This window comes from Lissotriton helveticus, chromosome 3_1 (assembly GCF_964261635.1).
Source record: "Lissotriton helveticus chromosome 3_1, aLisHel1.1, whole genome shotgun sequence".
In the NCBI taxonomy this organism is placed as follows: domain Eukaryota; kingdom Metazoa; phylum Chordata; class Amphibia; order Caudata; family Salamandridae; genus Lissotriton; species Lissotriton helveticus.
The window spans coordinates 1,796,132,094-1,796,276,272 of NC_136061.1; the positions used below are offsets into that span (position 1 = coordinate 1,796,132,094).

General features: G+C 44.6%; 2 protein-coding genes across 2 annotated transcripts in view; both read left to right on the forward strand.

The window, feature by feature from the left end:
• Window positions 1-26,922: 26,922 nt before the first annotated feature.
• Window positions 26,923-71,726, forward strand: TRIM63 (tripartite motif containing 63). Its single transcript, XM_078682683.1, has 9 exons — window positions 26,923-27,364; window positions 37,009-37,175; window positions 45,136-45,304; window positions 48,735-48,830; window positions 52,730-52,963; window positions 54,448-54,470; window positions 62,963-63,087; window positions 68,793-68,885; window positions 71,215-71,726. The coding sequence occupies exons 1-9, from the start codon at window positions 27,206-27,208 to the stop codon at window positions 71,223-71,225; spliced, it is 1,077 nt and encodes a 358-aa protein (XP_078538809.1). The 5' UTR covers window positions 26,923-27,205; the 3' UTR covers window positions 71,226-71,726.
• A 27,186-nt stretch (window positions 71,727-98,912) lies between these two features.
• Window positions 98,913-144,179, forward strand: part of SLC30A2 (solute carrier family 30 member 2) — a 399,949-nt gene continuing 354,682 nt past the window's right edge. The window contains exons 1-2 of the mRNA XM_078682685.1: window positions 98,913-98,947; window positions 99,139-99,205. Coding sequence (XP_078538811.1) covers window positions 99,198-99,205 — 8 coding nt within the window. The 5' untranslated portion in view covers window positions 98,913-98,947; window positions 99,139-99,197. The remainder of the gene's footprint in view (window positions 98,948-99,138; window positions 99,206-144,179) is intronic.

Here is a 144,179-nt window from a genome sequence, read left to right on the forward strand (position 1 = left end):
AAGAGCGGATTACAAGCAAAAGATGTGGGATTGATGCGTACGATGCACCAGTTACATACGGAGGATGACAACCCCATAAACACACAGACTATTGCTGACACAGAAGGAAATGACCATGACCGTACATGTAATAGTCCTTTTAAATCTCCGTCTACATTTAATCCCAGTATGCCACGGGACGCCATAGATATTTATGCGGACAGGCTAACTGATGAACTGAAAAAACTCCAAATAAGAACTATGAAACAGCACAAACCACCCAACGCAAAAATGAGGCCATATAACAACCTAATGCGCAAAGTAAAGAATGACCACACTATTGTCATCAACCAATCTGATAAGGGTGGTAATATAGTGCTCTGGGGAAAAAATTATCACATCAAAGAGGCAAATCGCCATCTTAATGATGAACACTGTTATGCCAAAATTGACATGAAAACCGCTAAACAAATACAGCAGTCCTACCAAAAAGATCTCTATCAGTGGAAACGTGACGGATTGATTTCTAAAGATGAACTGACATTTCTGCACAAAGATCATCCAGTATTACCTAACATATATTTTATTCCGAAGGTGCATAAACAACAGACACCGGTGCCGGGCCGGCCCATAGTGTCGGCAATCAACAGCACTTTCGAAAATACATTGAAATATATTGACTTTTATCCGCAAGAATTCGTTGTCTCTCTACCAGCCTATATTAAGGATACAACTGAATTCCTATACCTGCCCAATGAATGCACCTGGTCAGATGACCTATTGCTTATGACAATGGACATAGCCACGCTGTATACCAGCATTTCCCATGTTGATGGCATTAGAGCAATTAAGCATTATTTGGGACAACGCCCCATTGAACTTTACCAACACAACAAAATGCTTGTTGCGATGATTGATAAATGTTTGAATAACAATGTTTTTTTATTCAATAACACTGTCTACAAACAATTATGGGGGGTTGCCATGGGGGCATGTTTTTCCCCCAGCTACGCGGGGCTCCACGTGGGCTGGTGGGAGGAACATGTCCTCAAGGTGCAACATGCAATCAGCTGGGATAGTAATATCATGAAGTATTGGCGATACATCAATAATGTTTTTATTATTTTGCGAGGCACTATGCAACAGGCAAACGATTTTGTCAATGACATCAATGACAATGAACTAAATTCAAAATTCACAGCCAGCAATAGTGCCCAGGAAGCAAGCTTTCTTGATGTGCAGATCAATATAATGGAGAATAGATTAACCACTAGCCTGTTTAGAAAGAACACCGCAGGCAACACTATTCTGCACGCTAAAAGCTTTCACCTGCGACACACAATTACTGCAATCCCCTATGGGGAGTTCCTAAGGATCCACAGGTCCTACAGTACCCCTGAGCTCAGAGATAAACACCAACAAGAATCCAAAATGAGACTTACTGCCAGGGGTTATAACTCTAACAAATTGGATGTGAGTATGGCAAAGGCCAATCGCTTAAATCGCCAAGACCTGTTAGATCCGAGCAGAACCAATACAGCAATCACTAGAGAACAACAAGGCAAAGATACTATACGCCTTATCACGGGTTATAGTCGCCAAGCTCGCCAATTTACCAAGTTGGTTAAACAGCAGTGGCCCATCATCCTTACTGACCATGCGTTGAAAGAGATAATGCCCAAAGCCCCCACCGTTACGTATAGACGCGCTTATGCAATGCGCAACGATCTGGTGTCCAGCAGCCCAGAAACACCCAAAGAGGACAACTGGCTGTCCCCCCGTAAGGTTTTTTTTCGCTGCAGCTCGTGCAGGGTGTGCAAGTTTGGGGAAAACACGACCACATATGTAACCCCCTTCGATGCCACGTCCATCACATTAAGAGCACATTATACGGGCCGCACTGAACTAGCGGTTTACGTATTGAAATGCAGCTGCGGGCTTATTTATGTGGGCAGCACTAAGTTACCAGTTCACCAGCGCATATTGCAGCACTTGAGGGCAATAGTGAATGCTGATCAAAGCTACCCAGTAGCGCGTCACTTCTAAAACAACCATGAGAAGAACTTAAATCACCTCAAGTACTTTGTGATCGATGCTGTCATGCCCAGCAAAAAAGGGGGAGATAATGAAAAACGGCTTAGACAGCTCGAATCCAAATATATAGTGCTTCTCAATAGCAAAACCCCGGGGGGTTGAATATGGGAGAGGACCTTCACAATTTTTTGTAATCTTAGGCAACTCTAAGCACATTAGTCATGGTTTTTATCCATGATGACAGAGGGTCTTTTTTTCCCATAATTAATGAGGCAGGCTGGGAATTCCGTATTCAAGAGTCAGCAGCTATACATCTATGCACCTGTGCTTCATTCTAGGCAGGTGATGATGAGAATCCTTTGAGAATTGATTTTAATTTCACTTTTTTACTTCGGTATAATCACACACACTCACACATTCTCAGCATCTACATAGACTTCTAGCTCATCCTGCCCACGCATTAGTCACTTTAGAGCACCACGTTAGGAGCACTGCAATACACACACTCTGCATTAGCCATAAAGCAAGGACGATCTGGGAACGAGCTTTTATTAATATATTTTTAATATATTTGTATATATTTTTGTGAGCATCTGGGCTTATGACTGCATTTCGTTTTGTCAGACAGTTGTCTGAGTGCAAATAGACTATTGTTGAATGAGTGTATTTATGAGGTTTGCACACATTTAAATGAACCTAAGAGGGACAAAATTTACCAAAAAACAACTATCGTTGCTGAAATAGACAACGTGGATGCTGACATCCAGGGGAAATAAATTTGGACTGGGGATTTGTATCAGACAATTTTAATGTCACTAGTTTAATAAGTAACACATGTATAAGTTTTGCACATGATGGTATTTGTAGATCTAATTGTTTATGCACTATGCACTTTAATTTTGCTCGAATCCAACTATCCTAGAGAAAACCCCTTCATTAAATACAATGTGGCCTCTTTGTCATACTAATGCAATGTAGAGAACAAACTCCGTAATATTATACTTGCACGCTAAGGTGAAGGCGATTATTGTATAATGAATCGTCTCTAAATATTTCTAAATGTATTTTGCATTTTATACAATATGTGAAATTTCTCGATTATTTAAAATTCATAGGATTGTGCGCTTGATATAATGAAATTTGTAAGTAATATTTGTTTATATACGATCATTGCATGTCTCAAAATGGCGCCCTTATTTGTATTCCCGTCAGAATTGCCTGTTCAAGCACAGTCCTGTGTCGCTGTTTACCAATGACCAGGAATTGGCGTGCTTTTGTGTGTGGTTGCCCTATATCACAGTGGTAGCCCTTCCACTCTCCATCAGTGAGCAAGGACTTTACGTCCGAAACGCGTCTGAGGGCTTGCACCACGAATGAAATAAAGCATTTTTGAAATTTGAAATACTGACTCCGGCGATATTTTTGGAAGTTTGCGTACCTGTCGGTGCTGTCAGACATATTGAAGACAAGTTTGGATTCTTATATATATATATACATATATATATATATATATATATATATAGTCGCTCAATCCACCAGTTTTCGGTCGATTAACGGCAAGCACACGGATATCCGATTACAAAAGGGTTTATTTCCAAACCCCCTTCACCCTTGACAAAAAATATATATATATATATATATATATATATATATATATATATATCCTGAGTTTCTCACAAAGTGAAATTACTTGCGCTCTCAGACAAGAAGGCAAAGGGCTTTTTTTTTTTTTTTTTTTTTTTTCGGAGTAGTTAATGATGCAGTTTATTGCACAACGCGTTTCAGCAAAGAAAGCCTTGCTCACGTGCAACCTCACACAGGTGAACACCAAGTATAAATAAAGTTTTACTGTGCTGTAGACTCATAATCAACAAAAAGGTAGGACTGGCAAAGAAACACAACTTGTTATTTGGCAGACATGTTGGAATGGTCAAAAGAAACGTAAATAGTTCGGAGGTACCTGATTATTACTTGTTAATATAATACAAGGAAATCCTCAAATGTTCATGCAAAATGCAAATAGAAAATTCAAAAATTAATTTCAATTGTTCAAATTCTAAACAAAACATTGTTCCGGTAAAAAGCATGTGACATTGTCAGATACACACTCCTGTGATAACCAAGTGGCATAGCGAGGTAAAAGTAGTGAAGAAAAATATTGCTACATATTCCTCAATGTCAGCACGTGTCCCCCTTGTCATCGATATAGGTGTCACATCGGTACATGCAGACAGCCATCGGCTGCGTTAAAAAATATACTACGGAGAATCTGTAGCAATCTACACAAAGATAGTTGCAGCCTGAATACGCTGGAGAGAAGCGTCTAAATACAATGATAGCAGCGCCAGAAGCTGCATTAGGTATTAGGAAGAACATAGGTTAAGCATAAAAAGTAAAATACAATATCATGACATGGATCTCTTCCACAAGATGTTAAGTTCTGCAAGGTCCATCAGTGACACAAAATGTATCCTCTGAAGTAAATATGTCATGCCTAGTTGCAGGTGATGACTAAGGAGAGTACTGCTGAGTCAGTGCCACAGTCGTCCCAAACGTGAAAATCAATCAATACCAGGGTATCTTATCTGCCCAATAATGTGATGGTATAGGGTTTGCCAAAGTCTTTCATAAATGGAAAAGTCAAACCTTGAAGATATGGTGTCTCGAAGTGTGGTACAAACTCGAGCAGTGATTCCAGGAGTGCAAAGGTTGGGTGCGCCCGTGCAGGTGTGATCCAGTGGTGGGCCCCCTCCTTTCCTCCTAAGGAATAAAACAAAATAAAATGTGACTGGAAGTTAACATAAAAAAGACGACAAGTGAGAAATATATAACCAAATGAAGAACATCATAGTAAGATTGACAACATGTTAAAAAATGTCAGAAGACGATAAGAAGAGTCAGAGCTTAACAAATCAAATCAATAATCTGGATATTACTGGAGATTTGCGGGGTCATGCAATCGCTATTCTCTAAGGTGAATTGCCAATTCCTCATCCATATTGAGGCCTCCCGGGAATCTGGTTTGGAACTCAATTATGAGTTTGGATTCTCGTTGTCTCAGATTGAGTACCCTGTCACCCCCTCTCGGATGTCTGGGGACCTGTTCCAATATGAAGAATTTTAGATCAGCGGTATTGGAATAGTGTTTCTGTTCAAAATGGCGCGCCACAGGGTATTTAGGGTCCTTGTTGGTAATGGCCCTGAGATGCTCAAGGATTCTTTTCTTGGCAGCACAACTGGTACTGCCAATATACCACAGTTTGCAGGAGCATTCGATGACATATATCACAAATGTGGTGCTGCAGGTAAAGAAAGAGGTCAGGTTTTTGGTGATGTTATTATATTCTACAGATCCTCTGTATTTACTGTGCTTGCAAGCTTTGCAATGGCCACAGGGGTAAAAACCCACTAGACCATGTTCAGAGTTTGTTTTGGTGTATTGAGTGATGTCATTTCTGACCACCAAGTCACGCATATTCCTGCATCTTTTGTAGGTAATGGTTGGACGATCAGGAATGCTGTTTCCCAGAATAGAATCAGTTTTGAGAATATCCCAATTTTTGGTTAACAGTTTTCTGACTTGACTGACCTCTGAACTGTAAGTCAAGATGAGTCTGGTAGACTCATCTTGCTCCACAGTGTCTGTAGTATCTTTGTTAGTTAATGTTTCAGATCTCGTTATTTCATCTGCTCTCTTTTTAGCTTTTTTAAGGACCCAACTGGGATAACCTCTGCTTTTGAACCTGGTTACAATGGTTGCCTGCTCTTTGAGATAGGCATCATTGGTATTGCAGTTTCTTTTAGCCCTTAACAACTCCCCATAGGGGATGCTCCATTTCAGAGCCTCAGGGTGGCTACTTTGTGCGTGAAGCACACTATTCCCTGCCGTGGCCTTACGAAACAATGAGGTGCAGATTTTTTGGTCTCTAATCTCCAGTTTGACATCCAAGAATTCAGTTTGGCTGTCACTGATGTTGCCAGATAGAAAGATGTTATAGCTGTTACAGTTGAGTTTCATGATAAAATCTTCAGCCTCAGATTTGGTACCTCTCCAGATGATGAAAAGGTCGTCGATGTAACGGAGCCACACGACGACCTTCCCAAAATCCTCTGCCAGTGTGCTACTGCCATGGATTTCCTGCTCCCAGTATCCCATGAACAGATTAGCTAAACTTGGAGCGAAGCAAGAACCCATGGCAGTACCACTGACTTGCCTGTAGAGGGCGCCATCAAAGGAAAAAATGTTATTAGTCAAACAAAAATACATCATTTCCATTATCATTTTGGAATGTTCACGAAAACATAAGGGTCTGTGTTTCAAAAAATGTTCACATGCTTGAAGACCATGTTGATGATTGATTATCGTGTAAAGAGACTGAACATCCAAAACAACAAAACTGTATTCAGGTTCCCATGCAATTTCTTCAATATGACAAAGAAAATCTTTAGTGTCTTTGATATAGCTGGGTAGTGAGGTGACATAGTCCCGGAGAAAATGATCTACATACTTGGAAATGTTTTCGCTGATACTCCCGATGGAGGACACTATAGGGCGTCCTGGGGGATCAGTTGCATTTTTGTGAAGTTTGGGAAGTAGATATAGAATGGGAAGTCTAGGGAAGTCCTTCTTTAGGTAGCGAAATTCTTCCCATACAAGGAGCCCCCTGTCTTTCCATGTCTCTAATTTTTCCCAAATATCGGTGATGCTCGTATTATAGGCATCGATGTTGACAGAGATATAAAACTTGGTATCACTTAGTTGTCTGAGTGCCTCATTAACATTACTTTCACGGTCCATGATAACAATATTGCCACCCTTGTCGGCAGGACGTATCACTATATTGTTATCCTCATATAGAGCCTTGAGTGCCTTCCTTTGGGAAAAAGATAGATTATTGTTGAAACCTCTTTTTTTAAGTGTATTTTTCTTTTTCCTTAGGCCCACCAACCCCTTGATGACGCAGTCATGAAAAGTGTCTATGTTATCATGTGGAAGTGCGGGCATAAATGTAGATTTGGCTCTAAAGGTGGTTTTTGCATGTGCATCTTGTGTTAAGCTCATACCCCCTTTGCCTTCTTGTCTGAGAGCGCAAGTAATTTCACTTTGTGAGAAACTCAGGATATATTAATTTAACCGGACTGCTTCGCCGGCATTTGCGCCAACTTCCACGGGTTCCAGTGCTCCAGAAGAAGCTGTTTGTTTTTCTCATATATATATATATATATATACATATATATATATATATATATACATATATATATATGTACATATATTATCCACCAAAATTCCTTGAAGCAAGGAAATCACCGCACACCAAGAGAGTCGTTTGATTAGCGGCTTTTTATTTCAATCGTGCAATTTCTCCCCACTAGCCACCACCAACACGTTTCAACCAACACTAGGTCTTGCTCACTGTAATGTGAGTCTGTTTTTAGTGTCCATATTTATAGTTTCACCCAGTCTAGCCTATTATGAAGCATTCTGGGAGTTTGCGCGGCCCCCCTCCTCAGGCTGATATCGGCCCCGGGACACCATCCCCCGGGGCCCAGCAATTCCTTTTTTTTTTTTTAAAGTGAGGGGGACGAGACCCCTCACAGGCCATTTTCGGCGCCGGGGACCACATCCCCCAGGGCATGGCTAGATGGTCGAGGACCGGCTCCTGCGGGAGCCTACATTGCTTTTAACCTCCAGAAAGCTGCTGACATGCAGCTCCCTGGGGGTGAAAATCAAAGTGCTCCACTTTGAACAAGTGAGAGCATTATGCTCTCATTTGTTCACAGTACTTGTTTGCTATGGGATGGAGAGAATAGTGCTCCTGCCATCCCATAGCAAAAAGAAATGTCCCGGGAGCAGGCCCTGGGAGGAAGCAGTCCCTAGGGTCATTTACCGCTCTAGGAGAGGGGCCGTGCAGCCCCCCTCCACTTTGGAAGTAGCCCCGGGGAGGTCACAGTTCTGGAGGATGTGTGAGGGCCAGCCCCCAACACATTGTTTTGAAGTTGGCCCCAGGGAGGTGGCGGTCCCTGGAGATGCGCGTGTAATGATTTATAAATAGCCCTGGGGAGGTGGCAGTACCGGAGGCTGTGGGGGCCGTGTGGCTCACCGCATTTAACAATCATAGCCCTGGGGAGGTGGCGTTCCCCCGGCTGTGTGGGGGGAATCCCCTAGCATATTTTTAACAATATAGCACCAGGGGGTGGCAGTCCCCGGGGCTGCAGGGGCCCAGTGGGCCTCCCACATACCTATTTATAATTGCCCCCAGGACCTGGCCCACCCAGGGGCTTAAAGGAAACTAAGCAAGGGAGACTTTTTTCCGGCAGGATTTGTGTTCCCTAGGGAGTCAGGGTGTTTCTACCCTGCCCCTTTTTCTTAATTTTTTTATGTTTTAAAAAAAAATTCTTGTGACTCAGTTCAACCAAGTCAAAAGATCGCTGCCAAAACTTCCTGGTTGGAACTGTTGCCAGCCAATGAGATTGCAGGCTCGAGATTAGGAGGGTTCGCGGATCCTTCGTGTCGATATATAGATATCTGAGAAATGTTTCTCAGGAACTACTGAAGGGATTTACATCATTTAATAAAAAGAGTGCTTTCAGAATCAACAGCTACCTTTTTGCCAAATTTGGTGTAATTCTGTTCAGCAGTTCAGGCTGTAGCCATGTCTAAAGTTTCCTATGGAAATTAACATGGAGAAAATGCATTTTGGGACACCCTTTTTTCTTAGCCCCCGCTTGGCGAATCACGCCTAAATTTTTAACACAGCAGCTAAAGTGAGTGGGCCATGAGTTTTTGTCAAATTCGCAAAGATTCATCAAACAGCACCAAAGATCTTGGAAGAGGAAAAACGTTTTTTGAACAGAAAACAGAAACAAGGGCCTAACTATAACTATAAGTTCTTATTGGCGAATGCCAGTAGGTAATATATACCAAAGGTTACAGGTACATTATAGTTAAGCTCAGATTCTACTCATACAAATCCAATGAAATTCGGCAATTATAGTTACCTGAGCTAAGTATAACTTGTGTCCCCACAATGCACTGCTTATGACCTCATATATTACATCACTCATGACATGATCAGTGATATCACTGTTGACATTACTGATGACATTACTGATTAAATCATCCACAGACCCACTCACACCCCCATAATACCTCTTGTATGCCAACTCACACACCCACACAACTGCTCACATACCCATTCACAAACCCATACCAGTAATGACATATCCACTCACTCTTCCACAGAGACACTCAAGCACCCACTCACTCATTCATAATACAGCCACTCATACAACCATTCACTCACCCAAACAGCCACTCATACAACCAGTCACTCACCCATACATCCACTCACACACCCACTCACTCACCCAAACAGCTTCTCAACGCAGCCACTCATTCATACAAACACTCACTCACCTACACAACCACTTGCATACCCATTCAAACATCCATACAAACACTCACACATCTGCTCACTCACCAATACAGCCATTCACACAGACACTCACTCTCTAATACAGCCACCCACACACCAACTCACTTAACCAAACACCCACTCAAACAGCCACTAACTCACCCTTACAGCCATTTACAAACCCAGTCACTCATTCATACAGCCATTCAGACACCCACTCACTCACCCATACAGTTGCTACACACCCTCATACCCATCCATAGAGCCACTCACACTGTCACTCCCTCACCCATAGCAGCTACTCACACACCCACTTTTTTACACCCATACAGCTACTTACACACCCACACACACAAGGATACAGTCACACAGCAACTCTCATAATATATGTTAGTAGTAGTTTCACTACCTAGTGCAACTAGTTTACTAATTTAACTTTTGTAGTAGGCTAGAATATATGTTTAACACCCATAACCTCTTAAAGACATTTACATTCACTTGAAGATGTCACCAGGGCATGGGGGTTGCCAAACAGGTAACCCCGCATTTTTATTAATAATAAGCTCTGTGGAGGTGGTGGTCCTCAGTGCATAATAAGCCCCAGGAAGGGGGGAGCTAGTTCAACCCCCTACTTTACTTATACAATGCTCCGGCCCAATCATCCAATCAAATCACTTTGCCTCCCCCCCTTGTATGCAGGTTTTATAATAACTGTTATATCCTGTTTTAGCTCATTGAGGGCCACTTTCTCTGCCCTATTGATGTGATTATAGACCTTATGCCTGGCCTGTTGTAGGGAGTTTATTGACAGGTCCACTGACTGCTCGAAGGTTGCTACTTCTGGGGGTAGCTGTTGGATTGCCGGAGTGAAAGAAGACTTTTTGTGGATGCCTGTGTTCTCATCCCTCTCCCCATCACTGTTCTCTGTTTCTCGAGTTGAAAAGAAAACCTGTAATTTGATCTTGAGGAAGAATTCCGCCATTTCTATTTTCAATGTGAATAGGTCATCTCTCAGTGTGGGGATGAAACCCTGGCCTTTGTTAATGGCCTGTTTTTGAGTTTCTGACAGTACTATGGTGGTTCAGTTAATTATGTTGTCGGTTGTTAGTTGCTTGTTCCTGGTTGAGGTTCCCTGTTTGTCCTCTGGTATTGTTCCAAGTTTTTGCAAGATTCTCTGCGGTCCCTGTTTTTCCATCTTCCACTCCCTTGACCTCTTTCTATAAAAGACGAATGTGGTGTTGGTTGCCAAGGAGGGCCTGGTTGTGGCGGATATATTGTAGAAGATGCAGGCTCCTTGGTTATTTGGCTCCCTTGCTGACCAGGTCTGCCAATAATTCTTTCTTCCTCTGCCTCTTCTATAGCTGTTAACACATGTGTATAAATGTGTCTTGTTTTGATAAAAGACACTGGAACCAGACTTCCACACCATATGTAGAGTGTGTGGCATGGCAATTAGGATATTTACACTTGAAATATGCCTGACATTGTTGATGCTACTGCAATATCTTTCTCTTTTGTGTCCCTGATTAAAGGTATGAGTTACAGATGTTTACATTCAGAGAGGTACGGCCTCTCTGATTTTATTAACAAACCCCCTACCCTCACATGCTGTTCGGACTAGGGAGATAGTTAGTAACCCTGATGAATGACCAAGATCATAGTAGCCAGATCCATAACCCGAGATTACCAACAGTATCTTTTAATTATACCCAGGGTCCCACATAAATAAAAGGATACTTTTGTGGTATAAGCAAGGAATTTTTAGTTAGCAACTGGACCCGAGTTATCCAGAAAATATTCATAATATCTAAGAACTCCCTCGGGACAGCCCACCCCGAAGTTGAGTCTGCTCTGGTAGTATCACCTGACCAGGGTGGGATGAAGTGGCCTATGAGGAACCATGTCATATTACGTGAGTGAACTCACTTCATCAAATTCTTGGAATTGCCATCCTGGGTAAGAGACACAGACATACCTATCTTTAGAAAAATAACAATCAGAATATTCTGAATCACTTCTGGTATTTCCCCCAGATGCTCCAAACATAAGGACACTACGCCATGACTTGAGAGGCAGGCGTTGCCCTTTCTCTCTTGGTGTTCTATATGTATCTTTGATGATTTCATCAATGATCTCATTTGACAGCTCATGAATGATGTAATATATGAGGTCAAAAGCAGTGAAAGGCGTGGAGCAAGTTACAAATAGCTCAGTAAACTATAACTGGTGAATTGCAACACTTATTTTGTTTTAAAATAATAGCTTGATATTTTTACAAGGCCTAACTGCAACGTCACGTTAACCTTTGCTCTTTTCAGTGAATTCCTAGTTTTTTTGTAATGAAAGCTAAAATCTTAGTACCGTATCTAACTATAATGTAACTTTAATCTTTGTTTGTGTCAGTGAATATCAGTTTTTTTTATCATACTCATTCAACTCCCTCACCGAGCCCAGCTTTTGGTTTTTCCCCTCCAAACATTATTTCATAGGTGTTTATAAATTACACGCCTTTAATCTGCAGAAGCAGTTTAGGTATCCATTGTATCTCTGTATTCACAGGGTCGAATATACAGATACAAGTAGAGATATTATATAACTATGGCATTGATATTGTATAAATGGTTTCAGCTTTTTCTATGTTTTAGCTCAAAATGCAAGAGGCACTTTATACTCTATGAATGTATGTGCAGCATTATCTATGCACTGTGTGCTCGGCGCTTTTTATTTTGCACTTTATCTTGCATAAGCACTCTAATAAGGAGTAAAAATTATATCAAATCCGGGTTTAGTTGTATGTAAAAAATTGTATAAGTATGTATGTGCAATATTTCCTATGCAATCTGCACTTTGTGTTTTACACTATGCACTTTTGTTTGTATAGGTACTTTAATAAGGAGTTACAAAAAAAACTGTTAAAAAATGCCCTTTATATTACCCGGACTGTTACACTATTACATAATTATGATTGCTTATGATATAATTGCAGATACAGGATGTGTATCCCATAGCTCTGGGCTTTAAAAGGTTTGGGATGGGGTGATCTAAGGAATGGTTATTTATAATGATTGTATAGCGCACTTTAAAAGATGGATGGAGAGGTGGGATGATTAGCAGACATATTATTTTTTGTATAAAGACTCCATTTGCATTGTTTCCTTAAATACGAATGGCCTCAACAATAGGATTAAACCTCGGGCCATAGATGAATGGATACAAGGCCACATTCCCGACATCATGTTAATTCAAGAGATGCACTATACTGGAAAAACTGAGTCTTTGCAGAGAATGTTTAGGTATTGGGCTAGCGGCCAATAATTTTCATCAGCTAACGCTGCCCATAGAGGGGTTGCCATCTTTATTAATAAATCATTCCCTGAACAAATTACCTCATTTCAGACGGATAAAGAAGGGAGATGGGCTCTGATCAGAAGGTTAATTAATCTGTTTAGATTAACGATAGCAACAATATATGCACCCATATAAGATAATCCAACACCACTATTAGATCTTTGTGATGCACTTGTGCAGATCCCTGGGGCAATAAAAATAGGTGGCAATTTTAATTTTCTACAAAATCCTGCAAGGGATTCGTCCTCGGAGACCCGTAGGCAAAATAAGCCTCAAATAGCTAGGGCTCTGGTGGGATGAATGCAGACATTCAACCTAATTAACATCTGGCAAGCTAGCTACCCGGAAAAGAGAGAGTATTTATGTTGCTCCGCCAAATATAAAACCAAGGCTTGGCTGGAATGCTTTCTTACTTTCCGTAACTTAAGACTAAATAAGTACATGTCTATTCAGAATCGCTTTTCCGACCATGTCCTGATAAAAATGGAGATAGCAGGGTTTGATAAATGTAATAAATGTTTGAGATAGGTTTTTAATAAAATCCATCATGGGGATGAAGATTGGTCCTTCGAGTTCCATAGTGAGATCAAATGTTTTTTTCAACTGAATAGAGGGACAGCCAAAGTAGTAAATGTTTTGGAAGCCTCTAAGGCAACTATTTGCGGGTACATTGTTATGTTTCACATAGGTACCCCAATATAGGCTCAGGTGGTAACCAGACCTTTCACCTATATCTCCCCTGCCATTACACTGCATAATGGTTCTTGGGACTGACCTTTTACCTAGTTATGGTACTGCTTAGAAGTCGTGGGGTTTTCTCCGAAAACTAGCCTGATCTATTATGCATGAGGATTCTTGGAATCTCAGCAGGAGTACCATCTCTTGCATAATAATTATGTATAATGGTCATTCCTTCCGTCATCCTAAGTCCGACATGACACAGCAAGGTAGATCCCCTAAGAGTATCACTTTGGGTATATAAACACCATATTTTTTTTCCTCTTTTTATTATTAATAAAGAACAAACAGACAAGGCAATCATAAGCAGTACAATTGGATATGTGTTCAAGGAGGAAGGAAAGTGCATTACAGTATAATAAAAAAATCATTAGTGCAGGGGGGGGGCAGGGGAGAAACCAGAGTCAAAAAACATAGAGGCTAAACAACACTAGGAATGTCGGGTCAGGGGGAAAGAGGAACATCCGGAATATCTGCAAGGGGAGGTGTGCATATTTCTCCACGGTAGGAGTTCCATTGACCCCAGATTTTACCCCACTTCTTAGGTCTGCCCCGCGCCACATACACCGTCTTCTCTCTAAACATACACCAGTCCATGTTCTCCTTCCATGCCGAGACAGTGGGCGGTCTCTGGGAACCCCACAACTGCGCAATGTCTCTCTTGGCAACCATATTCCCAAGGGTCGCCCACTGCGTCTGCGCCACATCATAGTCATTCGGCTCCCATACATTCAACAGACAACACCTTGCTTCAGGCGACAGCGCGACACCCGTGACCTCCTCCATCACAGCATGCACTCGATTCCAAAACGCAACCACTTCCGGACACTCCCATATTATATGGAGGAAAGTACCAATTAAACCACAACCACGCTTACACAACCCATCCACAGAATAACCCATACGAATCAGGCGAAGTCCAGTCACATAAATCCGATGCAGGATCTTAAGCTGGACGAGTCGGAGATGGGCCGGAATTGCGCCCTCCTTAGGTGAGGATATCGCCGATTGCCAGTCCTCGTCATCCAACTCTAAACCGTCACTGGTCCAGGCCTCCCTGAGTTGCACCAACAGGTCCGCTCGATCGTTGATCAATTTCTTATATATCAAAGAAATATTGCTGTCGGGCACATAGCCATCCAGCACCCGATCTTCAAGTGGGGATGATGGCAATACCTTCAGGAAAAACCGAACTCAACGCGTGGTGAATCTGCGCATAACGGAAGAATTCCCTGTCACTCAGCTTATATTCTACCTTCAACGCCTCGAAAGTCTTAATCCTGCCCTTGACCCAGAGATCACTCACCCTACAAATACCAATCATATCCCACTTCTCAAATCCTTTCGTCTTCCACAGGCTACCCAATCTTTCAGACGCATAGAGCGGAGTCGCCCGGGTCAGTCGATCCCTCCATCCCATTGCCGCATTCGCACAGTGCCACACTCGTACCGCTATCTTAGTGGGTCCCGAAAGTTTCCCTCCAGCAGATTTGGAGTAAAGCGCCCTGTTATAACCCCCACTTATCCGTCTCGAACGCGGGATTTAACGCTGGACCATACATTCCATGATTGATCGCTCCCAGCTGAGAGGCCCAATAATATCGCCTGATATCCGGAAGTGCGATACCACAGTCATACCAGGGAAGCGATAGCTTAGCGAGGGAAATACGCGAACGCCCATCCCATATCAACCGCCTCTGCAAGCTCTCCACCTCCAGAAAATAGCTTGCCGGAATTACATCAAACGTGTTCTGGAGCGCGTATAAAAACCGCGACAAGGACATCATTTTGAAAAGAGCTGCACGCCCGAGGGGGGATAGCGGCAACCTGCGCCAGCCCACAACGTCAGATTTTAACCGTTGGAAGCAGATTATGATCATAGCGAACACCGGGGTCTAATGTTATAAAGACCCCCAGATACTTAAATCCCATCTGCGTCACCTGGATGGGACACCCGTGCGGTAACGGAGGGATGTCACCCGAGAGCACATACACGCAGGACTTGGTCCAATTAATCACCCAGCCAATGAAACCAGGGCCAAAACCAAACTTCGCAAGAGCAGCCCAAAGGTACGGCCATTCCACAGTATCAAAGGCCATCGTAGCGTCCAAGAAAGCCAAGATGGCCGGTTCACGCAGTGACGCCGCTCTCGCGAGAACGCCATGCAAGCGCCTCAAGTTCAGTGCTGTATTGCGATGTGGAATGAAACCGGATTGATCAGGATGAATCAAGTCACTAATTACCTTTATCAAGCGGTTTGCCAGCAACTTTGCGAGGATCTTAGGTTCCGCATTCAGAAGCGAAATGGGCCTATAGGACGCACAGCGATTCCGCGGCTTCCCTTCCTTATGAATCACCACAATGGTCGCAAGACGCTGATCACGAGGAAAGGAGCCAATGTCTCGCGATTCTAGGAACATATCACGTAGATACGGTGCCATTTTGTCAGGACGCAGCTTGTAAAGCTCGATGGGAAGACCATTAGGGCCCATAGCTTTTCCCGAACGGACAGAACGAATAGCGAGTGCCACCTCGTCAACTGAAAGTGCTGCGTCCATCAAGTCTCGATATAAATCTGAAAGACAAGGCAACGCAATGTCCCGCAACAGCAAATGGGAGTCTTCCTCAGGTCTATCGGAGACTGGGGAATACAGTACACATCCTGAAAATATTCAGCAAAACACTCGACAATCTCAACAGGGTCAGTCACTCGCACTCCATCAGTTCTCTCAATCACAGGAACCACACGATTCGCCCTCTCCTTTCTTTCTAACCACGCAATCAGTTTCCCAGCCTTGTCCCCCACATCATACAGCCGTCCCTGCTGCTCGCTACTCATAATTTTAGCGGCGTCTGTTACCAACGCCCTATAATCGAGTTGTTTGAGACTGAGGATATGAACCTTGTCACGAGTGATACCCAGCTCCAAATCCCCTTCCAGCTCAGCTATTTCGGTCTCGAGGCGGACTACCGCCTCATTTTTGCTTTTCTTGGCACCAGCAATTAACGATAGTGCCTGTCCACGGATAACCATCTTAAATGCCTCCCACAGTGATACAGAAGAGGACACCGACCCCTCATTCTCAGCAAAATACTGATCCAAGGACTTGACCAACTCAGCCCGGGTTTTGGGGTTACGGAGATACCAGGGATTAATCGGGCCACCCGTCCCTCAGCACCCATCCTCGCGTCCATCAGGAGCCACAGTGGGGAGTGATCTGAGATACCCTGACCCAGATGTCTAACTCCCCTAACTTACGAGGCCTGTGCTGCAGGCATCAAGACATAGTCTAGTCTGGAGTGACTACCGTGGGCACCCGAGTGGAAGGTGTATTGTGCCTGTCCCGGATGCATCAACCTCCAACAGTCTACCAGTCCCAGCGTCTCCAAAAAGCCACTCAGCCAAGACTGTGATCTCGTGAGGTCCCTGGGGGGATACCGATCTTCCCTACCGGAGACGACAGAATTGAAATCTCCACCCATCACCAGGATGCCATCCTGAAGCCCCAGAACTAGCCTCCCCAAATCAGTAAAAGTCGTGGTCTGCAGACCAGGTGGTACGTATACAGAAAGCAGTGAGACAGTCTTCCCCTCCCACCTACCAGTGAGAGCAGCATAGCGCCCCCTGTCATCAAGGATTATGTTGTCTACCTCCAGAGGGAGAGAGTTCTTAACTAGAATATCCACTCCCCTAGAACCAGTAGTGAACCCAGAATGTACAGCAAGACGATATCCTCGCCTATTCATAGCGAAACAAGTGTTTCCGATCAAGTGTGTCTCTTGCAATATCACTACATCAGGGGAGAGGCGTCTCAACAGTTGCAACACTACCCTACGTTTTATCCTATCCCCCAACCCGTTAACATTCCAACACAGTAGTTTCAATCCCCTACCCCATCCCAGAAGTGAGTGCAGAACCCACCCCACAGCGATAACAACACCCAGATCCAGAAGTAATACAATACGTTGCCTTGAGAAAAAATGAAACACACCCAAACCCCCACCACCCCCCAAAAGAAGCCTGATACAACCCCCCACCCTGCACCCCTGCGTTAGACTCAAAAGCCACCCCAACTTGCAGTGTGCCTGTCGCCCTAACATTAAACCAATCTACAAAGAGAAACTCGGAGGAGGAAGGAGTTCCACTCCCCTCGCCACCCCTGGGTGTTCCACCATAAGTCACGCAAATATAAAAGTCATCGAACCACAGCTGTATGTTATGCTCAATGTTCGGAAACCGGAAACCGCTTCTCATTCTTGCTCCAACAGGCCGCCTTCAGCTCCACCAGAATGTTCTGTGCGATCACGCCTCTTAGGCAATGTATCAAGCCAGTCACTCACTCTCTCAGGGCGGTCAAAGAAAAACGTCCGATCCTCATATTCAAAATGCAGCCGGGTTGGGAAAAGCATTGCGTATTTCAAATCCATGTCCCTCAGTCGTCGCTTCACTCCCTGGAACCCCATCCTTTGTTTCTGAACGAACTGGGTGAAGTCCGGGTAGAAGCTCACAGTAGTGTTCTCGAACTTCATGGGGTGGCCCACCCGCGAAGCCTGCAGGATAGCGTCTCTATCTCTGAAGTTGAAAATTCTGGCGATGATCGGCCGCGGAGGGGCACCCAGCTTCGGCTTCCCACCCGGCACTCTGTGCGCAGGTTCCACCGCAAAGAATTTACTCAGGCCTCTGAGGATGAGGTCCTCCACAAGGAGGTCTGCAGCGGGTTCATCTGATTTTTCCGGGACCCCAATAATACGTACATTATTGCGTCTGGCCTGACTTTCAAAATCCTCCAGCCTTCGAGCAAAGAGACCGTTGGAGGATCGTAAGTTGTGAACCTCCGTCTGTAGGTCGGACACATCAGTCATGAGGCTGGAGGTCTACAAATCTAAGGATTTGACCTTCTTGTTAGTCTTTGATAAGTCCACTCTAATCAAATTGACATTGATGGCCACAGTGTCGAGCTTAAGGGCCAGAGCCTCATATTGCTGGCCAATGGAAGTCTTCATACCAGCAATGGCGCCCATGACATCCTGTAGAGTTAAATCGGCCAATGCGGTAGGGCCTTCACCTGCCTCTTCCATAGTCCTACTCACGCCACCGGGGGACCCCTTGGGTTGGGTATAACGATCCATAACATTTGTTTGAATAGTACCCCCCCGGTGAGTGGTCTTGGTTTTCCGTTTCTCGCTATCGGGCCTGCCCGCCATATTGGGCAATGTGCCCCCGAGGGGCCTTTGAGACCGGGTAAAAATGTCTCCTCACGATTCACCCACCGGAATCTCCAAAAGCGAGTTTCAGCAATTATATCGCAGCAACCATAAACATGCAGCCGTTGGCACACGATGAATTCACGGGGTCCCGCTGCACCTCAGGCTACCAGATCAGTCTTGAGATAGGATGAGGCCAAAGACCCGAAAACGAAACCGATAGTCAACTCCAAGGCTGTGATCAGAGCCCCGCAGGCCGTTGTTGTTCAACTACTGCCTGGGCACTTTAACAACTCGAGCCCCGGGTACCTCCATGGGGCAGGCCACAAAAGTTCAAAGTGTCGTAGTTGCGGTTCCCGGAGTCCAAATTAATTTCTGAAAGCAGCTATTATATCAGCTGGGTTGCGTCTTCAATAACCCATCTTCGTAATCAGGATAGGATTCAGGATAGATGCGGGAGGTGGCGAGGGTCTCGGGAGCCCTGTGCTCACGCGGCCATCTCGGATGCACGCGAAGCTCCTCCCTCTAAACACCATATCTTTGCTGCGGAAGCGAGAGGAGAAAAAGGACTTCCACTCTGACACACTGACGCAAGACGCTGAGGTTCCTGCAAGCAGACACTCCAGCTCGCAGTGGTCTGACTTCCCACGCGGGGTGTCCATCTAGAAACCAATCCGGCGTCCCACAGTCTCTCACTTCAGGTAATGGGGTTGACTTTATCCTAGAGGGATTCTTGGCTCTACACCTCCATACATGCTAGGTACACTTAGGTACAACTGGTTAGGGTTCGGATCGTAGGAGTAGGCGTTATTACTGTCATGTATTTATATACCTGCCTGTATTCATTGTTTTAGCACTATGGTAGGAATCTACCATCCTTTTACTCTGTTGGTGCTTATAAACATTTATAACTATTTCTGTCTTATGGTTGTTTCAGCACACCTACTTTACACTAGAATGACGCTGGTTCAATAAATGCTTATTGAAAATGTCCCCACCGTTTATTCTGTGTATATCTCTGAGACAAAGTGAGCATGAGTGACTGAGCGAAATGTACTATACTGTTTCCAGGATCCCTGATGGTACCGAGTTGTCATGTTCGATAGTTGCCAAGAACTATTTTCTCGTTGATAAGAGGAGTTTACAGTGGCACTGTGAGATAGCTGGTATACAGGCGAACATACCCGGTGGGGTTGTCTAAAATCAGTCTGTACACCAACCCCACAGTCTATTTTGTCTAAACTCGCAGATCCTATATTGGTTTATAGGAACTACACAACACATAACCTCCAAAGAAATTGCAATAAAGAAATCAGAGAAGATAGAAAGGACTCAATTAGAGTTAGTAGTTTACAAAGCAAATGAACTATACATTTGAAATAAGAGTGCAAAAAATAAATTGGCTCTTGTACATGCGCGTAAAAAGATGCAAAAATACTAATATAATATAGGCTACTTGGCAAATTCCACATACCTTTAAAAATTGTATGAGGAAAGTGAATTTTCCTGGGAAATTTTTAGCCTGGCAAATAAGGGAGCGACAAGCATCCCATAGGATAACATCTTTGGTGGAAAAAAATACAAAAGCTCGTATGACAGAAGAAACATAAATTAATGAGCACTTTTTAAAATCATTATAAAGCTATCTACTCCGCGAGACAGGAGGTTAATATTTTAAAACTTAAGGAGTTCCCCGGTCTCAAAATACAGGTAAATCACATAAGGGATCTATTGGCAGATATCACACTCAAAGAAATAGAAGAAGTGGTGCAATCACTAGCAAACGGTAAAGCATGTGGAGAAGATGGACTTCCAGCTAAGCTACACAAAATGTTTTCTACAGTATTACATACTGTATTGCTACTATTAGCTAATCATATTCTGCGAGGGGGAGAAGTACCCCCCTCCTTTAAAACAGCGGTAATAGCTTGTTTTTTAAAGAAAAAAAGATAAGGAAGATGTGAATTCATACAACCAATAAGTCTTTTAAAAACAGACTATTAGATTATAGCTAAATTGCTAGCCAACAGAAGGAGTAATAGGCACATGCATCAAAGCTTTTTCCGATCGCAAACGGTGCAAATCGCAAAAATCGGCCGTTTGCGATCGCAAAATCAGCTTTTGGGATGCATCAAGGGTGAAGGCCCTCGCAATTTGAGAATTTGCAAATATTTGCGAGTTCTGAAATTGCGATTGCATTTAAGGAAGCGCATTTTGCGATTAGTTATTGGGTTTCACTCTTACGTAACTATGGGATAACTAAACTTTACAAGAAAGCACAAGCTAAATGGCTGGCTAAAGAAAATCTCCTGATATCAGCTTCAGTGTGGGATAAGATAAATGAGTTTAATTTTTCAATATTAAAGGGCGCGAATATATGCTGTATGCAATTTTACAATTTTACACTAAATGGTTGATATATAAAAGCCCCGCCTTCCACCACAAGATCAACCAAAATATTCCTGACAATTATTTCAGATGTGGGGTCGAGGAAGGGGGTAATTGGATGCATATGGTTTGGACTTGCCCAAAGTTGAGTAACTTGAGTACGTTTTGAGATGATGTTAGTTAGTTCTGTTTCCACATTTTGCAGTTGCAACAACCACTAGACACTCTGACAGCTGTTCTCGGATGTTCATCTGAATTAAAAGCAGATCTGGTATTCAAAAACAATTGTATATTATATCTTTAATAGCTAGGTCTTTGTATTCCTCCAAAACTGGTGTTCCAAGGAAATACCCACATTTCAACTTGTTTGATCCAAAATAAGTAGGGTTAAAGAGCTGGAAAAAAGTATGCAATAAGATCCGGGTCATACAGGAAATTTGTCAGGTTGTAGCAAAATCTCTGATTCAGGAGGGGTTTTATGGTATAGAGGTTGATAAACTTAAAGTAATTAGAAAATGTATGGGTAATTAAGTATGGATTGTCTGAAACGACTATATCCTGTCACGTTCTGTCAATATGTTTTAAAACGTTTTGAAATGTCAGAGATGCTATAAGTGGTGAAATTGTAGTAAAATAGGGTATTCATTTTATCAAATAAATGTTAATGAAATAGGTATTTTGGTAAACTCTCCTAATAAAAAAAAACTGGGAACAATGGGTTATGGGACCCCCTTTTTTGCCTCTGCCCCCACTTGATGGATCACCCCAAATCTTCCAAGGGAGGGGCTGAGGTATGAACTTTTTTCTGGAAAGTTTCTAGAAGATTTTTCAAATGGAATTAAAGTTATCAGAAAAACAAAAAATGCTCCTCCTATGGAAAAAGAGTGTATATGTTGGTTTAGACCACTAGGAAGACTTTACATTTAGGAAAAAAAAAATTGGGGAGATTTAACCCATTATAAGAATACAAGAATCATAAAGAGATTTAGTCAAGTAACTTGCCATAAAAAAATGACTGTGATAATAAAAAGCACAAAAAAAGGGAGTTGCAGGGGTAGACCAGTGGCAAAGATGTTCCTATGGCAAGGGGAAAGTAAAAAGGTTTATTAAACTTGAAGAAAAAAAAAATTAAAATCCTTTTGTGTTAAATATTAATATAATTTAGTTTTATATATTTATTTTAAATGTATATTACATTTTTTTAAATGCTACAGCACTATTACATTTATTTTAATTTAACATTTAATAGTTCTACTATATTAAATTCAAATTATTGTTTACATTTAAAAAAAAAGAAAATTCCTTCCTAAAGGAAAAATATATTTTTATTATATACTAAAAATTATGAAAGTGATATGATGTAAAGAATTAATTAAAAGTAAGTTACTTATATTGTCATAAAAGTGAATTCTCCATTAATTTGTAAATTCAAAATAAAGCTCAAATATTGTAAATAAATAAATGTTTTATTCTGGAATTTTTTTTCAAACATTAAATTACATTTATATATAGTTATTAGCTAGCTTAGATAATTTCATTTAATTGAACATTATTTCCTATGGGGTTCTAGTTGAAGTCCCTACCTCCTATTATTTTCTATGAGAAGTTTGCAGTACCAGAGGTTGACTATGTTGGGGGCTGTACTTACTCCAGCTCTGAGCTGGAGTACATTAACTACTGTTTTTGGTCTTTTTTGAGTGTAGTAACTTTAGAAGTACATTTTGTGAATAGCAATGGGTTTACTCTTCTTTGGGTGGGTGCATCTCCCTCCCTAAAATCCTACCTAAGCCTTGCATTACTCCTCCCTGTTCAGTAAATCAGGCACCCCCTTTCTAACCACTCTACCTAGTTCCTCCCACAATTAAAACTGAGGGCCTCATTTGAATGTCAGTCAGAACCTTTCCAAACAACACCCATGGTTTAAAGTCTGACCGCCTGATTACAATGTAGACGGTCTGAGTTTAAACCAGCCGATCGGACCAACTGGCTTCCGATGGGCTAAAGGAGCCCGTCGACCAGTCGGAGACTATACATAATCTCCTACGGATGGGATTTCCACCATTGAGATTAAGATGCCGTTTTCCAACAGGCTATTCATGTTGGGCTTTCCGACATGAAAAGCCTTTCGGAAAGCGACTTTGGGGGCCCATAGCAGGGCCCCACCCCTCAGCGGTCTCCCGTTGGTGGCCTCGGGGGCACCTATAGTGCCCCCTTGTAAATCCTTTCACCATGTGGCAGGCACCCTGAGATGCCTGTCACGCAGTGCAGGGATTTACAGAAACTTCTATTTATCTATGGGAGCTTATGCTGAGGACGGTTTCGCCTGTTCTGCTCCGCACATGCTCCCATAGGGATAAGGGAGTTTGCGACCACACCATGTGCGGTCACACTGTAATATAGTGTTCAGAACGGCAGTCGGTCGTTTCCCACACCGAGAAGGTGTCTGGCGGAGGCATCTCCGACCGACATCGTAATTAGGGCCTAAGTAGTCAACTTATTTCTGTGAGATTATCCCCATGAAAAAGATAGGAGGGAGTGGAGATTTATACTCGTATGTTTGTCAATTGCATATCATAGTAAATAAGTAGTAGTACTAATGTAGAACAACTTTACATACTACAAAACGCAGCTTGTGAATCAGGCCCTTAATTAGGAGGATTAATAAACAACCCAACTGGCTAGTCAGATATACAATGGAATAACGCACTGAGAATTAGGTGACACCTTGGTCCCTTTGTTATTACTCATGCCTGCCTCACCAGGCTACTACAATATCTGGCTCCTGGGACTTGCCGTGTTGGGACGCCTCCCCTGCCTAGTATAAATTAAAGGCATAATGGTGGCCGGGCGGACATCACAGACCGTGTAGGTCAGTATTTTAGTGTAACTTTCCTACATGCTATCTCAAGGGATTGGGGTGCAAAGACTCCTACATCAGATCCCATCTATGCCTTGTACTTGTTTGACCCCAAGGACTAGGGCCAGGCCCTTCCAGGAATTAGGTTGGTGATTGTCTAGTGCTTAGACTCACCTACAGAATTGATAGTCCTACGTGCTGACCCACCACATCTGCCCAAGCACTATTCTCCTGCTTTACAAGACCTTGACGGTGAGCAGGTCTGGGGCAGTTCCATCCCTCATGAACGGCTGGATTCTCAGAAGGACACCTCCAAGCGCCTCACGCTAGGTTTAGTGACCGCCTGTTCAACTATCAGACTATCACTGTGGACCACACATTGAATAGGAACTGACTTCATTTGCATCTTAATGTTAATTCTTGTTGATTTTTAGGTCTCGCGACCTATCGATGCGCGCATGCGCATCGAGCGGAGCGAGAATTCATGTCGGCAAAACCCTCTTCAAACTAAGGGCTTTCAGCCCGGCGTTTTCTTGCAGTTCACGTGAACATGCACGAGCATTCACGGCCAGGGCTTCTCCTCCCCTAGCAGCACTCCTCCCACACCAGCAACTCCCCCCTCCCACACCAGCACCTCCCCTCTCTCTCCCTGCAAACACAGCCTTGCCGTAGCAGCACTCCTCCCACACCAGCACCTCCCCCCTCCCACACCAGCACCTCCCCTCTCTCTCCCGCAAACACAGCCTTTCCTTTCATTTCTCCTCCCCCTCCCCAGCCCGTAGCAGTTGCCGTAGCAGCACTCCTCCCACACCACAAAGTGTATGTTGTTTCATCTGTGTGTTTGTTTCGCATAGAATTTTCTATTTTTCTTTCGATTTGGTACGGGAACTAATTGTTCATTGCCCGGGTAAAGCATATTGCTTCTGTTTTTAATCCAGCTCTCATCATAATTGGTTCTCCAGGGCTTGCAGAAGTTCGTGGGAGTGAACCGTGCCGTTTTGTGAGAGCTGTGTGCGGTATAACTCCCCACCGCAGACCCCATTATGGGGCACCCGGCCCTTTCCTTCCAGGCAACGTCAGGAGATGGCTGAAAAGGAAAGAAAATAGCAGAATGGAGAGGCGAGCCTCGAGTTTCTTGGCATGGTTTCATCTCTTCCCCGTGCTTTGGAACAGACGTTACTCACAAACTGCCCACATTTGTAAACCAGCATTGATCAACCTCAGCAAATTATGCAGTGTCCTTCACCCCTCCCTCGCTGCTCGCTCGTCTCGTATTGCACACGCGCCATGTTTGGTAACAGAGTCTCTGCCTCCCGCGCTCTTTACCGCTCCTCTCTCTATCCCTCTCTCTCTCCCACCCTGCCGCTCATTTTTTTTTCGCTCCCCTCCTCTCCTGTCGGACCATGCCTCCCTCCTCTCCTACCGCCCCCGCAGCCTCTCGTCCTTTTCTCCCCACTCCTCCACTCTGTTTTCCTAAACCCTCCCTGTTCAGCTTTCTTCTCTCTTTCTCCCCCGTCTCCGCTTCCCTCCTTCCTCCGCGCAGCTTCTCTTCGCACCCCCGTCTTTTTCACCCACTCTCTTTGACTTTCCTTCGACAATTCGCGCTCCCCGCCCGCCTTTCTGCTCTCGTTTTCCGCCCATAGCCTCCCCCCCCTATCTAGCTTCTGCCTCCTTATGTCTGGTACTTTCAAGTGCTCTCTTCTTTCCCCCTGTTTTTCAGATGTACTTAAAGGGAACAACACTGCGGTGTGAAGCGCTGGATGTAGAAACAAGCATTGGCATAGCCAATAGGTCTCGCTTGTGGGACCTTATAAGTATTTTGTTTTACAGCACAATATCCTTGGTTACTAAATACTTATAAGGTCCCACAAGCGAGACCTATTGGCTATGCCAATGCTTGTTTTGTATGGCTGTCACTCGTGGACATCACAGATGAAGGTTTTCTTTTAAACATCATTTTTCATATTATCACAGTAATGAAACGTGGCAACACATTATTTAAAATGTGTATTTTAATCTCATTTTATGACGTGTTTTACAGAGTTTGTGATGCACTTAAGAATGTATTTGTTTGTTCTGCAGTCCTGAAGGTGGAAACTCATGCTCCCCGGGGCACTTGTGTCGCCTGTTCCTATCACTGCTATTGCAACTTCTGAGGTGGCCAGGTAAGTAGTCCCCACCTCTGTGACCTCTAAATGAAATCAATGGCTTTGCACAGACACGAGGTGCTGAACAAGAGCTGGCATGCATTTCATTGCATAGATGTTTTGCATTTCATGCTAGCTGTTCAGTTTTTGTGGCACTTTCGACAAATCAAGGTGATTTAGGGGTGTTTTCTCCATGTATTTTATTGTTTGAAGTTTCGTGGTCCAAATGCGAACTTGTTACCTTTTGCCCGTTCAAGTGGTTTCACCGGCCTCTTTTTGGTGGGTGTGGGGTGTTGAAAAGCTCGAACGAGACCCGAAGGAATCACTCAGAGCGCCGTCATATTCATTTTTGTTAGGCACGGGGAGATTAAGTGATTGCCCGAAATCACAGAATGGTGAGCGTCCGTGCCGAGACTCGAACCCTCTGCCCTAGCCACACGGTCAACCGCCCCCGCCGTTAGGCCACATTCTCTACTTTATGTTAAGTCCCCGACCCGGTGGTTTAAGACTATAGCAGCCGGCTAGGAATGGCGTGCATCTCCAGTCCAGACAGTCACACGGCCGAATCCATAGAAAGCGTTATGTTTAGACCCCCGAATCCTTGGAAGAGGGTTGGAGGGGGTTGTTTTTCTCCCTCAAACCCGGATCCCGGGAAGGGGTGGGATTATTGTCCAGCTGTCCCGAACATCCTGTGCCCCCTTGTTTACAGGTGTCGGGCCTGGGATGACAGAAGATTGCTCACTGTTGCATGTGACGCCCCAGCTGTGTCTCTCGGGCCGCAGGAAACCCAATCCTTGCCCGCCCGGCAACATGGCCGGAGGAATCCGTGAGCAGTCCTGCAGACACGTGACCTTGGGACAAATCATATATATATATAGACCTGTAACAAGATCTGCAGATATAGTGTGACGCTAAACTGGGAACCTAACAGAACAGCAGTAGGAGCCAGGAGCAGGCGACAAGCAGAGAGCACCAGCAGGCATTCGGATAAGCAGAGGCAGCAGGTCCAGAGCGCACAGACAGTGAGCAGCGGCAGTCGCAGCGCTACACTTGCCTTCGAGAGAAACACTGCGTGCAGGACTTGAGCCACAGCATGGACTTCCAAGCGGACATCATACGGGACTCTAACCCCATGGACAACTTGGAGAAGCAGCTCATCTGCCCCATCTGCCTTGAAATGTTCAACAAGCCGGTGGTCATCCTGCCCTGCCAGCACAACCTGTGCAGGAAATGTGCCAACGACGTCTTCCAGGTCAGTGCCAGCGGGCAGGGGGAGGAGAAGTTAACATTCACTTTAGGGTAGTAGGGCAGTATGCCGCACTTTCCTGGCCGGGGCACTAACATAACGCAAACTGGCCACCCCTCACGCCCCCTTGCAAAATATGAAGAGGGGCGTCTACGTTTCTCATATCTCACAGATATCCATCTGCCTTGGGCTGAATACCCACCCCCAAAAGATTGAGGGACCATTGAAGGTTTGGGACTCCCCCTTGAGCTGCAGGGGCTACAGGGGCCGGTGTTACGCCCCTGGCCAGGGGCATCTTGAACTTCCCGTTCACTCTCTTGGCTGGTTTGAGCCTGACCTTTAATTGCACATCATTCTTTGGACGGGGTTTCTGCCTTTCCCTTGCACGGGAGGTGCTTCTCCAGCACTCCCCCGTGCAAGGCACAAACTACCCCTGAAACAGTGACACTCTCGGGATCAAAGTTAAGGCTGTCTTTTCACTTCCAATACCTCTCGTATGCAGCGGAAGCCGCGGCCCTTATCTGCACTGAATACCCCTCTTCTCGTCCCCATAACGCTGTCCCTGGACATCTCGACACTCTCATGTCCAGAGCACAAGCTGCCCCATAACTCCCAGCGCTCTCCTGATGTCAGTCCAGCATGTCCCTTCAATGACAGGCACTCCTACAACCAAAGCACAAACTATCTCTTCCCTGGGCAGCACTCTTTTGACGAGTATCAGCATGTCCCTTAACTAGCAGCATTCTCTTCACCATGGTTTAGTCTATCCTTCCCAGGCCTGCAGTTTAGTGACCAGGGCACACATACAATCCCTTTACTGCCGCCAACACTCTCCTAACCAGAGCAGCTCTACCCCTTCTCTACTATCACTCTTCTGCCAAAGCCTCACCCTGTCCCTTGACTGCTAGCACGCCCTGACCAAGGGTAAAGACCCTGCTGCTTAATTTGTGCCAGGGGTTGTGGCAGATGGGCAACGGCACTCAGTTATGGGGACTGCTGCCTATTTTTCAACTTCTGACTTTGACCCACAGCAAGAGAGAGAGGCATTAAAGGGAGGAAGAAGAAGCTAGGAAAAAAGGGACAAATTGAATGCATGGATGAAACAGAAGCTGTATGAGTGAGATAAACAGACACGAGGTGTATGGTGGTGGACGAAAGTGGCATGAGTTGGAATCATGAATAGACAGCATTGGTATTCTGCAAACCCAGCATTCAGCAGCACCAGCCATGGCCTTCTAAAAAAAACTCCACCCATGCACTTATTTTAAGCACTACCGAGCTCACTGCTCTACTGCACTCAGCCTCCTGTCCATGATTCTGACTACATTGGAGGTCAGGACCTCCTATAACCTGTGCCCCCTCCAAACATGTTGGTAGCACATTTCTGTCTCTGGGCCAGAGCCTGGATATTCTCCTCAGTCAGATGATGGCAGAGTATTCATTGTTCAGTGTTGTTATCACCATTCCCCTGACTGTGGTCTGCAAGGATGGCTGCCAAAGTCACTGCCTTTAGCCTGGGTTATTATGGCTTGGTGGTGCCCTCCCTACTCCCTGGGGATATTCAAAAGTGGAAGCCCATGTGAAGTGCATGCCAAAAGTGTGTGTTCTGTGGTTACCAAGGTCCGCAGACCTAAAATATGGGTGAGACTTTTCCAATGGGGAGTACGAGGAACTCAAGATCTGGAACCCTAAAGAATGGTTCAAAGATCTCTTCAGCTGGCATTACAAGAACTGCACCAAAGCCTGGCATACATGTCACACCTGGGGAGAAATCAGCCATTCCAGAACATGCTGTGGGAGGTAATCACATATATAAACACCTGGGGAGACATCGGCTATTGAGGAAGTTAAATATCTCAGCACCTGTGGAGACAAAACCATTTCAGAGAAAGGGATGGGAGGAATCACATATTTTAACACCTGGGAAGATATAAGCCATTGAAGGAATACAATATTGCCTCATCTTGGCAGATGACAACCATTCAAGAGAAAGGCAGGAGAGGAAAACAAAGATCTTAACATCTGGGAAGATATCAACCATTCAAGAGAAAGGCATGAGAGGAAAACAAATATCTCAACACCTGTGGAGACATCAGACATTAAGGAAAACAAATACCTCATAAAACATAGGGAGACATCAACCATTCCAGAGAAAGGCGTGTAGGAAAGCAAATATCTTAACATCTAGGGAGTCAGCAACCATTCCAGAGAAATGTATGGGAGGAAAACAAATATCTTAATAACTGGTGAGACATCAACCATTTCAGAGGAAGGCGTGGGAGGAAATCAAATATCTAAAAACCCGGGAAGACATCACCAATTCCATATAAAGTTGCAGGAGGAAAATAAGCATATCAATACCTGGGGACACATCAGTCATTGAGGAAAATAAATAGCCCAGTGCTTGTGGCGATATCAACCAGTCCAGAGAAAGGTGTCGGAGCAAAACCAATATCTTAATACCTGGAGAGACATCAATAATTCTAGAGAAATGGATGGGAAGGAAACATATATACCAATACCTGGGAAGATATCAACCATTGAGGAAATTAAGTATATGAACATCTGGGCAGATGACCACCATTCAAGACAAAATCATGGGAGGAAAAAAAAGATCTCAACACCTGTGGAGACATCAGCCTTTGAGGAAAACAAATACCTCAAAACCTGGGGAAGCATCAACCATCCCAGAGAAGATGTGGAAGGAAAGCGAGTGAATCAGTATCTGGGGAGGCATCAGCCATTGAGAAAAATGGTATCTCAACACCCGTGGAGACATCAATCATTCTAGAGAAAGGGGTGAAAGGATAACAAATATCTTAACACCGGGAGAGACATTAACCAATCCAGAGAAATGCATGGGAGGAAAACAAGTATCTCAACATGGGATTTATCAGCCATTGAGGAAAATAACTATCATAACACCTGTGGAGATATCAACCATTCCAGAGAAAGGTGTGGGAGGAGTTCAAATATGTCAACATCTGGGGAGAGATCAGCAATTAGTTAAACAATTATTTCAAAGCCTGGGGTGATATCAACCATTCCAGAGGAAGCTGCAGGGGGGGGGGCTGAAACTCTAAGCAATAGGCGGAATGGAGCTGCAGGGTCTCTTAGGAGGAGTGAAACAACAACAAAGCCTCATTAACAAGCAACAGGTCTCTAAAAGACCTGTGAAGTACTCGGGTGCGGCTGTGTGTGTGCCCGGGAAGCAGTCTCACCCTCGGCTGCCAAATAAGAGGGTGGTGGAAGCTGAAGCCCTTTGAGTCCAATGGGCTTTGCGCGCCAGCTCCCCTGTGAAGATGCTATATCAGAACGCATTAGAAAACCTGTAGACAGGAACTCACCTTATCCAAACCATGATGTGCTCTCTTGCTAAGAGGATTATTGAGTGCTGCGTAAAGAGTTTTTTATTCTGTGGCGTGCAGCACTGATCGCCTGCAAAAATAATTATCATTAAATTATTATATCTGCGACTTTGAATTGTTTAGGGGATGAATTTTCATTTGTTTGAAACATACTGATTTTGTATTACCCCGAAGGAGTACTGGTGGGCTCTAGTCAGGTTTCAATTGCATAAAGTCATACACGGAATATACTTCGGTTCATTCATATTTGTCCGTTCAACGCTGTACGAAAGTATGCAGGACAGTCCCAGAATGTTGATCTGTTTTTGTATGAGCCTAGGCTGTTAGGACTTTGAGAGGGGCTTAAGCATCATATGAAAGGTTATTGATTTTGGGTATTCGGTTGGTATTTGCTGATTGGTTGTATGTGATAATATTGTCAATAACGTAGACCTGCACCCATATATGCCCTCCACAATATCACAAATGTACACTTATATAGAGCAGTGCAGTTTTACTGTTATTAACTCCATGATGATATGCTGGTAGTGGATATTGTGGAGTCGATATAGGTGCAGGTCTTTATTAAAACTTTGACATTTATTATAATGCTATTTTTAAAAGAATAGGTGCCAGGTCCAAAGTCTTGTTCAGATGCCCGCAGCCAGCACTATCGAAGGTTGGCATACTGAATATCAAAGTTACCTCGCCTTGGCTCCATCTCACTCATGCCTCTTTACTCCACTACCACACACTCCCTGCCTCTTTATCCCACTCTCATATGTGGCTTTTTCATCCCTGCTTTCTCAATTTGTCACTGTTTTCCATCTTTCATTCCCCCCTTCTTTCACCTGCATGTGTTTTTCACTCCCTTGTTTTGGATCAAGGTCTGTTGAAAAATAAGTGGGAGTTCCAAAAAATAAGTGCCTCTGGAACCCATCTGCCAGCACTGGTTCAAATTAAGAACTCCTTTTTGATATACAGAGGTGAGGCTAGGCTGTTTTTCTGCATTTGACCTTCTTGCTCAGAATAGTCCTATATCAGATCTTCAATTTCCCCTATATCAACCTCGATTGAATATTTGAATGCAGCACAGACACCTCTATAACTGTTCATAACCAGAGAGGTGTGTGCACAGATTCAGGAGTAGATTTATGAGCCCCTTGCAACACTTTTGTGCTGCAGTTGCATTACTCTTCGTGATGCAGCGTTAACAATATGCCATGTTGCGCCATATTTACAAAGTGAAGCATCTAGGCAGATGCGTCACCTTGTAAACCCCTGCACCACATTATACCTGCGTCAGGTGTAATGTATGCAGGGTGGGTGTTCCCCTGCAAGAAAGCCTCGTAAAAGTGGCGTAGTGAAATTAACAGATTTCACTGCGCCACTTCTAGGACACTACTGCATCAAAACCTTACACCTGCCTCATAGCAGGCGTAAGGGTGAAGCAGTGCAATATGTATAGGCCTCCCCATGCATTGCTGGAGTTGCGCCTAGTTACGACACAACTCCAGCAATGCCTGAGTTTTGTGCCGACAGATACGTCAGGATTCCTGACACATCCGTCACTCTGCGACTCGAGCGCCGTACAGTAAATACGGTGTATCCATGGTGTCACAAGGAGGACGCAGTGAAAAGTGTTGCATTGTTGTTTTATCGCAATGACATAACACTTTTCATAAATGAGGCCTTCAGTTCTTTCCTAGGTACCACAGCGAGTGTCTAAACATGCTTCACCAACTGTGTCCTAGTGTGAGTGGCCTAACAGGATATGACATTAACATTAACAGAGCTTTGATTTGGGGAACGATAGGAAACTACACCCTTGTTCTGTTTTTGAGGTGGTGCCATATAATTTGTTTGCATTGCACTTGCCATCTGGACTATATTTGTTTTTTATGGTGTGCTGTTTTTTCATAGTTGATATCATGTATTGCTTCTGTAGGTGTTTATATTTTCCGATGCCTCTAGAGCAGGTGTCTCCAGCGAGTAGCTCATGAGCTACCAGTAGCTCTCCGGGAACTTGTTAGCAGCTCTCCTGTGTGCAGCCCAGACTTCGACTGTCAAAGCTTTTACGTGGTTGAATTATTATATGTGTACCAAAATTAACAAGCATTAGAAATGCAATCGGGCTCGGATTTATTTGAGTTTGAGCTAATGGCATTGTAAATGCCAATGTCTTTTTGCCATGTGTTATGGAGTGTGTGCATGTGGTGTGTAGTGGAAGTATGTTGGTTGAATTGTAATTTTACCAATGGTGGCATGCTGTGCTTTATATGAATATGTTTAAAAGTAAAGTGTACCATACTGCGATTGCTTGGTGGAAAAGTGCACTGCCGGCTGGAGGTGTGTGTGCCTGGTGGAAGGGTGCACTGACGGCTGGTGGGTGTGTGCTTGGTAAAAGCGTGCACAGATGGATGATGGTTGTTGGTGTTTGTGCATGGTGAAAGCATTCATTGACGGCTGGGGGTGTGTTGTTGTGTGTGTTGTTTTCTGTGTGCTGGTGAGTGTGTGCTGGTGAGTCTGTGGGGGTGAGCCTGGGGAGTGAGTGTGGTGGTGAGTGTGTTGTGTTGAGTGGTGACAAGTGTGTGGTGTTGAGAGACTGAGGTGTGTGGTTTGTGTGTGCGTTATGTGTGTGTGGTGTATGTGTGTGTGGTGTTTTCTGCACACTCACACACTGCCCCGTAACATTCACACACTGCTCACCTGCACACTCCCAATGTCACCCTGCATAGTCACACACTGTTTACCCTGCACACTCATTCTGCACACTCACACAATGTGCACCCTGACACACTGTCTCTGCAGTCACTCTGCACTCACTGTCACTCTGCACTCACTGTCACTCTGCACTCACTGTCACTCTGCACTCACTGTCACTCTACTGTCACTCTGCACTCACTGTCACTCTACTGTCACTCTGCACTCACTGTCACTCTGCACTCACTGTCACTCTGCATTCACTGTCACTCTGCACTCACTGTCACTCTGCACTCACTGTCACTCTGCACTCACTGTCTCTGCACTCACTGTCACTCTGCACTCACTGTCACTCTGCACTCACTGTCACTCTGCACTCACTGTCACTCTACTGTCACTCTGCACTCACTGTCACTCTACTGTCACTCTGCACTCACTGTCACTCTGCACTCACTGTCACTCTGCACTCACTGTCACTCTGCACTCACTGTCACTCTGCTGTCACTCTGCACTCACTGTCACTCTGCTGTCACTCTGCACTCACTGTCACTCTGCTGTCACTCTGCACTCACTGTCACTCTGCTGTCACTCTGCACTCACTGTCACTCTGCTGTCACTCTGCACTCACTGTCACTCACTGTCACTCTGCACTCACTGTCACTCTGCACTCACTGTCACTCTGCTGTCACTCTGCACTCACTGTCACTCTGCACTCACTGTCACTCTGCTGTCACTCTGCACTCACTGTCACTCTGCTGTCACTCTGCACTCACTGTCACTCTGCTGTCACTCTGCACTCACTGTCACTCTGCTGTCACTCTGCACTCTGCTGTCACTCTGCACTCACTGTCACTCTGCACTCACTGTCACTCTGCACTCACTGTCACTCTGCACTCACTCTGCACTCACTGTCACTCTGCACTCACTGTCACTCTGCACTCACTGTCACTCTGCACTCACTGTCACTCAGCACTCACTCTGCACTCACTGTCACTCTGCACTCACTGTCACTCTGCACCCCCACTCTGCACCCCCACTCTGCACACCCACTCTGCACCCCCACTCTGCACCCCCACTCTGCACCGCCACTCGCCACTCTGCACCGCCACTCTGCACCGCCACTCGTGAACAGCGTTCTGAATGAGCTCCGATCTCGCCCCAGAGAGGCCAAAGAGTGAATGTGTGGCTCCATTTGCTCCAGTTATCGAGCTCCCATTAAAATAAGTTGGGGGACGCCGTCCACCTGCGTGGTACCCCGACTAGAGCCCTGGGTCGGATGGAACTCTAGCCACCCACCCTCAGTGAGCGGGGCAGACCCAGATTGACCCTTCCTGAAATGGAATACCTTCCTCGCCTCCCTCGGTGGTAGTGAGAAAAGAGGGGGCGGAAAACAGACGCAAAATACCCAATTACAACCCCCTTTGTGGGCCCATCTGGCTTTTGATATATAACATGCATACAGCTACACAACAAAATAATACAATAAATGCACAGTTAATAGATCATAGACACACCTATAGAACGACGCCATTCTAACGTGCATCCTATACATAAGTGTGCAGTTGGGTCTTCAAATGTACAGTAGCCGTCTCACCACCGCATAATTAGAAACGCGACAGAAGTTGTTTGCCAGCTTCCTACGTTGCAGACAATGGAGGCATTCTTACTGCACACTGACAGTTTGACCTTGACTGTGCAGTGCTGGTCCGGAGCCTTTTCAGTCCGTCAGCACAGGGGACACATTTCAACCTTGACATAGAATACAATCACTACCATTGTTACACAACATTTTCTATCCAACTAACGTCACAGATGAGTTGCTGCCTTTGTATTCTTTCTGTGCAGCTCACCCTATCATGCCGTGCTCACAAGAGAACTCGAACAATCAGTATTTAGACATAAGTCGAGCCCTGGCTGCTGAGGTGCTTTTTCCGTTCATTTGCTGATATGTCCCTTGTTAGCACCCGTCCATCTGACGCCTCGCGCTTAGCCCCTTCTTCCTGTGCTCAAGATATTGTGTCCGCTCATGCAATAAATGGCCATTATGGACCCGGTGGCCAGTGTTCCACAGCAGGCAGCTGTGTGCGGTTGCTATGAGACCGAACACACAACACAGCTGTCACTGATACTGTACACATGTGGCCTCCCAGGGCATTAAGCATCTAAAGAGCCGAGCATCGAAATGTAAGAGGCGCTTCGATAAATCATCACGAGGGGGTCGTTGCCTCTAGTCTTGTTATACGCAGATGACATCACTCAGATTAAAATTAATGTTTACCCTCCATGCATGAAACTATTATGTTCGCCTGAAAATACCGCAGGAACGAATACAGAGAAAGAGCAATTCTTGGGCGTTATAAATATATAATATAGCCAATCAGCCGGAGAGCAGCGATGCGCCGCAGTTTTCTTTCCGCTTTCTTCTGGACATCAGCTGCAGCGTAATTCTGCACACAACCCGCGGCAAGTAAAAGACACACAAACGGAGGAAGCAGGGTTTAAACTTCGACAAAGATAGAGAGCTCTGAGAGCGGCAGAAGCTGCAACGGTGTGCACAAACCAGCAAATGACAAGTCCTGATGAAATGACGACTCTGCTTCGTACCCCGTATTTCCGGTGCCCAAATGTAAACAAGCCCCGGAGACCACCGCAATGATCGGCATGTCTGGACCTCAGTGACATACGAAAGAAATTAAAGCGGCGCCATTACCGTATCCCCATTTATTCATACAACGCAACGTAGTCATAACATGCAAGAACAAGGAAGCTGCGCGCTGAGCGCTGCTGAATGGTGAACGCGCCCGGCCATCTGGATTCACTTACGGAGGCACCCTGACAGCTCCTAATTATAATTAATGTACTTCTTTGCGCGAGCACGAACGAAAAATGCCCAAAATGGCGGAACAAAACTACATTTACCCTATCACTTCAAGCCTATTAAAACGACAACACAACGAAGACGAATCACTGGCCAGATGACAGAACACGCTAAGGAATGTGTGGAATTTGTCTCGCCAAAGCCCTAGGAGATACTTCTTTTTTCTCTTCTTTAACATTAGGATCTCGAAACTCCTCCCACTTTCAGTGGGGAGGAGTCCGAGCCCTAAAAAGCATGTTTTCAAGACGAAAATGTGTGTATTTTCACAACTCCTAAGCTGATGTCTGTAGAAAAATAGGTGGATTGTCAAAATGTGCTTAAAGCTGTTATTTGAGTTGGAGAAATGTATTACCCATATTTATATCTTGGTGCATAGGGGAATTGCAGCTATGGTTTGTATGTACTACCCATGTATTATTTCAGTTCAAATTGTCAAAGCCTTTTTTACATTACTGCTGGGAACCCTGCCAAATGCACTGATGTGATCACTGCTGACACTCTTGGATGGGGTGTTAACTTTTACATCACTAGTATTAGTAGCTGGGGTTGATTTTCATTGAACATAAGTAGCTCTTATTACAGAAAAGGTTGGATACCCCTGCTCTAGGGTTCCCTGGTTCCCGCTGAACAAAGGGACATGTTTTAATCAAAGTTGATAGGACATGTGATTGGATGTCTACTGAGGCCAGTTAATTCACACGGTGGTATGTGTTTTTATCTAGGCTGGGAACCCATACTGGTCGACGCGCACCAGCTCCGTGTCAGGGGGTCGTTTTCGGTGTCCGTCCTGTCGTCATGAAGTGATTCTTGACCGGCATGGGGTGTACGGACTGCAGAGGAACCTCCTGGTGGAGAACATCATCGACATCTACAAACAGGACTGCCATAGGTAGGAAAGAGTTTGGGCGCTGTACGCCTGGGTGCACTGTTAAACCTAAGGGCAGTGTGCACGTAGGCCCACTGTATGCTGAGGGGAGTTTACTGGGGTAATACAGATGAACACACTTCCTGCTGCAGCACAGTGCTGTCGGGTGGGCAGAAGGCGGACATTTTCTTGTGTGTTAGGTTAGGGTGCGTTGCATAGAGCTGACAAATGTGTAAGCGTGCACACGTCGGTTGTGGTATTCAGTGACAATGTGCTGTATAGAGAACCGAACATGCATAGGTTGATCTGCTTGCTGATCAACGCATCACAGTACTGTACACATACTTGTCTGATGCCCAGGAGAGGGCCAGACAGTGGTATACAGTGCAAGAACAATGTGCACAGAGAAAGATATGCGAGGGGGTGATCAGATTAATGTATGCAATGGCAGTTCTCTGAACACAGGGATCTATGCGATGACGAAAAATACAAAAAGATGCCTTCAATGAAAAAAAGTAATCCATAATGACAAAAAATATTTTCCACTGCTGTCATAACAACTTTTAGATTAAAAGAAGACATTCTAACAAATTCCAGAATGAAGAAAATAACTGACTACACAAACACTCACATAGCAACCTTAACGCTGTACCTTGCATTTTGTGTTTTGCTAATAACATTAGCTAATCCACCTTGGCACCTTCATGGAAAGTTTGACGCTGATACATCAAGTGGGAGTCAAGAAAAAAAGGAGGATGTCACAAAAACGACAATTTCCCGTGTTATTTCCCATCGGAAAATTTGCTCTCTACTACAGAAAGCAATAACTGTATTGAATTATAACATACTTGTCAAAAAGTTAGAACTTTACTCTGAAAGTGTGCTTTTTGTGATTTAGTGTAGGTGAGTGCAGCAGTTTTTGAGAAATTAGTGTTTAAAGAAGGGTATAGATTGGGCATAAAGGTGTTAAAAAGTTAGGAATATCTAGACCGTTTGTGTCAAGAAATGCTCTGATAGGCCAATTTAAAGGAGACTAGTCAATTGGTTGCCTGAAACATGAACAAAATGTTGTGGCAGCGATGACAGGACTTAGGGAAATGGGCCCAATGCTATGAAAAGAAGTTTGAAAAAAATGTAAAGTGAAAGGGTGAGCACTACCTGATACCAAGGGGCATGTTGAGGGATCTTAAGGGGACTCTCTCTTTTTGGCTGGCTATAACATGGACAACATGGATATTACACAACTCAGGGATCATGGTCCTCAGTGAAATGTTTTGTAGTGAAAGCCTGTTTTTGAGGGCCACAAAAAGGAACACATATGAAAGGTGATAACATATTTTAGCCACAATATAAATCATTTGTTGGTGTTGCAATGCTCATTTTCAGAATTCTGGTGGGTTCTCATGTGGTTTTGCCCTGTGAAAATCCTGGTCATCTTCTGGTATTAGATGAACTATGTTTGAGAGAAAACTATTTTCTCTCGTGATTTTCTCTTAGAGGTTATGGAAGGCGCTTTAGAAGCTAAAATGAGAGCATACTATCTATATGTATTTATATGCTATTTCTCTATCTGCCATGTGAGAAAAAAGTCTTATGTTTTGATGAAAACATGTCCTTCCAAAAGCAAGGGCTGGACTGTTCCCACGAGGCACAGGGTCAGACTGATTTGCATATAGCCATGTCTGAACTGGGGTGGTTGAGTGAACTAAAGAATGGTGATGGATTAAACCCAGATCAGTTGACTGGGGGTGAGTGTTTGATTTGTTCAAACGCTCCATCCATCATCCCCTTTTGTATCGCTTTGTTCGCCCTACGTGTGGCAGGGTATGCTCAGACGTGAGTCCCTTGTTCACTTGGACTCACGTCTGAGCGAAGTGTGGCTCAATGGTTAGAGCAGGCAGACCTCGATGCAAAGCTCTGGCCAGGGACCAGGGTTCAATTCCCGCCTCGGCGGGTCTCGTGCTCATTAATTCCCCTGACCGGATATTCTTGCCTCAGTGACTATTCTGATCATGGGTCCCACGCTGCAACTCTGGGCAATAGCTTGCTTAGTCTCCACAACGGCCCCCACAACGCGAGGGATGCCTGGTCTGCACCATGGGGGTGCCCAGGAGTGGACACTTCACAGGGAAAGCCAGGAAGGGTTCCCTTGCGGTATTCGTACAAGCGCCGGGAAACCCACTGCGGGTAGCTGTGCGCTATACAAGTACAAAAAACTTGGCCACTGGATTCAAGAGAGCCTGGCTGATGAGGATTATGAATCCGAAACCGGTCCCAGGATGCTTGTTTCCATCATCCCCTTTTGTATCGCTTCCAAAAGCAATAGCAGCATACAAGTTAATTATTGGTGTTCTACTTCAGCGTCCCACAGTGTTCTAATGAACAACTATGGTGTGAACACTGCGTTTTATTAAGTCTGGGAGGTGAACTCCGCTCCGCTCCAACAGTTTGCAAAGTTTGCCGCACTCCGCAATATGTGGAGCTCGCGGAGTTCCGAAAACCTCCATGTAATGTAGTTGAGCAGAGTTTTTTCCTCGCTCGGGCTCATCAACGGCAAGTTGGCGAGTGCGAGTGACGAAAATCCACCTCATTGTGAGATTTTTCCTCGTTTGCGATCGTCAATGTCAAGTTGGCGAGCGTGAACATGGAAAATCAACCTCCCGGTGAGATTTCTCAAAGCGCGTGGTCGGATTGCTCATTGCGAGTGGTCGCGTATGCTCACGACTGCTCGTGTTGAGAAACCGTCCGTTTGCTTTGAGAAAGCTGCTTCTCGGGTAAAAAATCTACACGAGCATCAGAAAGGAAGCAGCACCGGTTTGCGCTGTGCATGGTGCTGTTTGCGATGATTGCACAGTGCGAACAAACACCCGGCACTGACAATCACCACAAATTGCATTTATCTAAAACACTCCGTCGCTGGCATAGGCCCACCGAGCGCAGCGGAGTTTTTTTTGCACTTCGCAGAGTTCCATGCAGTGGAACTCCGCGAACTTCGCCCCGGCTTAGTTTTTAAGACAAAAGCAGTTTAAAAGCACTACAAAGTTCCTGGAATATTCAGCAGTTTTCGGGCAACACTAAAAGTTTACTCTGGTGATTAATGTACCAGCTGGAGAGAGATGGGAGTTTTGTCTAGTGGCAGTTTTGACTCATCCAAAGTAGCGCAGAGGGTTAATATGCCTGCTGAAAAGAATGTGTACCATGCATATCAAAGAACAACATTTTACGTGCATAGATCAGTGGTTTACTGCTTTTGTCAGAGAGATTATTTTGTTACTGTGCAGTTCATAAATTGCTATCATAATTTAGCACAGTTAGCTATGAACTGATATCAAAGAGCTGCATACAAGCTGCAAGGTACATGTTAGAAAGTTATGTTTTTTACCCATCTTTCATTATTCATATTTTGCTAAAAGAGGTTTGTTTGGGTGAAAATAAACTCTTATTATTTACGTCAACCTGAACCACTGTGATGTGGTCTGAATCCTGAGTTTGTGCTTCTTCAGACCAAGCACTTTTATAAAGGGCCTATCATTATGGATGGCATTGAATCCTACACATTGTAGTCCTCTTTGCCTTATGTATAATTTTCTATACACTGATTTACACATGTAAGATTCATTGTCTCTGTATGTGTGTGTGATATAAAGTGCTCCGACAACCTACACAGGTATGAGAGGTGCCATAAAGCAAATGAAATACATGTGAGAAAGGGGCTATGAAGAGTTGAAAGGCACTGTTGAAGGATGATTGTGAGGGAATCATTGAAGAGCCCTAACAAAGATTGTGGTATACTGGTGCACAGTAAGGTCATAATTTACTATGCTTTAAAAGCTAATACAACTGAATATAAAATGACAAATGTGTTGTATAATGCACTATTTTCCCCAAAATTTTCTTGGTTGTAGAACCCCCTCTATGTAGTTATCATGCTCATTCGCTGCACTTGCTATGCACAGTATGGGGGCTGGTCTGACAAAATTTACCAGGGCTGCATTGAGTTTACAGTCTGGCCCTGAACAGAGTTCTAATGAACAACTAAAGTGCTGACATATTGTATTTAAGACAAACATGAGGCACTCCGTAACTCTGTTTTGTTTGAACAGAAAATGGGGAATTTAAAGTCTTTCCCCAAGAGCATGGTGAAGTAAATGATCATTGAAATCTTAATGCAGGCATGAACCCAGGGGGTTAAATATGGGAAGGTAGCTATGGATCTTTAGTTATTTGAGGCATAATATATTTTAAAAGGGCCAAAAATAGTTGAACAGAGAGATATCTGCCTAAGTATAGCATCCACTTTCCACATCTGGCTACTCAGCACACACACCTTGGTTGAACTCTTGTAGTTTGTTTAGAAGATTTTGAAAGATGCAAAATAAGTCGAATATTTCAGAAGCAAAAATACTTATGAAGGATGACATTGTCATTTTAGTTGTATTCACCCTATAGATGGGTACAGTGGGGGTAGGTTACTTTCATAGATCTGTTAACATCATGAAACAACAGACTCTTGGTTAACCTTTGCTGTGAAGAGCTGAAGGCTGAGCAAATAAGGTGTTAGATGGTCATGGAAGGGTGGGTGCAGGACCTGGCAAGGCCATGAGACAAACCACTTACTGCACAAGGCCAAAGACCATGCACAGCTGGGGGGTGTCTACATGTGGAAGGCAGAGCACAGGTTTGGCCATAGTCAACAAATGAACATGGGGTGACCCAGTACTCCTTGGAACCTGGGTGATGAACAAATGTGCATATAACAAGGGCTTGCAGGGGTTTATAATATCTAGTCAAGTATAAACAGGATATAAGGTGGATTCAGGAACTAATCATAAATTACACCCTGAAAAAAAAAATAGCAATACCAGAATTCATCCTGGTTTTTTAAATTAGTGAACACAAGAAGTACATTTAGGTGCTCCATGTGACTGCACAGTTCTAGTTATTAGTGACATAAGTGTAAATGAGCACAGCTGAATGATGAAATGAAAAGCAAATACAATGTTGGCTGTTAATACATTTCAGTTCAGTACACCGACATCAGTGCTTGGTTCTGGTATACTGATTATACATTTCGGGCCTGGACATTTCGGGCCTATTTCACAAAGTTAACTTTGTTAAAGTTGCACTTTTGTGTACGTTTACTACTTTTGACTATTCACAAAATCAGAGTGTAAGTTAAAACTGAAAAAGAAAAAACAATACTAAGTCCAGCACCACACATTGCCAACCACAGGTACTGCAACACCATCCCATAGTAAATAATGAATATAGGGAGTTCATAATTATTAATACATAATCACATTTGATTCTAGGTGGGATTTTATCTTTAAATTAGCTTTCATATATTTCCATCAATTTAAGATTTATTTCGAAATTAAGTTAATAAGGGCCTGATTACAATGATGGTGGGATGTGTCCCACCATCGAGTTTTCCGCTGTCTGACCACCACCTCCTTGGCAGTCCAATCCTCCTATAATGATGTGTTATTTTAATTTAATATTATTTCCTCTGTGGATTCATTATATTTCCCCAGCTCCTTTATTTTCTATGAAAGAGTTTTGCAGTATCAATGGTTAGCTGACTTACTACTGTTTTTAAGTAGTAATTTACACTCAGATTTTGTGACTAGTCAAAGTAGTAAACTTGCTAAAAAAAAGTGTGAATTGGTCAAAACGTTTAAGTTAACTTTGTGAGTAAGGCCTTGAATGCTTAGCCAACAAATCAATCAGTAGGTCTATGTTTCGACCCTAATTGGTTATTTACAGCCTAGTCTTCTTCAGGACAAGATGATGATAGTATACTACAGTGAAATAGAACACTCAGTATATATTTAATATTTTGGTTAGGCAAAAAGTCTATGTAAACATATATGTAGATTGCAGTCTTACCTCAGAGTAGCTAATGATTGAGTCAGAACAATGATATAGCGTAAATCATTAAGCATCTATAATAAGGAAAAATGAGAACATAGCTTTCATGGGGATGACATTCGTCTCTCACACGCTATTCGATTAATACATTTCATGTCCATAAGCAATCGAAAGTGTCAATTTAAGAAAAAACTCCTACTCAATTAGTATTCACTGTTGCATATACTTTGGATTGGATTCTGGCAATGTGGGATTAAAGGTTCCATAGGAGGAAAAATCCTCCTGAGTGACAGCAAACTGCCCACTGCAGCAGGTGATACAATAGAGATCTGCTCTTGGTGTTGCAGTATTCAGAAACTGTTAGACACATCTACATCTAACAAACAACAGAACAGATTGTTCATTGCGGGAAAGACAACTTGTTGTGAGCAAGGACATGAGACGGGACTCAAGGGCCTAATTGTTTCAAGAGAAAAAATAAACTATTGGATGAAAACTGGCTGATATATATATATATATATTTTTTTATATATATCTACATGCATGTATGTATATATTTATATATATATATATATATATGGTTTCCTTGCTTTTCTGATAGACTGATAGAACTGCAGGCATTTTGTCAACCCACAAACAATTAGGTGTTACAACCAGATCGGAAATATATAAAGAACATCTGACTAGATGGGATCACGGAAAGATGAGAAAAAATAGAAATATGCAATAACATAGATAAAATGTAAAAAAATGAATGTATTTCTAACTGGTGAAGTGAATAGTCTCCAAACTGCCGTCAATATTGTTTTGTCAATCTCCAGATTAATAATGAGTTGAAACCCGTCACTAAGTGCCTTAGATTTGTGCAAAACCTGGTTCAGCAACATCTGTAGTAAGAGCCCTAGCACTGGAGACCCAAAATAAATGTCTTAGTGCCCTGTTTAAAGCTCAGTAGATAGGATTCTCCATTTCAAATATGACATATATCCCAGTCACCCTATTACTAGTTCCATAGGCTATATAATATACTTGTAATATGACGGACAGGGCATCCGCTATATTTGTGATAGAGTGTCCCATTCGACAAACTCAAATTAAGGCCCTTAGTCTGAACAAATTTACTATATACCTGCTTTGATAATTTTCATATTTTTGGCTACCACCTTAAGGTACTACAGCGTTGGGTCTTTATATACATGATGGCAGTTCTTCACGTTGATGTAAACAAAGGGACACGTGCAACTATGTCTTTGTGCTACAATGATCACAGGAAATTCCAAGATAGGTGGTCTGGTGCATTTGTCATCTTGGCTCCGAAGCTAGGGTCTCAGGCAGACCATGTTGAGTTGATCTGGTTTCTCAGGACTATCTCACCTAGTTTAATCATTGTCTATGGAGAATAATTTGACATGGTGGCCAGATGTAAACAAGTTCTGATGATCAGAAGCTCTCGGTGGACCCTGGGTCATGCTTCCAGTAGATGGATACATAGATATCTGGAAACTCCAGACAGGGGCAATGTTTTCGGCCAATGCCGATGAAAGTAACAGGCCTGTTTCACTTACCTTCTCTCCTTGACAATCCTTCAATATTGAGAAGACCTGTAAGTATATCAAACTGGAGTTGGAGATGTAAGAAAATCTGCAGGCAGTAGTATTGTGTCTTGCGATGTTTCACAGTAAAACATTTCTTAAATGCATTGCAAACAGGCAACCTTGTTCACATGCTTAATGCTGACACATGCCCACGTCAGGGTAACGTACTCACATTCATATCACTGATACACGTTAAGTGAACAGACTAGCCCCTCTCCAATAATACCAACACTGTTCACCTGCAATCACTACCTCTTGCCAAACCACCAACTTCTATGCCACTGTTCTGTGCCCTCTTCAGGCCAGTGTCGGGACTAGTTTATTTCATGTCCTTATGCGCTTGTCTCCTTGGATGAGCAAGTCAGGGGCATGTCTGCTGACGGAAGAGGTGCCCAAAGGCAGGTTCTCTGAATGGCTGCCAGGGCTGAAGCAGAGTCATTCTTCCACTTTGCTCACATGGCCTTCATGTGTACAATCTGAAGCTCTGTTAACCCTTTTCTATTGTCTTCTCTCCACAGCCGACCCCTAAAGAAAGGGAAGCACCCCATGTGCAAAGAGCACGAGGATGAGAAGATCAACATCTACTGCCTGACATGCGAGGTGCCCACGTGTTCCATGTGCAAGGTGTTCGGGGCGCACAAGGACTGTCAGGTGGCCCAGCTCCAGAACGTATACCAAGGGCAAAAGGTACACTTCGGGAACCCTATCTCAGTTAGTAGAAAGTAGAATATGGTCAACAACAAGAGCAGTGCAGAACACAGCCTGCAATAACAGCAGTGCAGAACAGGGTCTTAAGTAAGAGCAGTGCTGAACAGGGGCGCCAATAACAGTAGCACAGAACTTGTCTCCCAGTCATTATAGAACATGGAAGGCAACAAAAGGAGCACAGAATAAACTCCGGAATAAGAACAAAATATGCCCTTAAAATGGGCAATAGCCAGCAGTGGCCCGTGGGGCCGGGTAGGAGAGATATTGACAGACAACCACAAGGGAAAGCTAATTATTTATTTAATTTACCCTCGTGGTCATTTGTCGAATCCCCCTCCTCCCCAACCCGGCCCACCGCACTTACCTGCACAGGCCGCTACTTGCAATAAAGGACATGCCACCCCATGAGAGCAGGACTGGACATGGCCCCAATAAGAGGACAGAAAGGGCCCTCACTAAGAACATCATTGAACAGGGCCCAGAATAAAAACAGCTAGCTCAAAACAGAGCCCCAATAAAAATAACACCTTAAGAGGCTCCCAGTGAGGCCCTCACAGAACAGAGCCCGGGGTAACACCAAACATGCCCCAATAAGGACATCACAGAACATGGCCCTCAATACGAGCACGTCAGAACCAAATGCACCCATCAGATAAGACTAGCACCGAACAGGCGCTTCGAATCAGAGCAGTGATGAAATGAACCCTCCAATAAGAACAGAAAAGAGCATGACCCCTCCCCCTCTCCATCATCAGCATAACCGCCTAGAAACTCTTACGCCACTTTTAAGTTCTTCTCTAAGTTCTAAGCCTTATGCCTGGCTCTTTGGGGCTTCTGCAACCCTATCTGCTGCACTACTGACTTCCCTTCCAGCTCCTAGTGTCAAACCCTGGCTCCATAAGTGACACACAACCTCATCTTTAGGAACTATCAATTCATTGGCTCCCAGCCAGAACCTAGCGTACTGGTTGTCCAAGGACAGTCTCATCCCATCCACTGTGCATTTGACTCATAGGACCTGTCCAAGCATCTTGCGTTTTTTCAAGGTCCCTGTGATTACTTCTGTCTCATTAATAATACTACAGATAGGAGAGTTTTCGGTCCCCTTCTAACTAATGCTCAGTGGTGGCCGACGCAGATAAAGAGTGGTTGGGCAGGTGGAGGGGGCACAGGCGGGATGCGAGGGGACACAGGGGGAGTGCATGGGGCGGTTTAATAATTTAAAAAATAATAAAAGACTTACCTGGTGCTGCCCGCTGCCTCAGGCTCTCCTGCTTCCCGTTCCTGGCATCATGGACTCCCCATTCAATCCCCGCTCTGCTCGTATGCTTGCTCTCACGCATGACAGTAGCATGGGAATTGGCCTGAGTGGGATGAATTATCGCTTGTTCAGGCACAGGGAGTCTGTATTTGCTTCTCCAACCCAGCTGTGCAATACAGCTGGGTTGGAGAAACCTAAGCACACATGTCAGTTTGGCCTGCCTAAGATGGCTGGCCAAACTGACATGCACACTTAGAAGTGCACATACCACGCCTACTCCCCCCTCCCATGGCCTGGCCCCACCCATCCCTGCACACGCTTGCTTAGCCAGCAGCGGAAAAATAAAACCATAATAAAATATAATTTCATTTTTCAGCTGCTGGCTCTGAGCCAGTGGGGCAATGTTCCTCCGCCATTGCAGAGGAGCCGCCGCTGCACCTGCTATTACCCACCCGCTCCCACTGGCCCATCAAGTCACAGCCAATGACCTCACCATGAAAGGGCACTCAGGATGCTGCGGTGCTACCAGTGTCAGTGTGCTCAGGGGATCAGCAAGTGCATTCAGGGTGTTAGTGTGCTGGATGAGAAGGGCAAGTAGTGCGCTCATCCACGGTTTCGGTTCTTATGTGTTTATTAATAATTTGTGTCAACGAGAGCAGGAGGATGTTAAGTCACAGTATATATTTAGAGTTTTAGTAGGCGCAGTGCGCAGAGGGTGCCGGTCACCTCATATTTAAAAATCTGCTCTGTAGCTCTTGGAAGCTCCAGGAAAGATATCATTGTCATCATTGCCTGCTGTTTATAAAAAGCAGCACATGCCACCTCCATTTAAAGAAGCTCATGTTTAATTCTGCAACATATCTGATCCCCCAAAACTGGCTTTTTATTGCTATCCAAAAGTTAGACCAGTTCTCCTTTTCCTGGCCTCTATTTCTGTACAGGCCCTCCTTCCAGTCCCAGTATCAAGCCACATCTACAATAACTGCCTGTAATATCTTATAGGTCTTTATTCTTGTTCCATTATCTAGCCACCTCTTCACTTCCTGTTTGTGATATCTTTCCTGTTTTTGATTCCAGTCTCATTTTCTACCCACCTCCCTATTTCCAGATAGTCTGACCCTGGCCTCCATTTTCTGTGTCGAGCCAAGGCTTGATTTCAGAACCCGATGGCCCCATCAGTGAGGTGCAGCTTGAGTCCTGTGGCCCAGCGATATCAGGACGCATGTCAAAGCATAGCCCTCCCAGTTAGGGAGACTCACTTAAACACCACAACAAGTGATGGGGCAGAATCTATGAATGAATCTCAACATCTGGCAACTACTTAGGGCCACCACTTACTTCCCTTAGGACCTTCAATGTCCTATGGTGTATCCCTTGTTGACCGTATGAGTTCTTCATCATAAGGTGTCTTAGCTTCAAGATCCACCCTTGCATTTAGTTCCATCAGTGGAAATAAAAATCACCAGAAATGTAAATATGTTCAGAGTAAATGGGAATTAAAAGCCAAAGCTGTGCCTGATAACCCCAAGTTTCTTCCATAAACACTGATTTCCGTGCTTCTAACTCTAAACCGCCAATGGACTTTTCGTGTTTTAATATCGCCTGAGTCCTTCTCTGTATTGTTCAGTTTTCTGTGACTTTTGCTCAGCAACTCCCAATCTGTTGACCAATTACTTCATAATTTATTTATTTAGTTTAATGGCTTTAGTTATAAAGTGTGAATCTTGCCCCAACGGCCAGTGGTGTGCTGTACAGAGCAGCCAGTCTCAATAGGACCCTGTCCTGTGTCTGTTGGCAAACACACCGTGTGTCCTTAACAACTTTGTGTCACTTGATGCCCACATCAGTCTTGCTACTAGATGCTACGCACTAACACTCCTGGATCACTGATTCCTGTGCCTTTTTGTTAACATCTTCCTGTATTTTTGTCCTTTCCTTTTGTTTTTTTGCATAATCCTTTATGACAACCCCCTCGTGTCTGTTGGTGAACACCTGGCTGTCTTGTTGCCTCTTCTCTTTCCCTTCATGTCTCTTGCTGTAGCTCACACTCCCTGACTCGATGGTTTCTTTGTCGCCTGTCAGTGTCGTTGACCTCTCTGTGTCCCTTGCTGGTCTCCATGGTTAACTCTCTGTTTGGATCCCTCACAGACAGAGCTGAGTGGCTGCATTTCTGCACTGGTGGCCGGGAATGAGCGAGTGCAGGCTATTATTAGCCAGCTTGAAGAGTCCTGCCATTCTATTGAGGTGAGTAATGTCAGAAGGAGCCGGCCCTTCGAAATCCGAGTCACTTGCATGAAACCCAAAGCAGGAATCTGCTGTAGGATGGGAAATCCAGGTGTCCAAACAGAGCTTGGACTTGTGCCCGCTGTGGCAGGAACCAGTGTCCGTGGGTACTAGCTGGGAAAGACACAATCTGAGCGTGCACCAGTACGGGCAGTACTGCATCAGAGTATGGAAGGACAGGATTAAAGAGGTGCCAGTTTGGGCATAACAGGAGTGGCGGGCTGGGTACTATGGCTTGTCAGGACAGCTGTACCAGCTGAGACAGATCACTATGAGTTGGGGCAGAGCTGGGGGAGGACAGGATGGAGTATAACATCAGCTGGGGTCACCCAGGGATTAGTGGGTACCAGATACGGTGGGTCAGGGACGGATAGCTGCCAGCTGCCAGAAGTGCAATATGAAAATGAGTGTCTTCTGTGAAGGAGGTGGTCGGGCGAGTGCCCCCTGTGCATAGCTAAGATGAGCAGTCCTGGCACCTGAGGCAGGCGAGGATATCAGGTGGGAGGGGACATCCTGACTCTCAGGATTCACCAATCAGTTCTTGCGAATGAGGGAAATATCAGTTTTTGGTGGAGGCCTCTCAATCAATGTAAAACTACCTTCTAATTTCAATCTAAAACGTGTTACATTCACACATTTCCTGCCCATCTTTCTTTTAAATTTCCTGCCCCTTTGTTCAAATGTTGCTGCTTGTCCGCTTCGTATTTTTCTTGTTTAGTGTACAGCAGGAATGAATACGCATCCCTAAAAGGAACACAGCCATATTGCATCTCTTTGTTCTGGGGCTGCATTGGCAAAGGCTAGCTTTCATGGATGCTCCAGGGAGAAGCGAGATTGATGGAGAAATCCTGAAATCCCTGGATACATCAAAGTTGTGGGCAGGAGATCGGACATGTTTGCAGGACGAATTATATTCATTTAATCAAGCTCCCAGTGTTTTTAACCACATCTTCAATCACACGTGCATCTGCCAGTCAAGTATGCATCTCTTGCTTTACAATTCCTCAAGTCAAACATACAGCTCTTCCAGTCCAATTCCTCCGGTCACACATACATCTCTTCTTGTCCAATTCCTCAAGTCAGACATGCATCTCTTCCAGTCCAATTCCTCCGGTCACACAACATACATCTCTTCTACAATGTCACCAATCACACAGGCATCTCTTATCTTACAATTCCTCCAATCACACATGCATCTCCTACTCTCTCTTTAAACCGTTCCCACTAAAAGCATATAAAAGATTGACAAACACGATATCTGGTTAGATCTGTTGTGGATTGCCCGCCATATGTGAAGTTTGGGCTTAGCCTGGGAGCCATGTATGGTGGAGATGTCTTAATACAAGAATAAGGAGCAGCAACAGAAACTCATTTTATTGGTAATAGGCTTCGAATTTTAACAGCAGAAATGTATAAGTGTAGCAAATTTGAAGAGTGTGTTGCTTTTTGGTCCTTATAGTCAGTATCAACAGCATTTGAGGTGGTCAGAATTAGAAGTAGCTATTAATATTTCATGTTCAACAAGCTATAGACACCTAACCAAAGATTTGCTCAATGCTGTGCCAAATAAAAATATTATCTTCATTTAATAAAGAAAGTGGAAAAAAACAGGCTAAAAGCATTCAAATGTTAGACAGTTAAAAGTTATTTTCCAACTACCAACCAGTGAGCTCTATTCATCTTTTCTACACAGTCAGTCAGAATATCTTTATTCGACTTATTCCAAGTCATACAAAGAAACAAAACAATAAAACCCTGAGAAGGGATACATACATAAATGACCCTTCAATTACCTAAAAAACATCAATCTGAATACATATTATAAATACTATATACAAGATTAAAATAGAAAATACATTTTACAATTCATATCAAAAGAAAAACACAACACTTTAAAATATTATTTAAGGCGAAGTTTGGCCCCCCATTTTTGCCCTCGCAGCGGCCACTAAGAAGTTAGCAATACAAAAAGTTGTGCGGGGATTTGTCAGGAGTTGTAAATAAAGCAACGCCGGACGGACCTGAGTAAAACCCACTTCTTTCAGGATAGGGAGCAAATATTTTTTCCTCTGCTCATGGTACAGGCTACAAAACATGACAAAATGCATTGTGTCCTGCACTGAAAAATGGTCACAGCTGCAAGGGGGGGCTAAGTCTGGCTTCTGCCAAGACTTGAAGGAACCTAAATAAAAATGTAACAGGTTAAACCTGAATTTAGTTAGTAAAAACCTGTGATAAGGGAATGTGACAAAGGTGAGGTAAGGTGCACACTACTGATACATGCTGATTAGAAACAAGCAAAAAGCAAATGCTGTTCTAATGAGCTAAAATTTAGGGCATCATTAAGATGCCGGTCGGACGAGCGACCGACCGACATCGTGTCGGAAATGGGACCGCCCAACAAGGAGTCTGAGGTCCAGCTTCCTGGATAATGGTGCGACAGCATTGATGGCGTTCGGAAAGTGAATATTTACTATTGCGGTTTGTCCTGCGAGCTGCAGCACAAGCCGCAATGGGAAATATGCACTTTTTAAACATCCCTGCACCTGCACCTTGTAGCAGGTTCCATGCGGTGCCTGCAACACAATGCAGGGATGTTTGCAGGGCCCATAGCGGAGGCCCAGAGATGCACAGGGGCCCTGCTAAGGGTCCCCAGTGTCCCTTTCTGTCTGCTTTTCAACACCTGTCAGACCGCCATAGACAGGCAGACTGAAAGAGGTATTATTATCCCTATCGCAGTGCCTGAGCAGGCAATGCCCCTATTGTAGGGATTACTGCCCATGCGACGGGCTCCGTCAGCCCGTCGTAAAGTGCCAGACGGTCTCTCAGTCTGCTGCCTCCGACCGCATATATTGTAATGCAGCGGTCGGACCGCAGCAGCAGATGTGGGGTGGACCGCCACCGACAAGCTGATGGATGGTCTTCCGCCCGACATTAGAATAAGGGTCTAAGTGTAGTTAAATTTAAACAAATTAAAAAAGTAGGTTTAGGTTCAAGATGTAAATCTAAACTTCATTTATTTTTCTAAAATATTACCTGCCAGTACAGACTTCCTAGATTAATTGTATTTATGTATATTTGTCTTTGTGGCTGTGTAAATTGTCTAGGTTGATATTTATGGACAAACCATGGATGTTTGGACTGCCGTAAGAAATCCTGTTTGGTATAAAATGGGGATGTTACAATGTGTTGGTTTAGATTAATTGGTGTTTGATCAAAATATTGAAAATAAAATAGTTTGTGACAAAAATATTGTTGCACGAATATTGAGGACAAACCTATTGTGAAGGTAAAATATATGGGTAACCAATGTTTTACTGTACTTAACTCCACATATGTATCTTGGTACATTTAGAGTTAGGAATAGTAAATTTATACTAACCTATTAACACTTACCTTCTTGATATTTTGGTTCTCGATATTTTTGCAACAATATTTTTGTCCTTGATATTCTGTCTACAACCACTTATTGTTTGGTTTAAGTCCTATACACCGATGCCCTAGGTAGGTAAATATTCATAGTACATTTTGGTAGAATTGGCGACCATTTATTTGCTTGTTTTTCTGGGGTTAAAACAAGTGTGTAATTGTGAAAGAGATTCATGGCTACGTGTGGAGCTCTTGTGTTGATTAAAGGTTTCTAGGTTGGGTGAAGAGTAAGTTGTGAATAGCACTAAAGATGAAAATCAACTGCATACAATTCTTGGGCGAAAGCGAAATTCACAGATCGCCCAACAAATGGAATGATTTTTGTCCACAAAACGATTTTGTTTTTGCTGTTGGTCATCCTTCTTGTCTTCCTTATCCTGCCCTTCCTTCATTTCTGGTTTACATGAGCCAATATGCTTACTCTCACACAGGAGAACAGTCGACAGAAGAAAGACTCTCTGAACGAGATGTTGGATGTGCTCTACAGCATTCTGGAGGAGAAGAAAAACGAGCTGCTGCAGAGGATCACAAAGGAGCAGGAGGACAAGGTTGGCTTCGTTAGGACCCTGCTCGAGCGGTACCGGGAACAGCTGGAAACTTCGAGCAAGTTGGTGGAGTCTGCCATCCAGTCCATGGATGAGACAGGCACTGCTGCTTTTCTCCAGGTGGGTAGAATCAAATTTGGAGCTCAATGATCAAGACATGATTTAGAACAATCTACAGAAGTCAAAGAATTAATTAGTGAGGAATTAATTATTGTTAATTGATGAGTAGGGCGCCAGAGCGCAATGTAAGTGACCTCTGATTATTTAATCTAGAGAACTGACTTCAAATCATATTTTTTCAAAGTTTGGGGCTAGATTTGCAGTTTGACCTGACTGCACTGAGTTGCATAATGGGGAGTGCATCCAGCTACTTGCCTAAGGTGTTTGATGTTTGTTAGGTGACCTACGTTGAAATGACCTCCAACAAAGAGCATGAGCTTTGAAGCGCTGAAAAAAGGTTTCCTCTGGTGGGGAACCACCACTATGCATCTTCTGGTGAAGAACGGCCTCAACTGTGAAAGCTCTGGTGAAGATTGTTCTCAGTTGTGCGATTCCCCTGTCATAAGATATTTTGTCTATAAAAGATCTAGTCCGCCTCTCTGTATAGTTTGGTGTAATTTACTATAGAAGCTATGGAGAGGCTTGGACAACAAAAAATGAATTTTAAGAGGTTTGAATGTTCTTAGGGAAGTAGAAGTTGAAGGTATTTAGGGTAAATCGGGAAACCGAGTAGTGCCTTAACATACTACAACTGCAAGGAAGGGCTGCATGGTGAATGGGTCTAGAAATCTTTCTGCTTTCAAGTTGTATATTTGTGTTCACTGCACAACTGAATAGTGTAATCTTAGGACCTTGGAATTCGAGGCAAGGTGCATCAGTTTTTTTAATAAAGGCCTGGTGAAACAGTCAGTGTTTGTGTTTGAAGGACAGCAGAGGAGTCACCAGCCAAATGCTTCTACGCCAATAGTAGATGAGGTTCTTGCTGGCAGATGAGAGGTGGAGCTGCATAACTCTGATGGGGAACACACTGACTCTCTCTTATGGCCATTTTGGAAATAAGTTATGACCAGAATTGTGAAGTGAATTGTTTGGGCTGGTGGGAACTTGAGCCATTGCTGGGGAGCTGGTTCTCCTCCAGGCTTTCAACAGTCTTAATGAAACAGACTGAACCATTTTTTGTCAGAAATACCATTCAAGACAGCCCAAGTCTGGAAAGGGAAGGGGGCTCATCTTCGACTGCCCTTTATGGGTACTGTTCCACTTACAGAGGTGTTTTATGCACTGCGAAATATCGAGTGTATTTAAGGAGAGGTCTCTGAACACAGGCCATGTTCTGCTATAAAAATGTCTCTATGCATAGCATGATCTCCTGAAAAAGTAGCTAACTACCCCAGGCCATGGTCTTCGATTAGAAGTGCTGTAACCCTATATGTTCCTTTAAAAGATAAGTTGCCAGACCCCAGATCACGTGCCTCTCTAAAAAGGGATTCTTGCCCTAGGACATGCTCAGCTAACCTGCCCTCTTTCTTTCTCTCTCTCTCTCTCTTCATGTCTCTTTGTCTTGCTGTCTCTGGGTCTCCTTCTTGGGCTGTCTTCAATCACAGAACGCCAAACAGCTCATTAAAACGTAAGTGCCCGCAGATGTTTATTATACTTAATGAAGTGCCCTTGGTGAGATATGTGCACCCTCTCAAGCCATAGTGACAATGACCTGCACACTAGCAACAGATGGGCCTTGCAGGAGAGGCAGCAAAATGGTTTTGTGGGATGGGCAGGAGCAAAGGAACCCTTTAGGGAGGCAACAGATGGTTCCTGCAGAAGAGGCAGCATAGGGCCCGTGAAGAGGATGCAGCAAAGGGGACTTCAAGGGGAGGCAGCAGAGGGGGCTGTTGTAACAGTAAGGAAGTGCAGGTAGCCATAGAGTAGGTTACATGAATAAGATTTATCAAGACTTAGTTACAGGTTATTTAGATGGTAAGTTTCAGGTAAGTGTTTCATAAGTACATAAAAGATAGCATATAGCGTATAGCCCCACCAGGAGTAGCCTCCTTGCTGCTCAGACTGCACACTCCAACTGACACTCTACACCTCACCAGACACCTAGGCATTACATTACATCAACAAGCACTCCAGCGCTCATCCTTGAAAGAACAGGAGAGTATCCAACAATGACATTTAAAGTCTCTGGGGAGCGATCTCTCACCCGAAGTTCTTTACCAAAAAGTGGATGCTTGGAGATGTTTCACCATCACACGCTTCACTAACACAACACGAGGCAGTCTCTCGTAGCCGGCCCTCTGTATACCCACATCCAATAGCAATGCTGCCGACAAGTTCCTGTGAATCTCCTTGCAACTTCATTCCCTGACAAGGAGGAGCGGTAAAGCTTGATCCGTTGATTTCCCAGCAATCACCGCAATAAGCAGAGTGCACGTGCATTAAGCCTTTACACTGATACGCGGTCTAGTTGTTGGCCTCTCATTAGTAATTGCGGTGACAATACACACAGACACGCTGAGCCCTGCGTCACAGTGTCTATAGAATTCCTGTGGAAGAGCGATTGCGGCTAGGCCACGCCCACGCTTGCTCCAGCACATGCATACTCCGCTGGATGACGGCATCACCACCCATGGAGCTCCCACGTGCCAGGGAAGCAATACATGGCAGTACTCACTGGACTTTTCGAATGCTGCATGAAATCTGCACACCTAAATGGTAATAGGACGCGCACTCCACATTGCATGACCACCTCGCAGCCTATTCAAATACCGCACCCACAGTAATGCTCCAGCACATGCATCTACACAGACACCATTGATGATCCTTCACTTCAGTGCGTGGCATTCTCTACTCATGGCTGCACACAGGCCTATTCAACTTGCGCACACATGGTAACAGGGGAGACTTGTTACCAAAGTATAGAAATATGAGCTCCAAATGCATCAGGGCCCCAATAAAACAAATAATATTGCAGCTTACTGGCACAAGGGTCAATATTTTCAGAATCACTTTTCATTTACATAAAGTAAAAAAAAAAATGGGCATAAGTTAGTCAGATTGCATCACCCGCTGAATCGCACGTTTTCCTTCAATGTCGGCGCTACCCTACATTTCTTAACAAGCATTTGCAATGCAATAGGTCTCGCATTTGCGAAAATTTGAACTATTGACATTGTAAATGGCAATGCCTTTTATTTATGTGCTTTGCAAACCTGCAAGAGGTGTGTAAACACACACTTTTTACATATAGTCATTGCTTAGGAGAAGCAATGCTGTCATTAACTGCACCTCTTGTGCTGCTAGCCTTGCTTCTCATAAGCAAGGACTATAAGTTTAAAGTGCTTGTTTACACACTGCTTCCAGGTTTTGAAAACACAAAAATAAAAGTCGTTGTCATTTACAATGCCAATAACTCAAACTCCTGCAAATGCGATACCTATTGCATTGCAAATGCTTGTTACTTTCAGCCATGGGTTCCTTGCAGGTTCTTAAACGAGGGAACAAACATCAACAACACCGGCGCACACCACAAAAGAACAGTGCATATACGCACACACAGGGCTTTAAGTGGGCCGGGTCTCACCGGTACTGAGCACCGGCAGTTTTTTAAATCAGGGCTCGAAACGTGTCTCTATCGGGCTCTGTTTTGTGCCCTGGGACAGGCGGTCCATTTTTTTCTGGACTGCAGTGACAGCAGGCACATCGATGTGCGCTGCTCACACTGCACACTTCTCACTAGTGGAGAAGTTACGACATGACAGCATGCCAGGTGAGCATTGTAGGGTAAGGGAAATCCTTTAAAGAGAGTCATTTTCTCTCCGGATTTCCCTTCTCTTTTGAAACTCGGGAGCAGCAACATTGTCGTGGTGTCACCAGGGCTTTAAGTGGAAGCTTTTTCAATATTATATACAAGCCATATGTGCTGCTTATTTATCATATGCAACTAACAACCATTGACAAAGCTAATAGTCCTGACTTGTTGAAGGTATGATGTTTCTTGTTGTGTCATTTATCTGGATGCAATGACAGAAACAGCAAATCAGATGGCACACTATGCTAAGCAAAGATTTTTTATCTCATGTGCTTGTAAGCCACATCCTTAATTACAGTGATCATACCCCTTTGAGAGACCCCCCATTTTTTTCATCCCACTTAAAGCCCTGTGCACACATCAACAGTATACACAAATCTAAATACTGCCCAGGCACATTTACACAAAATGCGCTTCACTTGAATTACCACCCACACCCCCCAATGGTAAATTCTGCTCTCGACACATTGTGAAGGATGCTTTATGGCTCTGCCCTGACAGACTTCTCAAACGAATCGGACAATAATAGCGTTTGATAAGCCCTAGACATTGCATTAAGTAGATATTGTTTATTTGTTCTCGGCTTTGATGCATAGAGCCACAGGTGAAGGGCGAAGGAGAGGCCAGGGCACCAAAGAAAAAGCAACTGATTCAAGGCCCCAATTGGGGAAAAGTGTCAGTAAAGAACAATCATCGGAAGCCAAGACGTTGGATAGAGGGGTGATGCATTTATTTCGCAAACAGCCGATGCGCTCCTGTTCCAACAAGTCTTGACATCCTGTGATTCTGGGCAAATCACTTAATCTCCCCATGCCTACAAAAAATAGAAGGGAGGTGGGGCCAACGCGCGCTGTGATAGGAGGCAGCGTGCGATTGCCAACAAAAACAAGAAAGCAAGCCAATGCTAACCAATTGGCGTACCCAAAGCCCACTCTACTAAATAGTAGTGTTCACAACAGGTTTTCGACAAAACAGCTAAAATGTAGCCGTAGGCAAGACCTAAATTGACTGGTCTCACCAATGCTCATAGAGACTACTACAACATCAAGGACCTTCTCATAAAGAGCAGTCCCTTAATCTCAATGGTGCCAGCAACAAAATGTAGTCAATCACGCATGTCCCTTTCACAGGGGAATGTTGGCTGCTTTGGCTAATGAAAGCAGTGACAAGTCTAAGTGAGACTCCAAGGAGGTGTGACAAAATCCTACTTATTTACGTATTTGATTTGATCAATTTCAAAAGTGGGCATTGTACGAATAAGGGGGCAAGAGCAGCATAAGAACCTACCCTCTGCTTCTTAACCTTGAAATCGAGGTGAACAATCGTAGTGATGACAACGTTAGGGGTGCGTTGAGTAGGAGGGGCGTCTGTCGTGACATTTTCTGATCCCTAGTGTTCCTCACATCTGTAAAAACATAAAGCAGGGGCAGGCGAGGCCCCCTAGAGTCTAATCCCATAAAATGTGTGTCTTTGTGGAGTATAACCGCTGCTCATGTAAAGCGCTCCAAATACCTTACAGTCGTGTTTGGAGTTACATAAAACTACAAAGGGAGATTCCTCTGCTTCACGGAGGTGGTTCCTCTACAACCAGACAATAGTAGGGGTGGGGCGGTCAGCTGATCAAGCGGTCGTTGTTTACCTCGAAGTCTAGTTAACGACGCAGATAAGAGGGGGTCCCTGTCTATCCCGGCGAGACTATTCGTCCAAAGATGAGGGCCTGAGACAGCCTTCACATCAGTCGGTTACTTGCCTATGGGTGGCTCGCCAACATGTCAGATTTTTCCTAAACACAGCTTCCGCTGCAACACATCAAACACCTCAGAACTTCTCCCCAAATGTATGGGCGCCTAACAGTAGGACCTCATGTCCCCATAAAGATAAGAAAGTGTTTCACGACAGCCGAGAAGCAGGTGACCCAGTCCTGATCGCAAGCCAAAGAGTGGCAACCAAAAACCCTCATTTCCAATGGCAGGCCAACGTTTAGCAGAAACGGTGATGCCGGCCAATGGAAATGAGGGGCAGGGTTTCAACCCCTCTACTGAAACTCCTCATTAGCAATAAATCTCGCCGAGCGATATGCGCATGTGCGCAGCAACGCTAGGCGAGACCTAAAACGAGGCATGTAAATTTCCTTCAAAACAAGTGCTGCCGGTTAGACTGACATAGACATTCATCACAGTACGTTCATTGCACTTCAGAACTGCTGCTGGTTGCTCTTGCTGATCCACCAAATCCAGTAACTTCTTGTGCCCCACACTTACGGACATCTGTCAGGTATCGGGACAAAAAGGCAAACAGGCAAGGAGACTTGTTGGCATCAATTCATCAAGCCCATTGATGTAAAGAAGGTCAAACTTCCCAGACTGCAGGCTGTCCAGATGATAAGGAACACTGGTGGAGCTAACCAGGGTATTTCTCTTCCTTCTAGCTTCAGTTTTTTACTTCAGTTTCTTCAGCAGGTTCAGATTGACTTAACCTTCCACAACACCCAGGTTCTTCTCCAAATCGTCGCTAGTGTTGAAAAGTAAGGATGTCCAGGTGGCAGTAAAGTAGGTTACATGAATAAAATGTATTAAGACTTAGTTACAGGTTATTAAGATGGTAAGTGTCAGGTAAGTAGTTCATAAGTACATAAAAGACAGAATATAGCTTACAGCACCACCAGGAGCAGCCTCCTTGCTGCTCAGTCTGCACACTCCAACTGACTCTCTACACCTCACCAGACACCCAGGCATTACATTACATCACCAAGCACTCCGGCATTCCACTACATCACCAGGCACTCCAGCGCTCATCCAGGCTGAGCAGCAGGGAAGGTGTAACTAAGGAATGGGTGCATAGCAACAACTCAAGTTACAACAGGGGTCTTAAAGGGGGCAGCAGAGGGGCCTTCAAGGGAGGCAGCAGAGGGGCCACTAAAGGAGAGGTAGCAGAGGGGTCTTGAAGAGGAGGCAGCAGAAGGGTCTTGAAGAGGAGGCAGCAGAGGGGCCTTCAAGGGGGGCAGCAGAGGGGTCTTGAAGAGGAGGTAGCAGAGGGCCCTTGAAGAGGAGGCAGCGGAGGGGTCTTCAAGAGGAGGCAGCAGAGGGTCTTGCAGAGGAGGCAGCAAAGGGGTTTTCCAGGGGATGCAGCGGAGGGGTCTTGCAGGGGAGGCAACAATAGGTTTTGTAGGAGATCCAGCCAGGGGCGTAACACAGGCCCCCGCAGCCCACACAGTGCGGGGGGCGCCCGAAGCTCCAGGGGGCCCCCTCGGCACTGCACTCTGTCGGGAGAGCTCCTAATTGAGCCCGGAGGGGGCCGCTCTACATACCTTGCAGGGAGGCCCCCTCAATTTTCGTTACGCCAATGGATCCAGCAGGGTGTCTGTAGGGGAGGCAGTTAAGAGGTCTTGTAGAAAAGGTAGTGGGTGTTTGTTGGCGAGGAAGCATGGGGGTCATGTATAGGAGTCAGGAAAGTGGTCTTGCAGTGGAGGCAGCGGAGATGGCCTCCCATGAAGGGCAGTAGAGGGGTCTTGCAGCAGAGACATAAGAAGGGTTTTGAAGGGGCAATGAGGGGTCATGCAATAGAGGCAGCAAACGAACCCTGGAAGAGGAGGCAACTGAGGTGTCTTGCAAGAGAGGCAGCAGAAGGGCGTTGTTAGAGAGGCCGCAGGGTGTCTGGTAGGGAAGGCAGCACTGCTCGTCTGTACGGGATGCTGCAGAGGGATCTTGTTGATAAGACAGTGAGGGTCTTGTGCAAGAGGCACGAGAGGTTGTCCTAGTGCAAAGAAGGAAACAGGCCCCGTGGCCACCCTTTGAAATGTGAAATACAGCAATAATCAGGGTTCGATTGCCCCCTCAGGCTGTTGGGCCCCGGTGCCACTGCACCAGATGCATTCATGGAAGCCACACACATGGCAGCAAGGTGGTCTTATGAAAGAGACAGCAGACGGGTCTTGTAGGGGAGGCAGGAGACGGGCCTTGCAGGAAAGGCAACAATTTTGTTCACTTGTAATGTTCTCATGTATCAGTTCTGTTCCTATTGTGAAGCGCTCTGGGTAAAGTCCTGTCCACGCTATATAAAAATGCATAAATAAATAAATAAATAAATAAATAAATAAATAAAGGGGCAGTTGGGGAGGCAGCACAGGGCCCAGTACTGGAGGCAGTCGAAAGTAGGGGAGGTAGCAAGGTGCCTCTTGAAGGCGAGGCGGCAACGGGAAGGTGGGTCTTACAAGGGAAGCAGCAGAGGGGCCTAGCAGGGGAGGTAGGAGAGGGGCCTTGCCGTGGCTACAGCTCTCCAAAAGGCTCCCGAAGCTGCCATTCCTCGACGGATTAGGATAAATGCTTGAAATTACACTGGGACAGAACTAACTGCTGGAGCAGGATGAAGGGGTCGCAGGGGTGTGAGAGGGTGGTGGTGAGAGAAGGAGCTGTTACTTTATAAGTACTCTTCTGTGAGGCCTCCGGCACAAGCTATTTCTGTTCTGAACCCCTAGTCAGATCAGACTAATCTGTCGTCGCCCTTTCTCTGCCTCCCTCCCAGTAGCTTCACTCCTCCCCCTTCTGCGTTTGCCCTCCCTCCCGTTCTTCCTCGGCCCCATTCTTTCCTCTAACCTCTTTTCATCTTTCTCTATGAAAATGTTAGTTATTACTGGATGTGAATAAACACAACAAAAGGCCTCACTGCCTGCCCCTCACACACGGTCTTCGTTCTGCTCGAGTTGTGTCCCTCGAATTCATCCTGGCAGCACTCCTCGCGAGCTTCCGTCCTTGGCATGCCGTGAAAGGCCGCGTGCCAATGGGGATTAGACATAGTGGAAGTGGAGTTCAGGGCAGAGTAATTCAGGCCACCAAGCCCGCTCTGGCTCACAGCGCATTGAGCCGATGTGGCTGCACAGTGTGGGGCATATTTACAAGGCGCTATCACCACCAGAACTGTCCCTTTTAGCGACGTTCTAGTGGCGCTATCCCCTTCTCCTTATTTACAAAGCGGCGCTAAGCCACTTAACCAAGTATAATGCCGCCTTGTAGATGAGGCCCTTATTCATGCTGCACTTAGCACGAAAGGGGCGTGCAATGGGTGTTGCAGTGGGCGTTTGGCTGCAACACCCATTGCTTTTTGACACTGCCCCATATTTACAAGGCTGAGGCAGCACCAAAAACTAAGACCAGGGAATACCTGGTCTTAGAGTGGTGATACCAGGAGAAGTTATTAATTTCTCCTTGGCTTTTTTCTCATATATGTGTGCTGGAAAGTGCAGCATACATAGAAAGAGCAAATCACCTTTTAAGAGTGTTTATATGCAGGAAGGTGTCTCTTCTTGCACATAAGCAATCATCACTGCAGCGCAGGCACCCTTGCAACACAGCACAAGGGTGCGTGCGCTAGCGCTAGGCAGCTTTATGTGTGCCAGCGCTAGGGGAAACACAGGGGTGCGCCGTATTTTTTGTAAATTCGGCGCATTCCTGCATTTGATGAATGTTGAAGCGCGGCGTTACCAATTTTGGCAAAACACAGCCCTCCAACATTTTGTTGTAAATATCACCCTGTGTGTCCACTTCTCTTCTGAGGTGGAAAGCAAGATGACACTGCTGATGGGGCACAAGGACGGGGGCCTCTAGAATCTACTGCTGCTGAGAGAAAGTGATGGGTGCAGGCCAGGACAGCGTGGCACTTATGATTGTGTATGATAGGTTAGGGCACCTAGAACTTCGTGCTGAAGGTAGATAGTGATGTGTTGGAGCACCTAAAACCAGGGGCTGACTTCAGATGCGATTAATTGGGGCAAGAAAAATATGTGCCTTCTGATTGTGTATGATGGAATAGGGCACCTAGACCCTGCTCGTGCTGCCAGAAGGTGTTGGGTTGGTGCACCTAGGCCCTGGTAGGGGCAAGGAGGACCTGTGCTATCGGATCATATATGATCAGCTAGGGCAACTAAACATTACTACCACTGAGAGAAGGATGGGACAGAAGCATCCTGCGGCTGCTTATAGTATGTGGTGGGTTGAGGTACCTTGGTGAGTACAGTTAGTTGTTTGTTACCTAGAACCTCCTATTGTTCTATGGGAATATCTTAGGGACCCTTCATGAATGCCCTGTTTCATTATCCAGGACTTAACTCTAATGCCCTTTTGAACCAGTTCGAGCTAGCCTCTCTCTCTCTCTCCTGACCTCTCTCTTGCTCTCTCTCTCTCGCTTATTCTCTCTCTTTATCGATGTTTCCATTTCCTTTCCCGTTCCCCTTTTCTTCCTTTACCCAGATCCTGTCACCTTTTCTCGTCCCCCCTTCACATTGGTTCTGATGAAATCTGTCTTCCTCTCCTCAGGATCACAGAGGCGTCGGTCAGCTGCAGACTGGAGAAGCTTGAGCCGGGCTTTGACAACATGGAGCACTTCACTCTCGACCTGGAGCACGTTAAAGACGTGCTTAGAAGCCTTGATTTCGGGCCAGGTACGCAGAAACTTATCCTCTGGCTGTGATCTGAAATGAAGGAAGCAAAAAATGAAACTGATCCTTTCGCTGCAGATCCCAAAATCACCAACACTGTGATCCTTCTCTGGAGGACCAACTTTGCCCAGTTAAGCTTAACACGCAACAATACTGAAACGGCCCAGTGTGAATTAAACACATTTAGATGCCAACTTTGTTCACCCTACCTTACTAACCGGATTGATCTACACCATGGTTACTCACAAACTTTCTCTCAGGGGCCAAATTTACAGTGTGGTTTGTGGCCGAGGGCTGCACCGGTGGGGACGTGGTCAGTAAGAGAGGGGGGCGGTGCTCGAGCACAAAAAAAACCTGTGACCATGAGGTTGAACACAGGTACCTACAGCGGATGTCTTCGTCCACTGAGCCACCAGATCCAGCATACACACATATCTCTCTCTTTCTCTCTGTCTCCCTCCCTCTCTCTCGTTCTCTCCCTCCCTCTCTCTCTTTTTCTACCTCCCTCCCTCTCTCTCTGTCTCCCTCCCTCCCTCTCGCTCTGTCTCCCTCCCTCCCTCTGTCTGTCTCCCTCCCTCTCTCTCTCTCTCCCTCTCTCTGGCTCCCTCCCTCTCTCTGGCTCTCTCCCTTTCTGTCTCCCTCCCTCACTCTCTCTGTCTCTCTGTCTCTCCCTCCCTCCTTCTCTCTCTCTCCCTCCCTCTCTCTTTCTCTGTCTTCCTCTCTCTCCCTCCCTCTCTCTCTCTCTCTCCCTCCCTCTTCCTCCCTCTCTCTCTCTCCCTCCCGCTCTCCGTCTCCCTCACTCTCTCCGTCTCCCTCCCTCTCTCTTTCTCTCCCTCCCTCTCTCCGTCTCCCTCCCTCTCTCTTTCTCTCCCTCCCTCTCTCCGTCTCCATCCCTCCTTCCCTCTCCCTCCCTCTCTCTCCCTCCATCTGTCTCCCTCCCTCCCTCTCCCTCCCTCTCTCTCCCTCCCTCCCTCTCTGTCTCCCTCCCTCTCTGTCTCCCTCCCTCCATCTGTCTCCCTCCCTCTCTCTCTCTGTCTCCCTCCCTCTCTCTGTCTCCCTCCCTCTCTCTGTTTTCCTCCTACTCTCTCCATCTGTCTCCTTCCCTCCCTCTGTCTCTCTCCCTCTCTCTCCCTCCCTCTCTGTCTTCCTCCCTCTCTCTGTCTTCCTCCCTCTCTCTCTCTCCCTCCCTCTCTCTGTCTCCCTCCCTCTCTCCCTCTCTCCCTCCCTCTCTCCGTCTCCCTCCCTCTCTATCTCCCTCCCTTTCTCTCTCTGTCTCTCTCTCTCTCCCTCCGTCTCCCTCCCTCTGTCTGTCTCCCTCTGTCTCCCTCCCTCCCTGTCTCTCTCCCTCCCTCCTTCTGCCTCCCTCCCCTGACTGTCCCTCTCTCTCCCTTCCCTGACTCTCCCTTTCTCTCCCTCCCCTGACTTTCTCCATCCCTTGCCCTCCCCTGACTCTCCCGCTCTCTCCCTCCCTCGTCCTCCCCTGGCTCTCCCTCTCCCTCCCTCCCTTGCCCTCCCCTGACTCTCTCCCTCCCCTGACTCTCTCCCTCCCTCGCCTGACTCTCTCCCTCCCTTGACTCTCTCTCTCCCTCCCTCTCCCTCCTTCGCCCTCCCCTGACTCTCTACCTCCCTCGCCCTCCCCTCTCTCTCCCTCCCTCTGTTTCTCCCTCCCTCGCCCTCCCCTCACTCTCCCTCCCTCTGTCTCTCCCTCCCTCGCCCTCCCCTCACTCTCTCCCTCCCTCACCCCGCCCTGGCTCTCCCTCTCTCACCCTCCCTCGCCCTGGCTCTCCCTCTCTCTCCCTCCCCTGACTCTCCCTCCCCATGACTCCCCCTCCCTCTCTCTCTCCCCTGACTCCCCCTCTCCCTCCCTCGCCACCCCTGGCTCTCCCTCTTTCTCCCTCCAGTGACTCTCCCTCTCTCTCCTCCCCTGACTCTCCCTCTCTCTCCCTCGCCACCCCCTGGCTCTCCCTCTCTCTCCCTCACCTGACTCTCCCTCTCTCTCCCTCCCTCGCACCCCCTGGCTCTCCCTCTCTCTCCCTCCCCTGACTCTCCCTCTCTCTCCTCCCCTGACTCTCCCTCTCTCTCCCTCCCTCGCTTCCCCCTGGCTCTCCCTCTCTCTCCCTCCCCTGACTCTCCCTCTCTCTCACTCACCCCCCCCGGCTCTCCCTCTCTCTCCCTCCCCTGACTCTCCCCCTCTCTCCCTCCCCTGACTCTCCCTCTCTCTCCCTCCCTCGCCCCCCCCCCAGATCTCCCTCTCTCTCCCTTTCCTGACTCTCCCTCTCTCTCACTCCCTCGCCCTCCCCTGACTCTCCCTCCCTCTGTCTCTCCCTCCCTCCCGCTGCAGCAGAGATCAGGTGTAATCTGGAGGGCAAAGATTTCTAATAAGGCTGGGCTGATTCAGACTTTCATCCCTTCAGTGTCGATAAAACAAATGCTACTCAGGGGAGCACGAGCTGCGCAGTGTGATCTCCAAGTTCATCGGTTCAATCAGTCACGGGGTTTGTCTTTGAGCCCTGGTCACTGTAATTGTCCAACAATTGTCATCCCCCTCCCCCGCCCCTGTGTGGCAGCCCGGGATGAGACAGCTTGGCTGGCGAGCACCGGAGCACTTCACAGGTCTTTAAAAGACCATTAAATTATTAATGAGGCTTTGTTCTGTTTCACCTCTTCTGAGGCCCCTGCAGCTCCACTCTATGGCTGAAATCTCCCGGCCCCCCTAGAGCAGAGCCTCTCCGAGTCCAGGCTGCATCAACCAGGGGTGTTTACTGACACTCTTGAAAACAATTTTTAAACTGGTACATGTCTGCAAGGTCCGCGGGCCGCCAAGGAAGGCTTGCCCGGCCGCTGGCGGACCACGGGCTGTACTATGAGTACACCTGATCTACACCAACACACTCGAATGCTGGGCAGCCAAGATCAAAGGATCCTCTGCATCCCCAGGGCAACAGGGTTACATTAAAAACAAAGAGGCCGGGTCTTCTCTGTAGCAGGTCCAACAGTCTGGAATCCCCTACTTTTAATCATCATACCTCTAGAAAGGCACTTACAACTTACCTATTTTTTGGAGATCAATTTATAAGGACTGTCAACAAGAGACCATTTGAAGGAGGAATAATTGCCACCATTAATTAATTAATTCATCCATTCCTGCATCCTAATGTCACATTAGCCAATTCGAGCAGGTAAGAGCGGTGAAGCAATGGGGCCAGGTTGGAGGGCGGGGAGGTATTTCGACAGTCGATGACGAGGGTAAATAAATGATTTATTTAATTTTCCACCATCATCGTCCGTTGAAACCACCCTCCCAACCCCACCTCCTCATCTGTCTTCCTCGCCACAGTAATTACACAGGAACTATACTGTGATGAGGAAGACCAGGACTCGGAGTAATGAAGATTACCGGTAAGTAACTGGGGCATTGCTAGAGCTTGCAAAGGTGCCTATAATGTTATCAGAAAATGAGGCGGTTACAGGGCAACGGAAAAAGTCCTTGAGAGTGATTGGTGGAAACTAAAACGGCGCCTCTGGCCATGCGACTGCAGAAAGTATTGGTAATGCAACAGCCAGCCAATAGCATGAGGAAAGGAGCTAGAGCGTCCTTGGTACAGCCAATTCCTATTCCATGTGTACTTTTATAGGTTAACAGACAGCTGTAATATCAAGACAGACCTAAAAACAGTATTAACGAGCAGTCCCTAGATCCCCCGGAGTCAGCCACCATCCACCGCATAGGAAGCAAGCCAAACCTGGACATAGCAACAGATAACGGTTCCACAAACAAAGCAAAGCAGATTAGACACTAGAGTTGCTGTCGTCATAGAGCGGGCACTAAAGGAAACTAAAAACAGAAATACTGTTAACGTGAAGGACGTGGTAGGGGAATCAACACAGGTGTGGAGTGTAAATTTGTTTATTCACATATTGCGTTGCAACAGTCGCCGTAATGCCTTCAGAGAGCTGTTGTCCTTGGTTTCATAAATACGTCAACACTGTTGAAACAAGTGTGACTGGGTTGAAAATAGACTTTAAGATAAGGGGCTCGTTGGGGGAAGGTGTGAATTCCATTGACAAGTTCAGTTTGGCGGCTGGTATGAGGTAGGCCTTCTCAGGAGGAGCCGGGGCCAGACAGATAGCGGTGGAGGTGCTAAAACGTGTGCGTTGGCTGGAGTCGCGATCCACCCGTCGGTTACTGCGTCACACATGCTAGTAGGCCATAGCTCCAGTATCGCAGCATCACGTGAATCTCGTTAGATGCCGATTATTGGCCCTGTGCATGCCACGCGCAGACCGCCAGCCGCAGACACCGTATTTTGAGTGGCATCACAGATGTCAGGCGTTGATGCCCACTACTGGCAAGAGTGACAGAGCCTGGAAGCTCGTGCGCCATTCCAAAGTGCTTGCTTAGTCTGATGACTTACACTGTTGTCTTCTTATCACATACTGTTGGACACACTAGGTGGCAAGATATAGTATATTGTGCATATGTCCCTGGCAGCTTGGATTGTGTATATCAGGGCATGATTGTAGCATTTTTGAGGCGGTACAAGTCTTGTTAAAAGATGCCTTAGGTTGTTCTGAGTCTGTCTCAATATATCCGTACCGTACTCCTACCAATTTTTTTTAGTAGAGGGCATAAATAGTAGCTGCTGCATTCCCATTCGCTTTTCTCCCCTGAAATGTTTTCATCTATAAAACTAATTGGCAAAGTTCTGTGTTGGGGGCCTTTATCAGTCTGAAAGTGGCCTAGGAGTGGGACAGAGTAGTCAGTTACATTAGTGCCCTCACGGCCTTGTGTTCAATTGCACTACGTCGTCCACACTGCGCCTGTTTCGCATCATACGCCCCCAGCAACACTAGCTGCTTTCACTGCACAGCCAGCTATCACTGACGTAAATCCCTTCACCCATTCAACTTCACTCTCAGTAGTATTCCATCCCTATAACCCTCCGGATTACCCTCTCATGGACACTACCTAAAATATCACACGAGTAAACTCTTTCCTCCACTACCCGTTTACCCACACTGCGCTCCACCTGCCCACATAATCTTACTATGGCCCATATCTTTTGTCAGGGACACTACTACCTGCTCTCAGTCTCAACTGCTTCTCAACCGCACAACCTCTCCCACACTGCCTCCACCACCCACACCTACACTACCTCCACCCCCCACAGCTACTCCCTCACCCACACTACCTCCATCGTCCTCACCTACTCCCTCACTCACACTACCTTCCTTACTTACGCTGTCCACTCACCCACATTCCCTCTATCACTTACACAACCTCCCTCGCTCACTGTTACCATCGCGCCCTCACCTTTTCATTCAGCCGCACCAGCCCCTCACATACATTTTACCTCCTTACCTATCCTACACTCTCATCCCGATTAGATCTCCTCCTTATTGTTTACCACTCTATTGCTGAGGACCCCTCTCAGGGCCCGAAGCTCCTACCTAAAAGCCAGCGGGCACAAGTTCCCTTTGACACTTCCAGACTCCCTAAGCAGGACTTCGCCCGAAATTTAAGTTCAAAGTCCAATTTATGAACAATCAACATTTGAAATCCATCTTGAAACACTTTCGGTCTATGTATAGTTATAGAACATTATCTTAAAATAGCATTCTATCCTCCTGACCCGGAAGTGTTTTTCTGAACTCTGATATACTAGTTGTGGAAGCCTGGATTTCAATTATTTTCTCTCTTTCTGAAGGTGAAGCAGAGGGAGAAGAGGAAGATGATGAAGAAAGCGAAGACGATGATGATACTGAAGAATACCAAGATATTCCAGAAGGGATAGCGGAGGGTAAGAATCACCCAGTCAGGGGTATCAACTGGCTCTCACAGATCTCAGGGGGTGGATATTGAAACTTCAAGGGAGCAAAAAGCAACTGAGGGCCTGGGGCTTCAGCGGGGTGGGCCTGGATCCAGAGGGCAATATAGCGCAGGGGTGAGTAGGAAGGGCACTCAGAGCAGGGACTAGGTCGACCAGTTCTTACTAGGCGACTTACCGAATATGGAGGGTTAGAGGGAACATGAGCTGGACATGGAGATCCCTCACTGGGCAGGTCTGTCTGTGGAGGGTCACGGGTGTGGCAGTAGCAACAAAGAATAGACAGATATCTAAGAATACTCAATGCTATATTTGTACAAAGATATGCACCTGGGCTCTTGTCAGGAAGGTACTGTAGCTTGCACCACACATTGCCCCTGCCGTGCTGCCAATGAAAGTAAAAACACAACTATTAACCATGAGACAACTACAAATGTGACTATCCGTCCAAGCTATAAGAATGGCTTGGACGGTAGGTAATAGTAATTTTTTATGTATATTGAATTAACAATTAACTGTTGTGATCATCTCTAATTAGCCAGACATCGCCACCGTGTGGCAAATTGTCACAAGCGCTGGTGTTGACAATTAAGTGCCGGTGCTGAGCACCGGAAACCACCGGCAAAAATTAAGCACTGGGTTACTATAGCCGAGGACAGGGGCTGCAGAGGGGGCAACAACGGCATATGGAATGTCCCAGGGAGTCATATGGAATGTCCCTGGGAGTAGGGGGTCGAGACTATCTACAGAGGGGCGCTAGATTAGAGGACACATGATGTTTAGGCTGAAGGTGTCTAGTGCGTCATCTGACTATGGGGAGGGGGAGGGAGGGGGGAGGAGGGGGGAGGCTGACCAGGGTAGATTTTATCGTACAATAGAGTGGGGACAGAGGGATGAGGGGGGAGGGGACCATCATAAGGCTTCAGCCGCCATTCTTGTGTGTGTTGAAAACACAGGGCACGCTGCCCATCTCTGCTCGCAGCCACAAAGGAGGCCTTCAGCTCTCGAGAGGAGTCACATGACAGCAAGCCGCTGCTCACGGCACCAGAAGGAGCATGTGAATCAAAGAGGGCGAGGAGTGCAACAGGCCCAGAGGGGAGGGAACTCGGGGTGGGCTGAAGAATGCGGACAGGATGGGGCAGATAGATAAGCAAGGAATCGAGAGAGAGACGAGAGCGAGAGGGAGGGAGAAAAGTAAGAGTAGGTGAAGGGAAGGGAACAAGGTGGTGAGAGCGGTATCTTCCCCGAGAGAGTGAGCAGAAAAGATTTCTAAACCTCTCAAAATCCTGCACTGAAAGGTTCCCTGGAGGTCTTCTTACAACCTGAGGCAGCTTCTCAGCATGAAACAAGCAGCTGCAACCCCCATAGCCCATGTTTTTCGGAGCCTTCTTTGGCTTTCGAGTGAGAAATGACCATTGTAAAGTCTTTCAGAGCTGCTTCTCTGAGTGAGTAACCAGACGCGGACAACACATTTTGCCTTGAAACAGTGTCTAGGTGCTGGAGACAATGTGTTAAGAGAAAATGCAAGGGTGTGTCATTCACAGTAGAGGATGAGAACAGAGCCAAAAATAGGAACGTATTGTTTTAATACATACAGATAGCAGGCAGGACTACTGCACCACCCGAGATGCAGGGGAATAACCATCGAGCCCTTTACCTTCCCATATGATTCATGACCCCTCTGATCTTTGTTCCTGCCCTAACTAGACTCAAATCTCTCCTTGTTATCAGATACATTTCCCCGGCCAATTTTTTCATTTTATGGCCAAGACTACCCTTTGCTATTACCTGCTTCTTGCTACACTCATCACACACCTGTCTAAGTAGTGAGACAACTCTGAAGTTAAGCCACCTCATATATACTTCTAATGTCAGGCAACCCTACATCTAGCTCCAACCATTAAACGCCAACTTCTGTGGTCAGCCAACCTCAACTGCCTCAGTGATCGGACACAGCTAACCTTAGCCCTGCCAAAACACTTTTGGAGCTGTGGAGTAATGACCCAGCCCCACCTGCACTGATCACACATGTTAGTATGATCAGGTAGCTCCGCATAATATACACTGTATTGCCATTTGTGGCCAGGCTGCCCTCGCATTAAGCCCTGCGGCGACAAACATTCCAGTATGTACACATACATTCGGAAAAAAGAAAATAATTTTTGAATGAATAAACTGCCCTGCCCACAGAGCTACTAGTCACACATCTGCCCCTGTGGTTTAACAGCCCCTCCTGTTGTTCTGTCCATCACACACCTCCCCAGTGCATTAATCGCTCACGTGTGGCATTTCTTGTTTTCAGGACAGCAATGACCGTGTCGCTGAACTCCGGAAGATGAGGAAAACCCTCACTGCGCAAACTACCTGACATGGATTGGGGGCGCCCTGAACCTGCAGCCACCCCTTGCCCCCTGAGGACAGTAAGGAGTGGGCAGAGTGTGACGTGGATGCACAGGAGCATCGCCCAAGTTGATTTACAAGAACCGTGACTCCTTGAAAGCTTTCGGAAATGTGCTCAAAGAACACTTTCTGGGTTTCTCAACGGGGCCTTTGGCCTTTATCTCCTCTCTCTGTACATAGCTGTAGGATGCACTAGCTTTGTGATGGGATCTGGGTGTGTGGCTGGACCTCGGAGCCCTGGTCCGGTATAGATTCTTACATTTTGTAGGGGCGGACGCCCCGCATCAGCACCTCCACAACGCACTTTTTTTATATTCACAACGTGGATGCCTTGGTACCACTAAGATAAGCAACCCAGGGACTTTTTGTCGTACTGTATTTCTTTCAATAAAACAAACGGGTATGTGCTTTTCACGACTTCTTGTGCTCTTTGTGTGTGAACACACTGCATTTGGCCTCGGTAAGCATATTTTGTGGCACAGCCTAAAACATCACTAACTCAAACCCTTATCAGTCATCCTAGGCAGACAATTTTCTAATCCTCCAATGGATGCTGCATCTGAAATGAAAGGTGGCCTGGGATTGGGAGACAGCCTATCACGTGGCAGGTGACCCTTTGTAAGGGCTCGGGTAAAGTGAAACACATGTCCAGCTAAGGTTAGACATTCACCTAACTCTTCTGCAGCAGTAGATTTCAGACAGCATCCGCCCACGCATGAAGCTCCTATTTTTATAACATTATGGATTCGTGGCTTGAGAAGATGTCTCCCCTTGGTTCTTTTTCCTACATTTCAAGTCTGACCATGTCATGGCTACCTGCTGCTCCCTGAGATTGTTAATTCGTTTTTGCCAGGTGGGCTAGTGCAATGGGCTTTATTGACTCGAAAATGTTCCTGCAGCTCTTGAAGATGGTGCAGGATGGAAGGTGCAGCAGCTCACCTCAATATAAAACTATTCACCCTCATATTAGAAGAACACTTTGTATCCACCAAAGCTAAGGACTTTGTCTCAAATTGCGCACCATTATACAAGAACCTGGATTTTTGTTTGCAAAAAAAATAACAATCTTGTCACACTCTGTAGCTTACTGCTTCATGAATCCTTTTGAATAGTTCCCAGGTGCCCCAGGTGATTTGTATGGGCACCTGTTCGAACCTTACACTTCTATCACAGGCCACTGACGTACCATTAGCCGACCATATGCCCTGTGGCTGTAAAAATGTTTAATTCAATATTTATGAGTACCCCACATATGCAGACATTTAAGTGCACCAAAGGGGTGATTCAGCACAGAGGGAAATTAGTTCACTTCAGACCAGTGGAACTGAAAGAATTTTTGGAGTGGGGGTAGTGCCATTAATGTTACATCACTGAAAGTGATGGAGATTGTGAAAAATTCACTCCACACATAAAGAACAAGTGTAGAAAATGAACCTCACCCACTCAGCAGGAAAGAGGTTAGGCTGTGGTACATAGACTGTGGTGCATTTTGAAACATATTATTTCAAATCTTTTACATTTACTGACAGCATAGTTTCCATTGAAATGGCTATATATTTCTTTTTTTTTATTTCAAAAAGATTTTATTAGGAAGAAATGTTTACAACACAGTACAGAGTAAGCAGGACGAAGGCAATACTGGGAACTGGCATGCAGTTTTACTGATAAAACCATAGCCAACAAACAATGTGTGTGCCTCATTGTTCCACACTAGCTAGTAGTGCCTTGATTTGTTCTGATCCTATTAAAACGTTTGTTTTCATCACATTTTAACATTAAAAAGTGTTTGATTTGTTTGTGCTCTCCTCCATGCTGAAATATTTTGAAATATATGCACAGTTCTTTTACAGGTATTTACATTTTGCTGTGTGTTAGAAATAAAACTGACATCCTATAGTGTTTCCTTCCATGCTCTCGGGTAACCCAGCAAGATTGTCACATAGTTCACTTCACACAATGCTCTAAATTTGCCCCCAGAGAAAGAAAAGTAAACACCAATCTCCCTATTGAAAATATAAGCATTAATTTGCCCGAAGACATAGCATGACATTTCACATCTGCCTTTGAAAGCACCACTAATATGCTCAGATACAAATAAACTGTAAAGACATCTGTATTGCCCTTCTGAACTCTAACATGATTATTTTGAGGGTGCAGCAGCAGCCCCAGCATCCCTACTTCCAGCGCCTATTTTTCACACTGTCTAACATCTCTAACAATCACCAACAACAGGCATTCTGTGTTGTTTACTTGTTAAATGATGTATACGGCTTGGATTTTCAGATGTGTTATGATATAACTCAACACATATCCCCTTCGATACAATTATTTTCACCAGTGTGTTGTTTCGATGAGGAATGCCTTGAGGAAGAACATTTGTTATGAAGAACCCACCATAAAGATTTGTCTAAAAACGTTTGATGGTCAACAATAAGAGTACCTTTAAGAATAAGTTTGTTTGTAAAGAAAATGCATTTCACCCACAGCCCCTGTATTAAACCTTAACCTATATCTAGCACTGTTTCTTTACTTTATTCTTAGACTACACTGTCCACAAATCTAACTCTTAATCTAACCTTCATTTTAAATGCTGACCTCCACCATAACTTTGTCTCTCATACTAACCATTATCTTGTTATCATGACCTTTTTGATCAATAACAAACATGTAATATTTCATTATTGTAATCTAAAATAAAATTGGACATAACAAATTTTTATCCAGTGTGGTTTTTCCGTAAGTTAATTCTTTATAAAACTTCCTTAATAATGACATAATTCCATTCACCACACAACATATCAAAATCAAAACAAATACAAGCTTATCGCATAAGCACATTTTCATTCTGAACGTATCTCGTTAAGACAGGACAATCTTGGTGGGAATATAACTCATTACAACGCATGCTTTTACAACCATGCCATTACAACACAAGTCATTACAACAACACATTGTTACATTGCACACCATTAGAACGCAAGTCATTACAATGATTTACTGTAGGGGGGAGCTGGAGTTTGGATTAGTATAATTTACTATTCCAACTCCAGAGTGTGCAGTAGGAGGGAAGGTGTTGGATTGAAAATCCAACAAATCCAACACCTTCTGCCCCCTACAGCAAGTCGTAATGACTTGCGTTGTAATGGAATGCAATGTAACAACGCGTTGTTGTAACAACTTGCATTGTAAAGGCATTACAATGTAATTCCTGTGTTGTAATGGATGTTTTCCTCTTGGTGTGCACCCTGCAGAAAAGAAATAAGCATGTTGAGAGATGTCTAGATACACTCAAGGATTTAAAAAAACAGATGAGGTCTAAATACACCTGGAACCTCTGATAGTCAACATTGCAGAAGTACTAGTGCACGTGGTAACAAGTGTGACAATATCTCTGCTTTCTAGTATTTTCATTTTACAAAAAAAAGTCAGCACGCTTCAAATTGAAAATTTAACAGGTGTTGTACATATTAATTAAAAGAAAAAATTCTCTAAAAAAATCGTACCTGAGTCTCTCAAGAAAAAAGGGATACTAATAGTACGAAAATTAAAAGCAAAGAAGTGAAAAGTTGGGATTTAAAACAGAAAAGTCAGTAATAATGTTACACCTACGTGACTGTACATCTGAATATTGAGAGGGAGGTGTGTGTGGTGTGTGTGTGTGTGTTTGTGTGTGTCTGTATTCAATAAAAACAGTTATGGTTCTGGCTCAAATTCTTAAAACCATTCAAATGTGCCAGATATGGGACCCGGTATAAACCATAATTCGCCCGCGTTGTGTTTGACATCACACATGAAATTGTAAGTGACATAATTTATGACATCATTAAGAACATCACTGCATCTATCAAAACAAAAACATATAAACATACAGGTAGATTCATCAAGCATTTTTGCGAGCGCAAACGGTGCAAATCGCAAAATTCGGCCGTTTGCGCCCGCAAAAATGGCATTTGGAATTCATCAATGGGTCATGAACTTGCAATTTGAAAAATTGCAAATAATTGCGATTTCTAAAATTGCGATCGCATTAAAAGGAATCTCAATTTGAGATTCCTTAAATGCTATTCATGAAACTTTTAAAATTTGCGAATTCGTAATTTCTGGCCCCTATTTACCGCAAAGTCTGACTTCGTGGTAAATAGCGAAAACTTAGAAAAATGCACTGCACTTTAGTGCATTTTTCTAAGTGGTATGTTACACACACACATGTCCTTTGGACATGTGTGTGCCCCACATCAGGCTACATTTCCATTTCAGGGGTGCTACAGGGTGTCCTTTGGACGCCCCTGGCACCCTTGAAATCGCATTCTTATTTGCGATTAGCAAATTGCTAATCGCAAATAAGGATTGACTCCCCATTCATTCCTTATTTGCGATTAGCAATTTGCTAATCGCAAATAAGGAGGCTGTAGGAATCGCAATTTATTTAGCAATTTCTACATGAATCCCGATTTGCGAGTCCTTAATAGCGATTCCTTAATAATCGCTATGAAGGACTCGCAAATCGGGACAATTATGAATCTGGGGGATAAACACCAAAAAAAGTAACAATTGGTGAATAACAATTAAAAAAATGAAGAGTTTGCAAGATCATTGATAAAAATATCATCGCTGCCTCTGACCTACACTGTGGAAGACCTGCGATACGTGGTGCCACTAACTCTATTCAACTCAAGCTGATCCCACATGTGTAACTGTGTCCTGAGTCCTGAATAGCAGTGTCCCCAACTCTGTGAGACAACTACAGCAGAAGACTCCCTTCAATCAGGAAGGCATATTGACATGACCTACACTGTGGAAGACCTGCGACATGTGCTGCCACTAACTTTATTCAACACAAGCCGATCCCCCATATTTTGATATGCAAGGCCGGCGACACGTAGTCTCACTAACCCTCTTTAACACAAGTGTGTCCTGAGTCCTGAATTACAGTGACCCCAACTTTGTGGCAGCGACCACCGCACCCCACTCCCTTCGATCAGTGAGGAGTATTTACAGATTGAAGTCCGCCGACAAGTGGTGCCACTGAACCAGCACTACACAGGCCACCAACGTATGCACATGCCTGTGGACCCTTCCTCATCGCTATCTCTGGCCTACACTACGGTCAGCAGGCCTCACAATTCAGATACAGTCCCGATTCCACATGACGCAGTCCAGTAGGCAAGACTTATTGCTCCTAGTGCGACCCGTCCACATCAACCATCATCACAGGCTCAAACAGACTCAATGCTTCTGGTACCACTAACCTTATTTAACACAAACCAATTCCACATGTGTAACTGTGTCCTGAGTCCTGAACAACAGTGACCCCAACTTCGTGGCAGCGACCACAGCACCAGACTCCATTCAGTCTTATTTGTTGTTCTTTTCTTGAAATAATTTTTTTTATATGTAAATCTATACAAGACTAAGATTCTTCTTTTTCCAACCCCAAAGGGACACTTCCGGGTTGTTGGGTGTATGTTGGTAATGTGGGAAGAGGGTATGTTACCTGCTATTGTGGGAGAGGGAGCGTCAAAGGGGTTTCACTCACAGAAATAACTCTGATATGTTTTCACAAATGCCTCGGACAGATGCCAGCTGACGGACTGAATCACAAAACGTTTTTTCAATACTTATGTAGTGTGAGTTATGAACAGTTCTGACCCAGGCTCGCAGAGGGCCAGCTGCTGCCCGTCTGCTCGACTCCCAGATGCAGTACTATGAGCCACCCGCATCATTGTGTCTATCCCGGCCCTGTTCCGTCATACACCACGCCACGCCACACCACTCCAATTATGTTCCAACGTTGGCCCCGCATAGCTACCCTACCTGTCACAGACGTACTGGCTGTTGGTGTGTAGGTCAGTGGCCTCGTTCTCAACATCTCACGGTCACTCCCTGAGGGCAGGGTTGTACACACACCACACCCATCCGGGAGATGCGGCACAGGACATGTGACCACACAAATATAATAGATCAACAACGTCACATCCTTTATTGCCAGTGCTGGCTAACTGGCAAACGCTCCATGGGTCTTAACCATAAAGAGTCCATGAAAAGTTGCGCAGAAGGTTAGTCGCACCCTCAGCTGTATGGCCGTCAGCGACCTACCATCCCCTTGGCGCGGACTTCATATGCATAGGGTTAGTGCCACCCCAAACTCATGTGCCCATTATGAGCCTACCACCACATGGCACAATCTTGAGTTCCACATGCCTAGCGACACCAAACACCGAGGTGGTCTCCGCCATTGACGACTCAGCGACATGTGTGAGATCTGCCCGGCTGCGGAACAGCTAATGTGGTCCCCCCCTTCAGGACTCAGTGACATCTATAAGATCCACACAGAATCTGATGTGGTCTCCACCATTCAGGACTCAGGACTCTGCAACACATCTGAGATCGGCTGGCTTTTGATGGGCACGTGCAGTCCGCCCACTGCTGCACACTCCGCCGGCACCAGGTAATTATTTGCTCATGGATGCACAGAGGCAACAGTCTCTCTCTCTCTCTCTTTCTCTCTCTCTCTCTCTCTCTCTCTCTCTCTCTCTCTCTCTCTCTCTCTCTCTCACTTCCCTCTCTTCATTCCTTTCCTTCTATCTCACTCTCCCTTCTCCTTTCTCACTCTCTTTCTTTCCTTCCCTCTCTTTTTCTCTCTGGCTTGTTTTTCCTTCTCTGTTTCTCTCTCTCAGTCCTTTGATATGCGCACTACACACGTCCTTATTTTGTGCTTTATTTCCATGGTCCCCACAGCACTCTTCCGCCTTGTTCTTTTCCATTATGTTTGTTAAATTTTGTTTATTGGTTTATTTTTTATATATCCATACTAATATAATGAAGAGAGAGCCCAAACTTTGAGGCGGGTAATCTCAGTAACCACAGCACCAATCACAACACCCAATACAGCGTTGGAAAGGGCAGTTGCAGCAGAAGGACATAGGCTATGCAGACACCCACCATATACATTTAGAAGGTAAAAGAACCGTGCCAGCAAAGTAGTCCCTTGTGGGCGTGTCTGCGTTGTGCTGTGGGCGTTTGCTGGGGGCGTGACAAATGCTGGGGGCGTGTGGTACGTTCCGCCCTTCATGCCATGTCTCATATCGTGTGCTGTGGGCGTGTGCTGGGGGTGCGGAATTATGAAAACGTGTGGTACGTTCCGCCCTTCATGCCATGTCTCATATCCTGTGCTGGGGGCGTGGGCGTGTGCGGGGCGCGGCATTACGAAAAAAAAAAGCGAGCGTACATTCCAGCTCTGGGTGTGCTTGCCCCATGCTCCCAGTGCCGTGCACCTGCTTTACTGTATGTAGATCAGGCAGGGCACTATTACTAAGGGCCGGAAGAAGCACAAACAGGGGCCATTGTGCAGGAAATCTAATCTCGCCTTATCGTCCAGTGACGCCTGATGCGCACATTGGAGATTTACCACTTCTGTTGCGCACAGGCCTCGCGTGACGCCCGTCTCCACAGAAATAGCAAAAAAAGGCCCGTCTCCACAGAAATAGCAAAAAAAGGGCTATCCCTCCCCCGGTAAGTACATTGCTGGCACGGCGGGCCACATCTCCAGCAACATACTCATATTGTTTCACCACCCATTTGAAAAATGCACAGGTCTCTCTCATTGATGGCCAGCACCGAGATACACTTTTAGACACACCACCCGCCAGAAGTTCTATGGAGGGCGCTCACATATTAGGATTTAGGCATTTGTTATGGTCATTTTTATTGGGCAATATTTCGTGTTCTGGGGGCATGGCCAATGGGCGCGACAATCGGCCGGCAGCAATTCATACCCGGACAACGTCGGGACGGGCTGCTAGTATATTAATAAAAAAATAAAAATAAAAAAATGGTTTATGGTTCATATATGTTTATAAAAAAAAAGTTTGACAAAAAAAAGCATTAAAAACACAAATGTCAAAGGGTCTAGACAAAAAGGCTATGTGTGGTACATTAGACTGGAGGAGGACTGTGTTAACCCATTAAAGACTAAGTGAAAACGTAAATGAAAACATAAATGAGTGTCCTGCGAGTCCTAACAGGATACCCATCAGTCACCACTCGGAACCGCCCTTCATCATTTGGGATTCCTGTACTTCATATCTTGGGTCCACTATCGGAGAGAGTAGAAGGTCAGATGGTATAACCTTTGATTCGCCTGATAGTGACCGATATGTTTAGAGAGTCAAAAAGTGCCAATAAATGAATATAGGGTGACTGATTTGCAGTGCTGGTGAAAAAGGTGTTTAGTGAAGGTAAAATTGGGTGAGGGAGCAACAATGATATATTTATTCTGTTTTCTTGCTCGCTCCTCCAACATTAAAAAGAGCAGCAAAGGTAGATTAAACAAATATGTGCCTAAAAGTGGTCAACATGTTTCAGCATTACAGGGGGACAAATGAGTCCAATGCTTTCATCAGGACCTGGATGACTAAAGATGCTACTGCAAAGGTATAGTGAAAAATATAATTAAAAAGTGACCATATCATGAACATACTGCAACATGAAAAGAGATCACCTGGGTTCCTAGGTGTCGACTTTGCTTGCAGGTGTATTATATGTCACTAATGGGAAGAAAAGACACAGACACAAAAATAGTAAAACAACCACAAACATAGATATATTAACGTGTAGTCAATCCACATTTAACCGTAACCTAATTGTTTAGTTGAAAAACACACTGGTTCTGCCAATTTTTAAACATGCAGACACTAAGATGTAGTTCTTACATGAAACATCATTTACTCCGTCTTACCATTTTAGTCGAAGTATTTTACCCCACCTCGCCTGGTAACGGCTCAGGAATCAAGGGAGGCCCCGCTCTATTTAAAAGGAAGCAAGAACAAGTACATGTGATTGCTTCCGTGTCAACTAAGAGTTGTGCACACCAGTACTTCAAGAGATATATGTCATTAGATGATAGTTTTCAAAGAATTATGTAGTGAATACGTTTCGAAAGGACCCTGGTTCGTGATGGTAAAGTAAGGGTCTTGATTAGAGTCAAAAGTGTCAAGTTACGTCGGGATTCACCAAACGCTGCCCTGAAACCATCGTTAGGCATGGTTCAATAGCGCTTAAAAAACACCGCTTTGTAGCGTCACAAAATAAATAACGAGTCTTTCAAGTAAAAGTGAGCGCCGGGTTTCACCTGGTCGCAGCGCAGGGTGTACTTCAACAAGCAGAAAAGCCCAATAGACCATAGTAGTATCCCTCACCTCTCCGTCAGTACCTCTATGCCGTCTTCCGAGCCGGTTGGGGAGGTATTGACTAGGAGAGGGGGCTACGGTTAAGAGTACTCTGCTGATTGGCCCGCTGCCGATCATGTGATCGGATCGTGCAATCAGGTGTCAGTCAGGCTGGTGGTGATTGTAAGTCAGTCACTGATTGGTCTGTGACTGGTCACATGAGCGGACCATGCTATGCATACTATTGGGTATGGTGTAATCATGTGATGGGACTAGTTGCCAGGATACAGAGTTTGTAAACAGTGTTTCGCCTGTGAAATGACGAAAAACTGATGACAAAACATCGTGAATTCCACAATGTACAGGGTCATCTTGTCACAAATGTCGAAAAGAATGAAAGGTCAAAACATGGCTTCTCTATCTTCTGAGATGTCAAAGATATTAATTATTCTGATCAAGTCATAGACAATCTCATAAGAGGGGCGTGGCAAATCATTTGCAAGGAATAAGGAGTGCAGATCATTGGTAGCAAAATCATAGCTCTAAGAGTTTAAAAAGAGCTTAAAAAGAGCTATGAAGCAACTAGACAAGCATGAACACTTCTACATGTATAGGCACTAATTAAAGAGTGGACCAGGGTATTTCATCATTTAATCCAACTCTGTTGGTTCCCAGCTTAAACACCCATTTTTGTTCTTTACGTAGAAGGAAAGTGGAGTGATCTGTAATGTGGAGGGGGATGTAGGGTTGTTCAAGGACAGTCCAAACAAATGCTGTAGGTGGATGCTGTTTTTCTAAAAAGTGATTCGTCAGTTTGGTTGCCTGTCTTTTGCAACGAATAGTACTCTTATGCTCGGAAATACGAATTTTTATTTTCCGAGTGGTCATCCCCACATACTTCAGACCGCATGGACAGGTAATGAGGTAGATTAACTTCTCACTGTTGCAATTGGTGAATTTCATTTGTTTCCATGGTCTGTTGGTACCAATGTCGATCTCAATTGACTTGCTTGTTTGTTGGCAAGCCTGGCATGACCCACATGGATGGTGACCTACTACAGGTGGAAGGTCCCAGATCGTGCCAAGAGCCCTTGGCATCTGGTTGTGGGGTCTAGTATGGACAAGTCGGTCCCTTAAGTTAGGTGCCCTCTTGAAGGAAAAAAGGGGGGCTTCTAAGTATACTTGTCCCGAATTCAGAATACGCCAATGTTTTTTTACTATTTTCTGAATTTTGTTGGACAGAGTCCCAAAAGTACTCACGCACGTCAATCTGTTCGATGCCACTTTCGGGACTGAGGGTTCCAGGAGTGCTAACCTGTTGTTATTACGGGCACGCTTCATAGATTTTCGTACCAACTTAGGAGGGTATTTCCTACAATGGAGTTGGTGTTGTAGAGTTGTAGTGTGTATCTTGAATCCTGCTTGAGTTGAACAGTTCCTCTGGACCCTCAGGAACTGACCATAGGGTAAGTTCTCTCTGAGGGACTTAGGGTGGTGGCTGTCAAAACAAAGTAGGGAATTTTTCACCATCGGCTTTCTGTAGAGCTCTGATTGGAGTCCTGTTGGTGTGGAAAAGATCTTCAAATCCAAAAAAGCAATACTGATTTTGCTGGCTTCCACAGTAAAGCGAAGATAGTTGTTCCTACTATTCAGCCAACTCTGGAATTCTACCAGATCTTCATGGGAACCTCTCCATATCACTAGTATATCGTCGATATACCTCTTCCACAATTTTATTGATGCGATGTATGGGTTGTCCCTCGTGAGGACATGCTCTTGCTCGAAGTGATGTACGTAGAGATTTGCCAAGCTAGGGGCAAAAATGCTCCCCATACTTGTCCCCGATGTTTGCAAATAGACCGTGTCTTCAAATTTGAAGAAGTTCTTCTTCATGGCCAAGGTGGCACAGTCCATGATAAAACTAGCAGGTGTTATGCTTTCTAGATCACGAGCCATTAAAAGGGAAAAAATAACTTCTAATGTTTCGTCTTGAGGGATCGATGTGTAGAGTGATTCTACATCGAAAGAGACAAGATGATCTGTCTCTGTATCAAATTCTATATCGGGGAGGAGACGTAGCACATCTGTGGTGTCTTTCATGTACGTAGGCATTTCCTGCACCATGGGGCGCAGGAAATGATCGACGAAGGTGGACAAAGGTTCCAAAATGGAACCAATGCCCGAAATTATCGGGCGGCCTGGTGGTGGTCTCGTGGCTTTGTGCACCCACTACATCTCCTCCCCGATATAGAATTTGAGTTCACTCGGATGCAGGACGCCGACGAAGTGACAGCGCTAATGCGCGTTCCAATTTCAAAAGTAAAATAAACCGGCACCGCGATTTCTTTTGTGATTCAGCACGCCGTTGGAGCAACAGGGCGACTTTGCACTCACCCCTGTAAGACAAATATACCTTTTTGAGGACAGACCTACCTGTGCCCAGTGACTACCAGCACGCAAATTTTCATCGGAGCATTTGGAAGCCCCCCTGCGGACGGTACATTCGATGACCGTTTGCTGATGCTCTCCATCCTCTTCCTGATGAAGACCCCAACATGAGGCTGTGAATTGCCCTTCTAGCGTATCAGGGGTCGAAACGTAGAAATACGCCTCTTTTTCTTGACACACCATAGGAGCTAAATAAGAGATGTATTCTCACTATCTATGTGTGATGTGAAATTGGGAACCTTTGCTCATTAATTTGTTTGTAGAGGTTTTTCATTTTAACTTGGATGTAACAATTATGTCACAACACCTTTACTCTGTCCCCTTCACCCATTCACTTACCCTTCCCCTTTTCACAGAGAGCACCTATTTCTAATATTGAATGTAATGATGTTATAATTACATGTTTCTACCTTAAATTGCTATTTATAATCTTGGCTATAAATGAATAAAATGCCATAATGAATGGAATGAATAATTTGATATTCTTTTGATTGGTTTCAAATCTAATGGTGACCGTGGCTCTATTTAGAATCGTATATGTATATTTGCAAACTCAGACCATCCTCGTATGTACTGACCCACGGACCCAGGTCCTGAGTTTTAAGGGCCTACCCCTTTCATACTCACACTTTAAAATCTGCAGCAGTTAGTAATGACAAAAATGAAAACGACAAATTAATTAATTATTTTTACACGAACAAAAGATGCAACAATGATGCACGTTTATGAGCACACATGTTAATGTCCCTGTGTATAAAGTTTAATCTAGGTTGGGTTAGAATAACACATCACAAATCATTAATATTATTAATTTATTTTATGGAAGTGTAACTTCGCGAGTTTAAACAAAATTTTATTTTCTATCTCGCTCCATCAACTCCCTCATCTGGTGATTAACAAATCACCACACCATAACCCAAAATTTGAGAAAATTTAGACTTCATGGAAAATGATTCAAATTCATTTGAGTTAGTATTTCTTAAAAATTTGTTTCTGCAAAATCCTTGCAATTGTCATATTGTGCTCTGTGTAATTCTTGTAATTCAATCTACCTTTCTTCTTCCTTTTTAATTTTAAAAATTCTTCTCTTTTCTTTCATTTGTTTCTTTCTCTTATGCAACAAACAACCAATTTTCGTCAGAACAAATATGAATATTATCACAATCAAAGGTGCCAAAATCTTGCCAAGAATTGAACTTCCAATATCATGAAACCAATTTTTTATACTTTGAAATCTTTTTGAAAGTCTTTCTGAAAAATCTTCTTCTTCTAATGGAATTATCTCTGAATGCATTTCCGTAATGTTCTTAATATACATCTCAATATTCTTACTCTCATCAGGAATGTAAGTGCAACAATGTTGCACATGTAAAATGCCGCAGACTCCTCCCTCTTTTGCAAGGAGTATGTCCAAAGCAAGGCGATCTTGAATCACCATAGATCTGATTGCAATGACCTCAACGTTCACTAATTTGAAACCATCAGCTGTATCTGTTGACAATCTGTCAACAATTGTGGATAATTTTCTGATTCTCCCTGCATTCAGAGTTATACCTACTAAAGGTATTACTGCTTCAAAAATATCTCCCAAAATCTCTGTAAAAGTTTCTCTTTTAGCCCTATTTACATAATTATTAATTTTGAACAATCCTTCTGTATTTCTGTCAACATGAAAGATTTTAGGAAAGACAATCCCAACATAACAAGTCCCATACCAATGGTCAGGAAGGTTGTAGTAAGCTTTGTCACCACAAACAAAATAAATCCCAGGGAAAATTGGATCTTTTCCACCTTTGAATCCCCAACCTCCCAAAATCTGATATGTATCTTCACAATTGCTTGCACCCACAAAGTAATTATCAAAAAGTGTATTGTCCCTGCTAATGCAAAGCTTACCACTAATTGGTTTGTCTATGTGAATTGCAGCGTTATCAAGTGTTTTACCATTTAACTTCTCATCCTCTTTTTGCCAGAACCTAGACTTAGTCTGCTTGACAATTTCATTTCTCTTGTACATTGCTCTCCTCTCCTCAACTAGGTTCAAAAATGTCTTTCCTTCAACACTTGATTTGCAGGTTAGATTGTTTTTGTAAGCATACTCATATGTGAGTTCATTAGTAACAAGGAAACATTCCCTCGTCTGTTTAGCTTTTTTATGCTTATTCAAAGCACCCTCAATTTTTAAATTCCCAAAAATGTAATCAAAATTTGAATAATAATATTCTAAGCGTCCAGTTTGATAGAACAGACTAGCTAACACACTACATGTTACACCATAACATCTCTCCAACTTTGTTGAAACTACTGGCGGCCTAGACTACTCCCAATCTGGTTTTAGGCCAAAACACAGCACAGAGTCTACCCTTCTGTCTGTTACTGATGACCTCCACATGTTTCAGGACAAAGGGTACTCTGTGATTCTAGTGTTATTAGATCTGTCGGCAGCGTTCAACACCGTGTCACATAACATCCTTATTGACCGGTTGTCGAACGTAGGAGTTAAAAACAAAGCCCTTGACTGGTTAAGGAGCTTTCTAACAGATCGCACCCAGACTGTCACCATGGGTGCATATAGATCAGCGGAGGTAGACATTTCCAAAGGGGTGCCACAGGGCTCTTGCCTGAGCCCAACACTTTTTAACATCTATGTGGCACCCCTGGCAAGAGTGATGCGGAAATATGGCTTCATCCCCGTGTCATACGCGGATGACACGCAACTCCTCTTCCCCTTTGAAACTCTCACCGCTGAGCTAAAGAACTCCTTCTCTGCTGGCATGAAGGCCATGGCACAGTGGATGTCCACCAACTATCTACAATGCAACGTTAGCAAAACCGAAGTTATGCTATTTGGTGAGGCCAAACTTCTGTGGACCCCTGACTGGTGGCCTTCCGATCTTGGCATGGTCCCAGAACCTAAACAGGTCGTGAAAAACCTGGGGATCCGCCTTGATCAGGATCTGTCACTAAGACAACACAGTTACTTTGTTGCAGGCTCATGCTTCCATGTCATCAGCATGTTGCGAAAAATGTTCCCTCTATTGCCTGACACCTTCAGGAAGACACTAGTGCAGGCCCTTGTTCTGAGCCGTATTGACTACTGTAATGGCCTGCTTCTATCTGTCAACAAGGGAGTGTTGGCCAGACTCCAGGTAGTCCAGAATACGGCGGCTCGACTTGTCCTTAATGCCCCTCCTAGAACAGCATCCAAACCTCTTTTAAACCAGCTTCACTGGCTCTCGATACGACAGAGAGCTAAATTTAAAATATGCTGTATCATTCATAAAAGCATAAATGGACAAGGCCCTGCCTACCTGAAACATAAATTCATCTCATACACCCCGTCCAGATCACTTAGATCTAGCAATAGCCATCTACTAATAGTACCCCGTATCAAAAAAGCTAGACACGGAGGTAAAGCGCTATCCGTAGTAGGACCCACTTTGTGGAACCGGCTTCCACTGACCCTTAGACTCTGCACTACGCACCTTCAATTCAGGAAACTCCTAAAAACTGCACTATTCAAAAATGAGATCTAAACCACAGTATTTCCCTCTTCCATGTGTATGCGAACTGGCCCAAAAGCGCAGAGATACTCCTGTAGGAGTCGATTCCAGCGCTATATAAACTCGCAAATAAATAAATAAATAAGTAAGAGGAAGCATATTGTATGTCACTCCCTCAGAAACAGAAGCAGGTAATTTAACACAAACATAACAGTCTTTAGCATTCATTACTTTGACATATTCGCTCAAAAGCCTTGTAAATGTATTGCTTGAAAAATCACTAATAGATTTGTCCTGATGAATGTCAGGTCGATGATCAATAACTTTGCCTATTACACTATGCTTGTTTTGACTAACTGAAGCTTTGCTTGTCATGTTTACTTTGTGAAAATCTTTGTTAATTTCAAAAGGAATAACAACAGCTAAAATTAACCAGAGCAGAATCAAAATGAGCACACACACCAGAGTCATCTTACAGCATCTCTTAAAAATGGAACACCTTGAAGTACTCTGTTCTTTGACATAAGGCATCTTTTTGTTAGCTTTGCCTCAAAAGAAAACAAAAATTATTTTAAAATTGATTTAATTAATTAATTTACACCCCCCTTTTTAAAAGAATTTATTTATTTATTTTCAACCCTAACAGTATTTCTTCGACCTTATGTCACAAATAAAATTTCTCAGCTAAACAAATTTTCTTCGACCTTATGTCACCTAACAAGATTTCTTCGGCCTTTTGCCAAAATTAAAAACCAAAAATCCCTATTAAAATCTCTACACTTCAATCATTGTCACTAATTTCCTCAATTTCTTCTTCTTCTTGACTGCTATCGTAAATATCAATAACAGGAGGAATCACTAGATAAGACCACTCAGGAGATTTATATTTCTGATTTGGCTTTATAATTCTCCTTGTCTTTCTTGTCACTACTTCAATTTTTCTTCCAACTCCAACTTCCTTTTCACCATCCTTTTGACTACTTATTTCTTCCACTTGCTCCTTCGGTTTTTTGATCAATCTGACTCTCAACCTTCCACCTGGACAAAAATCTGTTTTTCTCAAGAATTTTCTTTTTGGTTCAGAAACATTTACTTCTGACTTCCAGGATCTCTTCTTCGCACTTCTGCTTTCACCTTCAACGTCACTTTCTCCAGTATCGTAGTCTGAAACTTCAATGATTGACTCAGGAACTTTTCTAATCGGCAGTTTCACTCTGTCAGGAACTATGCTTTGTTTTCCATCACTGGTACTAGGTAATTCGTCCTCCTCCTCTTCTTCAATTACCTCCAACTTCCCAGTTTCTGGTCTTCCGTTCCTTACTTCAGAGCTTGATTTCTGCTTTTCGATACTCTCCTGGTCAGAAATTTCAATTGGTTCAGCTTCTCTGTCTTTAACAGAATTTACTCCATTTATCTTCTTAACTGAATCCTCAGTTGTTTTTCCTTTCAATAGATTCTCTTCTTCTCCAGAATCTATTTCAATTATTTCCAAATCTTTTCTCTTCAATTCTTCATTCACAGGTACATGTTCCAGATGTCGACCTCTCTGTCGATCTTCAGAATCTGGATTTGTTTCACTTTCTACTTCGGAATCAGAATCTTCCGTAGTATCACTCTCATCATCAGAATTTTCAGGAGTAGGCACTGGAATAGTATGACTAGGATGGATCCACCTTTTCAATCCTCTGCACTTTACTGCATTTGTAGTGACCAGAATAATTTGTCTAGGCTTCTGCCACCTGGGAACCAGACAATTTCTTCTTCGATGTACTTTTGTTCTGACCCAATCACTAGGTTTCAAATCATGAGTCTGAACCTTCTCATTTGATTGTGCTTCAGTTCCCACCTGATTAGACACAGAAGTTACTATATCAGATAACCTCTTACAGTAATCCAAAATAGCACTGTCATTAATGCTTAACAATTTGCCTACAGGTACAAAGGCTTGTCTCATAACTCTGCCCATGAGAATTTCATGGGGACTCAAACCAGTCTTTTTATCAGGTGTACTTCTCAATGACATTAAAACAAGTGGAAGAGCATCAGTCCACTTTACACCAGTTTCTAGACACATTTTTCCAATTCTGTTTTTTATAGTTCCATTAATTTGTTCCACCACCCCAGATGCCTCTGGTCTGTATGCACAGTGTATCTTCTGCTCAATGTTCAATGCCTCACATATCAGTTTCATAAGTTTGTTATCAAAATGGCTTCCTCCATCACTCTCAATAGTGACTGGAAAACCGTACCTTGGGATAATTTCTCTGAGCAGCAATTTTGCTACTGTAATTGAATCACAATGTCGTGTAGGGAAAGCTTCCACCCATCTTGAAAACAAACAAACAATCACAAGAACATATTTCAAACAATTGTGTAAAGGCATTTCAATGAAATCCATCTGTAACCTAGTAAAAGGACCGCCCTCTTGACCAATTACCCCTGTTCCTACAACTGATTTTCTGTTGGGGTTCATTTGTTGGCATGACAAACACCTTTGACAAAAAGACTCTGCAATCGTTCTAAATTTTGTGTTAAACCAAGTCTCTCGGAAAAGTCTGATCATAGCATCCCTTCCAAGGTGAGCTGGGCCATGATATAATCTAGCCATGTCAGCAATCAGACAATTTGGTAAAACTATTCTACCATCTTTATAAGTCCACACTCCATCCTCATCACTTGGTCTACATTCTGCTCTCAACCATAAATCCTTTTCCTCATCATCTGCTTCATTTTGTAATTCCCTGATTTCCTGCCATGTTTCTACTGTTGTTGTTAGCATCAATGAATTAGAATCACATTCTTTACTTTTTTCCCGATTATATGCACAACAATTTTTCGCACAAAATTTTGCTGTTTCATCAGCATAGGCATTGCCTTTTGAAATATAATCCACTCCTTTAGTATGTGCTGCACACTTTACAATTGCAATCTCTTTTGGCAATTGTATAGCGTCAATTAATCTCTTAATAAAAACTGCATTTTTAATTGGTGACCCTGCTGAAGTTAAATAGCCTCTCTGGGACCAGAGCTGTCCATAATCATGCACAACTCCGTACCCATATTGACTATCAGTAATGATGGTAACTCTTTTATCTTTTGATACTTCACAAGCACGAATTAAAGCAATCAATTCAGCCACTTGTGCTGAACGAATTCCCTCAAGACATGATGCTTCTTCAACATCTGCAACTGTACAAACTGAGTATGCTGCTTTCAAAACACCTCCCTCTGTCCTCAGACAGGAGCCATCCACAAAGTAGACAACATCTGATTCAGGCAAAGGTACATCTTTAATATCCTGCCTTGGTTTGGTGCAAAATTCCATAACATCCAAACACTCATGTTCTACTTCATTTTCATCAACGATTTCTGAATCAGGTAATAACGTGGATGGATTCAAATTCAAACATCTCGAAATGGAAACATTGTCTGCTCCTAGAATGATTTTCTCATACTTCGTCAACCTGCTGCTGGTTAAATGTTGGGTTTTACCTCTTGTCAGTAATATTTCAACTGAATGAGGCACAAAAACTTTCACAGGAAATCCCATTATGATTCCTTCGCTTTGTTCCAGACTAACACTAGTAGCTGCAACTGCTTTTAAACAACCTGGTAAGGCTTTTGCTACAGGATCAAGAACTGCAGAGAAATATGCAATGGGTTTCTTCAAATTCCCATGTCTCTGAATTAACACAGATAATGCACATCCTTCTCTTTCACTGCAATACAGTTCAAAACCTTTCTCATAATTTGGCATACCTAAAGCAGGAGCTTGGCATAGGCTCTTTTTCAAATTCTCAAAAGACTCCAACTCATCTTCATTAAGAATAATTGGATCTTTTACATCAGACTTAGTAAGTCTCTGTAGTGGTTTTGCAATTACTGAAAATCCACTTAGCCATTGTCGACAGTAGCCAACCATTCCTAGAAACATTCTAACCTGTCTCTGTGTTCTCGGTGGTTGCATTGCTTGAATCATTTTTATTCTCTCAACTGTCACCTGTCTTTTCCCTTTAGCAATTCTATGACCAAGATATTTCACTTCTTGTTTACAAAACTGCAATTTTGCTGGAGACACTTTATGTCCCTCATCAGCAAGATGGTTCAAAAGTGTTATGGTGTCTGTCACACAATTTTCTCTTGTTTTAGCAGCAATCAACAAGTCGTCAATATACTGCACCAACGTTGACCTGCCAGGTAAATCTAAATCTTCCAAAGATCTTTTTAACAGCTCATTAAAGATTGAAGGACTCTCTGTATACCCCTGAGGGATTCTACACCATGCGAGGGTCCTACTCTGGAATCTGAAAGCGAAAATTTCCTGACTCTCTGGATGTAAAGGAACTGTAAAGAACGCATTGCAAAGATCAATGACAGTGTACCATTCAGCGTCATGTGGAATCTGATACAAAATGACTGTTGGGTTTGGAACTACAGGGCAACATGGAACTACAATCTGATTAATTTTTCTCAAATCTTGAACGATTCTGTACGTTCCATTCGATTTCTTAATTCCCATGATCGGTGAATTACAAGGACTACTCCCAATTTCCTTTAAAACACCTTGTTTTATGAATTTTTCAATCACAGGCATAACTCCCTCAATTGTCTCCGCTTTCATCTTATATTGAGGAATATTAGGAAATTCTATTCCCTGCTTCAGTGTAATTTTGACTGGATCGACATGTTTCATCAAACCCATCTCATTTCCAGTCAAATCCCAAATTTCTGTTTTTACTGTACTTTTTAGCTCATCTGGCAAAATCTCTTTTTCAAATGTGGGAAATAACTTTGATTCCTCTGATTCCATCAACATCATTGTCATTCTGTACAAGCCATCTTCTTCTATTGTTTGCAATTCAACTCCATCAGGAGAACAATATATTCTGCAATTCATTTTGTACAATATATCCCTGCCCAATAGATTTACTGGACTACTGTTACAAACTACAAACCTGTGTTTGTCTTTAAAATTTCCAATTTCGACAGGTACTGGATCAGTTAAATCGGTTCTGATCTGTTGATTACTTACTCCGACAACTTGGATGGTTTCCCCAGAGAGAGGTAGGTTTTCAATTTTCACTGATCTAACAGTAGAACGGGTAGCACCAGTGTCCACTAGAAAAGTGATGTCTACATCATTAACTTTCCCATTTACAAAAGGACCAGACTGGTCAACCTCAAGAGTGGCTCCAATAACACACTCTTCCCCCTCTCTTGGGCACCGTCAGAAGTAATCATCAGAGTCACTTCCCTGTCCTTCTGTTAATAAAAACTGTTGCGAAGCATTTTGCACAGTTTGCCTTTGGGATTTTATTACCTGTTCATCTCCTTGAAATCCCACACCAGAATTATATTTTTGTATTCCCCCAGAATTAGGAAAAGGAGGCTGTGGCAATTGATTCTGTTGGTGATTCACCTGATGCTGCAGCTGTCGCTGAAGATTTAACTCATTAATGCTCTGTTGTAACTGTAGCTGTCGCTGCAGATCAACATCATTCTGCATCTGTTGATTTAACAATGGACTTTTTAAATTTCTAGGAGGTTTCTTACATTCATCTCTCCAATGTCCAATCTCGCCACAATTAAAACAAGGTAATTTCTGCTTCATCTCTTCAATCTTGGGATTAAATTTTCTAATAATATTATTACCCTTAAATTTTCCTTGACCAAGATTTGAACTTGAAGTCTGAACAAAATTTGTGTTTTTATTTCCAAGATTAGCAATTTGTTGCTCAGCCACTTTTACTTGATCCCACATTGCCTTTTCCTTGAGCTTCTTCTGTCTCACTTCTAATTCATCACTACAGTATTTTGCCTTTCTCAAAATGTCATCAACAGAGAGTGCTTGCCATCCGACAATACTGTTCCTAATCATATCAGCAATTTCTGGTTTCAAACCATAAACAAATCTATAGACGAAATGACTCATATCTTTTTCATCTAATTTTTCGTAGCCACTGTATTGTTTAAAAATCAACAGTAACCTTTCATAAAATGAATTAACTGATTCCTTTGGTTCCTGGTTTGTTCTTTCTATTTTAACCCAATCAACCTCTTTAGGCGGAATTTTTTCTTTTAACCAGTAAATCACTTTTTCATAAAAATCCATTACAATCGGATTAGGAGCACCTGTTTCTTTTATTCGATCAGGTTCTACTTTTGGCCAACTTATGGATATCTTACATTCTGTCCAAAGATCCGATGGGACAACAATATCAAAAAATCCATCCAGATCAATCCACAGAACTTTTGAGACTTTGATGAACCTGTCTACCCGTCTATACCACTCAACAGGTTTTTCTCTCAGCCTCGGAAAATCATTTGTAAAAAGTAATATGTCTTGTCTTGACCAAGGGACATGAACATACCCTGCACCAGCAATCTCTCTCATTGGAAATTGTTTTGACAATTTTTCTAATTTCTCATCTTCCCTCTTTCTTGTCCATTTAACTCTCCACTTACTCAATTCTCCCAGTTTTTTAATATAAACAATTAAATCTTTTATGTGCATTATTCTTCCCATAGAGTTCAAATTCTCAATGTCATTCTCTGAAAAATCTAATCTGTAACGTTTTGCAAAATTCTTTTGCCTGCTCAAATCAATTTCAAGTTCTGCTGCCAGTTCATCCAACTGATCATATTTGTTTTTCGTTTTCCACTGAATACTCTTGCAAATGAACAGTAGTTCATCATCTCGATAAAATTTTAAACTGTCAGGACCTATTGTACCAATTATTAATTCCTCTAAATTTGCTTTTAATTTCGCAACATCAAGTTTAGGTTTTGCCACCCTGATTTCAGAACACTCAGCATCAGATTCTGCACCCATCGGTGATTTAGGAAATGAATCCTCATTATAAGTTAAATTAGGCATTCTCGTTTTTGAAGAATTAATTTCAGAAATGTCTGAATAAAATTTTTCAGCAACCTTTTGAATTTCTGCATTTAAAGGGATAGTCAAACCTGGCTTATTAACTTCTCTTTGCTCAAAAACAGGCTGAACAGGACCAATCGTTACTGGAACTGTTACAGCTTCCATGCCTTTTGTTATTTGTCGAATTAATTCTTCTTTTGATCGTAAATACTCAGAAGAATTTACAGCTTCCACATTTCTGACTTCTCTCACATAATTGTTTGGAGCTTCCCTTTCTCTTGGAATTAATGAAAAATGTCTACCTTCAATACAGACATCTGCATTTGTCTCAGTTTCCAATTTTCTTGGAGTTTCAAAAGATTCAGAATTATTTGGATAAATCTTAGAAGAATCATTAACTGGAGGTGCACTCGGTGTGATTTCTGTAGAAACCATCGGAGTAGACCATGACCTAGGAGGTCTCAAAGGCTCATTCCTTTTATTAGAAGTGTAAATTTCTTCTAAAACTGTATCTTCAGTCTCACTCTCTACAGCGACATTATTTTTCTTTTCAGTTCTTTTTTCACCAGGAGAACCTAAAACCATCTCTCTAATTAAGTCCCTCACTCATACTTCCTTGTCTCCACATTCGCATCCTGTCTTCATGTGTCTCCCTTCTATAACTAGGAATTTTAGGAGGTCTTTTAATTCCACTTGCTTCTCTTTGTAATTGAAACATCTCATCCTCCCATTCGACTAAAGCTTCAAATTGAGTAGGTCTCGGTTTTGGAATAAGAGCATTCATTTTCTCTCTCAAATTCCTCAAAACCTTTACATTAAATGAACCATCATCAGGCCAAGCCAAAACACCATCATCCTTAGTGTAGTGTTTCCAAATATCAAACCACAAAACTGTATGATAACCATATTCACCTTCCATATACGCTGCAGGTGTTTTGTACTTATGAAGTAATTTACCACCTCGCGTTTCGATTTTCTTGTCAGGAGAAATGAAATTTTGAAATTTCTGGAACAACGTTGGCTTTTTCTCAACGTGTTTAAAATGATAACTCATTTTTTTAAAGTTAAATTCAATTAACAAATTTGTTTTTAAAATATTTCCGGGATGTTCCGCAAAGCCAACCAATCCGTGCGCGAAACACACCAACAAACCAATTAGAGTTGAGCAACGTCACTATTTTGCTCAACCAATAGATGTGAAGCTTTTCTGAAAGGCCAATTAGCTTACAGCTTGTCAGAAACTCAAGAACCAATCAGAACACAGCTAGTGACGTATATCACCCAATCACAGCGCGGCTCTGTGACGTACACAGCAGCTGCGGTTTCTCACGTCTCACCCTCAGCGCTCACTCCTCCTTCACAAAATCTTTTCACAGCGCCATTTTAAAAATACTCTTTCAGTGAAAAATAATTTTAACAATGACAAGAAAGACTCATCTGTCTGTTTCTCTAATAAGTGATAGAATTTCAATCGCTCAAATATTCTCTTTCTCGGAATAGAAGGCGCTATTCCCATAGAATATACAATTGCTAGTACAGTAATCTTTTTACTCTACCCTTCAAACAAGTAATTATGAACTCATTTTCCTCAGAACGCACAACTAAGTGACTGTTCGAAAGTTCCACTTGAACATAATTTACAAAACAACCTCGCACTTTCACACGGAAAAAGTCCCTAAATTCAAACACACATGAAATCCGTACAAGACTCTCACCTGTTTATAGAAATCATGTACCGTTAGTAGAATAACGAAGTTATCCGTACAGGACTTTCACCTGTTTATAGATATAAAACATGTACCCCTACAGGACTCTCACCTGTTTATAGATAATCATGCACCGACGTTACCCTACCCTTCACTCGAGCTCGAATATATACTAATACTTTAATCACAGTGAGTTTTCGAACGGGCACATTGTCTCTATACTCATGCTGTTCAAATTTCTTAGATAATCCTTACTATACAACAATCACACCTAGCCCTAAAATGTGTTGCACGGCCACAACACCTGTGATACACGGCGATATCACTACTCTGAAACAGATCAAATGCCCTGTGTGACTACCTTCTCATCACACAATCTGTACCAGTACTACTCACATATAGCACAAAAAAACAAACTCAACATGTGTTAAACATTGATCCTATATCTATACCATAACAAAATTGGTTACCTTTAGCAACCATCAATCTCTGCTACCAGAAGAATTGATCCAGCGGCCTATAGGAAATATGCCATAAGCAACGCTACCTAACTCTATAACCTACTTCATTAAACACTACTCAAACTCATGGACCCATTAATCAAATATGACATATTTTGACCTACTGAATCAGGTGGCCAAATTAAACTTATATACAACTTATTTACAAATTATTTACAACCGCGGTAAAAGATAACATCATTTGAGCAAATCTTAACTTTTTAAATGACCACCATGGCAATGGCATCTAGCTAATAGTAACCCACACTTCTGAATAACCAAGACCAGCTTGTTTTCATAAGTAAGATTTTATTAACTAATTATAGATTGTTGTGAATATAATTTTATAAATGTAATTTTATTAGAATCATAGTAAGCATGTTTGAAAACATTATAGAAAATTGCAGTTTTAAGCAAGAAATTATAAATTTTGCATTTCAAAAATCCTAAGCCCCTAACTAAGCTTAATTAATGGAAATAAAGTAAAGTCTTTAAGGGTTCTTACGTGCTCCACGCAAAGTCTGTCGACACGACACCCTCTTCCGAAAGTTGAAAAGCAGCAGCCAGCCCTAACCATAGGGCACGGGTTTTTTATACCTTTCTACGCTAGCTAATCTAAGTAAAGGAAAATTTTCTGCAAAAGTCGATGTCCCATTGGTCCGAAAGTGACAAGTGACATGTCACCCCATATGTCAAAACTTCCATTCTGTCATATTCTTTGAGACCATTGTCTTTATTGTACGAGTTCCAAAGCTTCCTTAGTTTGCAACAATTTGAACAAGAGTTCTCACTGACTTCATTTTACTTCCTCGGATGCCAAGTTATCAAACTTTCTTTCTGCCGGTTTCTGACCTTGGCCACGTCCGACAAAAATAATGACAGCGCTTCTTTCATTGTTCAGTGAATGTAACTTTCATGGAAAACTTTATGGTGGACATCGTGCTTCAGGCAGAAATTGAATTCATCTTTTAGCAAACTCGAGCAAACTAGGCCCAATAGCAGGCAACTTATTTTTCTAGTATAAAACAAACACAAGAAAAGTATTAATGTAAGAAATCTTATTTTATTCTGTTTCCACCCTTCGTTTACTAATTTATTAACCCACCCTATTAGTCTAGTGTTACCTAGCATGAAGCAAACAAATAAAGCAGCATTTTATATCTACCAGTCTTCAAGAATCCATGAAATCTTATATGCACCTATAATAGTAGAAATGACATTACATAGACAAGGAAAGCAAAATAAGCACATGCCACTTTAAAATCTGCAGCAGTTAGTAATGACAAAAATGAAAACGACAAATTAATTAATTATTTTTACACGAACAAAAGATGCAACAATGATGCACGTTTATGAGCACACATGTTAATGTCCCGTGTATAAAGTTTAATCTAGGTTGGGTTAGAATAACACATCACAAATCATTAATATTATTAATTTATTTTATGGAAGTGTAACTTCGCGAGTTTAAACAAAATTTTATTTTCTATCTCGCTCCATCAACTGCCACCACCCTAAGTCCCTCAGAGAGAACTTACCCTATGGTCAGTTCCTGAGGGTCCAGAGGAACTGTTCAACTCAAGCAGGATTCAAGATACACACTACAACTCTACAACACCAACTCCATTGTAGGAAATACCCTCCTAAGTTGGTACGAAAATCTATGAAGCTTGCCCGTAATAACAACAGGTTAGCACTCCTGGAACCCTCAGTCCCGAAAGTGGCATCGAACAGATTGACGTGCGTGAGTACTTTTGGGACTCTGTCCAACAAAATTCAGAAAATAGTAAAAAAACATTGGCGTATTCTGAATTCGGGACAAGTATGCTTAGAAGCCCCCCTTTTTTCCTTCAAGAGGGCACCTAACTTAAGGGACCGACTTGTCCATACTAGACCCCACAACCAGATGCCAAGGGCTCTTGGCACGATCTGGGACCTTCCACCTGTAGTAGGTCACCATCCATGTGGGTCATGCCAGGCTTGCCAACAAACAAGCAAGTCAATTGAGATCGACATTGGTACCAACAGACCATGGAAACAAATGAAATTCACCAATTGCAACAGTGAGAAGTTAATCTACCTCATTACCTGTCCATGCGGTCTGAAGTATGTGGGGATGACCACTCGGAAAATAAAAATTCGTATTTCCGAGCATAAGAGTACTATTCGTTGCAAAAGACAGGCAACCAAACTGACGAATCACTTTTTAGAAAAACAGCATCCACCTACAGCATTTGTTTGGACTGTCCTTGAACAACCCTACATCCCCCTCCACATTACAGATCACTCCACTTTCCTTCTACGTAAAGAACAAAAATGGGTGTTTAAGCTGGGAACCAACAGAGTTGGATTAAATGATGAAATACCCTGGTCCCCTCTTTAATTAGTGCCTATACATGTAGAAGTGTTCAAGCTTGTCTAGTTGCTTCATAGCTCTTTTTAAGCTCTTTTTAAACTCTTAGAGCTATGATTTTGCTACCAATGATCTGCACTCCTTATTCCTTGCAAATGATTTGCCACGCCCCTCTTATGAGATTGTCTCTGACTTGATCAGAATAATTAATATCTTTGACATCTCAGAAGATAGAGAAGCCATGTTTTGACCTTTCATTCTTTTCGACATTTGTGACAAGATGACCCTGTACATTGCGGAATTCACGATGTTTTGTCATCAGTTTTTCGTCATTTCACGGGCGAAACACTGTTTACAAACTCTGTATCCTGGCAACTAGTCCCATCACATGATTACACCATACCCAATAGTATGTATAGCATGGTCCGCTCATGTGACCAGTCACAGACCAATCAGTGACTGACTTACAATCACCACCAGCCTGACTGACACCTGATTGCACGATCCGATTACATGATCGGCAGCGGGCCAATCAGCAGAGTACTCTTAACCGTAGCCCCCTCTCCTAGTCGATACCTCCCCAACCGGCTCGGAAGACGGCATAGAGGTACCGACGGAGAGGTGAGGGATACTACTATGGTCTATTGGGCTTTTCTGCTTGTTGAAGTACACCCTGCGCTGCGACCAGGTGAAACCCAGCGCTCACTTTTACTTGAAAGACTCGTTATTTATTTTGTGACGCTACAAAGCGGTGTTTTTTAAGCGCTATTGAACTATGCCTAACGATGGTTTCAGGGCAGCGTTTGGTGAATCCCGATGTAACTTGACACTTTTGACTCTAATCAAGACCCTTACTTTACCATCACGAACCAGGGTCCTTTCGTAACGTATTCACTACATAATTCTTTGAAAATTATCATCTAATGACATATATCTCTTGAAGTACTGGTGTGCACAACTCTTAGTTGACACGGAAGCAATCACATGTACTTGTTCTTGCTTCCTTTTAAATAGAGCGGGGCCTCCCTTGATTCCTGAGCCGTTGCCAGGCGAGGTGGGGTAAAATACTTCGACTAAAATGGTAAGACGGAGTAAATGATGTTTCATGTAAGAACTACATCTTAGTGTCTGCATGTTTAAAAATTGGCAGAACCAGTGTGTTTTTCAACTAAACAATTAGGTTACGGTTAAATGTGGATTGACTACACGTTAATATATCTATGTTTGTGGTTGTTTTACTATTTTTGTGTCTGTGTCTTTTCTTCCCATTAGTGACATATCATACACCTGCAAGCAAAGTCGACACCTAGGAACCCAGGTGATCTCTTTTCATGTTGCAGTATGTTCATGATATAGTCACTTTTTAATTATATTTTTCACTATACCTTTGCAGTAGCATCTTTAGTCATCCAGGTCCTGATGAAAGCATTGGACTCATTTGTCCCCCTGTAATGCTGAAACATGTTGACCACTTTTAGGCAGATATTTGTTTAATCTACCTTTGCTGCTCTTTTTAATGTTGGAGGAGCGAGCAAGAAAACAGAATAAATATATCATTGTTGCTCCCTCACCCAATTTTACCTTCACTAAACACCTTTTTCACCAGCACTGCAAATCAGTTATTGGCACTTTTTGACTCTCTAAACATATCGGTCACTATCAGGCGAATCAAAGGTTATACCATCTGACCTTCTACTCTCTCCGATAGTGGACCCAAGATATGAAGTACAGGAATACCAAATGATGAAGGGCGGTTCCGAGTGGTGACTGATGGGTATCCTGTTAGGACTCGCAGGACACTCATTTATGTTTTCATTTACGTTTTCACTTAGTCTTTAATGGGTTGACACAGTCCTCCTCTAGTCTAATGTACCACACATAGCCTTTTTGTCTAGACCCTTTGACATTTTTTGTGTTTTTCATGTCTCTCTGGGGAATATGTCTCTGATTGGTCTTTAAACTCCCTTAGGCCCTCTCCTACTTATTTGTTTGTTATAAAAAAAAAGTATTAACCTTTTCGGTTGTTTTCTTAACTGCTGTGTGTTTCTTTCTTGTTCTTAATACTGTTATTTGTTGGTATCCACCATGGTGTTAAATTCTGGAGCACTTATCGCGGGAATACTGGTGATCTCTGCAGTTTGCACCAACTTCTGAATACTGTTTTAGATTTATCTCAACTTAGTTGCATTAAAGTGCTGATAATGAAATGCAGAATTGCCGTCCTGTGCAAAAAGACATGAGGTGCACCTTTGCTATTTATTCAAAATACTAAAATCCTGTATTGAATTGCACATAGGTAGTGCCTCCACTTACAGTGAACACACAAAATCAATGAAGAAATCTCATTGTATTTATATTGATTAGGAATAGTGCATCAGGTGCTGCATCTTGACGGGACACACTGCCCGGTTCGTATATTGTTCTGCACACGAAAAAATTACATCACAACTTTCACAATTGCAATGCGAATTGAATTCCAGCGATAACCCATGTTACCACCAGGAATTTTACACCTGCTTTCTGCTGGTGTTAAGCAGGACAAATACCTGTAGCATGAAAGGAAACACAGCCAAGAGCCACACCAGAACACCCACAGGTGCCATAGAGTTAATGAGCACAATACAGGGATACCCAGGACCGCCAATGCCACCAAAACCTGGATCTCAGCAAGTGTGTCCGTGTGTTCATTGTGTTAGCACGATGGGCACGGGCCCTGCAACATCACAGGATTCTGTCTTCAGCGGAGGTTACCATGTCACCTCAGCGTTGGCAGTGACCCTGGACATGTAGCTACACACGCATTCTCCCGCAAGCACAACACACATGTACTGGTCCAGCGTACACAGGTCACCGCAAGGGTGTGCATATCCGGCAAGGGAAACAGGGTGTCTCGGACATGTCCGTGTGCAGGAAGTGCGGTGAGTGTGTCTCTGTGTTCTGGTGTGGCCTGCCACAAGGGCCGCAGCAGACGATGTTGTAAAGTGGGATAAGTGAAAAAAGATTTTCCCTTGGCAGACCGTTTTGCATGAAACAACCCAAGTTGGTTGTCAAGTCCAACCCGCCTTAGGCCCACTAGATGCCTTAACTATCTAATACACTTGTACAACAGTAATGTAGTTCATTGTTTATTCTTAAAAATATTCGTACAAATACAATTATATATTAAAAACAACTCATTGCACACCTATATTAAAATCTCATAAGCAAATACAAAAGATATACAATTTCTACTATACATAAAAGCACTAATAATACAACACAATCAATTTACTTTTGGCGTTTTGTGAACCTATGAGATACAGAAAAAGGAGAGACATACAAAGACATCAAACTTGTCAATAAATTTTGCACGTTTTTGAGATTTTGACATAAACACAGTCCTGGACATATATAATTCTTTGTCTACAGGCTAGGTTTTTGATCCCTTGATCGTGCAGAGGGGTATCGACGCGTTTCGATGGTTTTTTATTGATGTGTTACCATCTTTGTCAAGACTATGTTAATCGGTCTCTCCTACTTTTGGCACTGGTTGGTTGCCGCTGATATAGACCTCCTGCGGATAAACATATTTCCATCAGTGTCTTACAACCATTGCATTTTACTTTTTTGCAACACATCTAGCAGTTGATAATTACTATACAAGAAACCCTAATGTGCCTAGTATCATAACATGTGATGGTTATCATGCTGCATTGTCCCTGTTTGGGGATCTTACTATTTCATGTAAGCTACAAATACATTTGCATTTCATAATCCGCCACAATACATTATATCAATCCATTGTTGTCCTTATATAATTTGACCCACTACTCTCTCATGTTATCCACAACCTGCTTCCTAGTGACAACGTCTAACTTCTTTCATTTCCCAATCCTGATGTAATTATTTAAACGTTCCAATCATCAGTAGGTGCCAGGACCCTTGTTACTAATAAGCCTCAATTCTTAATTTATCTTATTTACCTGTTCACATAGTACAGGATTTCATAAGTTTTCTTGCGTACCACGTTCGATTTCAAATTATCGTCCTGGTCTGTTTTTACTGAAATGTAGATACATGTTTTATGTATTATCATAAATAGTTATAAGTGGCAGAGAAATGATTTATTTGTTTTACTAGCCCTACTTTATTTACCATCTTATCTTTGTTCACTTTCCTCTTTGTTAATATTGGGAGACCGCCTCACTGATGCCTTGTTATTCCTATAGATGAGAAAAAGAGGCTTACCCTATGTTGGTATTAATAAATTAAACTTCTTTAGTATATTAAGACCCTGTTTTTCCATGTTACCTGTGTTATTTAGGCACAAGATGGTCTGCTGTTCTGTCCTCTATTGCAGTTTAGACGAGATGTACCGGATTTACAGATATCTTTTTTCTGCAAACAAAGACACCACCTATTTATTACTTGCAACATTTTCATCATTAGGCTGTCTGTTAAGAAAACGATCTACATATCTTACCCCTTCTCTATAATTTTGTACACTTGGTTTTCGGGGGCGGGTCCTTTTCTTTTTTTCTTTACTTGTTACTATCAGGATACAAATAAGCGATACGTAGGGTCAGTACTTATGTTTAAAAACACTAGTGCTCCTTTCCTAGTGCAATATTAACTCTGGGCAGGGGCAAGTTCTTACCGATAACTTTCAGAGCTCCGGTCTCCCGCGCCCAACGTGCTCCTCAGCTCATCTACGGTCTCCAAACGTCTCGCGCCACAAAAACCGAAGAGGCCGTTAGGACGTTTTTTCCTCTATTTAAACCCGCCACTGGAATCTATTATTGGCTCCTTCTTCGTTGTGCCAGGTGAACCTTATTATCCTCATTACGCTCCCTGCGACCTAATGCGCATGCACTGAACTGCGACGCTGCGTACACAACTTGTTCCAAGCCTCGCTATGAAACGCGGCTTTTTTTCTTTCTACCAAGCCTCGATGTGGGTCAAACGCGCGTTGCGTTCCACCAATCTTTTTGTTATTGTCGCGCACGCACTCATTCCAATGATATTATCGTAATTAAACATTTGGAATACCCGCTGCCCATGATATGAAGCTGACACTGTTTTTGACTCACTATCATATTCGACTAATGATATTACATAAGTAATCGCCTACAGGTAAAAACCGAGGTCTCACTTACTGACCCCAGATCTGTTTGGCCCGGTCCTATTTCTAGTGGATTATACGCTTGTCTATGTACCAATATTTAACATTTGATATAGTTCAATGAATTATTATCATCTCGCTGTTATACTAACAAGAACTAAGTAATGGAAATTTATATTGATTTGGTAAAAAGTTAATCACATATATATTGGTTCATTCTCAGTATGCTGAACTTCAGTGGTACTGGTCTTAGAATGTAATACTGGTAAGTCATAGTCAAATGGAATTTTACTAATTTTTTATTGACTCGCCACTATTTTCATCCAGTCCTCTCTGGAATTTAGGCCTTTGTTAATTGTGTCCAGGTATATCATGAACCACTGTTCTCGTGACTTACGTATTGCTTCTAAATTTCCTCCTCTTCTGCTCATACTGACTTTTTCTAGAATAAACCATGTAAAGTCATGGCAACCATGGTTCTTAGTTTTGTAGTGATCTGTTAAGGGCGTGTTGTCTTTTAAATTCTTAATCGCTGATCTGTGCTCCAATAGTCTAATTCGGAGTAAAGTGGGATAAACCACCACCCAACGGCACTCTCATGGTGTAGTTCGAATGCCGCAGGACATGCCGGAATAGACATTACAATGCTGTTTCGTACGAGTGCACGGGATACAACAGCGCACCGCACAAAAGTGTGGGGGCTCGCGGGAGGGAGGAGCAGCTGTTTGGCAACGTAACACACAGTGAACCCGCCCATGTGCCACATGCTGGGCATCTCATCCATGATGACCACGGTCGCAGACATCCCACAACACCCATGACCGGCATTTCTACACATCTTGTATGAATGTAGCATGGTTTTCACTTCTATGCTCGTTCAGTGGTGTGATGTGGCCAGGTTGTGTGACTTATGCTCCTTGTTGGTGTGTTTCATTTTGGCCATTCTTTGTCTATACTTGTGCTGTACTTCATTGTACATGTGTGCCATTGTGCCCATCTCCCCCCGTCCCCCAAATCCTTCCTTCTTCCTCTTCCTGTTGCTGTTGTTTCTATAATTTTGTTCCTCCGCACATAAATACAAGTAGCGAACAAATTAGAATACTTCCTTGATTCTTTTACATTTCAAAACTTCTATTAGTTTCTTTTTAAATTTCCATATAAACAGTTTTTTCATATTCAACGACACATTGAAGTCAGCAGTGCAACGTATTCTATCAACACACTTTCTAGAACAATCTAAAAAGGGTGCAGGTTAAAAGTCCATCAATTTTTTTAAACCTAACGATATTTTTTTGCAACATTTTCTAGAACATTTAATGGTACGTGCAGGTTAAAAGTTCACAATTGTTTTAAGTTAGAACAGAGCCTTCCAAATGCAAGTAGCAGGTGTGATTGAGTTGAGCAAATTTTACCCTCTAATATGTACTCCACGTTCAAACTACTTTTTCTTAACCAATCACAAACATGCTTTTCCACAAAACGAATGTGCACCCTAATTTTAAAAAACAATGCTTTTCATCTCCCAATCAGGTATCCTTTTGTATGTGAAAAAAAACTAGTTCCCCATCTTTAAACAAATCTCTTATACTACGAAGGAACTTCATAAGCTACAGACATCTTTCCATACCTTTCAGCCAAACCTTCAAAACGCTAGTGTGGATCGTTGGACATAGCTATGTTTTCTGGTGCAAGAGGTATGCAGAACAGAGACATATTGATTTAGACCTAGGTTTACAAAATGTGGACATTAAATGGTTTCCACAGAGAGGATTGAAGTGGCACCAATTGTTGCCTTTGGCTAAAACCTGTTTGCCTTTCCAACACCCTGACCTCATGATTGTGCACTGTGGTGGAAACGACCTAGGCACATTGACTGGGATAGGTTTGGAAATGCTTATGAAGGACACCTTTGGACAATTGGTGTTACTTTTGCCTCAACTGTCTTTGTATATTAAAAATATAGGCCAAAGACAGAAGTGGAAATGGTCAAAACAATTTTGTTCTCAGATTGAAAAATCTAGGAAGAAAGTCAAGTCAAGTCAAAAACCACTTTATTCGATTAATTAAAATCATAAAAGTTCATCATAAATCACATTACGTTACAAATACATATGGGTGACACAATATTATAAAAAAACGGTCATGTATCAAACATATTTCATATATTATGTTTAAAATACAATAAAAAATACAATAAAATTCATGTAGTAATCAGTACAGGGAATCTTATTTTTTTCTTCCGAGCAGCAACTACCAGAAAATTTGCAATGTTAAAAATAACGCATGGGGTATCGAGTAATTGCAGGTACCTTAGGGCAGGTTTCACCTGTAAAAACCCTTTCCCTTGTAGAAGTGGGAGAATAAACTTATTTCTAAAATCAAAATACAGGTCACAAAAAAATATAAAATGAGCAGTATCTTGAATTGAAATGTGATCACACTCACAGAGTGCTACATCCTCTGGTTTATCCCAACCTTGATAATTCCCCAATATAAAATGAATCAAATTGAAACGGAACCTTATCAATAACCAGCGATGGAACGGCTTAGTTACTAACTTTAGGTAAGGTTCAATAGAAGGAGAGGTGATTAATAAAAAGAGGGCCCTTACCAGGGTTTTTTTTAGTTCCTCACTCTCACGTTCCTGTGCCTTTAATATCAAAACATTTATTTTAACCCAGCTAGAGTCAGCTTTGGTGACTGCCTTCGGGTTAGCATATATTTCAGGTCGTCCTAGTTTATGAAACGTTTCCTTAATGTAGGAGAGCCAGGGTATATCGGTTGCTCTATCTAAAAGCATGAAGTCTTTTAAAATCAGACGATTAATATAAGTTCAGGGTTCATCCATGTTTGGAAAGTCAACAAAGTTGTGTCTGCATACCTTGATGTGGCTGATATCTACAGAAGTGATGGAGAACACATCGCAAATCAGGGAAATCAAGTTTTCCTGAATAACTTGAAGCTGTGCATCCGCACTTATCTGTAGCTCCAACTGATGAACACGAGGGCTCTTTTTAGAGCCACCCTATAACTTACAACTTAGGCCCGCTATTGTAGGGGCAGGTAACCGCAACTCCCGGACCCTCGCTAAAATGTATTCTCTACACAACTGTGGCACAGCGGCCACACCATCTCACTTTGCAGCACAGAGCTCTCGCTTTGATCACCGCGGCTCTACTCATCCATAAGGGTGAGTAGTTTGCACTTTACAAATGCTGTATTGATTTACCTTTGCACTCCCTATACAACACCACCTAAGCACCATATACAAGTTGGACAGGTGTGGTACAGCGCCCAGAGCACATGACTTCACAGTATAGGACACACAGTTTGGGCTCACGGTTTCATCCCTGAGTCCAGCAGCAGCTCAATTTACCAGCATGACAATCTAGGCAATACCTCACTTAATTTCTGTACCCAGCACTTTCGGACCAGTAGGGGTCACTAGTTCAGCAACTTTACCCCGACTCCTTTAGCAGCTCAGCTTATGCCCCCAGCACCCTCACACCCTTAGGAGTGAGTAGTTTGCACTTCACAAATACCGAATTATTTTGATACGCACAACTATACCTTCACACTCCCTGTATAACACTCCCTAAGCACCATCCACAAGTTACAATGTTCGAAACAAAAGTTCCTCTGAGTAGCTATAACTCATGCTGACACTACTTGGACAGATGTGGCACAGCGGCCAGAGCACATGACTTCACAGCATATGACATACAGTTTGGACTCACAATTACATCCCCGAGTTCGGCAGCAGCTCAGCTTAGCAGCATGAGACTCTAGACAGTACCTCACATATTTTCCGTACCCCACGACTTTTTTTTTTTTTAAATTTTTATTTTCGGTTTCCAGAATACAAAGTGGGAGAAAGAAGAAAAAACAATACAATGAGCGACACCCCTGCAATGCAGACTACATTTGGGCAGAGTAACTCAGGAGGCAAGCACCTCGTAGGTCAGAATAGTCTCGAAAGAAGTGTAGCATACAAAATCCAAAGTCAATGTCTTAAGCCTTGTTATGGAGGGCAGCCGGATCAGAAGCAGGCAATCTCGTGCCCAAATCGCTGAACCCTTCTAAATGTGCCAGGGGTGTCGCATATCAGGACCAACCAACAAAGAACCCCCCCTCCCACCCCACCCCCCCGTGGTGATGACAGCCATTCATACACACATACATACTTTTTGCACAGTTAAAGTTGAAACAGGTGGAGCGCGCGCACTGAGGAAGGGCAGACTGCTGATGGCAATCCCCGTGAAAGGAATCGGACCCTAGCGTGCCAGAGGGAAATCGCTGGAGCAGCTGGTTTCTTCCACGCTGCCGCAAGGGTGAGTTTAGCTGCTCCAAGACAGAGCCAAAGAATCTGCTTGTTGGCTCTCGTCTGGTGTTCGAGAGCAGGGTCTCGAAGCCCGAGTAGGACATGTTCTAGTGAGTCAGAGATTGGATAGCCAAGTATGTCCTTGAGGTGGGACAAAATCTCCTCCCAGTAAGGGCGAATGATCGGGCAGTCCCACCAGATGTGGCGAAAATCCCCCAAGAAACCACAGCCCCTCCAACAGCGGTCCAAGGAGGACGGAAAGATGCGGTGCAGTTTGGATGGGTGCAAGTACCAGTCCATCAGTGTTTTGAGATGGGCTTCCCGCAGCGCCACAGAGCGGTTATGCGCCGTGATGCCCCGCCAAAGGCCCGTCCATTCTGCATCGGCGATGTCTCTTCTGAGCAGTTCCTCCCAGTGTCCCATATAACGTGGGCGGGGTGATGCCGCCGTAGTGAGAAGCAACTTATAGAGAAAGGAGATGGCTCCTTTCAAGGTGGCAGTGCGTAGGAGGAAGGCCTCGAAGGTGGACGGCGGTCTTGTGGCCGCATCACCCACCCCGGTGGAGGTAGCCCAGTGGAAGAGCTGGAGATGGTGATACCGTTCAGATGGAGGAACCCCATAGTCTCTCATGCAGTTAGCGAAGGTAAGCGGGACGGTACCGTGGAAAAGATGAGTAAGTGCTCTACAGCCCCCCTCACGCAACAGTCGGAAGGGATCTTCCTGCAACGCTGGGGGGAAGGCCGGGTTGAAATGAATGGGGGTGAAGGGCGACGGGAACGTCGTCCAGCGGTCATCGCCCGAGACTGTGTCCCACACTTTCAGCACCGTGCTAGTGGGGGTACTGATATAGGCATTCCTGGGCCTATCTCCTTTGGGCTTCCAAGCCAGGTCCCATATGGACCGACCCGCGACACTCCTGTCCATATGCAGCCAGTGTTTTTCAGAGAGTTGCTGGGACCATTCCACAAGGACTCATAGTTGTGCAGCCTTATAATACAAGTGCATATCAGGAAGACCCACTCCCCCCTCCGACCGTAATCGGCGCAATGTAAAAAAGGAGAAACGGACTCGCCCGTCCTGCCAGATGAAGCGGAGCATCAAAGTCTTGAGGCACCTAAAAAAGTCTAGATCTAGTGGAATGGGAAGGGCCTGAAAAAGGTAAAGAAATTTGGGGAGGAGAACCATCTTGATGGCATGTATTCTGCCTAGCCACGAGATGTATTTGGGCTTCCAGCGGGCTAAGTCAGCTCGTATGGACGTCAGCATCGGGGGGGAAATTCGCAGAGAATAGGCCCCCTACGGTAGGTGTCAAGTAGACCCCCAGATACAAGAGGGAGCTGGTCGCCCAGGACAGGGGGGTCAAAAGCCGTACACGCTCCATTTCAGCAGACGAAAGTGTAAGGTTAAGGATATACGACTTCCCAAAGTTAACCTTAAATCCGGCTACCTCCTCAAACTCGGATAGGACCCTCTGGATATGTGGGAGTGAGCAAGCCGGCTCCCCAACGGACAATAGAACGTCATCCGCGAAGAGCGAAATCTTGTGTTGTTCCCCGGTGAAGGGGAGGCCCCGAATCTCCTCGTGCTCCCTCACCACCAACGCCAGTGGCTCAATGCTCACCGCAAAGAGCAGAGGAGAAAGGGGACAGCCCTGCCTGGTCCCTGCGGGAGCGGGAGAAAGAGGGGGACAAGTGGCCGTTAACACCCTGGAACGGGGAGTACTGTAGTTCGCCCGGATCATCGTGATAAATGTATCCGAGAACCCGAATGTCACGGTTGCACTCCGCAGGATCCACATGCAGCAGAAATGCTCCACCTCCGGACCTCCCAAACACCCTGAACGTAATATACACAGGGTGTTTAGGGGATACGGTGAGGGAAAAACCCCAAAAGGGGAAAAACCCGAAAGAAAAGAATAGAAGGGAGGGACAGCAGGGGAAATGAAGCTGCAACAGAAAGGCACAATGTATTAATAAAGTTATAAATGCTACTCTCATTTCATTCTCGCTAATAATGCCCAAGCAGATTCACCTTGTACATTTACAGCATGTGCCTCTTCATATGTAGTGTCTTCACATAGCACTCCTGTCCCCCTATACAACGCAAGAAGCACATAAATGGTTAATGTCACCACAAACAAAGAGCGTCCTATGTATTGGTAGCGAATGTACACATACCCATTGAAAAGACAACTAACTCCTGAAGTGGGAAGCTCCAAAGACAAAATACGTAATCTACCATGTGCAGTCCTTTGCCTATGTATTGCAAACATAAGGCATAACAGATAGATCAATAGCAGACTCCTCCTCTGCTAGAGAAACAAAACCAGGTTCCAGATAATCTCTCTAGATCCAGAAAGTCACTAAACACGGTATGCTGTAGTTAATCCTCACTACCAGCATCCGCTTTAGCATTTGTAATCCAAAATAAGAATGAGCCCTTATTCAGACGAATATCCTTTCATGCCGGCATAGCGGAGACTCCTCCCCCTGCTATCCGTCACTTGCATAAATGAAGTACAACCCCCAGCCGGGAATCGCAATGGACACAATCACTAACTCCCTAAAAAGAGAGCCGATACCAAAGAGTAATCTCCTCGCAGCCGCGAGGCTCTTCAATTAAGAGGCGCTCACAAGAAAGCTTCTAGTCAAAAGGTCAATGGACAAACGATAAATAGCGCGCGCTTACAACGATACCCTTCTGTTTCTTGCAGCGCTGAATGTCAGAACTTCTCAGGGAATGCCTACGAAGGGCGAGAGCCACAGGTGCCATGTAGAAAGAGGAGCCGAACAGGCTCCTTACCAAACACAGCCAAAATCACGAGCACCATTTCCTGGTTCTTGCCTGACTATATCCTGATGAACAAAGGATCATGGGAGTCGTAGTTCTAAGCCCGCTGCCCATGGGAATTGTAGTTTAGGCAGGCGCTGACCTGTTCAGATCCTGACACCGAAGGCCACCAGGGTACGGAACAAAAACCCCCAGTCCACCCGATCGAAAGCCTTCTCCGCATCTAGTCCCACCAGTACTGCCAGGATGCGGAATCTGTTGGCTTTTTCAATCAAATGGATCACCCGACGCAAGTTATCGTGAGTCTGCCTTCCCGTGATAAAACCCGACTGATCCGTGTGGATGAGGATCGGCATTAGATCCTGGAGGCGCCGTGCAATGATAGCTGAGTACAGTTTCGCATCGATATTTAAAAGGGCAATCGGTCGGTAGGAGGAGCAACTAGAGGGGTCCTTCCCGGGCTTAGGAATGACAGAGATCTCCGCCTCGGCCATAGAGCCAGAGATGCCTCCTGTCTCGGCCATTGCGTTGAAGAGATCAACCAGGTAGTCACAGATCTCGGTGGAGAAGGTCTGATAAAAAAGGGCGGTGTACCCATCTGGCCCCGGCGCCTTGTGAGGTTTCAGGGCTTTGATGGCGTCTAGCACTTCCTCTCGGGAGAAGGGGGCCGTTAAGAGTTAGTTTCGGTCAGCAGAGACTTGAGGTAGTGATAAGTCCGCTAGATATCTCCTTTGCGCTTCAGGATCGAGATCATCGCTTCTATAGAGGTCAGCATAAAAACGGTCAAACAAGGCCGCCTTTTCCTCGTCTCGATGGAGTGGGTCACCCGTCCCGCATGCCCCCAATATATTCTCTTTCTCGTTTGTCACGAAGCTGACGGGCTAAATGTCTCCCTACCTTGTCTCCCTGCGCATATGAAATGTGTCGCAGCCGTAGTAGAGTAAATTCCGCCCTGTTGTTGTAGTGGGCCCTCAGTTTCCCCCGGACCGCCGTAAGGGGGCGAAGGGTGAGTCGGCAGGGGTTCAATTTATGCGCTGATTCCAGGGAGGCAAGCTCCGCCTCTAGCTTCTCCCGTTCCGCCCTCCGCAATTTGTTAAGATTAGCGTTTAGGGCGAGGCATGTGCCCCTTAGGGAAGCCTTGCAGGCATCCCAAGTATTGAAGCTGGAGGTGTCCGATACGGGGTTAAGAGCCAGGAAATCCCGGATGGCCGTCCGCAATGCCTTACACGAAGTGTCATCTCGGATTAAGGCAGCTGGGAAATACCATTTGCGTAGCCCGTCCCCCCTCGCCGACCAGCGCAACCCAAGGACCAGCAGACTGTGGTCGGAGACAGAGAGTGGAAATATGCTGGAGTCGGGGACATCGCCCCGAAGGGCCTGGCTTAGAAAGATATGGTCTAGACGGGAATAGGAGCTATGGACAGCCTAGAAGAAAGTGCAATCTCAGGTGTGGGGGTGCAGCGCGCGCCAGCTATCAATCAGGCCCATTTCATCAATCCTACTCTGTGTGGCTGTAGAGAACGAGCCGGCATCGGCTCTAAGAGTACCTGAACTATCCAGGGTTTTGTCCCACACCAAGTTAAAATCTCCTAGGAAAATCAAATGACCCTCAACAAAGTTCTCAACTCTACGCAGCAGATCCTGGAGAAAACTATTTTGCCCTGAATTAGGAGCATACACCACCACAAACGTACAAAGCCTTTCGCGCAGTAACCCTTTGACCATCAGCCAGCGGCCCTCTCTGTCACCCTGCATCCCCAGTGGTTGAAAATGAAGGGCCGCCCGAAACATAAGGGCCACCCCTCTATGTTTGGTGGAGGCCGAGGACCTATAAATAAGAGGAAAGTGCCTATGCTTAAGACGGAGCTCATCCTTGCGCGCCAAGTGGGTTTCCTGTAGGTCCACCACATCTAGCTGATGATCAGTCAGGTATTTCCAAACTTTCTGGCGCTTCTGCGGAGAGTTCAGGCCCTTCACATTCCAAGTAGCAATATTAAGTGGCATTGAAACAGAGCAGATTCACCCGCGTTGCATTCGTCCCATCCACTCGCCTCCTCGTACCAGCCAGCATCCCAGCCCCAGTCCTCCAGCCCCTTCAAATCTCAGCGTCCCTCCCACCAACAAGCCTCACCACCTCCCTCTGCCGCACCCAGTTCCGCTCCCCACTCCCCCTCCCGGGGTTCATCAGGAGCCTCCCGAATTCGGGGCCAGCAGAGTCAAGAAACGGTCTATAATCTCCGCAGAACCCCAACCTCTCGGGACAAGGAAAGAGCTCCCCAGCAGATTCAGCACGCACAACAATCCAAGCATTCCTGTCATCACCACCCCCCGAACAACCCACCCGATCATCCCAACACCCATCCCCATCTCCCCCCCAACAACCCCTCCCGCATTCAACTCCCCCCAACCCCAAAAACCCTCACTAGTGGACAAATAACCCATCTAGATTCCACGCAGGGTAAACGTAGTTGTCTCTCTCGTGGGGGAAGGGCCCAAGGGATGAGCCCTCTGGAGGCCGGTCTGTGGTGTCTTCCCAAAAAGTACAAGTTACCCACAGTACCTGAAGGTGGAGGGCCCCTCCGGCGCCAACAGCTGAAGTCAAGGCTCAAGCCGCTCCGGAGCTACCTTGCGTTGAAGACATCGTTACCGATGTAACGGAGGCAACCACCGCCCCCAGTTCCTGCAAGCTGGTCGGACGATCAGGCCGACCCGGGTTCCGATCTCGCCCCACTCTCTGCCAAGATGATGATCGGCGTCTCCGCCTCGATGGTGCGTCTTCGTCCATGGGTTCCGGAGTCGCGTCGTCAATGCCCAAGATGTCCTTGGCAGCCTGAAGTGACCGCACCTGTACCAGTCTGTTCTGCCATCGAAAGATGAGACGGAAGGGATGGCCCCAGGAATAGGATATAGAGTGCTCCCGGCGGTGAGAGGTGACAGGCCGAAATTCCCGCCGCTTCTGGAGAGTGGATGCCACCAAATCCTGAAACAACTGGGGTCGATGATCACGGAACAGTATAGAAGGGATGTCCCGAGCCTTCTGGAGGATGCGTTCCTTCAGCTGAAAGTCGTGGACGCACACTAGAATGTCGGGGGGCGGCCCCCCTCCTCGTTTGGGTAGGCCAACCCTATGGACTCTGTCCATTCTGATGGCGGTAACGTCCGCCTCATCAAGAACCTGTAGGAAGAGCGCCTCCACGTAACCTCGCAGGTCCCCCGCCTCTCCGTCCCATGGCACCGCCCGGATGCGGATGTTATTCCGGCGGGAGCGGTTCTCTAAGTCCTCGGTGTGGGCCTGGAGATCCAGGTTTTGTTCCGTGAGTCGGAGAACCTCCTGCTGCAGTTGGTGCAGGTCATTAGCCATGCCGAGGTCATGATCTTCCAGGGTGGCCACCCTCTCCCCAATGCTGTCGACATCCCGTCGCACTTCGCGGAGGTCAGAGGCTAGTTGCGCACGAAGTTCCGAGATGTCGTCCTTGATGGCGGCAAAGAGTTCCTTCATAAAGGCCTTGGTGGCGGGAGCCTCGTCGTCGGACTGTCCGGAGGACGCACTGGTCCCAGGGGACGCTGGCTGTTGAGCCCCTCTCTGCGGCACCTCCTTGCCGGGCTTCCTCTTGCGTAGGGACGTAGACATTATGGCCTCAGTGAGCTGCCCACTCCCTCGAGACAGCGGTGGTCCCGGAGCAATGCAAGGTGTGGTGCAGGTCACCTTGTAAATAGCGCCAGAGACAGGAGGACAGCCGGCCAGATCCAGAAATTACCCCCGGTACTACCACTCTCCGCTTGTGTTAGCGTTGAGTGCCGCTACTTCTTAAGGCCTCGTAGGCGACGAGGCCGGCCTCCCGCGGCCGCGGAATGTCGGCCCAAGTGGCGCCGGGTCCGCTCCCCCTCGCTAGCAGGCCGGGAGCCAACTCCGTCTTCTGCCCCACCTGCCTCGATTTCGTGGCTGAGTCCGTAGGGCCTCCCAGTCACCAGGCCACCAGTAGCAAAACAGTCCAGGCCGGTACTCAGGGGAGCCGGCCGACCCCCTCCGTTGAGAGATTCCAGCCAAGGTCCCTCTCCACCACCCCAGCGTCAATCAGGCCTGCAGGTCGGGTTCGCAAATGGTGGCGTCTTCCGCCGCGACCGGCCGCTCAGGCGAAGCACAAGCAGGCAGGCCTCCCCGGGCGCTCTCCATGCTCGAGCCGTCTCTCCGCCAAGATCTTCAGCAGGTTAGCCCCCACACCAGGGTAGGCAAGGAGCGGAGATGGGGGGGAGAACGGGCACGCCACCGTTGTTGCCGCCCTCGGCAGACAGCACTCGATTCCCGCCTGCAGCAGAGGTCCTGGGTAATGCCGCCCCCACGGGGTCAAAGGCAGTGTTCTCAATCGGGAGGATCCGAAAAACCGGGGGCTCCGGGGAATCGTTTGCGTGCGGCCCGCTGCCGCCGCTGCTCACCCCTGAAGCGACGCAGTGGGCCGGCCCGTCTCACCACTCGGGGCCGGGGATCACAGGGCCTCAGGTCGCCAGGTGGCCGTTTGCCGCTTCTGAGCTCCCGCCGGCCAAGTGCTCTTCACCGGACCGGTCTCCGCCTCTTCGGGCTGTCCAGCAGGCAGCAGGGGTGCCGCTCGAACGGCGCTCCAAGTGCTGGGCAAGACTAAGCGGAGGTCGGCGCCGGAGAGACTCTCAAAGACGTCTTACTCCGTCGCCATCTTGGCCACGCCCCCCTACCCCACGACTTTTAGACCAGTACGGGTCAGTAGTTCGTCCTAGTAGTTATAAACACATGCTTACATTACTTCCACAAGTGTAGTGCAGCGGCCAAGGCACTTGACTTCACTACATAAGACACACAATTTGGGCTCACGCTTTAAACCCCGAGTCCCGCACCAGCTCACCTTAGCAACATCAGACTTTAGGCAATACCTCACTTAATTTCCATAGCCCACCACTTTCACACCGGTAGGGGTTAATACTTCACTTTGCACCCCCTCTATAGCACACCCTAAACACCCCAGTGCTCCTACCCTCCTATTTCCCACTATTTTTGTCCTTTTTTCTTCTTACTTGCTTCAACGGAATCACAAAATGGCGGCCAACACTTCCTAGCTCGTGCTCGTAACGTCTCTGCCAATCAGATGGCAGAATTACCAAATCTCAATATCTGTAAATTTCAATATGTCTCAAAAACTACTGAACGGATTTACACCAAATGACCAAACCGTGCTTTCTGGCCCAAGACACTTCTCCCTGCCAAATGTGGGGTAATTCCGTTCACTCGTTCGACCTGTAGCCTTCTCTAAAGTTTCCTATGGATATTAACATGGAGAAAACACGTTTTGGGACCTCCCTCTTTTCTTGGTCCCCCCTTGACGAATCACCCCCAAACTTTCACATAGGAGCTGATATCAACAAAGAATTTGTTTTGAAAATTTTGCAAAGATTCGTCAATCGGCAACCAAAGTTATTGGGAATAGAATGTTGCCATTTTTCTATGGTAACTAGGTCCTAACTATAACTACCTACTGGCAACCGCCAGTAGGTAACATATATATATGAGGCAGTTAAACCTCACCATGGACGGCGTGCACTGACAGGCTGTCCCCGCTACAAACATGTCCGGACTTTGGGGCTGAGGTGGTCGAAGGGGACCGGAGGAGGCGCATTTTTTTCACAGGCAGGACATTGGTTCTAATATGCACGCATTTGGACTGTGCACTTCCGCGCAATCACAAGATTTCATTGCCAATATCCCCGCATCACCCACCTGGTAACATGAGGATGGATTCTGGGTAATGCAGTTCACAAGGACATCGCGACCAGCATCAGGTGGGAGGAGTGAAAGGCAAAAATTACGGCGAATGCGGTGTCAATAACGGCGAACAAGACGCCAAGACTAAGATTTCGGTAACGCAAGATGCATAAAGTGAAGTACCCTCAGAATGACAGCGGAGGCTGTTCATGTGCAAGAAGCGGCAGCAGATGAACAGTTTGGGAATCTACCGGCCATCCAAAATAATGACCGAGGGCCCAATACTAACGTAGCGAGTGGAGAAGACAATGTTAAAGCTCTGCTCAGAAAACTAGGAAAATGTATGAGAAGCGAGGTAACAAAGTGGTGGGAGTATAAATCCCTCACAAAATATGTGGAAGCAGAGCGCATACCAAGGGGATTGAGGATTCTTTTGGCCCCCAGTTATGAAGAACCAAACCCGAAAATGTTACGAGAATGGGGGGAAAGCAACCTGCATGCATCAAAGAATTTGGTAACAATATTGATCAAATACGCTGAAAAAGACCGACAGGCTTTGCTTGAAGAAATTGCAGGTATTGAAGACGCATTTAAGAAATTGGAACAAAATGATTATATCATTAAAACGAGAAAAGACATCCAAGAAAGGCTGCAGAAACAAGAAGAAAAATCAAATTGCGCAAACAGTTTAAATTCGCCAGAGATAAAAAAGATTATGACGAGGGGCGCATTTACACATTTGCACGGAAATATGAACAAGCTAGAAAATCTAAAGTCAGCATAAATCCTAAGGCGGTGATAGATTGCCAGCCACAGAACCGTCGAAATGCTGAGGAAGGAACACTATCATGGGCCGAAGGAGAATCTCTTACAAGTGATGCAACATCAGACAGCGGTAGCTCTTATAGCCTGAGTGAAATGATCAATATGAGAACATTGAACCTAGGGGAGGAGGTGGATTTTTTAGCCATAGATCGCCGCCAAACATTGAGACCCAGGAACCAAATATCCCAACAAAGAGCAAACGAAAATCAAAAGAAGAGAAAGGCGTAAAAAAAGACAACGTAAAGCCAAAGAAAAGAAACTATTGGCGCAAGAAGTAAAAGACAACACAATAGTTAACCTTTCTACTTTAACACTATCTGAAGCAGAAAAACAATTGCTATCACTGGGACTGTCATTCTGCCCAGTTAGTGACTTTAATTACACGAGCACAAGGGTGGATGTCTTTTGCTTTATCCGCAAATTAAAACTAAAGAAATTTTTCGCTGTTAAAGATGGACTGAAAGAGTCGCAACAAAAGGATTGTGTAGCCGTTAACACCACAAAATCATTACAGGCAGCGGACGTCCATATGCTAGAAACAATGCAAGAGCTAGCGGATGAAGAACAAAATGATACCAGAGTACATGACCTACAGACATCACAGGATACATTGAGTAACGCCAACATCAGACAACAAGGAGCTGGAAATAGCTCCTTTAAAATGAAATCAACATTTGTACCGACTAAGCCTAAGGACGCCATAGACATCTATCATGAGTGTGTCATCAATGAAATAAAAAAACTGAATCATCAAATTAAACATGAAAGGCGATCACGAACACATCAAGAGAAATCATATAACAACTTGATTAAAAAAATAAGTGAAAATGAGAAAATAGTGGTAAATAAGTCTGATAAAGGCGGAAATATAGCGATCTGGCCACGCTGCGACTACATTACAGAGGCAAATAGACATCTAAATGATTTGCAATGCTATGCCAAAACCAGCTATTCAGAATACAGACAAGCCCAGGAAAATCTAAAGAAACTCCTTGCCCACTGGAAGATGGAGGGTATGATTTCGAATGAAGAGTACAAATACCTAAAGGTGGATTTTCCTATAGTTCCAAGAATATATTTTATTCCAAAATCCACAAAAAATGCACTCCAGTACCAGGTAGACCTATCATATCGGCAATTGGGAGTATGGGGGAACATGTGACTGAATATGTTGATTATTTTCTGCAGAGTTTAGTCAAATCAAATCAAATCAAAGATAGCTTTATTCGATTTTACATTAAAATCATAAAAGTAGATAGAGTAATTACATACAATAAAATAATCACAATTGATTTTAAAAAGCTGTATACAGTACATAAGTCATAAATATCCAACACTCCTTACTCCTAGGGTGCAGAGATAAAACAGCAGGCATAAAAATTTCAGTTAAATCATAGTCGATCTGCATCTAATAACATATTTCAGGTACCTGGACACAGCGATAATAGTCATTTCATCAGATAAGGTCAATAGTTTAAATAAAGCTGGTCTGCATTGTCTTAAGTTCCACATTTTAAGAAGAGGTAATAAATATCTTTTCCGCCCCCACTCGTAAAATCTACAAAATAAAACAACGTGTATGGTTGATTGAGTGGAATAATCGTCACACGAACAAGTCGGTAGTTGCAATGACCAATCATTTTGGGCAGGAAAAGTCAATATCCTGAAAAAACTTCCAGTTCTCAAACGTGCTAAAAGCATTCTGCTATAACTTGTCTGATCGGGTGACAAATAAAGTCGTAGCCCAGAATTTTGCAACAGGAATTGATGATGAACAACAGAGGCCTTTTTTCTCTCAAGGCACCAACGTCGATCTTCCAGATGGGCCAGGCAAAGTTCTTTCAATGCCCGTCTGGAGATCGAGGACAGTGTCTCAGGGAAGTCATAAAAATCAAGGCGCCCGGTGTTCTTAAAAAACTCCCGAACATAAGACAACCACTGGATCTTATTGGAACCATGAAGTTTAATACAATCAGCAATAATCGTCCTGTTAAAAGCAGTTTCTGCTGTAGTCCAGATCTTATGCCACAACAAGATAGGACTGATTTTAATTAGATCAGAAATAAAAGACAACGCTAATTCTTTGTGACAGACGTAAGTGGAGGTGGAGCGGGGTACAGCGAGCAGGTAGCAGAGAAAACCATTTTCTTTTGTTTGAATTTCATGACAATCTGCAACCCCCCAGATACCAGCTCCATAAATAGCCGTCAATACGCATTTCGCCTTATATATGTCAATCAGGATGCGTACTGGCCTGTCCCCCAGCTTATTTGCGAATTGCTTTAAAGCACCAATAGCCCGTGAAAATGCTAGGGTCCTAGTCGTGATTGCTGATCTCCAGGTGCCCTTCTTATTAAATGTTCTTGTTTATATAGATCGGTGAAATGATTTACCCAAAGGATTTCTTCAATAACAATCTCTATCTGGTCAGAGTTTCTCTCCACGAAAAAAGGAGCGTTAACTGCATTCCAAAATGCAGTAGTATCTTTTAATGCACTCACTTTAGTTAAGGCTTCCCAGGCAGACTGCTTCAAATTCTTCCTCCGTTTTTTAGAGTATCCTTATAAGAAGCTCTGGCTGCCCTAACGTCTGACTGGTTTCTTGGAGCTTTTTTTAAGGCCTGGATCAAAAGGCAGTGTGCTTTACAACACTCATGATTGAACCATCCCTCTAATCTACTCTGACCCCCTTTACGTGCTGAGCCAGTTAGTTTATTACTAATATGGACTTGAATCTTTTCAAACGCTGCAATAACCTTCGTGGGATTAGGGTTCTCTTCTAGACAGGACATAAGATCGTTTTTCTGTTCTGCTACCAGATTCTCTAGGAAACTAATCGGGTTTACCTTACGCCATTTAATTGCGTATCCATTGGTTCTAGCCAAAGAAATCCCATGTAAGTAGATGTTTTCCACTACATTGGTGGCTTTATTACCTCTCTGCCCTATTTCAAAGCTAGAACCGATTGGATAATGGTCACTAAGTGCAATGTGCTCTAGTTTAAACGAGAGCACGCTGCGATGATAATTATTAGAGACCAATGTAAAATCTATAGTTGTCCGGGACCCCCGCCCACAAAAAGTAGGTTCAAAGTTAATCGGGGAGCACAGAGTTCATTTCCAAAGCCCAGGTCCCAGTCAAATGATAAATGGTTCAAAAAGTTTCCGAGTACAGAGTGCTCAAAATGAGTGCAGGGGTCACCCCTAAGGTTCACCATACCACATATGTCCATGTCGCTATATATGCATAGATGACAGTTAAAATCCCCCGTCAAAATAATGAAGTGTTCTTTCTGGTCAGATCCCAGCCCCCTGAGAATAGCATCATTTAATTCCTCTAAGGCCCTTTGTAAGGCCTCCTTTGGGATGTTATTGTAAAAATTGATCAAGAGGATAGGGTGATTTTCACCTGACCTTAGCGAGAGAAGTTGATAGTATTGGACTCCCCCATTGGGTAAACAATTACTGGTTATACTGCTTTTGTTGGATATATAGGTACAAAACCCCCCGGAACACCTCCCTCTAATATTAGGTTGAGCTGCAAGGAAATATGTACAAAACCCCATTATATGTAACTCAGTCTTCTCCCAGCATTCCTGGAAGCAGATCACTTCATACTTATCAATAAGTTCCATAAAAATTGGGTCCCTAATTTTGTTGGAAAGGCCCGCTATATTCCATGATAATAACTCCAACCTGGCCTTTTGAGCACATCGTGATGGCCCTATATCTTGCATGGTGGGATTCAAAATATAGCCTGGGTTAGATGGAGGGACCAAACTTGCCACATCGTCCCTTAGAATCTCAACAGAAGGTATACTACGTGGTGGGCTATCTTTCCTTCGCAGCTCAATTGAGGTTTTATTTTGTGAGTGTAAACAAGATTTTTCGTTTACTATTGGGCGAAGAGGGTTGGAGGGTACTACTTATTCTATGACCTTGCCCACGGAGACCGGGGCCAGTCGGTCCATCATGTCCAAACACTCATATCTATTGGTGGTCTGAATGCCTCTCCAGGGTTCTCTAAAGGCTTGCATTCTATTATAACCAAAATTAGCATTCAAATCCCCCCAGTCACCCCCCCCCAGTTACGTCTGCCTACTCTGCGCCAGTTTCCCTCATAAGCATCATAGTCAGAACCAGGACACCAAGTGGGGGGATAGAAGAAAGAGAGGCGTTTAGTCTCAATCCCTTCATTTCCTCCATGCAAATCCCAGGAACATATATGGTCAACCATATAGGGATCCTCAAAATTTATCACAATACAGTCACCCTGGGTTGATTTCATTTCCTTCCCTATCCAGTGTACCCTGCGGACTGTTAAAATCCTACTAGAGTGATTTGATAGTGGCGGTCTGTTGGTGTTTAACCAATGGGTGACCTTGTTTTTCAATGACCAGTTTGATTCTTCCTTGTAGTCAGTTAGCTAAGGGACCCCTGTCATCACTACCACATAAGGGGCTGATTCAGGTGGTAAATTCACAATAGGTCTGCCAAAACCTCCTCCCCCGAACCGTACTTTGTTAGTAGGTGGAGGCAAAGCCCCATTTATCTTCACTTCCTGAATAGGGTGGTTAGTAGTATTCTTGGAGCTAGTTCCCTTATTATTATCTATAGTTACAGAGGTCTTAGGTTTTGGCTGCGGCTCAGTAGTAGATATAGTTTTGGTATTAACAGGGGTCCCCCCTGTATTTTTGCTTAATTGCTTTGGAGGATCATTTACTTTAGCAGCCGTTCTTTTAGGTACCGTTTTAGGTGTTCCATTTTTAATAAGAGCATGTAATTCAGATAACAAGTTCTCTACATGGGACAATCTAGCCTCAAAGGGGGAAAGGTGTGTTTTAAATAGTTTATCTAATTTAATTAATAATCGCCCCTCAACTTCATCAGTATCGCTGTCGGCCACGATGATAGCAGAGACCTCAGGGCTCATTGGCCTTATATCCCCATTTGTCAAATTAATTTCAGAGTGTGATTGACCTAGAGGTGCTAAATGATCGGGTTCCTCTCTAGTGTTATCTGTCACTTTATGTGTTACATTAGCTTTTATGATGTTCTTCAATTTTTTCGTTTTTTTCTTTGATATAGCACCCTCCCGCCTTCCCTTGGACTGTCTGCTATCATTAATTTCAGTAGATAAATTCAAACAGAGATCCGGGTTTTTTTCCAAGGCAAGGCTTTGCTGTGAGTCAGTTGAAAGGTGTGATACCGATAAGTCTATCTCAATCGGTACACTATCGATTTCAACATGACCGGGGGCTCTGTCTTTCACTTTATCAGGAGTCTTTGCAGCTGAGATAAGTCCCAGAGATGATCTTCTTGCCAGAGCACGGTCCTGTGAAACTCTGCAATGCAACTGGGTTATCTCTTGATCGATAAAGGAATTTGCCTTTGTTATAAAATTGTCGATTGGGCCTATCAGTCCCCCCCCCCCGCTGCAGTTTTACTCCTTGTGCCTTGGGTAGACATCGTGCTAGAAGGACCCGAGATTAGTATAAAGATGTGCCTCTCTAGTGCCACTAGGTAAATAAACACGTTAATACACTCGAGCAATTACTTACAAGTATGATGAGATTTAGGGAAGTGGCCCAGTCCAGTCTCTACCAGTCACTAACGGGCACAAACGGGCCTGCCCTTGGCCCGGGCTTAGCCCAGGCGCACCCGCGCGCTCCTGCGACGCGGGGAGTGGCGCTGATTTTTATGCGCCTCCTGGCGCGTTGTCCGAGTGTGCGGTTTCCGGTCGCATGGCCTACTGGAACTTGAAGTAGGAGGCTCACCCCCGCTCTGCGGCCGCACTGTAGGTGGTAAAAGCGGCAGCGGGGGGTGAGCGAGAGCGGGAGCACCAGGACGAAGGAGCGGGTCCGTAGGGGAGATCGAGCTCTTGGACAGATCACCTTCCAGCCAGCAGCAGGTAAAGTTTGCAGGACCCCCTCAGAAATGTTTAACAAAGCGTCACGCTCCGCCGAGAGTGGCGCTGATTTTTATGCTCCTCCTGGCGTGTTGTCCGAGTGTGCGGTTCCCGGCCGCAGGGCCTACTGGAACTTGAAGTAGGAGGCTCACCCCCGCTCTGCGGCCGCACTGTAGGTGGTAAAAGTGGCAGCGGGGGTGAGCGAGAGCGGGAGCACCAGGACGAAGGAGCGGGTCCGTAGGGGAGATCGAGCTCTTGGACAGATCACCTTCCAGCCAGCAGCAGGTAAAGTTTGCAAGGACCCCCTCAGAAATGTTTAACAAAGCGGCAAGAAACTCCCAACATATGTGAAGGATACCGGTGATTTTTTGACCAGACTACAGAAAGTGAAATGGGCAGAGAACTTCCTATTTATAGCGTTGGATATAGAATCGCTATATACTAGCATCCAACATATAGATGGTCTGAGAGTGGTGAAAGGATTTCTAGAAACAAGACCGACGGAATGTTACAATCACAACAATGTTACAATCACAACAAATTATTGATGGAACTGATCAATTGGTGTCTGACCAACAACTTCTTTGTCTTCAATAATGACATGTGTGTACAAAAGAGGGGAGTTGCGATGGGGGCCTGCTTCTCTCCCAGCTACGCGTGTCTCCACGTGGGCTGGTGGGAGGAGCAGGTCCTCAAACGCATACACTCCATGGAGTATGACAACCATGTACAACACTAGTTTAGGTTTATAGACAATGTTTTTATTATTTGGAAAGGAGATACAAAAAGTGCTGTAGATTTTATTGATAAAATCAATGTCAACACAATGAATCTTAAGTTCACCTCCCAGATAAATGATGCAAGCATAGAATTTTTGGATGTTAGGGTGATTGTGAAAGAAGGACAGATTGCTACAACATTACACAGGAAAAGCACTGCTGGAAATGCGACCCTACATGCCAGCAGTGCACATCCCAAACACCTAATAGATAGTATTCCCTATGGGGAACTACTTAGACTCAAACGAATCTGTACACACGAAGATGACTATGATACATCTTGTGAAGAGGCCTTGGAGAGGTTTAGAAGGAGGGGATATGAAGAAAAGAGATTGCAGGAAGTGCAGAAAAAATCGAGAGAATGGCTTCTTCCCAACCTCACTGAGGAAACAACAGATGGGGAGGAAGAAATACCAAGGCTTATCACCACATATAACAGACAAGAGATTAAGATCAGGGCAATTATGAAGCGTAACTGGCCGATAATATTGACAGATGGTGTACTAGCCCCCAGACTTCCTGACCAACCGACCAATACGTTCAGAAAGGGGCCTTCTATGCGCACACAGTTGGTGAAAAACAGCCCAGAATTAAAAGCCCAAAGCAGTTGGTTGACAGACAATGATTTTTTAAATGCACCTCTTGCCAGGCGTGCAAATTTGGGGTCAACACATCTGAGTACACTACCCCATTCAGTCCCACTGCCACCAAGATTAAGGGCAATTTTGGCTGCAGAACAGAATACGCTGTGTATGTTCTGACATGCACCTGTGGCTTAAGATATGTAGGAAGTAAAAAGCTACAGGTGCATGTCAGAATCTTACAACATCTACACGCCATAGTTAATAATGACCCCATGTATCCAGTAGCGAGACACTTTAAGGCAGTACATAATAACGATTTGAACTGTCTAAAGTATTTTGTTATTAAAGCTGTCCCTAAAATGCGAAGGGGTGGAGATAGACAAAAAAAGTACGTCAACTTGAATCTACCACGATTTTGGAATTAGACAGCAAAATTCCAAATGGTCTTAATAATACGGAGGCTCTTCACTATTTCCTATAAGTCATTATCTTTCTCCCTTCAGAATATGGTATGAATATCGAATTTGTGAAATAATCACATTTGTTTAAATACGCTTTCAAGAATATACAGATAATGAATACCTTGCAGTCAACTACATTTTTAAGCATGTATGCAGAGAAAATGGTTATTTAATACGCTTCAAAGCACTTTAGAAAATTATTTATGCACTGTTGGACCTGCGATGGGCAAGCCCAGCACAAAGGGGGTAGCTTGGGTCAAGTGACAAGGCAAGTGAAGGCTGTAGTGTTAAGCCGGCTTTGACCCAATAATAACTCCCTGCACAGCCACACCAAAAAGAAGGACACCACACCACTGCTGTAGAAAAATACGATTCCTTTATATAAAAGTTGTCTGTTGTAAATAGGGTTGACTGGGAAAGCACATACAAATTTATTTTGGTCATACAGTTCTGGGTTTCAATTCTGTAATAAATAGTACTATAAATAAAGTCAGGAATAAATAGCATCAATAAATAGAATAACTTCAGGAATGAGTACTACAAATAAATATCACAATAAATATCAGAATAAATACTGGTTCATTTAAATACATAACCACATGTTTCTTCTGGTATCGCTGCCACCAATTAAATACTTTAGGAACATCACATTTGCAATACGTTTCAAATGGGAAAGATATCTCTTACAGTTTGTGTTGATTTCAATGACAATGTATACGGCTTCTCTGAGCACAGAATAAGGTTTGGGACTCTTTAAGGATCATTCAGGGCGTATGCGCGTGTATCTAAAAGGCAAGGAAACACAGTGAATACTTCATTTGCACTCGGCTGTCACCAGGATAGGATCTCTGCTTTGCCGGTGAAATCTATGCGCGCCTATGGGCTTTAACACCGCTAGAACACAGGCGGCACCAGTTCAAAGTCTCTAGACTGACAAACGGGCTGCCGGAGAGGTCACACAGCCTTCACGCACAGTCAAATGAATGCCGGTTCACAGTTCCTTCACAACGCTGCATTCAATAGGAAGAAACGGGCCCACCTCACATCGGCTGCAATCGGGCTACGATTCAGTCGGGCACAGCACTTCTCTCGTCAGCGACGGGGTTCTCAGGGGCTCCACAGACCTCCCTCCGTCTTCCGCATACAGGGTGGTTCCCTCCCACAGCTACAGCTCCCGGGTCACTGGGGAGTGGCAGAGACGCTAGTCCCGCCCAACGAAGTCCGGCCTTTCCCCGCCCCGGCGCACCACCTCACCTTCGGTCTGCGCAGGAAGCGCTCTACGCTGGTGGGGCTCGGAGACGTCCGAGCTCCCCTCTAGAGGCGCCTGTCGCAAAGGGGGCACAGCTGACGATCGCGGTCGCTGCGAACTTGCTCTCGCCTCGCGACTCGTGAAATCGGTCACAATTCACCACCGGGGGGGCGAGGAGGCACATGAATCTGGCCACAGTCTTTGGGGGCAATGAGGCACTTGCTGGGCAGGCGCTGTAGGCTCCAGGACACTTTTCACGTAGCTGACTGGAACGCCAGTCAGAAACAACGCCAGCAACCCTTGCTGCTCTACCGCCTGCGCTACCAGCCACCTCAGGGGTCAACAGGGCAGGTGTCAATCTGGTGTCAAGTCTGGAATCTCTTCTCATCTAAAACCATCTAATCTAATCCAAAATGGCCGCCAGGGACTGGGCCTTATATAGCCAGTGCCCTGGGGTACTGGCACGAGGCAGAAGGTTCTAGAACCTTCTCTGGCTGTGTCAATGACATGGCACTCTTGAGGTGTATTTAGGACACTACCAGCCACCGTAATGTGGTTCTAGAGCAGCCATTTTGTGTACCTGAGGGAAATAAAGGAATTCCTGTCAGGAATGCGCGCCAAACAAAGGGCGCCAAAACCTCAAAAGGCCAGGGTTCATGAAGGCTCCAATGGGAGTCACTCACATGAGGAAAAAGCGGTGTCCACCATTTTAGGGCCATATACACAGGTTGACAACCCCAGTTTGTAATGCCACAGGTTTCGCCAGGTGCCTTGTAAATAGGTGCCACAAACCTTGTGAGCAACTGGGCGTCAAGGAACATCAAACCCCATGAAACAACACATAAAAAATCCTGGTAGACAAAGAAAAGCGACAAATTTTGGGACGTACAGGGGAACAAAAGAAATCATAGTGGTGAGGGGACTCTCAGAAGCAGACGGGTCTAACACGCGTCCCCCCCAGATGAAAGTGGGGAGAGCTACCCAACCCCTTGGGAGTCCTCAACACTAAGGCGGAAATACCTGGAGAGACCGTCTGCATTGGCGTGGTCAACTCCGGGCCGGTGTTCCACCCGAAAGTCCATTCCCTGTAGGGAGATAGACCACCTCAACAGTTTGGGATTTTCCCCCTTCATTTGCATGAGCCAACGAAGGGGTCGGTGGTCTGTCTGAACAAGGAAGTGTGAACCAAACAAATATGGTCGCAGCTTCTTCAGTGCCCAGACCACCGCAAAGGCTTCCCGCTCGATGGTACTCCACCTCTGTTCCCAGGGAAGCAGTCTTCGTGACAGAAAGACCACGGGTTGATCCAGACCCTCTTCATTGAGTTGCGATAGCACCGCCCCAATGCCAATGTCGGATGCATCTGTCTGGACAATGAACTCTTTTGAAAAATCTGGAGCCTTCAGGACTGGAGCTTTACATAATGCTTGTTTCAGAGTGTCGAAGGCTCGCTGGCAAGCCACCGTCCAAATGACTCTCCTGGGTTGCTTCTTGGCCGTGAGTTCTGTAAGGGGTGCCACGATAGTGCCATACCCCTTCACGAATCGTCTGTAGTAACCTGTGAGGCCCAGGAAGGCTCGGACCTCAGTCTGGGTCTTGGGGGGTTTCCAGGCCATGATTGCCTCAATCTTCGCCTGAAGGGGCTGCACCGTTCCCCGGCCCACCAAGTGTCCTAAGTACACTACCGACCCCTGTCCAATCTGACATTTGCTGGCCTTGATCGTCAAGCCAGCCCGTTCCAGGGCCTGGAGAACGGCTTGCAAGTGCTGCAAGTGATCCTCCCAACTGCTACTGAAGACAGCTATGTCATCCAAGTAAGCAGCAGAGAATGACTCCATCCCGGTGAGGATCGTGTTCACCAGCCGCTGAAAAGTGGCAGGAGCGTTCTTGAGCCCAAAGGGCATGACGCAAAACTGGTAGTGTCCATCAGGTGTGGAGAAGGCTGACCTTTCCTTGGCTCCATCAGTCATGGGAATCTGCCAGTACCCTGCAGTGAGGTCAATGGTACTGAGATTTTGGGCAGCTCCCAACCGGTCAATCAATTCATCCGCCCGAGGGATCGGATGAGCATCCGTTTTGGTTACCGAATTTAGTCCTCGGTAGTCCACACAGAATCGCAATTCTGGAGTGGCACCAGGTGGGGCAGCTTTGGGAACCAAAACCACCGGGCTAGACCAAGGGCTACTTGAAGGTTCGATGACTCCTAGCTCCAGAATCTTAGCTACTTCGCTTTGGAAACTGGCCTTCACCTTGTCAGACAGCCGGTAAGACTTTGACTTCACAGGTGGGCTGTCCCCTGTGTCCACGTCATGGGTACACAGATGGGTCTTACCCGGGACAAGGGAGAACAGAGGAGCGAATGACCCCAAGACCTGGCGACATTCCTCCTGCTGCTCAGGAGTCAGGGTTGGCGAGAGTTTCACTCCCTCCACTGACCCATCCTTTTCTTGAGATGCAAAAAGGTCGGGGAGAGGCTCAGTGTCCTCTTCCTCCGATCCGTCAGTCACCATAACCAACATGACTTCGGTCCTCTCGTAGTGGGGCTTGAGGCGATTGGCATGTAACACCCGATGCGGATGCCGAGGGGTCTTTACGTCCACCAGATAGGTAGACTTGCCCTTCTTCTCCAACACCTCATAGGGGCCTGTCCAACGGTCCTGGAGGGCACTCAGCTCTCCAGGCTCCATCACCCACACCTTCTGGCCAGGCTCCAACTCCACTGGGTGAGCGTTGTGGTCATACCACGCTTTCATAACTGCCTGACTGGCTTCCAAGTTGTCAGAAGCTTGCTTCCACAACTTAGCCATTTGGCTTCGGAAGGCCAGCATGTAGCTCACCACATCCTGGGGAACTTTCCGGGGAGACTTTTCCCAGGAGTCCCTCACCAGGCTGAGAGGTCCACGTACAGGGTGCCCGTACAAAAGCTCAAAGGGGCTGAAACCCACTCCCTTTTGCGGCACTTCCCTGTAGGAAAAGAGCAAACAGGGTAGGAGGACGTCCCATTTCCTCCGTAGGCTTTCGGGTAGACTTCTGATCATACCCTTCAAGGTTTGGTTGAACCTTTCCACGAGACCATTGGTCTGTGGGTGATAAGGAGTGGTGAACCTGTAAGTCACCCCACACTCCTTCCACATTGCCCGCATATATGCTGACAGGAAGTTGGTCCCCCTGTCAGACACAACTTCCTTGGGGAATCCCACTCGGGTAAAGATCCCCATCAGGGCCTTTGCCACTACTGGTGCAGTTATGGTTCTCAGAGGTACTGCCTCTGGATACCTTGTGGCGTGATCCACCAGGACCAGGATAAACCTGTGACCGGATGATGTAGGTGGATCTAGGGGCCCAGCAATGTCGATGCCCACCCTTTCAAAGGGGGTGCCAACGACGGGAAGTGGTTCCAGGGGAGCCTTCAGCTTCGTCCCTGTTTTCCCACTGGCTTGGCATGACACACACGACCGACAGTATGTGTCGGACGCCACCCTCATTCGAGGCCAATAAAAGTGGGGGACAAGCCGGGCAAAGGTCTTGTCCTGACCCAAGTGTCCTGCCAAGGGAATCTCATGAGCCAACTCTAATAGGAAGGCTTGGTAACACTGTGGGACTACCAGGGCCCGTGACAATCCGTGCACTGGCGCCCTGGGCTCACTGTAGAGGAGACCATCCTCCCAGTAAACACGATAGTTCCCAGACTCGTTACCTGCTGCCTGGGCTTCAGCCTGTTGCCTCAGACCCTCGAGGGTGGGACATTCCCTTTGTCCCTTGCTCAGTTCCTCCCTGGATGGTCCTCCCTCCACTCGCCACTCAGCGGGGATAGGCAAGTCCTCCAACGGAACCATGTCCTCCTCCGCGGACTCCGGGTCCACCTCCGCAGGTGGCCTATCCGTCTCACGGGGCACGGACATTGAGGCAGGCTCTTCCTGTCCTGGAGATGTTCCCTCATCAGCAGCTGGGTGGGCCATTGTTCCAGGCTCCAACCCACGCGACTTCTCCTCCCGAGCAGCCGCAGACCTGGTACTCACACAGGCCCAATCAGGTGTACCCAGCATCTCCGTATGAGTCCGGTATTCCACCTCCTTCCAAGCATTGTGCTCCATATCATTGCCCAGCAGACAATCGACTGGCATGGCGGGGCTTACGGCAACTCGAAGTGAACCTGCAACCCCTCCCCACTCAAAGGGAACCTCGGCCACAGGATAGTGGCCCATTCTGCCGTCAGCCATCCCGGCTGGATGAAGTACGCCTGGAATCACCTGCTCTGAGGACACCAGATGACTCCTTATCATAGTCATACTGGCTCCTGTATCTCTCAGAGCTTCCCCTCTATGGCCATTGATGGTGACCCATTGCCCATACTTGGTAGTATTTGAGGGCACCTGGATCTTTGGAACCATCTCCCGATCACCCAGGGACACTAAGGTGACACCCGCCCACGCCCTCCCCTTAACTAAGGGCATCTCCTCCCCGAGCGCTACACTAGCGACTCCCGGGGCCTTTCCTCCAGTGGGAGGGGGTGGTCTCTTTGGGCATTTCACATCTCCCTTATAATGTCCAATACCACCGCACTCAAAGCAATGGATAACCCTTGGCTGCTGACTCTGGCCAGGATTAGGGTTCTTCGGCGGGTTAGCCTTGGAATTCGAAAAGAAACTTTTCCCCTTAAAGGTATTTTGGGGGCCTTTGGAGAACTCCTGTTTCTTTTATCTCCCCCCTCTTTCTTCTGGGAAGCGCCCTGTCCGGACTTCTGAGAATCTCCTCCTGTCCCCTTCGTGGACACTCGGGTACTTGCCCAAATGTCCGCCTCCTCAGCAAGCTTACGGGGGCAAGTAAGTTTGCTGTCTACCAGGTGTTGCCTCAGCTCAGGAAGACATTTCTCGAGTAGATGTTCCTTGATTATTAGGTCGTACAACCCTCGATAGTCCTCCACCTCATTACCTTGGACCCACCCATCCAGGGCTTTCTTGGCGAAATCCAGGAAGTCAACCCAATTCTGTGAGCTCAGTTTGTGGCTGCCCCTAAACCTTTGCCGGTATTTCTCGGGGGTCAAATAAACTTTCTGATGAGCGCCACCTTCATGGCAGGGTAATTTACCTGTTCCTCCCGGTCTAGGGCCAATAGGGCATCCCTACCTGTCGGAGGCATGTACCGGTATAATCCACCACCCCAATGCTTCTCATGGATCCCATGGGCTCTTAAGGAGACCTCATAGGCTGCCAGTCACTTGGCTATGTCATCTCCAGCGGTATAACTGGCGACTACGTCCTTGGGTAAATGGGGCCTGGGCTCCCTGGCAAATTCCTTTGACTCGACACCCTTCGGAGTGATGTTATGGGCCTGGAAGTCGAGTTCTCGTAGCTTGAACTCGTGTTTCATCCCTTTCCCCTCCATCTCCAGCTTGGACTCATGTTCCATCCTCCTCCCCTCCCTCCTTTCTTCCATCTCCATTTTTGCTATTTCCCACCTTAACAGTCTTTCCTCTCTCCTGTCAGCTAACTCGGTATCTGACAACCCTCTCGATGACACACTGCTGCCCTCCCGTGAGGTTACCTTGGGGCTGATTGACATCTCACCCACCCCCGGGAGACATTCCGCAGTCCTATCAATGACATTACCTCTGTCTCATTCCTCCTCCTCCACCGTTCCCTCCGTGTGTGCTTCCACCCAGGCTCGCAGACTAGTACGGAGCTCCTCTCTTTTGGCCCCTCGCCTGACGAACACTCCCCTTTCCTGACAGAAATCCTTGAGCTGTGCCACTGTATAGGTCTCCAGCTCTGACATTTCGAATTCCATCTTGTCAGTGAAAAGTGTGGACAACCACCCCGAAGTAGGTGACCAGGATAAGAACTCTGAGGGTCACTTCCACCCACCTCCAGGAAAGAATTTGGAAAAAGCAAAACGTTGAATTTGAGGGCCGCTAGGAGAAAACTCCGGGTGTGTACCGGTGGTGCACACTGAATTATTATGGGGTACAAAACAAGCACGGCTCGCAATCCCACCCGCTGAGCACCAATTTTATGTTGGACCTGCGATGGGCAAGCCCAGCACAAAGGGGGTAGCTTGGCTCAAGTGACAAGGCAAGTGAAGGCTGTAGTGTTAAGCCGGCTTTGACCCAATAATAACTCCCTGCACAGCCACACCAAAAAGAAGGACACCACACCACTGCTGTAGAAAAATACGATTCCTTTATATAAAAGTTGTCTGTTGTAAATAGGGTTGACTGGGAAAGCACATACACATTTCTTTTGGTAATACAGTTCTGGGTTTCAATTCTGTAATAAATAGTACTATAAATAAAGTCAGGAATAAATAGCATCAATAAATAGAATAACTTCGGGAATGAGTACTACAAATAAATATCACAATAAATATCAGAATAAATACTGGTTCATTTAAATACATAACCACATGTTTCTTCTGGTATCGCTGCCACCAATTAAATACTTTAGGAACATCACATTTGCAATATGTTTCAAATGGGAAAGATATCTCTTACAGTTTATGTTGATTTCAATGACAATGTATACGGCTTCTCTGAGCACAGAATAAGGTTTGGGACTCTTTAAGGATCATTCAGGGCGTATGCGCGTGTATCTAAAAGGCAAGGAAACACAGTGAATACTTCATTTGCACTCGGCTGTCACCAGGATAGGATTTCTGCTTTGCCGGTGAAATCTATGCGCGCCTACAGGCTTTAACACCGCTAGAACACAGGCGGCACCAGTTCAAAGTCTCTAGACTGACGAATGGGCTGCCGGAGAGGTCACACAACCTTCACGCACAGTCAAATGAATGCCGGTTCACAGTTCCTTCACAACGCTGCATTCAATAGGAAGAAACGGGCCCACCTCACATCGGCTGCAATCGGGCTACGATTCAGTCAGGCACAGCACTTCTCTCGTCAGCGACGGGGTTCTCAGGGGCTCCACAGACCTCCCTCCGTCTTCCGCATACAGGGTGGTTCCCGCCCACAGCTACAGCTCCTGGGTCACTGGGGAGTGGCAGAGACGCTATTCCCGCCCAACGAAGGCCGGCCTTTCCCCGCCCCGGCGCACCACCTCACCTTCGGTCTGCGCAGGAAGCTCTCTACGCTAGTGGGGCTCGGAGACGTCCGAGCTCCCCTCCAGAGGCGCCTGTCGCAAAGGGGGCACAGCTGATGATCGCGGTCGTGGCGAACTTGCTCTCGCCTCGCGACTCGTGAAATCGGTCACAATTCACCACCGGGGGGGGGCGGGGAGGCACACGAATCTAGCCACAGTCTTTGGGGGCAATGAGGCACTTGCTGGGCAGGCGCTGTAGGCGCTAGGACACTTTTCACGTAGCTGACTGGAACGCCAGTCAGAAACAACGCCAGCAACCCTTCGCTGCTCTACCGCCTGCGCTACCAGCCACCTCAGGGGTCAACAGGGCAGGTGTCAATCTGGTGTCAAGTCTGGAATCTCTTCTCATCTAAAACCATCTAATCTAATCCAAAATGGCCGCCAGGGACTGGGCCTTATATACCCAGTGCCCTGGGGTACTGGCATGAGCCAGAAGGTACTAGAACCTTCTCTGGCTGTGTCAATGACATGGCACTCTTGAGGTGTATTTAGGACACTACCAGCCACCGTACTGTGGTTCTAGAGCAGCCATTTTGTGTACCTGAGGGAAATAAAGGAATTCCTGTCAGGAATGCGCGCCAAACAAAGGGCGCCAAAACCTCAAAAGGCCAGGGTTCATGAAGGCTCCAATGGGAGTCACTCACATGAGGAAAAAGGGGTGTCCACCATTTTAGGGCCATATACACAGGTTGACAACCCCAGTTTGTAATGCCACAGGTTTCGCCAGGTGCCTTGTAAATAGGTGCCACAAACCTTGTGAGCAACTGGGCGTCAAGGAACATCAAACCCCATGAAACAACACATAAAAAATCCTGGTAGACAAAGAAAAGCGACAAATTTTGGGAGGTACAGGGGAACAAAAGAAATCATAGTGGTGAGGGGACTCTCAGAAGCAGACGGGTCTAACATGCACATTATCACGAATGCACTAAATTTTATATTGTTTTTAACAGTATAGAATTAAGTATTTTAGGTAGCACTTGCACTTTGTTAAAAATAATACAATATCATTGCAGAATTTTCAACTTTGGCATGATTGAAACCTTATTAGTCTGAAGCCTTAATTGGGTCAGCTCATCAGTACTTGAATATAGTAAGACAGTGAATAACATGATGATTTTATCAAAACACTATGATAACACTGCATTGTTTTGCACAAATATTAATTGACTATTACTATGCTTTTACATCAGTATTTATACATGGTTTTTAACTTTGGATTTATTACCTTGGTTAATTTTTTTTTAAAGATTTTGATACATGCTATTATATGTGTATTATATATCTTTTTTTTAAAGCATTTATGTATTTATTTATTTATATGCATTTATATAAATGAATGTTCATTAATGAGTTGTTATCAGATAAAAATCAAGTATTTCACTGTGCTTATTTAAAACAATAAGTTTAAACAAATCCAACGCACCCAAATTAGAAAACAGACTACAAGAACATGTTGTTAGCCATTGAGATGATAGGTATTTTCTCTATGTTGATTAGTCACGTGGTGTTGAAATGAAAACTTAAAATAGCGAATAGCACTCCCTTTGAACAAGGACTCAAGAAGTTTGAAACGTGTCACTGAGGGGAAAATAAATACAACTAAGCCATACTTTCCTGTGGTCCGTCTCTCTCTTTCCCTCGCGGGAGGATTGTAGGAGAGTCGTTTGGTGGTGATATATATATATATATATATATATATATATATATATATATATATATTCCACACGTTGCTATTTCGTAGCAAAAAGCAAAGCTTAAGCCCAATTCCTTCAAGCGTGTTGTTTTATTAAATTTTAACAAACAGCGTCAACAATCACCCGACGCGTTTCGGTGAAGCCGCACCTTGGTCACGGGTAAATTCAGTTTGCCGAGTGCCTCCATTATCTAGTGTTAAACCATAAACATAAAAGTAGGGCTACCTGTCCCAAACACTGCTTAGTCAAATGAAAATTGGCAGACATTTTGCAATATTCACAATCCATACTGGTGTTAATGAGGTTGATCTATAAAAGATAGTCTTAATTCAGCACATTCTTGTCTAAGTTCCTGGTACTGTACAGAATTACTGTCCACCACTTCACAGAGAATAATGTCTCCCATTACTCTCTATTTCGTCATAAATATGCACGAGTTTTGCCCAAGTGGGCATGGAACAGCAGTGGCAAAATTAATTCATAACAACATAAACATTTGTAGAAACTGAATTTGTACAATTCCCGCCCAAGTGGGCAAATAATCTCAGATCCAACGTCCTCAATTGTCCATCAAAGTTGCAATCCATGTCAGATGTCATTTGGTTATTCCTTTTTACAGTGTGCAGACATTCATGTCTCCTACAAAAAATAAACGAATGTGCAATCACTAAAACGTTACAGTGCAATTTAAAAACCGATGCTTCACTTTTATATACAGAGTCTGATTTGCATTGAGTAGAACAACTTTACAACAACTACCTATGTACAACTATCCCAAATGTACTTCCATCTCCTCATCCTTATTGAGACCCTTGGGCTGTACTGTATCATACTTAATTATGAATTTCGATTCTAGTTGACGTAATTGTCTCACTCTGTCTTCCCCCCTTTCCGACAACGGTACCCTGTCCAGGGCACAAAATTGCAGATGGCTAGTGTCTTTATTATGGAATTCCTTAAAGTGTTAGCAATGGGATAGTTCTTATCCTCATTCACTATCGCTCTGGAATGTTCAAGCACTCTTTTCTTCACTTGGTGTATTGTGCTTCCAATATACACCTTGGGACATGGACAGCATAAAGCATAGACACAGAAGTCTGACTTACAGGTCAAATGTTTCTCTATTTTATAACCTTTTTCAGTGTCAGACAATTGTATTTCCTTCCTGTTAATGCTGTTTTTACATGCTTTACATGCCCGACAAATAAAAAAGCCCTTCACTGCATTCGGATCAATTTTATCTTTGGGGTTACTGCTGCATAGCATATCTTTTAAAGCTCTGCATTTCCTGAATGTCAACTGTGGCTGACTACTCAGATGTTCTTTGAGTACTGGATCTAAACTCAATAGTGGCCAATACTTTCTTAAACTTCTTCTCATTTGCCAAGATTGATTGCTGTAAGCTGTAATGAACCGAATGGGTTCCTTGTCATCAATGCTCATTACCTTAGGATGTAGCAACTCTAGTCTGTCAACAGTTCTCACCTTACAACAAGCATGTTCAATTACTTTATCTGAATAGCCTCGTTCTTTGAATCGTATCTTCATGTTAGACAGTTCAGCCTCAAAATCTTGATTAGTGCCGCAATTGCGTCTGGCTCGTAGGAGTTCCCCAAACGGTATACTTTTAATCAAACCTTGTGGGTGGCAGCTAGCCGCATGTAAAAGGCTGTTGCCAGCTGTAGGCTTTCGGAATAATTTACTCCTGAGTCTGCCCTCATCAACGTATACCAGCACATCAAGAAATTCCAATGACTCTTTGTTCAAATTACATGTAAATCTCAAATTATAATCATTTACATTCAAATCCTCAACGAAGTGTAAAGCTTCGTCCTTACTGCCTCTCCAAATACAAAAGATATCATCTATATACCGTGCCCAGAGGACCACGTTCTGGGAAAAGGCCAAGATGTTAACAGCCACCTGCTCCTCCCACCAGCCCAGGTACAACCCTGCGTAGCTGGGGGCGAAGCAGGTTCCCATCGCGGTCCCCCGGGACTGGCAATAGATGTTGTGGTTAAACAGAAAATAATTATTCCTAAGACAAATGTACATCATCATTAACAGCATGTTGGTGTGTGCTTCATGTTGACCTTTCTGTTGTTGCAAGAAGTGTTTGTTTGCTGCTACACCTAGGTTGTGCCGTATACAAGTGTACAAGCTGTTGACATCTAGTGTCAACAGCCACATGTCATCCTCCCAGTTAATGGGTTCAATCAGCCGCAAAAATCCCTTGTATCTTGCAGATATGATGGTAGCTGCCGAACAAGTGGACATAGGTAGTGGTCAATGTACTTAGAGGTGTTCTCATAGGTGCTGTCTATGGACGAGACTATTGGTCGTCCAGGTGGTACTTGGGCATTCTTGTGCAGCTTAGGCAATAAATATAGTACTGGCAGTTTCGGATGGTCGCATTTCAGAAACTTGTACTCATCTAATGACAACAAATTCTCCTGCTTCCATTCCACCAATTGCTTTTGGTATTTATGATTACTTTCATTGTAGCTTGCTCTACTACTTTTTTCATAGCTACTTTCATCATTCAATTGTCTGTGGCCTTCTTCAAGATACATCTGTACCGGCCACACCACCACATTGCCGCCCTTATCTGACATTTTTATAATGATGTCATGATTGTTTCTCAGTTCATCTAGGGCTGTGCGATGTCGAATCTGGAGATTGTCACGTGTTCTATTGCTGCTATGATTTAATTTCTTAAATTCCTTAATTATGCCCTTTTCAAGCGCATCTATGACCTCACCATGAATCTGAGGTGAAAACCTCGATTTGGGTTTGAATCCGCTCACCTGCATCTCTGAGGGATCCGATACATCACATCCCCGTCCCGTTATACATTGTTCAAAAATTTGTTGTTCAGTTTCCACTATTTCTTGGGGATTAACCTGCTTGGAAATAGCCGTCTGGATACCACCCTCAGTTACTTCACCCCTTTTAGTCTTAAACCACTTTTTTAATTTCAACTTACGAATGAAATGAAAGAGGTCAATTCTTCCCTCTGTATAGTTAAATTGGCTGGATGGGCAGAAAGTTAATCCCAACGACAATACTTCAATTTGATCAGTACTTAAAATAATGTTAGATAAATTTACCACAGTGTGGGTGTCCTTCATTTTTTGGCTGCACTGCCTCTTGTTCGCACTCCCACATAGGCATCCAATACTCCTTGTTTTTTTGCGCCTCTCGTACTTCCTCCTCTGGCGCCTCTTCCTCGACCTCGATTTGGCAATTCCTTTGGCCCTGGGCTGGCTGGCCCCTGTCTGCCTTGTGCCATTAATGAGAATTCCATTAAAATATTGTTTTTTACTCCTTCTTGGGAAGTTGCTGCGGCGCCCTGTGCCATGTTACTTGATCCAGCAGTTTCCACATTACTGGTTACTTCACTGGCTACATTGGCTGTTATCTCCACTGGCTGATTTGGAGGTGTCATTTGTTGCTTATTTAACTCTCTTAAATGATCAAATTTCTCCCAAAAGTGAAGATCTGGCCTCTTTCATAGTCTAGTTGATCCCTATGAAATTTGGTCTGTTTTTTCATTTTCATTTCTTCTTCCGCTTTCAGTAGTCTTGTTGTGAGTTTTTTTATCTCCATCTCAAATTCACTATCTGAGTGCTGTTCTCTGAGTTTTGCAGTTAGTGTCTCTATCTCTTCAGCCAGACGCACTGTATCTTTCCATGCGTACTTAATTAGTAATTTTAACATCGTGGTCGAACACTCGTGGTTATTTTGGACCCATTGTTCGATGAGCTCTGGATCCGGGTCCTGAAAGGTCGGGGTTAGAAAGATGCGTAAACCCCTCGGCACACGTCCGTGCTCGACATATTTTTCAAGAGTGGTGGCTTCCCACCATTTTACTTGCTCCAACTTGGTTAATTTCCACAATTGATTCCATAATTCTTTTTTGGTAGTTTTGTCGCGGGCTGTTCCCTCGCCCGTTCTGCTCAAAGCTAGAGTTTCAGACTCCAGCGGTACAAACAGCGACTCCGCTGCTTCCCGCCGCGAAGCATTTCTGTTTGACAAATCCATTTGGTATGATGAAGAGACTCACCGTCCGGGAGTCTCCAGCTAATGAATTCAGCTGTACACGCTTTTCCTCGGCAGCAGTCCTGTGCCTCGGCTACGCCGGTTCCGTCAGCCTGATCCCCACACCGCGCTGCTTGCAACAATTCACCACAAAGTATCGCCTCTCCGGAGTTGGATAATTCACAGCTCCGCTCTTTGATTGGATCCTTTGGATTTTCCTCGGCCAATCCGCAGACTTTAGCTTCTTCCGGGCTCACTCTGGTCGTATGAATCCCTTTGCGCAGCGTTCGTGCCTAACGGGTAGGCGGGCTGGAGGGATTTTTCTCAAAGAGAAACAATGTTCAAAAAACAAATATCGCCGATCCTCCAGCCTCAAACGACGGCGGGCTTAAAGCGAGGGAGCGACCCCTCTAATATTCCACACGTTGCTATTTCGTAGCAAAAAGCAAAGCTTAAGCCCAATTCCTTCAAGCGTGTTATTTTATTAAATTTTAACAAACAGCGTCAACAATCACCCGACGCGTTTCGGTGCAGCCGCACCTTGGTCACGGGTAAATTCAGTTTGCCGAGTGCCTCCATTATCTAGTGTTAAACCATAAACATAAAAGTAGGACTACCTGTCCCAAACACTGCTTAGTCAAATGAAAATTGGCAGACATTTTGCAATATTCACAATCCATACTGGTGTTAATGAGGTTGATCTATACAATATAGTCTTAATTCAGCACATTCTTGTCTAAGTTCCTGGTACTGTACAGAATTACTGTCCACCACTTCACAGAGAATAATGTCTCCCATTACTCTCTATTTCGTCATAAATATGCACGAGTTTTGCCCAAATTAATTCATAACAACATAAACATTTGTAGAAACTGAAATTGTACAAATTCAGTTTCTACAAATGTTTATGTTGTTATGAATTAATTTTGCCACTGCTGTTCCATGCCCACTTGGGCAAAACTCGTGCATATTTATGACGAAATAGAGAGTAATGGGAGACATTATTCTCTGTGAAGTGGTGGACAGTAATTCTGTACAGTACCAGGAACTTAGACAAGAATGTGCTGAATTAAGACTATCTTGTATAGATCAACCTCATTAACACCAGTGTGGATTGTGAATATTGCAAAATGTCTGCCAATTTTCATTTGACTAAGCAGTGTTTGGGACAGGTAGTCCTACTTTTATGTTTATGGTTTAACACTAGATAATGGAGGCACTCGGCAAACTGAATTTACCCGTGACCAAGGTGCGGCTGCACCGAAACGCGTCGGGTGATTGTTGACGCTGTTTGTTAAAATTTAATAAAACAACACGCTTGAAGGAATTGGGCTTAAGCTTTGCTTTTTGCTACGAAATAGCAACGTGTGGAATATTAGAGGGGTCGCTCCCTCGCTTTAAGCCCGCCGTCGTTTGAGGCTGGAGGATCGACGATATTTGTTTTTTGAACATTGTTTCTCTTTGGGAAAAATCCCTCCAGCCCGCCTACCCGTTAGGCACGAACGCTGCGCAAAGGGATTCATACGACCAGAGTGAGCCCGGAAGAAGCTAAAGTCTGCAGATTGGCCGAGGAAAATCCAAAGGATCCAATCAAAGAGCGGAGCTGTGAATTATCCAACTCCGGAGAGGCGATACTTTGTGGTGAATTGTTGCAAGCAGCGCGGTGTGGGGATCAGGCTGACGGAACCGGCGTATCCGAGGCACAGGACTGCTGCCGAGGAAAAGCGTGTACAGCTGAATTCATTAGCTGGAGACTCCCGGACGGTGAGTCTCTTCATCATACCAAATGGATTTGTCAAACAGAAATGCTTCGTGGCGGGAAGCAGCGGAGTCGCTGTTTGTACCGCTGGAGTCTGAAACTCTAGCTTTGAGCAGAACGGGCGAGGGAACAGCCCGCGACAAAACTACCAAAAAAGAATTATGGAATCAATTGTGGAAATTAACCAAGTTGGAGCAAGTAAAATGGTGGGAAGCCACCACTCTTGAAAAATATGTCGAGCACGGACGTGTGCCGAGGGGTTTACGCATCTTTATAACCCCGACCTTTCAGTACCCGGATCCAGAGTTCATCGAACAATGGGTCCAAAATAACCACGAGTGTTCGACCACGATGTTAAAATTACTAATTAAGTACGCATGGAAAGATACAGTGCGTCTGGCTGAAGAGATAGAGACACTAACTGCAAAACTCAGAGAACAGCACTCAGATAGTGAATTTGAGATGGAGATAAAAAAAACTCACAACAAGACTACTGAAAGCGGAAGAAGAAATGAAAATGAAAAAACAGACCAAATTTCATAGGGATCAACTAGACTATGAAAGAGGCCAGATCTTCACTTTTGGGAGAAAATTTGATCATTTAAGAGAGTTAAATAAGCAACAAATGACACCTCCAAATCAGCCAGTGGAGATAACAGCCAATGTAGCCAGTGAAGTAACCAGTAATGTGGAAACTGCTGGATCAAGTAACATGGCACAGGGCGCCGCAGCAACTTCCCAAGAAGGAGTAAAAAACAATATTTTAATGGAATTCTCGTTAATGGCACAAGGCAGACAGGGGCCAGCCAGCCCAGGGCCAAAGGAATTGCCAAATCGAGGTCGAGGAAGAGGCGCCAGAGGAGGAAGTACAAGAGGCGCAAAAAAACAAGGAGTATTGGATGCCTATGTGGGAGTGCGAACAAGAGGCAGTGCAGCCAAAAAATGAAGGACACCCACACTGTGGTAAATTTATCTAACATTATTTTAAGTACTGATCAAATTGAAGTATTGTCGTTGGGATTAACTTTCTGCCCATCCAGCCAATTTAACTATACAGAGGGAAGAATTGACCTCTTTCATTTCATTCGTAAGTTGAAATTAAAAAAGTGGTTTAAGACTAAAAGGGGTGAAGTAACTGAGGGTGGTATCCAGACGGCTATTTCCAAGCAGGTTAATCCCCAAGAAATAGTGGAAACTGAACACATTTTTGAACAATGTATAACGGGACGGGGATGTGATGTATCGGATCCCTCAGAGATGCAGGTGAGCGGATTCAAACCCAAATCGAGGTTTTCACCTCAGATTCATGGTGAGGTCATAGATGCGCTTGAAAAGGGCATAATTAAGGAATTTAAGAAATTAAATCATAGCAGCAATAGAACATGTGACAATCTCCAGATTCGACATCGCACAGCCCTAGATGAACTGAGAAAGAATCATGACATCATTATAAAAATGTCAGATAAGGGCGGCAATGTGGTGGTGTGGCCGGTACAGATGTATCTTGAAGAAGGCCACAGACAATTGAATGATGAAAGTAGCTATGAAAAAAGTAGTAGAGCAAGCTACAATGAAAGTAATCATAAATACCAAAAGCAATTGGTGGAATGGAAGCAGGAGAATTTGTTGTCATCAGATGAGTACAAGTTTCTGAAATGCGACCATCCGAAACTGCCAGTACTATATTTATTGCCTAAGCTGCACAAGAATGCCCAAGTACCACCTGGACGACCAATAGTCTCGTCCATAGACAGCACCTATGAGAACACCTCTAAGTACATTGACCACTACCTATGTCCACTTGTTCGGCAGCTACCATCATATCTGCAAGATACAAGGGATTTTTTGCGGCTGATTGAACCCATTAACTGGGAGGATGACATGTGGCTGTTGACACTAGATGTCAACAGCTTGTACACTTGTATACCGCACAACCTAGGTGTAGCAGCAAACAAACACTTCTTGCAACAACAGGAAGGTCAACATGAAGCACACACCAACATGCTGTTAATGATGATGTACATTTGTCTTAGGAATAATTATTTTCTGTTTAACCACAACATCTATTGCCAGTCCCGGGGGACCGCGATGGGAACCTGATTCGCCCCCAACTATGCAGGGTTGTACCTGGGCTGGTGGGAGGAGCAGGTGGCTGTTAACATCTTGGCATTTTCCCAGAACGTGGTCCTCTGGGCACGGTATATAGATGATATCTTTTGTATTTGGAGAGGCAGTAAGGACGAAGCTTTACACTTCGTTGAGGATTTGAATGTAAATGATTATAATTTGAGATTTACATGTAATTTGAACAAAGAGTCATTGGAATTTCTTGATGTGCTGGTATACGTTGATGAGGGCAGACTCAGGAGTAAATTATTCCGAAAGCCTACAGCCGGCAACAGCCTTTTACATGCGGCTAGCTGCCACCCACAAGGTTTGATTAAAAGTATACCGTTTGGGGAACTCCTACGAGCCAGACGCAATTGCGGCACTAATCAAACTTTTGAGGCTGAACTGTCTAACATGAAGATACGATTCAAAGAACGAGGCTATTCAGATAAAGTAATTGAACATGCTTGTTGTAAGGTGAGAACTGTTGACAGACTAGAGTTGCTACATCCTAAGGTAATGAGCATTGATGACAAGGAACCCATTCGGTTCATTACAGCTTACAGCAATCAATCTTGGCAGATGAGAAGAAGTTTAAGAAAGTATTGGCCACTATTGAGTTTAGATCCAGTACTCAAAGAACATCTGAGTAGTCAGCCACAGTTGACATTCAGGAAATGCAGAGCTTTAAAAGATATGCTATGCAGCAGTAACCCCAAAGATAAAATTGATCCGAATGCAGTGAAGGGCTTTTTTATTTGTCAGGCATGTAAAGCATGTAAAAACAGCATTAACAGGAAGGAAATACAATTGTCTGACACTGAAAAAGGTTATAAAATAGAGAAACATTTGACCTGTAAGTCAGACTTCTGTGTCTATGCTTTATGCTGTCCATGTCCCAAGGTGTATATTGGAAGCACAATACACCAAGTGAAGAAAAGAGTGCTTGAACATTCCAGAGCGATAGTGAATGAGGATAAGAACTATCCCATTGCTAAACACTTTAAGGAATTCCATAATAAAGACACTAGCCATCTGCAATTTTGGGCCCTGGACAGGGTACCGTTGTCGGAAAGGGGGGGAGACAGAGTGAGACAATTACGTCAACTAGAATCGAAATTCATAATTAAGTATGATACAGTACAGCCCAAGGGTCTCAATAAGGATGAGGAGATGGAAGTACATTTGGGATAGTTGTACATAGGTAGTTGTTGTAAAGTTGTTCTACTCAATGCAAATCAGACTCTTTATATAAAAGTGAAGCATCGGTTTTTAAATTGCACTGTAACGTTTTAGTGATTGCACATTCGTTTATTTTTTGTAGGAGACATGAATGTCTGCACACTGTAAAAAGGAATAACCAAATGACATCTGACATGGATTGCAACTTTGATGGACAATTGAGGACGTTGGATCTGAGATTATTTGCCCACTTGGGCGGGAATTGCACAAATTCAGTTTCTACAAATGTTTATGTTGTTATGAATTAATTGTGCCACTGCTGTTCCATGCCCACTTGGGCAAAACTCGTGCATATTTATGACGAAATAGAGAGTAATGGGAGACATTATTCTCTGTGAAGTGGTGGACAGTAATTCTGTACAGTACCAGGAACTTAGACAAGAATGTGCTGAATTAAGACTATCTTGTATAGATCAACCTCATTAACACCAGTATGGATTGTGAATATTGCAAAATGTCTGCCAATTTTCATTTGACTAAGCAGTGTTTGGGACAGGTAGTCCTACTTTTATGTTTATGGTTTAACACTAGATAATGGAGGCACTCGGCAAACTGAATTTACCTGTGACCAAGGTGCGGCTGCACCGAAACGCGTCGGGTGATTGTTGACGCTGTTTGTTAAATTTA

What these genes read in the sequence shown, in the direction of transcription:
- TRIM63 (XM_078682683.1), top strand. Translation starts at nt 27,206, where the DNA reads ATGGACTTCCAAGCGGACATCATACGGGACTCTAACCCCATGGACAAC. An exon ending in GCACTGCTGCTTTTCTCCAG is followed by an intron (nt 52,964 to 54,447) that starts GTGGGTAGAATC and finishes CTTCAATCACAG; the next exon opens with AACGCCAAACAGCTCATTAA. An exon ending in AAGCCTTGATTTCGGGCCAG is followed by an intron (nt 63,088 to 68,792) that starts GTACGCAGAAAC and finishes CTCTTTCTGAAG; the next exon opens with GTGAAGCAGAGGGAGAAGAG.